We start from the raw sequence: 144,179 nt of genomic DNA, 5'->3' as shown, positions 1-144,179 counted from the left end.
CTGTGTCCTGCTCCGGAATATGCTTCATTCCCAATGCGCCCTCGACGAATGGTTCGTACTACTGGTAGCGGTGCATATACGTATATTCATAGAGCTGTCGCTGGCCGCACTTTCCAAATCGCTGCTTTGTAATGGATCGAATCAAAAGTGGTTGGCCACGTCTCATACGGTGGCGACTGCCGCCTGGAGGTCGCCGCTGGACGACGAAAACGAGGACGACGATGACGGCGGTGACATCGGAAACAGGGGTTTATCCATAATTTCGATTTCGGGTGGGTGTTACCAGAACGTAGGGGGAGGGGTGGATATGTAGTTATTGCTTATCTTTCTTTGAGCGAAAGGTGGGGGGTGGTTAGCACTCTTTTTATCACGTTGTTTTATGTTATTAAGGTTTAATGCTTTTTTTCAACAAATGGTGACGGAAAAGCGGCCAGTTAGCAGAAGTACACTAAGTAACCTCAAGCAAGCATAATAAACCACATCTTACAAGGGAGTTCGTCCTTGTTGGTGCATGTCGAGCTGATGTTGTTGCGCAACGAAGGTGGAGACAGGCATGCATGAACGAGCGCTGTATAGAAGGCCGAAATGGGTGCCTAGTTTTTCGGGATTATAAATTCAGTACTAGATTTAAAATAAACAGATATCGCATTCTGTCATCACGTTTGACAATTGCAAGAACATAAGGGACAGCGTTTAGAGTTTTCATTTGATTGCACGAAGTTTATTCTCTTTTTTTTTCTGTACAGAACAACGTGAATCACGTTCTTAATCTACAAGTCTCACTGAAAGAGACCAAAATGCAGACGTTTCCCAAACTATGTACAATATCACTTTGCACGAGACAAAATATACCTAGCACAATAGACACGGAGAAGCAATATAGTGCCTTAAACAATACAATTAAAATATAACTAAGAACAAAAAAAAAGCCGGCAGATCCCACGCCCTGTGGGAATCGATGTTATGCGAAGCAGTATGCGGGGAGCCTACCAAGTTAACGAAACGACCATGAAAGCGCCAAGACGTAGGCGGCTGTTTCATGACCTACGTGACATGCATGTCATGACCTATCATTATGTTCGTCATACACCCTTGCCTAATTATGCCAATTTTGGTTGATACCATGTTAACGAAACGGCCATGAGAGCACCAATATGCAGGCGGCTGTTTCATGACCTTTCATTTATGGTCGTCATGCACTCTTGTCATACTATGCCAATTTTGGTACCTACCAAGTTAACGAAACGACCATGAGGGCACCAAGCGTTTACCGCGACCTCAAGGATTGTCCACTCCCTGCAGGTCACAGTGTAGCACTGTCGTCTGCGCGCTGAACATCAAAATTTGACCTCAAAATTAAGGCACCTAGCGTCCACCTCCGCAAAGCGTAAATATTACCTAAAGCGATTACCACAGGGCATGGGTTCAGCGTAGTTTTTTTCCAGGATGAGTGCCTGGTGGGGGGGGGGGGGGTTAGGGGGGGGTGTATAAATCCCTGATCGCAACCAGAAACACTTGAGCACATCTTTTGCTCATGCCCAGAGTACGCGCGAGAACGGCAGAGCCTCATTTCTACTATTCAACGAGTGACTGAGCGACCAATATCTGACGAGATTATATTAGGTCCTTAGCCTGACGCCAACAGCGCAGATGTGGTCATTGAAGCGACTGTAGCCTTCCTTCAAGCCACTGGACTCGATGCACGACTCTAGTATGACCTCAACGTGATGGACATGTATATACGCACCTCCTAATCTTATCATCATACCTCATCGTTCTTTTTATCCCCCCCTTCCCCAGTGTAGAGTAGCAGACCAGAGCAAACTACCGCTCAAGCCGACCTCTCTGCCTTTCTTCAAATAAACCTCTCTCTCTCTCTGATCGCAAAGCACGTGCAGGCGTAACAGACGAACTAGCAACACGAAGCTCGCGCTGGCTTGCGCACGTCACAGTTTTGTGCGATCACGTGTCCACTGCGTTTACAATCCCTCTTTTCCCATCTCGTTGCTCTCTGAAACCGAAACTTGGACTGGTCGCTACAAACAAGACTTCAAATAATTACCTGTCATGCTCTAAAGCAAATGAGGTTTCGCGCCGTGATTACTGGGTGATTAGCTACTTATTACAGCAGAAAAAACAAGATAAAAATTTTGTGTCAGTACTCCTTTAACGAGCCAAGCACAGAGCTAATATTACTGTAACCAAGTGTACAACATTTTAAACATTTAAAAAACGACATGTTCACGATTATGCTCCTGCCGATCGAAAATTTACATCAGCGGCAAAGTAGAATACACTTGGTTACTGCTATATCCCTAGGAAAAATTCTAATTGATATATTTTATTGGTTTCTATAGGTTACATCTTATTGGGTTATTAAACGATAGCCCTGATACACTAATAAAACTGATAGCCTGTATTGGTCTATTGGACTATGAAATAACATGCCTGATACACTGGTAAAACTGATAGCCTGCATTGGTCGATCTGTTAGCTTACAGGTGTATTGGTGTTGACAGTAGCACTGTGTAACCAAAGTGGCCGGTACGTTCTACAAAGGTGCATTAATTGTTTATTATTAAGCGAATTTTTCTACGTAAACCCTCCCGGACTTTGAGCTTTTTGGCAAGGCAGCAGGAGCAACCACGATCAACACACACAAGACAGCACTTATACAACGAATCGTGGCGCTATATATAGCCCCATCTGTTCTACCCCTACAGGTGTGCTGGCGGCCAGCTATGATCTCTACGAAATTACGCAGTGAAACAACAAACGGTACCTAAATATCCTCAGTAGAACAAATAAAGAGCTTTGAACGCATAAAGCCTTTATACAGGTTCACACGGCGCACTTTTGATCGCGATCAAACCCGATCCGGATCGAATTTCTCGGTCGTGATTGACTCCTTTGCGCAAGAAGCGCGAGGGAGCCAATTGAAGTCGAGAATTTCAAGGCAGCCAATTGAAGTCGAAAATTTCGATCCGGATCGGGCTTGATCGCGATCAAATGTGGTCGTGTGACACCGGCATTATTAAAGCGACGCCTTTTCTGCCTTTATTCTCGATGTTTGGCGCGTCTGCTTGGCCGACTTCTTGCTAAGCAATACTACCAATAAAAGTTTATATTATGATCACTACTTCTATTGCATCTATTGGGACCTATAAGACATTTTATTTGTCCAATACATGTTAATATCAGTACTTCTATTGCTTCAATTGGAACCCATGAAACATTTAATTTGTCTTATAGAACATTGAATTGCCCAGACACGGGAGCGGCAAAAGTCTTTATGGGACCTCTGCACTTTGCTTTGGGACCTGTACATTTTCTTATTGGACCTATATTTTTCTATTGGAATTTTTCCTAGGGATATTAGCCGGCATGACAAAGAAGGAGGTGGTACGTCAGGCTTTGTGATGACATGCATGCGTAGCAGTATGGACTTGCTTTTCCAAACACATATGGATGTCCCAACTGCCCTGCGATCAACGTCGTTCTCAAACATCTGAACTGGTCCTGTCTTGCCACAGCCAGCCTGAGGGACAAGCACAACCGACCTCTAACGGTGGCGTCGTACGAAGGCTGGGTCGCACCGCACGGAGACGCCACCCGAAGAATTAACGCTATGCTGTCCTTGGCTAAGGAGGGAGGCATCCTTCCTTTCACCTTCACCCTTACCCCATCTATCTTAGGCCACGGGCCCTCCTTTCTAATAAAGTTTCAATGAGCGAGGGCTGCCTCGTGTTCCAGAGGAGCAGGCAACACGCGGCAACCCTCCCTGACCGGCTGCTTCGCACTTTTTTTCTTAAAATCCTGGCAATTAACTGTGGCAAGTTTTACACTGAATGACGTAGACTCCAAAGTACTGTTTTTCTGCAAACTTTTAGCAAGAACAGTGCAGCGGTAAGCGCAAAATCTTTTTACGCACACGTTCAGCGAATTATGCGTCAATATTAGAGATTATTCAAAGGGCTCGTAGAAGGTGCACGGACGCAAAAATTACTTTAGGGGCTATCGGAACAAAGCACTCTACCTAAATATCATAAGTAATATGACATTAAAGGGTCCCTGAAACGGTTCGGACAAATTTTGTAGACGTGTAGGATACAGCTACAGCTACAGCTATTTTTTGGCAGCAGTGACAGCATCGACCACAACCACTAATCGGACCCTGCTTCACATTGCAGATCGGCCGTCGACAAAACTAGCATAACTGCATCCGAATCGCTGGTGAACGGGCCTGTGTGAGGGGTGACAAGTGACAAAGCAAGGCCGCTGCGCAAAGCCTGGAGCATTCCAGTCCTGACAGCGCAAGACAGCGGGACCGTGTGACCACCACACAGCCCATATAACCAGTGGTGCTCTATGGACACATCATTTGGCAGCAGTGACAGCATCAACCACAACCACTAATCGGACCCTGCTTCACATTGCAGATCTGCTGTCGACAAAACTGGCATAACTGCGTCCGAATCGCTGGTGAACGGGCCTGTGTGAGGGGTGACAAGTGACAAAGCAAGGCCGCTGCGCAAAGCCTGGAGCATTCCAGTCCTGACAGCGCAAGACAGCGGGACCGCGTGACCACCACACAGCCCATATAACCAGTGGTGCTCTGTGGACACATCATTTGGCAGCAGTGACAGCATCGACCACAACCACTAATCGGACCCTGCTTCACATTGCAGATCTGCCGTCGACAAAACTGGCATAACTGCATCCGAATATCTGGCGAACGGGCCTGTGTGAGGGGTGACAAGTGACAAAGCAAGGCCGCTGCGCAAAGCCTGGAGCATTCCAGTCCTGACAGCGCAAGACAGCGGGACCGCGTGACCATCACACAGCCCATATGACCAGCGGTGCTCTGTGGACACATCATTTGGCAGCAGTGACAGCATCGACCACAACCACTAATCGGACCCTGCTTCACATTGCAGATCTGCCGTCGACAAAACTAGCATAACTGCATCCGAATCGCTGGCGAACGGGTTTGTGTGAGGGGTGACAAGTGACCAAGCAAGGCCGCTGCGCAAAGCCTGGAGCATTCCAGTCCTGACAGCGCAAGACAGCGGGACCGCGTGACCATCACACAGCCCATATAACCAGCGGTGCTCTGTGGACACATCATTTGGCAGCAGTGACAGCATCAACCACAACCACTAATCGGACCCTGCTTCACATTGCAGATCTGCCGTCAACAAAACTAGCATAACTGCATCCGAATCGCTGGCGAACGGGCCGATGTGAGGGGTGACAAGTGACAAAGGAAGGCCGCTGCGCAAAGCCTGGAGCATTCCAGTCCTGACAGCGCAAGACAGCGGGACCGCGTGACCATCACACAGCCTATATAACCAGTGGTGCTCTGTGGACACATCATTTGGCAGCAGTGACAGCATCGACCACCACCACTAATCGGACCCTGCTTCACATTGCAGATCTGCCGTCGACAAAACTGGCATAACTGCATCCGAATCGCTGGCGAACGGGCCTGTGTGAGGGGTGACAAGTGACAAAGCAAGGCCGCTGCGCAAAGCCTGGAGCATTCCAGTCCTGACAGCGCAAGACAGCGGGACCGCGTGACCATCACACAGCCCATATAACGAGCGGTGCTTTGTGGACACATCATTTGGCAGCAGTGACAGCATCAACCACAACCACTAATCGGACCCTGCTTCACATTGCAGATCTGCCGTCAACAAAACTAGCATAACTGCATCCGAATCGCTGGCGAACGGGCCTGTGTGAGGAGTGACAAGTGACAAAGCAAGGCCGCTGCGCACAGCCTGGAGCATTCCAGTCCTGACAGCGCAAGACAGCGGGACCGCGTGACCACCACACAGCCCATATAACCAGTGGTGCTCTGTGGACACATCATTTGGCAGCAGTGACAGCATCGACCACAACCACTAATCGGACCCTGCTTCACATTGCAGATCTGCCGTCGACAAAACTGGCATAACTGCATCCGAATCGCTGGCGAACGGGCCTGTGTGAGGGGTGACAAGTGACAAAGCAAGGCCGCTGCGCAAAGCCTGGAGCATTCCAGTCCTGACAGCGCAAGACAGCGGGACCGCGTGACCATCACACAGCCCATATAACGAGCGGTGCTCTGTGCACACATCATTTGGCAGCAGTGACAGCATCGACCACAACCACTAATCGGACCCTGCTTCACATTGCAGATCTGCCGTCGACAAAACTGGCATAACTGCATCCGAATCGCTGGCGAACGGGCCTGTGTGAGGGGTGACAAGTGACAAAGCAAGGCCGCTGCGCAAAGCCTGGAGCATTCCAGTCCTGACAGCGCAAGACAGCGGGACCGTGTGACCATCACACAGCCCATATAACGAGCGGTGCTCTGTGGACACATCATTTGGCAGCAGTGACAGCATCAACCACAACCACTAATCGGACCCTGCTTCACATTGCAGATCTGCCGTCGACAAAACTAGCATAATTACATCCGAATCGCTGGCGAACGGGCCGGTGTGAGGGGTGACAAGTGACAAAGCAAGGCCGCTGCGCAAAGCCTGGAGCATTCCAGTCCTGACAGCGCAAGACAGCGGGACCGCGTGACCACCACACAGCCCATATAACCAGTGGTGCTCTGTGGACACATCATTTCGCAGCAGTGACAGCATCGACCACAACCACTAATCGGACCCTGCTTCACATTGCAGATCTGCCGTCGACAAAACTGGCATAACTGCATCCGAATCGCTGGCGAGCGGGCCTGTGTGAGGGGTGACAAGTGACAAAGCAAGGCCGCTGCGCAAAGCCTGGAGCATTCCAGTCCTGACAGCGCAAGACAGCGGGACCATCACACAGCCCATATAACCAGCGGTGCTCTGTGGACACATCATTTGGCAGCAGTGACAGCATCAACCACAACCACTAATCGGACCCGGCTTCACATTGCAGATCTGCCGTCGACAAAACTAGCATAATTGCATCCGAATCGCTGGCGAACGGGCCTGTGTGAGGGGTGACAAGTGACAAAGCAAGGCCGCTGCGCAAAGCCTGGAGCATTCCAGTCCTGACAGCGCAAGACAGCGGGACCGCGTGACCATCACACAGCCCATATAACGAGCGGTGCTCTGTGGACACATCATTTGGCAGCAGTGACAGCATCGACCACAACCACTAATCGGACCCCGCTTCACATTGCAGGTTAACAAACTTTCCATTTTCGCCTCATTAGGTCACCTATATAAGTGTTGCTGTCACTGCTGCCACAGTGTGTTGTGAAACTTATATGCACTTTGTCCCGGTTGCTATCAGTAATGTCGAAGGAAATGCAAAAGTGTTTCCATGAAATCAAGGAGGAGCTCCGAAATGAATTCAAAAGTCTCCGAGAATCTCTGGAAAGAAGTATCCGTCTAGAAGAAAGCAATATTCGGGCAGATATAGAAGAGATGAAACGCAGCATGACGTTTGTCAGCAATGGCCTTGATGAAGCTAACAAGAGGCTCGAAGCCTCCCTGATTGAAAATAAGCTGCTGAAGAATGAAAATGAAACGCTCCGACTGAAGGTAATCTCTATTGAAAGGGACCTTACTGCTTGCCAAGCTGACCTCGGGAAGTCAAAGCAATACTCGCGTAACCGGAACCTAAAATCAAAAACGTCAAAGAAAAACCAAATGAGTGCCTTTCGGATATCCTCAGCAAAATTGGCAAGGAAATCGATGAACCAATTTCAGTCGCTGATGTAGACGTATGTCACAGGGTTTTAACAAAAGATAAAACTAAAAGGAACATCGTGGTCCAGTTCGTGAGGCGAGGTAAGCGCGACAAGGTTCTTGAAAAAGCACGCAAAACAAAGCTCACAAACACAAAGTTGGGCCTGCCGACTGACTCATCTTTGGATTCCTCGACAGACGAGCCAATTTACATAAATGAGCACCTCTGCCAATTTATGAAGAGACTTTTAGGCATGGCAGTAGCCCGCAAACGCGAAGCGGGATGGAAATTTGTTTGGGTGAAAAACGGCAACATTTTCGCACGTCGCGACGAAAAATCGCACGTTGCAGCGATAAAGCGATCTTGGTAAGATTTGCGCGGGCGACTAGAAATGCGCATTTTTTGCGCAGCCTGATTTCCGTGCCAATACCAGGATGGCAGTCGATTGTATTCTCCCGGAGGCTGTATCAATTGCTTTACCCTGTGAACCACACAAACTGTTTAAGATCTTTCACCTGAACACAAGATCCATTCAACGAAAGCACGATAACATCGCTGTTCTGTTAGAGTCATTCAAAATCTCTTTGATGTAATCATGTTCACCGAGACTTGGTACAATGACAACTCTGATCCCTTTGTTTTACCTCGCTACAGTCATTTCTTTTTAAGTCGTCAAGATAGCTGAGAAGGTGGGGTGTCGATACAGGTAGCAGTACCAGGCTTTGACGTCATAAGTGAATTTAGCATTGCCACCAGAGACTTTGAAATCATCTGTATTAAACGAGGTAATAGTGTGTTTGCCGTATTGTACAGACCGCCAACTGGTAATGTTGCCACGTTCTTAAGTTTTCTCGACTCTCTGCTTTCGCGTGCCAACGAGTGCAAGTGGTTGCTTACAATTGGGGGTGACCTGAACATTGATATTCTAGCGAACTCGGGCCGCACCATGGAACTTTTACTCTTGCTACAAGGAAATGTCTTTGAGAACATTATTTCCACTCCAACACGTGTAACTAAATCAAAGGCATCTCTGCTAGACTTTTTTATTACTAACGCTATTACTGAAAAAGTTGCATCTGGCGTTGTAACTTCAGACATTAGACATTCATTAGACATTCATTAGACATTAGAACTTCAGACATTAGACATTTGCCAACATTTTGCATGCTTAAGCGGAACAATGATTTACAAAAACATGCATGGCCTGAGACAACTTATCGTAAAATATCGCCACAGACATAAGATATATTTAGGCGCAAAATTGCCCAGGTTGATTGGAGTCAAACATACGCAATCGAAGATACCAACAAGAGCTATCATACCTTTTTGAGCATCCTGAAAAAGCATTACCTGTGTTCTTTTCCTATGCACACATATCACAAGCAAAAAAAGCTGCGCAAGCCGTGGATAACGTATGACCACATCAAGCTAATCAAACAAACAAAAAAAAAACTTTTCGAGTCGTTCCTTTCATCCCGAAGGATCGAAAAATTTAAAGAATATAAAGTATTTCGAAATAAGCTTAATAAAATTTTAAAGAAATCTAAAGATGAATATTACAGTCGTATGTTTGATGAAAATTGCCTTCGAAATAGTGACATCTTATGGAAGAACCTTAACGAAGTATTGAACCGAAAAAGAAGTAAAACAACAGTTGAAAACCTGACGATTGGAAACATGACTGTAACTGGAACGGACCTTGCAAATTCTTTCAATGACTTTTTTCTCGGAATCGGCAGTAGCACATATTGTCCTGAAGCAACAAATCATATTGCTAGATTACAACATTCAGCATTTTTCAGGGACTCAGAAACAGTCGCAGTCAAGACACTGATGAACTTCAAATTAAGCCAATTAAGTATGTGATTGAATTTACTTGCACCGATATTAACGCGCATATATAATTTGTCCCTCACGACGGGCGTTTTTCCTAGTAGAATGCAAGTAGCGAAGGTAACAGTGATCTACAAAAACGGCGATAAACACAACTTAGGCAATTATCAACCTGTGTCTGTGTTGCCCATTTTCTCAAAAGGACTAGAAAAAATTATAAACGCTCGGATAGAAAATTTCTCCAAAAAACAAAACCTCCTTACTGACTGTCAACATGGTTTCAGAAAAGGACGAAGTACTGAAACAGCACTTCTCGTCAAAAAGGAAACTATTCTGGAACATTTCGAAAATAAGACCATGACATTAGGTATCTTCTTAGACTTCAGCAGGGCCTTTGATCGAGTCAACCATCAAATACTACTGGATAAATTAGAACGCTATGGCTTTAGAGGACCGGCTTTGCAACTAATCCAAAGCTATTTAAACTCTCGCCTACAATACGTCGAACTAAACAAACATTAATCCAGGCTGATGCCCACTGAGTCGGAAGTTCCTCAGGGGAGTATACTGGGACCAACATTCTTCCTTTTTTACATAAATGATATCGTAGAAATTTACAATAAATTCCAGTACCTTATATATGCAGACGATTGCTCAGTCCTTATAGATGGCATAAATATGAAAGAGATAATACCTAAGGCTACGACCTTCCTACTTTACCTGTGGTGTAAAAGAAATCGGCTTAACCTAAATTAATCAAAAACGAAGTGCATCCTGTTTCGTCCACTGGGAACTGCGGAAATAGCAACTGGATTCATAACCCTAGGTCCTTACGAAATCACAATTGATAAGTCGGTAAAATTACTCGGAGTCGTTTTCACGGAGCACATGTCTTGGAATGACCACATAAAAAAAACCTACTAACGAAGTTAAGCAAAGCTGCTGGTGTGCTAAGTCGTTGTCGCTACATACTTCCAGCAAATGCGAAAAGGGCTTTATATTGCGTCTTGTTAAATTCCCACTTGTATTACTGCGCATCAGTCTGGGGAAACACCACACTTAGAAACCTACACAAACTTACGATAATGCAGAAAAAGGCAGTGCGGTGCATTCATAACGCCCCGTTTCTAAACACACAGATCCACTATTTCGTAAGCATAGAATTATAAAAGCGGACAAAATCTGCCTCCACAAATTACTACTAATCTATAAAAATGCTCAACTTGGCAAAATTGAAAAGTTTTTAGACCTAGCCAATTTAAAGGAAAACATAGCGTTGTACCCTTTTAGGTACAAGCCACCTTTTGAAATTCCTTTCTCCCGTACACATTATGGCACAGAAAGGATTCGACACAGAATGCCACTTACATTGAACGAATACTATGCACGAGATATAGACATACTAACACTACCAAAAAAGGAAATATTTGATCTTTGTATCTAGTATCTTGAATAGATCTTTCTTGATTTGCTTATTCTAAAACGTTTAAATAATGTTTATGGTGATATCTTATACGTGTCCTCATGTAGTTTCTGTTTGTATTTTGTGTGTATTTTGTTTTCAATACTTCTTATTATGCTGCTCGTACGTTCTGTAAGACGGTGATCTTCATCTGAAGCTGCAAAAAGAAAATGAAAAACGTCTCTGTATGCTCATTTCCAGCATGCATATTTGCTGCTGTACGGGTGGCAAGAGCTCAGTCAAGCTGCGACAAAGCAGCTTTTTTCTCTTGCCACCTATTTTCGTTGTATCGTGTACACAAAAGACGGAAATAAACAGATTGATTGATTGATTGAAAACATTCGTGTCACAATTTAAGAGAAGCGTCTCATATTAAGAGAGATACGGACGATTACAAGTTGCCCTCCTCCCTAGCCATGCATTTCCTCCTCCACTCGTTCGCTGAGTGATCGGGGCTAAGCTCCGCCTTCGCTGGCTCTACGTCATGTTGTGATGTACGTTATCGTCTACTTCCGGTTGTCTTGGAGCCAGCGCGCGAAGTACAGTGACCTAGAATATGGGAGAGTGTCTAAAGCACGGTGTAAAAAGGAAAGTGATCCGACGGCGGCGCGAGGCGCGGCCACTTAGTGTGACTACGCACGCCGCTGCCGCAAGGGGCAGCACATGTTCTGGGGGCCACTTTTTCGCTCGCTTTGTTGGCGCTTTTATGGGCACGCGCGCCAGAAGTGCTTTATTTCGATGAATATATGTCGTTCGCCTATATATATGGCGCAAGTTGGAATACGCTAGCGCAAGACAGGGGTAATTGGAAATCACAAGGAGAGGCCTTCGTCCTGCAGTGGACATAAATATAGGCTGATGATGATGATGTCGTTCGCCTGCTTAAAACGACTCTACTTGGTTGGGGGAACGTCCCTTTATATTTCTGCCGACATTCCGATTGACTCCGACGCGGCGAGCAGCGGTAAGCGCAGCGCGCCGTCTGCTCGAGCAGACAAGGCGTGTCTCTCGTGTTCGAAATGACGGTATTTTGACTGTAAGTGGCATGAAACCTTCTCCCTTCTCATGATTTGGCGTCTAAATAACAACAAATTGCATATCTTTGGGTATAGGTGTTTAAATGCTGATGGAGGTCGTAAATTATCCACTGTTGTGCCGCTTTTCCAAGGCCTCCTGAACACGTGCTGCCCCTAGCGGCAGCGCTCACTTCCGGTCACACGAAGTGGCCGCTCTCTCACCCCAGCGCGGGCGCGCCGTCGGAGCACCTATCTTCTAACACCGTTACAGTGGCTAGAATGGGGAAGTGTGTCGAACGTCGGAGTCCGACTTGCCGCATACGACGATTCGGTACACATGGTACGAACGACGTGCGATGCGTAGCTCCGCCCACAACCGGCGGCCCTGCATGGACGCTCGGAATACTGCGGAACTTCGCAAAGTGAAAACAAACGTATTTGCACAGTTTTCTAGTTTCGCACAAACGATCACAATAAAAAAGTTGTCGCAGTTTCACCTGAAAGGCGAAGCATCAATTGCGATAGCAAACTTGTAGAGAGCTATACGGGGTAATGATATTAGCTTTATCAGCTGTATAAACTTGGACATGCAGCAGCACCGGCAACACGCAGAACTATTGTCGACGCCTTCGGCGTTTTGCCCGCGTTCGCTCAAAATGCGTGCGGCGTTGGTGACTGTTGCCGGAGCCTCTGATATAAATAGGCACTTGGTGCCGCAGCTAAACGTCGCCTCCCTTCCCTCCCCCTCCCCCCCTGCCCCTCCCCCTCGGCCTCTCGCGCGTCGGAAGAAGGCGCGTTTGCTCTACATATATGGTGATTGTAAAGGACGAAAGAGACGCTTACTTTTGCAGCCCTTAAGCGAGCACGGCGCAGAACGCGCGTTTGTTCTCCGCCGTGCGTTCACTCCCCGTGAAAGCGCGCGTCCCTCGCGCCCTTTCACTCGCACATACAGCGTTCGGCGCACGGCGACGATTTGGCGCTGAGCCGTGCTCCCTCAAGGGCTGCAGAAGATAGCGCCAACCTTTCCCTTTCCCTCAAGAACCACTTACCACGGCGACGATTTCATCTCCATTGACGTCATACGGAACCTCACGGCGACGGCGACGCCGACGGCAGAAATCTGCTTTTGAGTGTCCATATAATTGCTATCGCAATAAAACGCGTCTGTGCGAGCAGCGTAGACGTGTTTCCGCAAGGCCGCGTCCGCAGTGTGGGCTCCGTCGACAGCCGCCGATGGCTAGGAGCCATCGATGGCTAGCTCGCTGGGCCGTCGAATCCGAGACCGGTGTCGCTTGCGACACGACCGCTTGTAGCTCGTGATAAACCTACTACGTCGGTCAGCACAACGTGCACACAGTTATGTCGCGCTTAAATTGCGATACATTTGATTTTATTGGCGCGGACGAAAGCGAACGATCAAGTCAGGCGAGCTTGCGATCGCTGGGAGACGGTATATACGCCTAACTCGCTGGCCGTCGGATCCGGGGTCGACAGCCCTTGCGATCCGTCCGCAGCTCGTTATAAAGCGCCCATATTCGTCAACACAATCAACGTCTGAACATTTATGTCGCTCATAAGTGGCAATACAATTAGTTTTCCCGACGCCGTTGGTAGCGATGAGAAAACATGCCAGTCAGGCGAGCCGCTTCGCATAGACGACTGTTGCGGCGTCTGCGCTGACCGCTTCCGAATCGATACCACGTCAAAGATTTACTACTTAGGGCAACGTTTTATAACATGCACAACTTTGAGTTCACTTCATTCTATAGGTTATTTCGTGTCAGAAACAAAGTGTACCCGATTCTTGTGACACCGTCAGCGGCCAAGAGGCCAGCGCCTCGACCAGGGAGAAAAAAAAAAGTTGTCGCAGTTTCACCTGAAAGGCGAAGCATCAATTGCGATAGCAAACTTGTAGAGAGCTATACGGAGTAATGATATTAACTTTATCAGCTGTATAAACTTGGACATGCAGCAGCATCGGCAACACGCAGAACTGTTGTCGACACCATCGGCGTTTTGCCCGCGTTCGCTCAAAATGCGTGCGGCGTTGGTGACTGTTGCCGGAGCCTCTGATATAAATAGGCACTGCGTGCCGCAGCTAAACGTCGCCTCCCTTCCCTCCCCCTCCCCCACGGCCTCTCGCTCGTCGGAAGAAGGCGCGTTTGCTCTACATACATGGTGATTGTGAAGGAGAACAGAGACGCCTACTTCTGCAGCCCTTAAGCGAGCACGGCGCAGAACGCGCGTTTGTTCGCCGTGCGTTCACTCCCCGTGAAAGACGCGCCCCTCGCGCCCTTTCACTCGCACATACAGCGTTCGGCGCGCGGCGACGATTTCTTCTCCAAATGACGTCATACGGAACCTCACGGCGACGGCGACGCCGACGGCAGAAATCTGCTTTTGAGTGTCCATATAATTGCTATCGCAATAAAAAAAAACAGCACCGGGACGATCGGAGCGCTTGCTCGCCGGCGCCGCCCCGCCGGCTTTATCACGTCACCACGACGTACACGCTGGCGGCGCTGTAATTGGCCGCGGCCGTCCGACCGATCGCACAGTCGTACGACTATATCCAACACGTTGGTCGCATGCGGCGGCGGCGGTCCGCCGCCGCCTGCAGGAGAATATGTTGAAAACTTGTTGAGTGCGGCGGCCGATGCGGCGCGTCGTACGACGAATCGCACGCAAAATCGCATCGTGTGTCTCGCCCTTAAAGGTTCCTTGGCGCGACGGGTCGAATTGGTAATGTGATTACCATCACACAAAGGACTAGTGCGCGGCCCCTTTCGTTAACTGCACAACTAATAATTTAAGTTGCCGCGTTTGGAAAAGAGAAATAATGCTTGAGCTCATCCTTGCCGATGGCGAGTGCTCGCACAGTACAATCAAATAAATTCAGGAGTTTTACGTGCCAAAACCACGAAATCATTATGAGCCACGCTGTAATGGGGGGGGGGGGGGGGTCTCAGGAATAATTTTGACCACCGGGGGTTATATAACGCACACAAAAATCAAAGTACACGGTAGAAAGGGTGTTCTTTCATTTCACCCCCATCGAAATGCGGCCGCCGTGGCCGTGAATCGAGCTCGCGTCGTCGAGCTTAGCGGCGCAACACGTATGCATTTACCGCTAAACTAACACGGCGGATGTCACTGTACGATTGAACTACGCGACACGACTAAACAAACGTCGGTGCGATAAATACAGGCATATTACTATTGCGTTTTTAACGTGCGGCCGTGATACTGCACGCGAATGCGAACGTTTGTGACTTACTTGACTCGGCGCACTGCAGTTATCCATGCTTGTCGTCTGTCCTTCTCGTACCACCTCCCCGGAAATCTGTACAACTTCACGGGTGGCTTTCGATCTTTCGTGTTTTCGAGGCTGTTGTGGCATTCAACAACACAGCAGTATTGCATGCGACCTTTCTTGGTTTATGAGGTCGCGCTCGTCACCGAGAAAACAACGCGCACGAGCGCTCCCGCCGTACAGAACACGGGCACGGCGACGACCTTCGACACTTCCATCCGTCCGCAACGGAGCATTCGGCGCTGGTGCCGCGCGGGCAAACTTTAGGTTGCCTCGTCTATACATAGTTTGCACGCGCGTCACTTCCGCACCGGTCCGCGAGCCTGTCCACCATCTTTAGGCACCTGCGCGCCTGCGGAAGCGTGCTGGAGCAGGCTGCACGCGCTGACGCGTTGTTGATCCGAAGTTCCTTCTCTCGTCGTGATCATGCCAAACTGCGCGATTTTCGGTTGCCGCACAAGAAGTACCAGTGCCGCGAAGCCAAGCTACGGAGAACCGGGCGTAGGTCTGTACTCCTTACTAAAAGTAATAACATGGCAGTGCGAACGCACTAGAATGCTGTCGGAGAAACGTCGGTGCCTGTGGCTTTCCCGGATAAATCGGAAGGACCAAAAGAACCTATAAAACGTTCGTGTCTGCGGTCGTCACTTTGTTTCGGGTGACTATATAACACGTCAAAACACTGCACATCACGCATGATTGTAAAAGGGCGGCAGCGAAAGCGCCAGCACCCGTACTCGATGGTGACCGCCTGCTCGCACATACTGAGCCGCATGGTCACTTTTACCGCTCGCAAAAACGCCCCTGTACTTCTGTTGTATTGCACTTTAAAGAACACCGAGGGGTCAAAATTATCCCGGAACCCTCCACTACCGCGTGTTTCATAATTAGATCGTGATTTTAGCACGGAAAACCCTCTCTATTCTTTTAGGGCCTGCAAACTGCTTCGCATCGCCATTTCTTGGTATGTGTGCTTCGCTTAGCGATATTCTAAGCAATCTTTGAATGTCTACAGATTATTGCTTCGGGCACGACTCTTCATTTGCAGGCAAACCGTCCAATCTGATGGACGATGCGAATCCAGACTGGGCGACTACATTGTATCTGGGCTACGGCAATGACGAAAGAACTGCAGCAGAGGACGCACGCTTTCAACGTTCAAAAAAGCGCAGCGAAATTAAAACCCTCGCCGCCACAACTAGCATGACAGGCTGCCAGTTTTCATCAGCAGACGAATGCCTGCATGAAAGGGGTGCGAGCTCGGAACAAGAGTCCGACAGTTATTCGCCTCCTCCAAGCTGCGAAGAGGCTTCGGAAACAAGCATAGGTAAGTTTGCACAAACCATTTTTCGCATAAGTTATCAATTGAATGTCGATCTCTCTTAGTGCTCAGTGAGCACAATCTGTCTTTTTTTTAGCAGCACAGGTTCCTGTGCAGACAGACCTCACAATGCAAGACGTGCAGGCACTTTAGACCGACAACCGAAGACTCACTTCAGAGGAGTGCAATTTGAAGAAGGAAAACGATATTCAAAGAATTTCTGAGGCATCACTTCGCGAGGACAATGGAAAATAGTTTTCTTATTTTGGATTGCTCAACTTTTCAATGTTGTGGGCAGTAGTTCAGTGTATCAAATGTGCGGTGAAGCACACGCAACAAAATGGGCTACCGAAATTTGAAGAATCGTTGTGTTTTTAATGAAGCTTAAGTTAAACTTGCCACACCAGGACCTTGCATATAGGTTTGGTGTCTCGTGCGCAACCATAAGCAGGATTTTTGATGAGTGGCTTCACGCTGCATTTTGGAGACTTAAGTCTTTGATATCATGGCCATCCAGAAGTGACATTCAGAGGACCGTGCCACAGGCATTCTTTGATTCCTTTGGGTCAAAGTTAGCAGTTATAGTTGATGGCTTTGAAATTAGGATTGAAAGGCCATCATCCTTGCTACCAAGGAGTGAAACCTGGTCTAATTATAAGAACTGTAACACAGCAAAGTTTCTAATAGGCATATGCCCTCAGGGTTCCATATCATACATTTCTAAAGGCTGGGGAGGCAGAACCAGTGATAAACATATCACAGAACACTGTGGCATCCTGGACAAATTGTCGCAAGGAGATATAATTCTAGCTGATCGAGGATTTGACATTGCTGACTCAGTGGGTCTCTACTGTGCTAAGCTGCATATACCTGCATTTACTAAGGGCCAGAAGCAGCTGACAGCTGTGGACGTTGAAAAAAAGAGAAAGCTGGCCAACGTCCGAATCCACGTGGAATGAGTGATTGGCCTTGTAGACAACAAGTATCTCATAATGAAGGCTGTCCAGCTAATTGACAATGCTGCCTCCAAACCAGGAGATGAGCGCACGCCTCTTGACAATATAGTAACGGTCTGCTGCGCTCTCACAAACATGTGCCCATCAGTAGTTCCTGCGAACTCCAATGAGTGACTCTGGCTTGATCTTTTCAGCGCTCCCCTTCTGAACTTAAAGATATCACTAAACTACCCTCCTTAGAATCTAGAACTTCCTTTGAAAGACTAAAGCTTCTTTTTCTTATTATTCGTGTTTTTATTAGCATAAAAAAGAATTATTATCTTAGCGTACAACCAAACACCTATTTTAGGCACAGACACAGCATGTACGTTCCTCCTCCTGTGTTTACCAAATGATTTACATTTAGTTTTTTTCCTAGGGCTGTCAATGAGCGGAACGAACTGCCGGACGCTATTGTGAAACTAACATCTTTAAGTGAATTTCTAGAAAAAAATTTGAGTGTATGTTTTGCTTAAATTAGCACTTCATATCTGTTGAGCGTATGCATGTATCACGGCACTGTAGATACAAGTTAACATTTTTGTCATTGTTTGTGCAAGTGTTTGGTAATGCAGGTACTACTCAATGTTTGTGCGAATGTTTGTGCAATTTGGAAAACAATATTCTCTTAATTCTCCTGAACCGCTTGCAGTGCTTTTATTTCTACATCCTGCCTAGAAATTGTGAACTACACTGTTTTTCACTGCATTCATTCTACTCCTGTTATGACCCTTTGCTGAGTTGACAGTATCAATAACTAAATAAACAACCTTGTTATGGTGAAATTGCAGGGATGTAAAAAATGTTCTTTTACTTTTGTTTGTTTCGATTCGCACCACCGCCGGGCACCCACCGGTTCAAATGGGCACAAGCGTACCCCGGCCTGGCGTTCAGGTTCCTTCAGGGGTTGGGAAAGGAGCCCATGCCCTGAATTCCCGTCGAAACCCTTGCGAGCACAAAAACAATAACACATGCAGTGTTTGACTCCCCTTTTCTCCAAAATGCTTCGTTACACAGGTCTCGTCATTGAAAATATTGCGCACTGTACCACTTACAGTAGCGCAGGTAAATCATGTTCAGCAAACGAAAAAAAATGATAAATTCATATTCATTGATCTAAGCTGTTTGTGACTTCAAAACACACCACACAGAAGCCGCGAAACAATCTTATCTCCGATACTTCGCCATGCTGACAAGTCAACTCACAAGTCAGCCCAAAAGAGAATACAAATTTAATGCACACAGTACTTTGTTGCAAAAAAAAAGTGATCAAGTCAAACTTTCATATTGTGAAGTCGTACTTGAAGTTTCAGTCACAAAATAATTGCACAGGTTCCCAAAACAGTCCCGGTGGTAGCATCTTATCGGTAAGAAATCAAACGTTAGAGTGACTGTAGCAGTATTCTCACCACTGTGATGTGTCTTGACAAGTGCAGTTTGAAGGCGATGATGAGACGACGACATCATCATCATCATCAGCCTATATTTATGTCCACTGCAGGACGAAGGCCTCTCCCTGCGATCTCCAATTACCCCTGTCTTGCGCTAGCGTATTCCAACTTGCGCCTGCGAATTTCCTAACCTCATCATCCCACCTGACTTTCTGCCGTCCTCGACTGCGCTTCCCTTCTCTTGGTATCCATTCTGTAACCCTAATGGTCCACCGGTTATCCATCCTACGCATTACATGGCCTGCCCAGCTCCATTTCTTCCGCTTAATGTCAACTAGAATATCGTCTACCCCCGTTTGTTCTCTGATCCACACCGCTCTTTTCCTGTCTCTTAACGTTACTCCTAAGATTTTTCGTTCCATTGCTCTTTGTGCGGTCCTTAACTTGTTCTCGAGCTTCTTTGTTAACCTCCAAGTTTCTGCCCCGTATGTTAGCACCGGTAGAATACAATGATTGTACACTTTTCTTTTCAACGACAGTGGTAAGCTCCCAGTCAGGATTTGGCAATGCCTGCCGTATGCACTCCAACATAGTTTTATTCTTCTGTAAATTTCTTTCTCATGACGACGACAATGTCATGACAATGTAACAACGGTGTAAAACTTGAACTAACTCGTTACATGGGTGGTTCATTAGTCAGGACTGATGGTTTGTTTATTTCTCCTCGTAGTACAGTCCTCGCAGTACCAGTGCTATTGTTTTGAGGCCCTCGTGATACCGATACAGGTGTAATGATACCACTGATATTTGCACTCTGGGTCATCACATGCTAGCATTTTGCCAGATTCTGGGCCTCTGCAAAAGCAATATGCATTTTTTGTGTTGTCAGCGCACTTGTTTGTTGTCGCTTTCCGCGTGAAGTAAGCTGCGAATAATTCTGGCATAATGACATGTGTAAAGAATTTCTTCGCAGCTGGTACTACAGAGTCAAAAAATGCTTCGTCCCTGCGAACCCTCTCTATGTGTATAGATAACGGAGTCCACACTACAAAGTCACAGTACGCAACATTACACACTGTCATCTGAACCTGGACCTGAAAGAAGTATGGGTGCGTCCTCTTCAGGGTCTGGTTCCCATGCAAATTCTCAAGGGAAAAGTTTGGATCATTGCTTGCCTCAGTTATCACTCTACTAGCAAGGGTGTAAGGGCACTTGACCTCATCAACACCTTCACCACAGCATTTGCACTTGACCATTGCATCTGGCGTGGCAGCAAGGTACGGGTATTTTGTACACAAATAAACTCATGGCCTGAAGTGCTCGAGGCTTATGTGCTGCTGCACCATTTCTTTTGCATGGGCTCTGATGGCGTCACGATCATGTTGCAGCCCCCACGTTGTTGATACAGCAGTGAACTTGTGCTGTTCTGGGTAGCATATTTTCTTCAGTAGGCTGACTGAAGGTTCATTCACGATTGTGGTGCGCACTTTTCACGACAGAAGCGGTAATTCGCCCTGCGCGATAGCGATACCATTTGCAGCAGTTTGATTGTCCTCTTGTGCTACCTTCAACATGATTGACCATTTCTTGTGTGATGTGGAGGTTGGAAAGGAAATCTTCGCCACGTTGAGCGAGTGTTTCCCGGTCCTCAGACTGCCTCTGCAATAGACAATTCCCGAAAGACACGTGGTTCTACATTGTGGGGTGGCTGAAGCATTGCACTGTACACGAGGTGCACCATGAAGAGAGCTGGTTTAACTCCAGAATCTGCAATTCTTGAGTACATCAAATTAATATTTTCTTCTGTAGGAGAAGGTGGCCTAGTTGATTGCACTTGTGTCGAGCATGCTGCAACCTGTGTGTCATTCACCTGCAAATAAAAATTGTCCATCTTTTGCTTCTTCATCCTCGATGACGAGGAGTCTATGTCCTTGAGGCGCTTGTACTCTGTGCCTGGGCTGCTGGCTGGAAGCCATGCGTTCCTCTTTTCGGTGCATGTTCTTGCATCTCTCAGGCGTACAGCCGTCTCAACAGCAAATAATATGGCACCGACGAGGGAGCAGGCTTCTCCAACTACTGCCATGCATGTACAATGGGCTTTGATGACCATCAGCCATGAGCCATCAGCTTTAGCCAAAAACCAAGATTTTAGTGGTGGCTCCCGGAGTCTTTGGGAATGGTTGATCTGAAATTGAAAATAAAGTTTGCCGTGTAAACGAAGTTTTCACGAACATTTCTCTATGTGTGACTTCATTCTGATATTACCTCAAGAGCGCATAATGCTTCTTTCCTGATTTAAAGGCCTGAATTGGCACACATTAGCACGTAAAACCACAGTTAATTTGGACCAAGTATCTCACGTTGAGCTGCTGTACTTCTCAGAAACGCACGGTAAATTCTGAAGAGCACTGCATGCTTTCAATATATAGGACTACTTCTATTTAACGCAACAAAATGCATACGCACGGACATGCACCGAACTGTAATCCAAAACTCTCAGAAAGAAGCGAACACACGTTTTGAAGCTTGGGGAAAAAGTGCATATGGGTGAACCTTTGTGGCAAGAAAGCTGTCCCTGAATGGAGCAGCACAAAAAATACTGAGATAGTTTTCTCTGCCGCACACCAAGGAACATATGCTTTCATGGACTCACCTCGCCGGGGACGATGATAAGACCCGACGACAGGCGCTTCGCTGCAACGTTCCTCACCCAACCGCTCGTGAAGTAATTGTGCGCCTCTAGCGATTTGTAAGCCTTCATTTCGTTCAGCGTGACGTACTCGTGGACAGGACAAGATAATTAATAATATCCACGTACGTCGTGGCGGGGAGCACCTCGGGGTCTGAACTGGTATCCACGCCAAAGTGCAGCTGGTATGGGTCCACGCCGTCGTACATTCCGACCTTTTCTTTGTAGCGAGCCCGCGTCGGCCCTACAAGCTCGTCCATGTAGGAATTGCAAAATTCAGGGCTCCTGACTTTTGCCATCGCAAAGCTTTCACGACAGCAAACATGCGGCGCTGACACGTAGAAGTGAACGCCGAACACACACGCAGCGGTACAGCGGGCCAGCGGCTACTAGCGAGGTGCCTAGCATTGGCGGACGGTCGGCGCAGGCGGCGGATATGACGTCACGAGCAAACTATGTATACCGTATCCCAGCGATCGCCAGCTCGCTGGGCATGCTCGTTGGCTACCGTCGGCGTCGATAAGTGGCAGAAGTGGTCCCAGTTCGTGCGCGCTACTGAACGCTTAGAATGGACCCCGTTGAAGAACAGCCAGATTTGCTCGCTTCATTTCGAGGAGCGCCGAGCTTAGAGCAGTCCGATGATCTTCCACCAAGACTACGTAGCCCCAAGCCTGATGCTGTGCCAACCCGCTCTGTGACCCCGCTCTGTGTCCTGCGCCGGAATATGCTTCATTCCCAATGCGCCCTCGACGAATGGTTCGTACTACTGGTAGCGGTGCATATACGTATATTCATAGAGCTGTCGCTGGCCGCACTTTCCAAATCGCTGCTTTGTAATGGATCGAATCAAAAGTGGTTGGCCACGTCTCATACGGTGGCGACTGCCACCTGGAGGTCGCCGCTGGACGACGAAAACGAGGACGACGATGACGGCGGTGACATCGGAAACAGGGGTTTATCCATAATTTCGATTTCGGGTGGGTGTTACCAGAACGTAGGGGGAGGGGTGGATATGTAGTTATTGCTTATCTTTCTTTGAGCGAAAGGAGGGGGGTGGTTAGCACTCTTTTTATCACGTTGTTTTATGTAATTAAGGTTTAATGCTTTTTTTTCAACAAATGGTGACGGAAAGCGGCCAGTTAGCATAAGTACACTAAGTAACCTCAAGCAAGCATAATAAACCACATCTTACAAGGGAGTTCGTCCTTGTTGGTGCATGTCGAGCTGACGTTGTTGCGCAACGAAGGTGGAGACAGGCAGGCATGAACGAGCGCTGTATAGAAGGCCGAAATGGGTGCCTAGTTTTTCGGGATTATAAATTCAGTACTAGATTTAAAATAAACAGATATGGCATTCTGTCATCACGTTTGACAATTGCAAGAACATAAGGGACAGCGTTTAGAGTTTTCATTTGATTGCACGAAGTTTATTCTCTTTTTTTTTCTGTACAGAACAACGTGAATCACGTTCTTAATCTACAAGTCTCACTGAAAGAGACCAAAATGCAGACGTTTCCCAAACTATGTACAATATCACTTTGCACGAGACAAAATATACCTAGCACAATAGACACGGAGAAGCAATATAGTGCCTTAAACAATACAATTAAAATATAACTAAGAACAAAAAAAAAGCCGGCAGATCCCACGCCCTGTGGGAATCGATGTTATGCGAAGCAGTATGCGGGGAGCCTACCAAGTTAACGAAACGACCATGAAAGCGCCAAGACGTAGGCGGCTGTTTCATGACCTACGTGACATGCATGTCATGACCTATCATTATGTTCGTCATACACCCTTGCCTAATTATGCCAATTTTGGTTGATACCATGTTAACGAAACGGCCATGAGAGCACCAATATGCAGGCGGCTGTTTCATGACCTTTCATTTATGGTCGTCATGCACTCTTGTCATACTATGCCAATTTTGGTACCTACCAAGTTAACGAAACGACCATGAGGGCACCAAGCGTTTACCGCGACCTCAAGGATTGTCCACTCCCTGCAGGTCACAGTGTAGCACTGTCGTCTGCGCGCTGAACATCAAAATTTGACCTCAAAATTAAGGCACCTAGCGTCCACCTCCGCAAAGCGTAAATATTACCTAAAGCGATTACCACAGGGCATGGGTTCAGCGTAGTTTTTTTCCAGGATGAGTGCCTGGTGGGGGGGGGGGGGGGGTTAGGGGGGGGTGTATAAATCCCTGATCGCAACCAGAAACACTTGAGCACATCTTTTGCTCATGCCCAGAGTACGCGCGAGAACGGCAGAGCCTCATTTCTACTATTCAACGAGTGACTGAGCGACCAATATCTGACGAGATTATATTAGGTCCTTAGCCTGACGCCAACAGCGCAGATGTGGTCATTGAAGCGACTGTAGCCTTCCTTCAAGCCACTGGACTCGATGCACGACTCTAGTATGACCTCAACGTGATGGACATGTATATACGCACCTCCTAATCTTATCATCATACCTCATCGTTCTTTTTATCCCCCCCTTCCCCAGTGTAGAGTAGCAGACCAGAGCAAACTACCGCTCAAGCCGACCTCTCTGCCTTTCTTCAAATAAACCTCTCTCTCTCTCTGATCGCAAAGCACGTGCAGGCGTAACAGACGAACTAGCAACACGAAGCTCGCGCTGGCTTGCGCACGTCACAGTTTTGTGCGATCACGTGTCCACTGCGTTTACAATCCCTCTTTTCCCATCTCGTTGCTCTCTGAAACCGAAACTTGGACTGGTCGCTACAAACAAGACTTCAAATAATTACCTGTCATGCTCTAAAGCAAATGAGGTTTCGCGCCGTGATTACTGGGTGATTAGCTACTTATTACAGCAGAAAAAACAAGATAAAAAATTTTTGTGTCAGTACTCCTTTAACGAGCCAAGCACAGAGCTAATATTACTGTAACCAAGTGTACAACATTTTAAACATTTAAAAAACGACATGTTCACGATTATGCTCCTGCCGATCGAAAATTTACATCAGCGGCAAAGTAGAATACACTTGGTTACTGCTATATCCCTAGGAAAAATTCTAATTGATATATTTTATTGGTTTCTATAGGTTACATCTTATTGGGTTATTAAACGATAGCCCTGATACACTAATAAAACTGATAGCCTGTATTGGTCTATTGGACTATGAAATAACATGCCTGATACACTGGTAAAACTGATAGCCTGCATTGGTCGATCTGTTAGCTTACAGGTGTATTGGTGTTGGCAGTAGCACTGTGTAACCAAAGTGGCCGGTATGTTCTACAAAGGTGCATTAATTGTTTATTATTAAGCGAATTTTTCTACGTAAACCCTCCCGGACTTTGAGCTTTTTGGCAAGGCAGCAGGAGCAACCACGATCAACACACACAAGACAGCACTTATACAACGAATCGTGGCGCTATATATAGCCCCATCTGTTCTACCCCTACAGGTGTGCTGGCGGCCAGCTATGATCTCTACGAAATTACGCAGTGAAACAACAAACGGTACCTAAATATCCTCAGTAGAACAAATAAACAGCGTTGAACGCATAAAGCCTTTATACAGGTTCACACGGCGCACTTTTGATCGCGATCAAACCCGATCCGGATCGAATTTCTCGGTCGTGATTGACTCCTTTGCGCAAGAAGCGCGAGGGAGCCAATTGAAGTCGAGAATTTCAAGGCAGCCAATTGAAGTCGAAAATTTCGATCCGGATCGGGCTTGATCGCGATCAAATGTGGTCGTGTGACACCGGCATTATTAAAGCGACGCCTTTTCTGCCTTTATTCTCGATGTTTGGCGCGTCTGCTTGGCCGACTTCTTGCTAAGCAATACTACCAATAAAAGTTTATATCATGATCACTACTTCTATTGCATCTATTGGGACCTATAAGACATTTTATTTGTCCAATACATGTTAATATCAGTACTTCTATTGCTTCAATTGGAACCCATGAAACATTTAATTTGTCTTATAGAACATTGAATTGCCCAGACACGGGAGCGGCAAAAGTCTTTATGGGACCTCTGCACTTTGCTTTGGGACCTGTACATTTTCTTATTGGACCTATATATTTATATTGGAATTTTTCCTAGGGATATTAGCCGGCATGACAGAGAAGGGGGTGGTACGTCAGGCTTTGTGATGACACGCATGCGTAGCAGTATGGACTTGCTTTTCCAAACACATATGGGATGTCCCAACTGCCCTGCGATCAACGTCGTTCTCAAACATCTGATCTGGTCCTGTCTTGCCACAGCCAGCCTGAGGGACAAGCACACCCGACCTCTAACGGTGGCGTCGTACGAAGGCTGGGTCGCACCGCACGGAGACGCCACCCGAAGAATTAACGCTATGCTGTCCTTGGCTAAGGAGGGAGGCATCCTTCCTTTCACCTTCACCCTTACCCCATCTATCTTAGGCCACGGGCCCTCCTTTCTAATAAAGTTTCAATGAGCGAGGGCTGCCTCGTGTTCCAGAGGAGCAGGCAACACGCGGCAACCCTCCCTGACCGGCTGCTTCGCACTTTTTTTCTTAAAATCCTGGCAATTAACTGTGGCAAGTTTTACACTGAATGACGTAGACTCCAAAGTACTGTTTTTCTGCAAACTTTTAGCAAGAACAGTGCAGCGGTAAGCGCAAAATCTTTTTACGCACACGTTCAGCGAATTATGCGTCAATATTAGAGATTATTCAAAGGGCTCGTAGAAGGTGCACGGACGCAAAACTTACTTTAGGGGCTATCGGAACAAAGCACTCTACCTAAATATCATAAGTAATATGACATTAAAGGGTCCCTGAAACGGTTCGGACAAATTTCGTAGACGTGTAGGATACAGCTACAGCTACAGCTATTTTTTGGCAGCAGTGACAGCATCGACCACTAATCGGACCCTGCTTCACATTGCAGATCGGCCGTCGACAAAACTAGCATAACTGCATCCGAATCGCTGGTGAACGGGCCTGTGTGAGGGGTGACAAGTGACAAAGCAAGGCCGCTGCGCAAAGCCTGGAGCATTCCAGTCATGACAGCGCAAGACAGCGGGACCGCGTGACCACCACAGCCCATATAACCAGTGGTGCTCTGTGGACACATCATTTGGCAGCAGTGACAGCATCAACCACAACCACTAATCGGACCCTGCTTCACATTGCAGATCTGCTGTCGACAAAACTGGCATAACTGCGTCCGAATCGCTGGTGAACGGGCCTGTGTGAGGGGTGACAAGTGACAAAGCAAGGCCGCTGCGCAAAGCCTGGAGCATTCCAGTCCTGACAGCGCAAGACAGCGGGACCGCGTGACCACCACACAGCCCATATAACCAGTGGTGCTCTGTGGACACATCATTTGGCAGCAGTGACAGCATCGACCACAACCACTAATCAGACATTGCTTCACATTGCAGATCTGCCGTCGACAAAACTGGCATAACTGCATCCGAATCGCTGGTGAACGGGCCTGTGTGAGGGGTGACAAGTGACAAAGCAAGGCCGCTGCGCAAATCCTGGAGCATTCCTGTCCTGACAGCGCAAGACAGCGGGACCGCGTGACCATCACACAGCCCATATAACCAGTGGTGCTCCGTGGACACATCATTTGGCAGCAGTGACAGCATCGACCACAACCACTAATCGGACCCTGCTTCACATTGCAGATCTGCCGTCGACAAAACTGGCATAACTGCATCCGAATCGCTGGCGAACGGGCCTGTGTGAGGGGTGACAAGTGACAAAGCAAGGCCGCTGCGCAAAGCCTGGAGCATTCCAGTCCTGACAGCGCAAGACAGCGGGACCGCGTGACCATCACACAGCCCATATAACGAGCGGTGCTCTGTGGACACATCATTTGGCAGCAGTGACAGCATCAACCACAACCACTAATCGGACCCTGCTTCACATTGCAGATCTGCCGTCAACAAAACTAGCATAACTGCATCCGAATCGCTGGCGAACGGGCCGGTGTGAGGGGTGACAAGTGACAAAGGAAGGCCGCTGCGCAAAGCCTGGAGCATTCCAGTCCTGACAGCGCAAGACAGCGGGACCGCGTGACCATCACACAGCCTATATAACCAGTGGTGCTCTGTGGACACATCATTTGGCAGCAGTGACAGCATCGACCACCACCACTAATCGGACCCTGCTTCACATTGCAGATCTGCCGTCGACAAAACTGGCATAACTGCATCCGAATCGCTGGCGAACGGGCCTGTGTGAGGGGTGACAAGTGACAATGCAAGGCCGCTGCGCAAAGCCTGGAGCATTCCAGTCCTGACAGCGCAAGACAGCGGGACCGCGTGACCATCACACAGCCCATATAACGAGCGGTGCTTTGTGGACACATCATTTGGCAGCAGTGACAGCATCAACCACAACCACTAATCGGACGCTGCTTCACATTGCAGACCTGCCGTCAACAAAACTAGCATAACTGCATCCGAATCGCTGGCGAACGGGCCTGTGTGAGGAGCGACAAGTGACAAAGCAAGGCCGCTGCGCACAGCCTGGAGCATTCCAGTCCTGACAGCGCAAGACAGCGAGACCGCGTGACCACCACACAGCCTATATAACCAGTGGTGCTCTGTGGACACATCATTTGGCAGCAGTGACAGCATCGACCACCACCACTAATCGGACCCTGCTTCACATTGCAGATCTGCCGTCGACAAAACTGGCATAACTGCATCCGAATCGCTGGCGAACGGGCCTGTGTGACGGGTGACAAGTGACAAAGCAAGGCCGCTGCGCAAAGCCTGGAGCATTCCAGTCCTGACAGCGCAAGACAGCGGGACCGCGTGACCATCACACAGCCCATATAACGAGCGGTGCTTTGTGGACACATCATTTGGCAGCAGTGACAGCATCAACCACAACCACTAATCGGACCCTGCTTCACATTGCAGATCTGCCGTCAACAAAACTAGCATAACTGCATCCGAATCGCTGGCGAACGGGCCTGTGTGAGGAGTGACAAGTGACAAAGCAAGGCCGCTGCGCACAGCCTGGAGCATTCCAGTCCTGACAGCGCAAGACAGCGAGACCGCGTGACCACCACACAGCCCATATAACCAGTGGTGCTCTGTGGACACATCATTTGGCAGCAGTGACAGCATCGACCACAACCACTAATCGGACCCTGCTTCACATTGCAGATCTGCCGTCGACAAAACTGGCATAACTGCATCCGAATCGCTGGCGAACGGGCCTGTGTGAGGGGTGACAAGTGACAAAGCAAGGCCGCTGCGCAAAGCCTGGAGCATTCCAGTCCTGACAGCGCAAGACAGCGGGACCGCGTGACCATCACACAGCCCATATAACGAGCGGTGCTCTGTGCACACATCATTTGGCAGCAGTGACAGCATCGACCACAACCACTAATCGGACCCTGCTTCACATTGCAGATCTGCCGTCGACAAAACTGGCATAACTGCATCCGAATCGCTGGCGAACGGGCCTGTGTGAGGGGTGACAAGTGACAAAGCAAGGCCGCTGCGCAAAGCCTGGAGCATTCCAGTCCTGACAGCGCAAGACAGCGTGACCGTGTGACCATCACACAGCCCATATAACGAGCGGTGCTCTGTGGACACATCATTTGGCAGCAGTGACAGCATCAACCACAACCACTAATCGGACCCTGCTTCACATTGCAGATCTGCCGTCGACAAAACTAGCATAATTACATCCGAATCGCTGGCGAACGGGCCGGTGTGAGGGGTGACAAGTGACAAAGCAAGGCCGCTGCGCAAAGCCTGGAGCATTCCAGTCCTGACAGCGCAAGACAGCGGGACCGCGTGACCACCACACAGCCCATATAACCAGTGGTGCTCTGTGGACACATCATTTCGCAGCAGTGACAGCATCGACCAGCAACCACTAATCGGACCCTGCTTCACATTGCAGATCTGCCGTCGACAAAACTGGCATAACTGCATCCGAATCGCTGGCGAGCGGGCCTGTGTGAGGGGTGACAAGTGACAAAGCAAGGCCGCTGCGCAAAGCCTGGAGCATTCCAGTCCCTGACAGCGCAAGACAGCGGGACCATCACACAGCCCATATAACCAGCGGTGCTCTGTGGACACATCATTTGGCAGCAGTGACAGCATCAACCACAACCACTAATCGGACCCGGCTTCACATTGCAGATCTGCCGTCGACAAAACTAGCATAATTGCATCCGAATCGCTGGCGAACGGGCCTGTGTGAGGGGTGACAAGTGACAAAGCAAGGCCGCTGCGCAAAGCCTGGAGCATTCCAGTCCTGACAGCGCAAGACAGCGGGACCGCGTGACCATCACACAGCCCATATAACGAGCGGTGCTCTGTGGACACATCATTTGGCAGCAGTGACAGCATCGACCACAACCACTAATCGGACCCCGCTTCACATTGCAGGTTAACAAACTTTCCATTTTCGCCTCATTAGGTCACCTATATAAGTGTTGCTGTCACTGCTGCCACAGTGTGTTGTGAAACTTATATGCACTTTGTCCCGGTTGCTATCAGTAATGTCGAAGGAAATGCAAAAGTGTTTCCATGAAATCAAGGAGGAGCTCCGAAATGAATTCAAAAGTCTCCGAGAATCTCTGGAAAGAAGTATCCGTCTAGAAGAAAGCAATATTCGGGCAGATATAGAAGAGATGAAACGCAGCATGACGTTTGTCAGCAATGGCCTTGATGAAGCTAACAAGAGGCTCGAAGCCTCCCTGATTGAAAATAAGCTGCTGAAGAATGAAAATGAAACGCTCCGACTGAAGGTAATCTCTATTGAAAGGGACCTTACTGCTTGCCAAGCTGACCTCGGGAAGTCAAAGCAATACTCGCGTAACCGGAACCTAAAAATCAAAAACGTCAAAGAAAAACCAAATGAGTGCCTTTCGGATATCCTCAGCAAAATTGGCAAGGAAATCGATGAACCAATTTCAGTCGCTGATGTAGACGTATGTCACAGGGTTTTAACAAAAGATAAAACTAAAAGGAACATCGTGGTCCAGTTCGTGAGGCGAGGTAAGCGCGACAAGGTTCTTGAAAAAGCACGCAAAACAAAGCTCACAAACACAAAGTTGGGCCTGCCGACTGACTCATCTTTGGATTCCTCGACAGACGAGCCAATTTACATAAATGAGCACCTCTGCCAATTTATGAAGAGACTTTTAGGCATGGCAGTAGCCCGCAAACGCGAAGCGGGATGGAAATTTGTTTGGGTGAAAAACGGCAACATTTTCGCACGTCGCGACGAAAAATCGCACGTTGCAGCGATAAAGCGATCTTGGTAAGATTTGCGCGGGCGACTAGAAATGCGCATTTTTTGCGCAGCCTGATTTCCGTGCCAATACCAGGATGGCAGTCGATTGTATTCTCCCGGAGGCTGTATCAATTGCTTTACCCTGTGAACCACACAAACTGTTTAAGATCTTTCACCTGAACACAAGATCCATTCAACGAAAGCACGATAACATCGCTGTTCTGTTAGAGTCATTCAAAATCTCTTTTGATGTAATCATGTTCACCGAGACTTGGTACAATGACAACTCTGATCCCTTTGTTTTACCTCGCTACAGTCATTTCTTTTTAAGTCGTCAAGATAGCTGAGAAGGTGGGGTGTCGATACAGGTAGCAGTACCAGGCTTTGACGTCATAAGTGAATTTAGCATTGCCACCAGAGACTTTGAAATCATCTGTATTAAACGAGGTAATAGTGTGTTTGCCGTATTGTACAGACCGCCAACTGGTAATGTTGCCACGTTCTTAAGTTTTCTCGACTCTCTGCTTTCGCGTGCCAACGAGTGCAAGTGGTTGCTTACAATTGGGGGTGACCTGAACATTGATATTCTAGCGAACTCGGGCCGCACCATGGAACTTTTACTCTTGCTACAAGGAAATGTCTTTGAGAACATTATTTCCACTCCAACACGTGTAACTAAATCAAAGGCATCTCTGCTAGACTTTTTTTATTACTAACGCTATTACTGAAAAAGTTGCATCTGGCGTTGTAACTTCAGACATTAGACATTCATTAGACATTCATTAGACATTAGAACTTCAGACATTAGACATTTGCCAACATTTTGCATGCTTAAGCGGAACAATGATTTACAAAAACATGCATGGCCTGAGACAACTTATCGTAAAATATCGCCACAGACATAAGATATATTTAGGCGCAAAATTGCCCAGGTTGATTGGAGTCAAACATACGCAATCGAAGATACCAACAAGAGCTATCATACCTTTTTGAGCATCCTGAAAAAGCATTACCTGTGTTCTTTTTCTATGCACACATATCACAAGCAAAAAAAGCTGCGCAAGCCGTGGATAACGTATGACCACATCAAGCTAATCAAACAAACAAAAAAAAAACTTTTCGAGTCGTTCCTTTCATCCCGAAGGATCGAAAAATTTAAAGAATATAAAGTATTTCGAAATAAGCTTAATAAAATTTTAAAGAAATCTAAAGATGAATATTACAGTCGTATGTTTGATGAAAATTGCCTTCGAAATAGTGACATCTTATGGAAGAACCTTAACGAAGTATTGAACCGAAAAAGAAGTAAAACAACAGTTGAAAACCTGACGATTGGAAACATGACTGTAACTGGAACGGACCTTGCAAATTCTTTCAATGACTTTTTTCTCGGAATCGGCAGTAGCACATATTGTCCTGAAGCAACAAATCATATTGCTAGATTACAACATTCAGCATTTTTCAGGGACTCAGAAACAGTCGCAGTCAAGACACTGATGAACTTCAAATTAAGCCAATTAAGTATGTGATTGAATTTACTTGCACCGATATTAACGCGCATATATAATTTGTCCCTCACGACGGGCGTTTTTCCTAGTAGAATGCAAGTAGCGAAGGTAACAGTGATCTACAAAAACGGCGATAAACACAACTTAGGCAATTATCAACCTGTGTCTGTGTTGCCCATTTTCTCAAAAGGACTAGAAAAAATTATAAACGCTCGGATAGAAAATTTCTCCAAAAAACAAAACCTCCTTACTGACTGTCAACATGGTTTCAGAAAAGGACGAAGTACTGAAACAGCACTTCTCGTCAAAAAGGAAACTATTCTGGAACATTTCGAAAATAAGACCATGACATTAGGTATCTTCTTAGACTTCAGCAGGGCCTTTGATCGAGTCAACCATCAAATACTACTGGATAAATTAGAACGCTATGGCTTTATAGGACCGGCTTTGCAACTAATCCAAAGCTATTTAAACTCTCGCCTACAATACGTCGAACTAAACAAACATTAATCCAGGCTGATGCCCACTGAGTCGGAAGTTCCTCAGGGGAGTATACTGGGACCAACATTCTTCCTTTTTTACATAAATGATATCGTAGAAATTTACAATAAATTCCAGTACCTTATATATGCAGACGATTGCTCAGTCCTTATAGATGGCATAAATATGAAAGAGATAATACCTAAGGCTACGACCTTCCTACTTTACCTGTGGTGTAAAAGAAATCGGCTTAACCTAAATTAATCAAAAACGAAGTGCATCCTGTTTCGTCCACTGGGAACTGCGGAAATAGCAACTGGATTCATAACCCTAGGTCCTTACGAAATCACAATTGATAAGTCGGTAAAATTACTCGGAGTCGTTTTCACGGAGCACATGTCTTGGAATGACCACATAAAAAAAACCTACTAACGAAGTTAAGCAAAGCTGCTGGTGTGCTAAGTCGTTGTCGCTACATACTTCCAGCAAATGCGAAAAGGGCTTTATATTGCGTCTTGTTAAATTCCCACTTGTATTACTGCGCATCAGTCTGGGGAAACACCACACTTAGAAACCTACACAAACTTACGATAATGCAGAAAAAGGCAGTGCGGTGCATTCATAACGCCCCGTTTCTAAACACACAGATCCACTATTTCGTAAGCATAGAATTATAAAAGCGGACAAAATCTGCCTCCACAAATTACTACTAATGTATAAAAATGCTCAACTTGGCAAAATTGAAAAGTTTTTAGACCTAGCCAATTTAAAGGAAAACATAGCGTTGTACCTTTTTAGGTACAAGCCACCTTTTGAAATTCCTTTCTCCCGTACACATTATGGCACAGAAAGGATTCGACACAGAATGCCACTTACATTGAACGAATTCTATGCACGAGATATAGACATACTAACACTACCAAAAAAGGGAATATTTGATCTTTGTATCTAGTATCTTGAATAGATCTTTCTTGATTTGCTTATTCTAAAACGTTTAAATAATGTTTATGGTGATATCTTATACGTGTCCTCATGTAGTTTCTGTTTGTATTTTGTGTGTATTTTGTTTTCAATACTTCTTATTATGCTGCTCGTACGTTCTGTAAGACGGTGATCTTCATCTGAAGCTGCAAAAAGAAAATGAAAAACGTCTCTGTATGCTCATTTCCTGCATGCATATTTGCTGCTGTACGGGTGGCAAGAGCTCAGTCAAGCTGCGACAAAGCAGCTTTTTTCTCTTGCCACCTATTTTCGTTGTATCGTGTACACAAAAGACGGAAATAAACAGATTGATTGATTGATTGAAAACATTCGTGTCACAATAGTATCTCTCTTAATATCGTATATTAATTAATATCTTATCTTAATTAATTGATAATTATATTAATTAATATAGTATATTAATATCTTATATTCGTATCTCTCTTAATATGAGAAGCGTCTCATATTAAGAGAGATACGGACGATTACAAGTTGCCCTCCTCCCTAGCCATGCATTTCCTCCTCAACTCGTTCGCTGAGTGATCGGGGCTAAGCTCCGCCTTCGCTGGCTCTACGTCATGTTGTGATGTACGTTATCGTCTACTTCCGGTTGTCTTGGAGCCAGCGCGCGAAGTACAGTGACCTAGAATATGGGAGAGTGTCTAAAGCACGGTGTAAAAAGGAAAGTGATCCGACGGCGGCGCGAGGCGCGGCCACTTAGTGTGACTACGCACGCCGCTGCCGCAAGGGGCAGCACATGTTCTGGGGGCCACTTTTTCGCTCGCTTTGTTGGCGCTTTTATGGGCACGCGCGCCAGAAGTGCTTTATTTCGATGAATATATGTCGTTCGCCTATATATGGCGCAAGTTGGAATACGCTAGCGCAAGACAGGGGTAATTGGAAATCACAAGGAGAGGCCTTCGTCCTGCAGTGGACATAAATATAGGCTGATGATGATGATGTCGTTCGCCTGCTTAAAACGACTCTACTTGGTTGTGGGAACGTCCCTTTATATTTCTGCCGACATTCCGATTGACTCCGACGCGGCGAGCAGCGGTAAGCGCAGCGCGCCGTCTGCTCGAGCAGACAAGGCGTCTCTCTCGTGTTCGAAATGACGGTATTTTGACTGTAAGTGGCATGAAACCTTCTCCCTTCTCAGGATTTGGCGTATAAATAACAACAAATTGCATATCTTTGGGTATAGGTGTTTAAATGCTGATGGAGGTCGTAAATTATCCACTGTTGTGCCGCTTTTCCAAGGCCTCCTGAACACGTGCTGCCCCTAGCGGCAGCGCTCACTTCCGGTCACACGAAGTGGCCGCTCTCTCACCCCAGCGCGGGCGCGCCGTCGGAGCACCTATCTTCTAACACCGTTACAGTGGCTAGAATGGGGAAGTGTGTCGAACGCCCCGGCTCGCGCGTGCCCCTTTGGGAGGAAACCGCCAGGTGGCGCTGACACACGCTTATACCTACGTAAAACCCCTTGATGTTAGAAAGCAGCGACACGCTTTGATCTAGGCCGCAACACCCTCGCCTGCGTGGTCAACCTCCTCTTTTTCTCCCCGTCTTTCGCGGAGGCGGGCGCATCCGCGACGCTGAATGGCTGCGGCGCGCGATACTACCCCATCAGGTGACCCTTACGTCACGAAAACGGCGCGAAACTTGCTTTCGCGCGCCTTCAGTTTCTCCCGCCCGCCATGCGCTGTCCAAGTGGTGGTCGCCCTGCCGCTCCGAACGTGCGTTTCCTTGTTTTCCCGTCTTTCGGTAAGAATCTGAGCTTCGTTCTCTGTGGAAATGCCTTGTTTCTGCGCGTTTCAATGCAGCAGCAGGCCAGAGAAAGGGCTAGCATTATTTTCTATTTCCCGAGGAGAAGGGAATGTCGTTGGCCGGTTCCGTGGCTCCATAACATCGGGAGAAAGGATTTCGCGCCTTCTAAGCACGTCGTTCTTTGCGAGGTGAATCTTACAGCTTTCCTTATATTCGTAGGTGAAGTTGCACTTTTTTTCTAACCGTCCACCGGTCCGGTCCGCAACCTTCCGGTGACGCCTAGATCATTCTGTAGTTCAGTGCCGTCAGATACGAAATACTAGTAACGATTTTCATCGTGCCAAAAAACCATGAATAAGTATTATTTCGTTGAAATAAACCAAACAGTTACCTTCTTTCCTGCATATATATATATATATATATATATATATATATATATAGGGATATGCACTTGAGTTGGTTAAGCGAAAGTATAAAAATCAGTCAATTAACAACCGCTCAATGCTATCTTGGCAGCCGCCGTGAAGTAAAAAAGCCATACGCACGGAGGCGAAGTTACGTATCTGGCATGTATTATTCGCGCATGCTCATAAAGCACAAGGGCAAGTGCTTCTGATAATCTCCCTCAATTCTGATAAACTTCATATCTTCAATGCTGTAAGTTAATCATCAAGTGCCACAGTCTTAGAAGTTTCCGTGTGAGCAATCAGCCTTTTTTTTTTAGAGACTTAGGGTACTCCCAGAGGTGATGAAATGCAATTTCTCGTCGTTTCATAGGGACGGAACACAGACGCGTGTGTAAAGTTCTATGTTGGCTGTTTCGCAAACACAGCACGTATTTTGCACAGTGGCATTCGTACAAAGGCTTTTGGCCCACTCATTTTGGCGAATTCACTTTAAGTCAACTATCACTTTCTTCTTGGTTACCTTCTCTGAGCCTTTTAAGAGCCAGGATTATGAACTAAATTCTCGTTTACACTCTACGCAGCTTATATGCGCCCAATACACCTCCGTGTTACGGACAACCCAAGTGGCGACGTAGAGGCAAACAGCTCAACCTCTGCTTGGCACTAATTTTACGGAGCGCTTGCGCTTGTATTTATCGAAGCGTCCTCAAAAAAAAAATGTCACGACGTTCTATCGGAAGCATACTTTCGTCATGACAGTTTCACAAGGGTTAAATTCCCATAAAACGCTTCAAAAGGCCGAATAAACAAGCACGCGCATTGATGCTAATGCGGTTGCAGCGAGCCAAAGGAGGGTTCAGCGTGCCGTACGCACCGCGCCGGCCCGGGGAGGGGACAAATCCGAGGAGAATTGAGGAGGAAAGCGCGCGCGCGCGGAGGAGAGTGTCGCTACTTTATAACATCAAGGGGTTTTACTTATACGTCGACCGCGACGGCGGCTAGCAGCCGCAGTGCAAGGGCGCTGCGTGGAATGCGATCGTCCGCGCGCGCAGCCGAATATGCAATAACAAAAAAAGAAATCTTCGTAATATATATTATCGCTCGTGCATGGCGGCAAATGGCGATAGAGTGGCTATGCTAGCCCTTTCGTAATTGAAAGGCGCCAAGGTAACAATCCGATTGATCGCGCGTCGATGGTAGAAAGTAGCTTGCTTTAGACGATTTACTCCGGCTGACACCTTATCGAACTTAAAGGAAATTCCCAGTGGTAACTTGGAAGTAAACATTTTGTTTTTTGACGCACTGTTTACGCAAACAACTAATTTTTGAAGAGTGCCTCACAATCCGTTTAAAACACACCATTCTCCGTCAGCGATTATTTTTTGCTACGTGACGCACCTGAGCTGGTGCTTTTTTTCTCACGAGAAAAAAAATGTTTTAAATTGTTGACAAACAGTTGAAACAGAACGTTGTCAGCCTTATGTTATTCTCTGCTAAGTGACACGACTGAGCTTCAGGTGCTTCTTCTTTTCACGGTAGGATAGGATAGGAATAAACTTTATTTGTCCAGCGGTTAAGGCTGTTGGTGCCCGGGGCTAGGCTGCCAGGGGTCCATCGCCGGAGAAAAATCTTTCGAGATCCTCGGCAATGGCCCTGGCCCGCTGGACGGCCCACTCCTGGTCCTCGGTAAGACTCTCTCTTTGTTGAGTGCCTTCGTGTAGAAGGGAAAACGGATGACCAAAAATAATTTTGTAACTTGGTTGGTAAGGCTGGGGCCATGCGGTGCACAGCCCAATATGACGTCGTTTTTGTGCGGACAGTAGACAAGCTCTTCCAAGCTGTCACTGTGCAGCTCGTTGTAACTGAACCACATCGAAAACAGTGCATGGTTTCAAGGGCGTCTATGGAATGAGAAGAGCTTCTCCGAAGGGTGAATGAGGCCCCCATTGACGCAGAACTTGGTGAACATCGCCACCTGTTCGATGGCTTTGCCGGTGGCAACAAGGAGCTCGTCAAAACATTTCTTGCGCACAGACTACTGGGTATTTACCCTGTCATGCAGAAGACTAACCGCGAGTCGCTCATCTTTTCAGGGTAATCATGGTCGGGTAGCATTGCGGATTCAAAACGACAGACTGGTGGGCTGGTTGGTATGACATTATTTACACAGTAGCGCAGAAGCACACGGGCGGCGAAAGAAACAGACGGGACACAGCGCTAAGAATTAACTGAGTGTTTGTCGCGGTAGGCGCATGTGTCAGTTGAACTTGCTAGGTTGATTTGTTTGTGTCTTCCTTGTACATTGCCTCTGTGTGTCGATATATATATATATATATATATATATATATATATATATATATATATATATATATATATATCTGCTCTCGTCCACAAAACACTCAGTTGTTAGCGCTGTGTTCCGTCTGTTGCTTTCACCGTCCGTGTGCTTGTGTGCTATATCCTGCGTAAATAAACCATTGTGGACTTCTTTATCATGTGAGAAGCTTCTTCAACCTTCCCACTATCCAGCAGTGCATCCAATTCATGGTCTGCATCCTCAATGCTAAGGAGAAGTGTCAGATCGCCCCCTTCACAGTTGCCACAGCTGGGAGCTTTGACGAAATCGTAGAAACTCAGGCAGTTCACGGCGAGCAGAAATTGAGCAGCAGTACGATAGTAGCATCCAGACACGAAACAACGTTTTTGAACCATTAGTACGCATATAGACATGCTGCAGCATAAAAAGAAACGAACGTAACTTTCCACAGGTCAGGGCGGGCGGCGTCACTGAAGCAGCAGAGCCGGCGCGACTCGCTGATGATGATGATTTATTGGCATCCCCTTTGAAACGGGGCGGCGACAAATAGTCACCTAGCCTGCTTGATTTAATCAGGTATACTATACATGTTCTTTATCTAGCATTTTTGTATACCTCTGATTATTATTTTTCTTTTTCAAAAATTTACCTTGTGCCACTGCCAGCGCTCGATGCCAGCGCCGCCGTTCAAGGTGGTGCCATCCTTTGACCGCCCCCGCGCCGCCGCTTTCTCGCTGCGACGCCATCTTGAATCACAGCGAGCGGTTGCGATTACTTGGTGCCGGTGCTTAGTTCGAGACACAGTGCGCGCGGATGCTTCGCTGACGCTTCTAGTTGCTGGACAGTGTTCAGCCGCATGAATGACAAGCTTGTCAAGTGCATCGAGTCGACATGACGGGCTGTTGTGTTCCCAAGTGCACCGGATCGACGCATAAAGGGCTTCGTTGTTTACGCTTCCCCCGTGACCCAGAGCGAAGGAAGAGATGGGAAGCCCAAGTAAAGCGTGTGGGGTCTCACATGTGCTCTTGGGACAAAGGAACGACAACGCAGTAGTGCAAACAATCAAAAGGGCATTTATTGCACCTTTCATACACTAATACACACTAGCCGAATTACTACCAATTGAACATTCACACGGGCGCGTGACAAATCAAGGAAGTCCGACACACCGCGACCCGTTAGCGAGCGAATACGTTCGCCCCATGCTATGACACCATCGCCTAGTCGTTCACGTGTACAGTCACGCGAACGGTGGCGCGCTCGAACGATCCGTGTTCGTCCATACCGGTGTCCCGCTCTAAGCCTCGCGCGACGGTCGCGCGAAGCGGGCCGGCGCACGCGCGAAGCGTCCGTGCGTGTTGGTCGCCGATCTCCAGCCAAAGAGAGAGCGCCTCCGACCTTTTTCTCCCTAGTGACCTCGCCCATCGGTGGCGTTAGCATCACGACACTAGCGCCATCTCTCGCAACGCGCCGCAACCACCGCCGGGCTTAGCCACGCAGAGAAGCCGGACTACAGGAGACATGCGGGGAAAACAACATCAGGGGACTCGTGAGAGTCGCGCATCCCCACAAGCGGTATCACTGGAAGGCAACAGATAGCTCCTACATTTGCGAGGTAAGTGTCAAGAAAGTTTAGACTATCGCATCGTGTTTTTCATAAATAAGAAAGTATTCTCTGATCCTCGCTCACGAACTAAGCACTGCACCGATGCTGAGTAGGCTATGGTTTGCGAGCGCGCGTCGCATAGCCACTCGCGCACTAACCGCCGTGCGAGAGTGGCTGGGTACGGTAAAGGAGGCGTGACGTGTAAACCAAAATACAGCAGCGAAAAAGAAAAACTTCCATACACAGGGGTTCGCAAGCCTTATATACCAAGCAACGAAGCGAAAAAAAAAAAAGGTGCTTATTTCAAACATACACACGGCATATTAAATGTGATTGAATTAGGCAACTTGGAGCATGTTCCCGGCGCCATACATTTACGTCTTCGACCTTCGACGAGTTAACGGCTATTGGTTATAAAGATGTGCAGATGCGATACCGATAAAAAAATCCTCATCAAGGCAAAGCACTTGGAAGTGCGCCGCGAGTAACACTATTTATGAACGCAAGCGTAGCTGAGTCTGAGCTCGTGTGATTAAATGTGGCGGCGCCAGCGGGGTTGTCTCCTCCTTGAACGGCGGCGCTGGCATCAGGGCACCCTACGTGGATGGATGGATGGATGAGGCTGAACACTTTAAACCGGGCGGTGGCATACGCCACCTAGCCATGACTATTAACATATTTTGTACTTTGTGGTGGGTGAAATTTCACCCCTGCCTTGATTTTGTCCACCAATCAGATAACCTTTGTTTGGTTATTTCTACCCGCTTAAAGTCTACTTTGCCTTCACTGTCCCTAAACCCCAATGCGTTGAAAAAATCACCCCCGTTGCCTTGCACTGTAGGGTTAAGCCCTTTACAGAAAAGTATGAGGTGTTCGGCCGTTTCCTCTTCTCCACACGCACAGCACAACGTGTCTATACCTTGGTACTTGACTCGGTACATCTTAGTCCGCAATACTCCCGTCCTGGCTTCAAACAACAGAGAGCTTCCCCTAGAATTATCGTAGATATTTTCTTTGGCAATTTCTTGCTTGAAAGTTCGGTATGTTCCCAGTGCTGATTTCGTCTGCATCCCTGTTTTCCACAGACCCCTCTCTGTTTCCTTAACCTTTTTCTTAACCGCTGTTTCCTGGTTTGCACCCGTCCTGCAGTCCAAATATTTGATTGACAGTTTTCTGGTCAGCTTCCTCCATTTTGTATCAACATTCCTCATGTACAAATAACTGAAAACTCTCCTTGCCCACCGCTTTTCTGCCATTTCTCTCAATCGCTCCTCAAATTCTATCTTGCTGCTGGCTTCCCTGCCCTCGAATGACGACCATCCCATGTCACCCTGTACCCCCTGATTTGGTGTATTTCCGTGTGCTCCCAGAGCCAGTCTACCTACCCCTCGCTGCTTATACCTACCCCTCGCTGCTTAACTTCCAACCTTGCTCGAACCTCTGATCTCATGCACAGGACCGCATTGCCGAAAGTCAAACTAGGGACCATCACCCCTTTCCAAATCCCTCTCACCACTTCGTACCTATTGTAATTCCACAGTGCCCTATTTTTCATCACAGCTGCATTTCTGCTACCTTTAGCCGTCACATATTTTTCATGTTCCGTTAGGTACTCAGCCCCATTGTTTATCCACACTCCAAGATATTTGTACTTATCCACCACCTCCAGCGTAACCTCCTGTATCCTATGCTCACTGCCCTGATTATCATTAAAAGTCATGACTGCCGATTTTTCTTTACTAAACTTCAAATCTAAGCTATCTCCCTCTTTATCACAGATGTCCATTAATCTCTGCAAGTCTTCCTTGCTGTCAGCCATAAGTACAATGTCATCCGCATACATCAGTCCTGGTAATGACTGTTTAATCCATTGTCCTTGCTTGAAATAGGAAAGGTTGAAGCCAAGTCCGCTCCTCTCTAATTTTTTCTCTAATCCTTGTAAATACAGCATGAACAACAGAGGTGACAGAGGGCACCCCTGCCTAAGCCCCTGCTGTATCTCTATAGGCCCAGATACCTTGTTTTCCCATTTTATAAGCACCTTGTTACTTTTATAGATATCTTTTAAAAGATTTCTTACTCCTTCTTCCGCCTCTAGAGTGCCCAGTATGTCCCACAAATCCTTTTGGATTACACTGTCATAGGCTCCTTTGATATCCAGAAAGGCAAGCCATAGGGGCCTGTGTTCCTTTTCTGCTATTTCAATACACTATGTCTATGAGAACAGATTATCTTCTAACCTTCTTTGTTTTCGGAACCCATTTTGTAGTTCCCCCAGCACCTCCTCGCTCTCCACCCATGCCTGCAGTCTGTCCTTTATAATCTGCATCACCACCCTGTAAACCACTGACGTCACTGTTATGGGACGGTAGTTGTTTATGTCGGCTTTGTCCCCTTTTCCCTTATATATCATCCTCATCCTGCTCAGTCTCCACCCGTCGGGGGCTTTACCGTCCATTATCATTTTGCTCACTGCCTCTCTTAATGCTTTCTTAGATTCTGGGCCCAATGTCTTTATCAACATAATTGGGATGCCATCAGGACCTGTCGACGTGCTACTAGGAACCCTCTTCTCTGCCCTTTCCCACTCGCTTTGTGCCAGTGGAGCCACTGCACTGACTAGTCCATCCTCACCTGATTGAGCACATGCTATGTTTCGTTCTTTAAATTTTTCTGTCATCATTGTTCTTATATGTTACATTGCCTCATCTCCCTCTAGTCGAACACCTTGAGCTGTAACTATAAACCTCTGCTCTAGGCTAGTCTTATTACTCAAGGAGTTGAGATGTTTCCAAAATTTCTTCGCTGCTTTTCTATCCTTTTTGTTTACTTCTGACAACCATTGGCTCCCCTTTCTTCTGATCTTCTCATTGATCAAATTGGATGCTTCCCTTCTACAGTTTAAGAAGTTATTCCATTTTCAGCCTACATCAGCTTCTGGTTCACCCCTCTGCTTTGAATATCTGTGTTCCCTGGATGCTTCCTGGATACGTCAGCGAATATGTGTGTTCCCTGGATATAGGGAGCCTACATGCAAGCGCTGTTTTAGGGTGGTGACAACTCCAAAATTTTCAGCGCTATTTACCGCCAAATTTGGTGAGTAGCCATTTTGATTCTCGATTTCCCTAGAAGTCGCGGCGCATCCCTGGATTCTTTTTGTCACGCTCTGATGTACCCGTTTTGGCACGCGATCTAATAAAGTTCTTTAATTTAGTTTTGCACCAATGCGCACACGAAACCTGCATACATCTTTAATATACTAGTTGCCTGTTCCTTTTATTTTAACACATCAAACTTATTTTTTTTGGTAGCATACAAAGCAACAAGTTATTAGGAACGGTGGCGTGCTCGTGGTAGTATTTTCTCACACCAAGAATGTGAACTGCATTAAACATTGTCGTTGCCTTCCCCTTGTACACACTATATAAAGGGTGTTTTTCTAATTGTGCTGTAATAAAAACTGTGATTACAAGCCTGTTTAACTAATACGTAGACGTGCCATGCACTGCTCTCAGACACGCTATGGGTCTCTGGCTGCTGAGGCCAGAGTTTATTTTTAAAAAATGAATTAGTTTCACGGCACCAACGGGCGCAGGAAACGCGGTCTGTCGGCTGGTCTTTTAGCCATTTTGATTCCCACGTGCTATATTTAGCGGAAAATTTTACCCGCCAATTTAGCTGGCGGTGGCAAGTACCCTTACAAAGGTTGTCACCACCCTAAAACAGCGCTTGCATGTAGGCTCCCTACCTGGATACGTCAGCGCGCGCCCCCTCGCGGCTGCCTGCCGGCGGCTTCAATGCGCCCCATAGGCGCTGCCTGCCGCTCGGCACACTTCCCCATTTTAGCCACTGTAACACCGTTAGAGTGACCTAGAATATGGGAGAGTGTCCAAAGCGCCGGCTCCGGCGAAGGCCTTTTTCTGTGAACTGCCGCGCCGCGCCGCTGCTGCTCCGGACCCGTGGGCTTTTCGCACTCGCGAAGCCCGCGCGAAGCGAGGGTCGTCTGCTACGCGCTGTAGTTTTTTGCGTTCATTTTCCACGCAAAGCACTTAAACTGTATTTAACTTCAACAGTGTGGTGCTGCATGGAGCTTACCCATCTTTGAGCGTTTCTTTGTGCTTGAGCAGCAAGATAATGCAAAAACTAACGTATCAAACTCATCAGCGCGGCCCAGCTCCGGTGCTAGAGTTCGGGAACGGTATTACGGTAACTGTGCGTGCGTAGAAACGCGCTAAATGAGCCCGCCCAATGAAAGAACGTAAAAAAAAAGAAACGTTATTCGCATGGGTACGCGGGCAATAGCACCATGCTTGCAAGAATAAGAGCAACAAAAAGAGTAAGTTACTCGCGGACTCAAGTGAAATACTTACGTGCGTGCAGTGACCGCTTCGCTCACCATTACGCGCTTTTCGCTCACGGTCAGTAGTGGTTTACAGCTACATGCATATGTATTTATTTGCATATTTTTTAGCCACGACAATATTTTATTATGAACAGAGCGGAGTGAGAAGGTGTAAGGGGAGCAAGAGAAAGAGCAAGGACGGCACTAACGCCGCAATATTGTTGGCTTATTTCGCTTCAGAGATTGCGTACACGAACAATTCTTGCTGTACGCTATATATCTCTTCAATACAAACTTCGCGCATGATGTACCTTAAGGTTCACCGTGAGCGAAGCTTTTTTCAAATTCAGACATTCGAAAGAAAAGCCATTCGATCCAGCCAATACAGACGGACGGACGGACGGACGGACGTCAATAGCTAAACAAATATTTTTTTTTCTCCATTGAAATGAATAGATAGCTACTACTGCCCTAGCCATTTAGTAATTTGTTATGTAAAGGTTATTACTAGAATATCCTTGTTTTAATAATCCGTGAATCCTCTCTGAAATTACCAACATGTAACTTCTCATTATATCATAGTTATTGCTTAACGTGCGATTTTTTACGTTAACTAACAAGCATTCATGGCGCATGGCGATGTTTGTGCTTGCATTATATTGAGTGGAAAATCATCTTGAAAATTACTGTCTTTGATGCACTACAAATGTCGCTATTGATTCTACATATTCCTAAAATAGTTACCTTCAATAACAGCAAAAAATGAAAAGTTTATGTTTTGGTGATTTGTTGCCTCTTTCATTACGTAACTGCAAGTACATGTAGTTATTGATCAGTAAGTATATCTGCTGTGTACGAACCAGCGAGCATACGCAATAAATATTCCTAAAGTTACTTTCATGTTCAAATTCGCTGAGTGTTATTTTCGCTCTTGCAACACAAGAAGGCGAAAGGCGAGTTGCACATACGTAATCCATCATGTTCGTTTTCTGACGCTTGCTCGTAAATATGAAATGAGGCATACGTACACAATGTTGCACTGTTAGCGTTTTATTTACTTTTGGTTTGTCTTGTTTTTTGCCGCGTATATTTCTCGCGTACCCTTTACCTATACATGCCGTGCTATAGCTTAGTGGCTTTGGTAGGTTGTACTGGAAAGCTCGAGGACGCGGGTTAGATTCCCGGCCACGGCGGCTTACATTTCGATGGAGGCGAAATGCATCAAACACCCGTGTACATAGATTTAGGTGAACGTTAAAGAACCCCAGGTGGTCGAAATTAAAGAAGCCCTCCACTGGGACGTCTCTCATAGCCATATTGTGATTTTTGGGTGTAGAACTCCAGAAATTATCAATACTATTATTACCCTTTACCTGTGTTCTCAGTTCTTGACGATATATGGCTAAGTTCGACATGTTGAGATCGAGATTGGCATTCAACACGTTTTTACCGTCACACCCACCGTATCAGAGGGATTTCTGGGATAGTCTTATGACCACAGGTCATATTGTTATCGTTAATCGTGACGTGAGTGCAAGTATGTCAAGTTAGTAATGCCATGATCCATCAGTCATCTTAGTCACACATTTGTGCCTTTCCACACTATACTTTGGTATATATACCAATTGAATGAGCCGTGAGAGTTACGCGGTTTGTATTTATTCTTGGTACCGCGGCATTGGCAAACAGACACATTCCGCTTCCCAAGAGCCCAGTTAAGGATTTCGCTTTAATAAAAAAAAACAATAGAGCACGGGATGCAGTCTTGTAAAGCAAATCGATTCGCATGAAATAAAAGAAAGGAAACGATAGGGTGTAAAAAGCGTTAGCATGAGCTAGCCATATCTGCTACGTTCTCTTGGTGGTTATCGCGGTCTCCAGCTTATTTTCTACTGCAGCACGTTCACGTTGCTCTTTCCACGCATAACTAATGAAGTAAGTGCGAGGAATGCGTTACTCAAACAGCTGCGTAAGCGCGGACCAAGCGAGCTAGAAGGAAATGGACAAAATACCCGTATTCACAGCCGGCAAACGCGTTCTCTGTGCGGTGAGTCACTGCGGTATTACCTTGCGGTGACGTGGTACTTAATATATCCTAAATTATGGCGATGTTGGCTAATAGCATCCAAAATAACAGGCTTGTAGCAGACGCCCGCCGCCTTGGCGCGGCTTCCGCAGCGGAGTAAGCCCACGGGTCCGGTACAGCAGCGCCGCGGCGTGGGAGTTCACACAAAAAGGTCCTCGCTCCTCCCATGCATTCGCGCGGCGCTTTGGACACTTTGCCATATTACAGTGTATTCTAGAACACTTTACCCATATTCTAGGCCACTCTAATGTGATCTGAACAAAAAAAAAAAAAGAAAAAAAATCAGCCGCTTTGCGTGCTGCAATCGGTAGCGTTGTACATTTTTAAAACCTTATAATAAATTACGCGCTTTGTATAGAGCACTTAGATGCATCAATTAATAATCAGAAGGACCTACTCTAACGACTCAGTACGTTTGTACAAAATCGTCAAAATTGTTTCGGGGTCCCTTTAAGTTTTGTAAGTGTAGTACTTGATTCTGCTTTTTCTGGCTTAGTTTCGCTCCGCTACTACCAGCTGTGGCAACCCTGAAACTTTCCGGCGTCGTTTGTGTTTACGTTTGCGCGCGGTTTCGGTGGCGCTGTGTGGACTGTGTGTTTCGCTCGCATCAGATTTCTGGCGAGTTGTGGTTTGCCACTCGCTTGCGTGTGCTACATTTGTATGTACTACCTCCGGTAGTTTTATGCACGGAAAGAATGCCGAAGCGTCCATGCTCCGTTCTGGGTTGTGACGCCGTTGAGCAGGAACCGGGGCTGACTCGCCACCGGCTGCCACGAGATGAAGCGCTGCGCCGTGCTTGGCTCCATTGCATTGGACTCGAGGCCACCAAATGTGACAAGCGCATGGTGCTTGTCTGCAGTCGACACTTCGCACCCGAGGATTATGCCCTTGACCCGCGGCGGTTACACCAGATGGGAAGTGCGCTGAAATCATCGTTAAATCCGGCAGCGATACCTACGCTCTTCGTTCCTAACAAGCCGGTAAGCGGCGCATTTTCACATCGCTTCGTTATCTTGGTTCGCTGTCCTAATTGAAATGAGCTGACGGAGTAACGGCATGCTGTCGCACCACCGGTGGTTTCGTTTAAATTGTGCTCAATTAAAGGTGCTACTGTGCGGCGCCGTTAGCGGCAAATAACTCGAACTATGTGAAGCACGCTATTAAGGCAGCCGAGACAAGTAACCTGCCCCACCTCTCATAGCTGCTGCTCATGCTGCTCACATACTGAGATAATTGTAATGGTAGAAATGTTGTTGAAGCCGGAATGTCAGTTTTAGTGCAGTTACGCACTCTCTTTACCGACCCTTATTTTGCAGTTGCGACCCAAACCCCAGCCTAAACCGCAGCCCCAGCCGACTGAAGCGCCACAAACGGTAAGTTTCAGAGGTATGACGACTGCTTTGACCGATCTGAGCGCTGGCCATTGCTTTGCAGCCCGAGACGTGCACGCGCCTCCAAGTTCCGTTGATGTGCGCAGTCAGTACGCAGACGATGCAGGAGGAGCACAGGCCTCCCGAGACATCCGTAGCGTGCACTCAAACACTCAAGTGCACTCAAGTCCACCGCAATGCCAGTACCCAGACGATGCAGGACGAATGCAGCCTTGCTTGGACAGCCGTAGCAGGCACTGAAACAGCTATAGCCCGACGGACAGTCGATACCCAGACGTACTGCTTGAAGGATCCAAAAAAGAAAGTTGGTAAGTATGGCTGTTTCACAGTGTAGTTATAAGTTGTTCTGTGGGTTCAGAAGAGCAGCGTATAGGTAATGTGGTTTACACCAAGAAATGCAAAAGCAAAGATACCCCGCGGCCTTTCCAACTGACGCTGAGATGTCTTGCTATTAAATCGTTTGTTTATTGACAATATTGAAGACTAGGTGACCATAGAAGGCTGGGGCTTTCAGTTCAATAATGTGAGGCATAAACACAGCCATGCGTCCACTTGTGTGTTCCACTGCAGACCGACAGTGGTGGGAAATCTGCATTGCCAAAGAGTAATGCCAGGGCAACTTGCCAGTGCTTCAGCACAGCTGCTGGGCCTGCATGCAGGCATAATTCTTTTCTGACACTCGTGTAGAAAGGGCCATTCGTTCATGCTGAGTATGAAGGCAGTGTGGAGGTCAGGGATGTGGCTCCAGTTACGGAATTGCAACAGCACAACTCAACACCACTAATGTGCCAAAGTGTGAAGTTAATTCTCATGAAAAGCGTAGTCACTGTGGAGTGCTATGATTTTACGCCAGCATATACTTGCGGACAACTTTCGGTGGCAATGAACAGGAAGCTACGAAGGCAAAGTTCACACAAGTAAGAGCGCTCCAGAAAATAGTCCCACATTCTCAGCTGCATTAGCCCCATGAGTAAGAGAAAACATAATTTACAACAGCAGAATACACCACTTATACTCCGTTTTATACATCAGGTGCAACGCTGTGAAGGCTATGCAAGTAGTCCATAAAGAAAGAAAAAAGAGGTGTATCACTCGCACTGTTTTGTGGCCGTGTGGTCTAATGCGTCGCTCTGGAGAGACGACACCGAAATTTGAGGTGCATGGGTTCAAATCCCCATGCCAGCATTAATTGTTTTTATCATGTTTTCTATGAGTTAAATTCGAAACCTTGCTTCGTTCCGAATAACTTAAACACTACGTGTATTCGGAAATGAACTACACGTATGTGTTCGTTTAATGCGTACTGTGTTCATTTGGGCGAGCTGAAACCCCGTGAGCTCGCAACTATGTTTGACTAGCGATGGCGATTTTGTCGCGATTCTGCAGCATTTGCGCTTTACCTTGTTGATGCAAGAGAGAGCTTTGCTTTAAAAAATGACGTTAATTCATTGGTTAGTTAGCACAGCTGCACCACCCAGGCCAGGTTAACAACAGGTGTTTGTCTGTAACTTTCGTTTTCGCTGTTGCCAAGGAGATTCACTCTTTTCTGGGCCTCAAACACTGGGCATATTATTGATTACACCTTGCCGCCAGCAGAGCAGCAGGTTTAGTTTTCCCCAAAACTGTGTGGGACCGACTTTGACACTGCACTGTGTAGTAGCCCGAAGCACTTGGTGCAAGTGAAACATCATTTTTATTGATTGGAAAGTTCAGAAAGATTTCTGTAACTTGGAATACTGGTTTCTGGCACAGGGAATGCACAGAACATATTCTAGACTTCTCAAGTACCTGTTTCCTGTCTGAAGATATGCAACATTTTTGTGAATCATTGTGCATGATTTCTTCACTACTGTGTTTTTTCTCCCCTCAAGCAAGAATTACATTCTTTTTTTTGTCACTGAAAAGAGCGCTCTTTAGCTAGGGTGTTATTCACCAAAAAAAGGAAGTATATTTAAATTGATGGGTCAATTGTTCTTACACATACAACCTTGATTGGGCCTGTTTTCCCGTGTTGAGGAAATGGCTATGGTATTGTTTCACGCAGTGACAAGAAATAGCACTACCTCAAGATTAGATTTGTTGTCATACATAAATGCATACAGGGGCAATATGGACTGCATGCAATGCACCAACATTGCAACAGGTGGCCGACTTTCGTTGTTTAAAATACGAAAACTTTTTTTATAGAGAGCACCTCGGGTCGATGGGTTCAGATTTCTTCCTTTCTTGCACACAGTTCTTGCAGAAGTCATGTGACCGTTCGTTCTGTCTGTATATGTTTCATGACAGAACATTGCACTGGGTCATTCCTTGTAGGCCCGGGTCACTTTGAGTTGTTAAGCCCTGCAAACATAGCCACACAACGAGGAAACACTGCTTTCTTCATCATGGTCACCAAACCTTCCTGGGAAATCAGCTCAGCATGAAGCAGCGCGAAGAGGCTGGATAGAAAGGTGTCCACGCTCCAGCTCAACCAGTTGACCCCCATGAACAGGGTACACATTCCTGGAAGTCAAACAAGTTCTTTGATGCCACTTAATTCTTCATCACTGAAATGAACACTCGAATCATCGGAGAAGGAGTTGCACGAATCGCAAATGCTGAAAACAAATGGTTCAATTTCACTGCCTACAATCATGTCACGTTCCCATGCTTCAGCCTCAACTTGCTCTACATGAGCACAGCACTTCTGCCAGTTTTCCTGGCTTAGAGATGCCAGTGCTTCCGGGAGGAGCTTTCCAACTTCAGCCAAAGTGAAACCTGTTACGTCTGGCGATGTGCCCCTTCACCTGGCTTCAAATAAGTTCAATCGGCTTGAACTCGCAGTGGTATGGTGGTACACGAAGCACTTCATGGCCATGGGCAGCCGCCAGAGTGTCAATGCGGTACACAATGCTGGGTATGTTGACCTTTTGCGAAAGTTCCAGGCGTTCAGCTCTCACCATGTCCTTTGACCACGGAACACTTTTCTTTGTGAGCCAAACCTGAATATCAGCTTTGTGCGTCGACTTGATAGGTGTTTTTTCAAGAGCTACGCCGTGGTATGGCGCATTGTCCCTGACACTGGAATGTTTGGCAAAAGCTTGTCGGTAAACTTCTCAAAGGACTTGCCATCCATCTCAGAGTGGTAGTCAGCGTTGTTCCCCTTTTTTGCTCTGAAGTAGTCAGCAGCTCTTTGGACGAAACCTGGTGCGCTGCTCCCAGCATGTACAAGGATCAAACGGGCCCCTTGGCCCAAGGGCGCAGTGAATCCTGTTGTCAGGTCCTTCAGGAAAGCATCATGAGATGACTTCACAGTCTTGTCCTGCCAGACGGATTCCTTCGTGTGCCCCGTGTTGACCCACGTTTCATCTAAGGAGATGATGCACCTGTACGAAGTAAAACAAACGAGTGCACGAGTTAGTGCACGCAAGTAAACAGTGGATATCACTGCAGCAGCATGAGCCTTAGCATGATCATAATCGCAAATACTGCACTGGAGAACATGAGACAAAAAATTGAACAAATATCATTCATATGAATAATCTTGTTACCAATTAATACGCTGACTGCTCTTTCACAAACAATCGAGAGAAAAAATATCGGCGTTAATGTTGCACACGCAGGTGGCATTTGGCAGTCAGCTTTGAAGCATGACAAGTTTGGGTTTCACACTTGCCTGATTCGGTGAGAATTAATTAGCAGTCCCCATCATTTGTGGCGACTGCTAACAAAAATAGAGAGTGTTCGTAGTAGTGGTGCCGGTAACTTGTATCTTTCAAGGTAATGAGCGCTGTATAGTGGATGTTGATTCATTCCTTCGGTGAAGACGAGATGGCACTACCCAGAGCAATAATACGACAGTTTTAGCAGATTTGTTGGTTTGGCTTATGGCACCAAACAGCAGAGATTTAGCGAATACCTATGACTGATTCAGGCAAGTACCCCACCTAACAAAACAAAAGTGGCCATGAAATGCGAACTCTTTGTACAAGTTCAGCATTAACAACCACGTCGCTAAGCTGATTTTTTTAAAGAGTTTTTAATGCAGATGTAATACTCTATTACGATTATACATTTACAATGCTAACATATAGTGTTATATGAATGCACTTTAAACGTGCTGCCTAAGAAAATATGCAAAGAATGATTCCCACCTGAGCTGTCTTCGGAATTCCTTGATTGCCCGCAGGTACCTGCGACGCCAGGCAATGATGTCACTATGCTCGATCAGCGCAAGATTCCATTTTCTCTTATCAAACGTGAAGCCGATGTCCTTCATTAACCTCCACAGGGTCGTTTTCGTGAAGTTCGGCAAGTCGTCATCTTCGTTGACAGCCTTTCGCACACTGTCCAGTGTTGGGATCTCCCTCTTGGCATAGATGCTGTGCACTTTCAGACGGATGGCATGGACTGTGAAGCTGTGATGTTTGACGATTCGCGAGCTTGAAATGTTCACGTCGCAAGGTTTTTCTTTGGAGACGCCAAAGGCCCACGTAGACGCTCCGCCTTAAATTTTGCGACGATACGAGGGATACGAGGTGTCCCTACTCACAAGATTCAGTACTTCCCAGGCAGACTTCTCTGGAAAACACATTCTGGTATAGGCATACACATTTGAAATTATTTGCTTGGCTCTCCTTGACAACTTCGATGTACGAACCCTCGAAATAATGCGTGCTCGAGGCCACAGAGCTGGATGCCATTTTCCCAAAACTGACTCTCAGAGTAAACAAAACCCGGCGGTCAGGGTTGCGCGGAGGGCGAAAACCAGATACGAAAAAAAAATGACAACCATAAAATATAAACTCTCGTATTTATACTGTTTCCTCAGCAATACGAGCGGTTTTTGTCAAGCTGATGACAATGTTTATGCTTTATGGTTGCTGGAGAAGCATTTATTGTTTCTCGCTCACCGCAAGCAATGCACTACTTTTCGGTCGCGGAAGTACGCAGTGCAAACAAGAGCGCTAGCTTTGACAGCATTGCACCTGATGTATGAAACGGAGTACAGTGTTGAATTTGACTTTCCATGTTTTTTTCTTCTGCATTTGGGTAACTGCTAAACCATCGCACATGGAAGCTACACTGATCAAGTGTCTGTTCCGAGAAACCAATAGTGCTGTCAAGTACTGCCGGGCTACTTGACGCAGTAACGCATGTAGCCTTCCCGTCACTGCCACAGAAAGTTTTCTGCGAGTGTAGCACAGCAACTGCAGTTGATACATGCCATGTACAAATAAAGTGTTTTTTTAGACCATACGGAATTTGCAAAAATATTTGCATTTAACTGCTGGAGCTGGATTACCCAAAGAGGTGGACATTGTCTTTAAAAGAACGAGAACTTGAAATGCATAATCAAGTTATTGTAGTTAACTGATTAACTCTTTTATTGGATTTGGGGAGCTCGTATAGCATAATCTATTAAAAAGTAATTTTGAGGATGACGCCAGTTTCGAGACATCCATTTCTTTTTCCAATTAATTCTGTCCATTGAAAATTTACTTTGATCCTCAAATTTTTTGCGCCTTCACAATACATTCAACAATGAGGTGTGTTAAGTCTGCAGAATGCGGGCTCGCTGCATGAACTCTCAAAGGAACGTCAGATATATGAACATCGGCTGTTTCATATTCATCATACTCGAAAACCACTTATCCAGCCACTTAAAAAATAGGGCCGACGTAAAACATTGTGCATAGCAAATTACTTCTGTAATTAATCACCTTCTTTGCTCTGTAGTGTTTGCTGAAATGAAATTACATTTTCAGAAATCAATTACAGTATTTAATTGCTTTATTGATGAGGCAGGCTGTAAAAAGTGGGACAGATTTGCATATCTGAATTTGGTGGGAACTAGAGGAGAACATCGGAGGGCAGCAGCATTTCAGATGCGCCTATATTGAGATCGGCAAACCCAGGCATCAGTATTTGTTTCCTCATCCTAATGTTCTACCAGATGCAGACTGATGATTTATATTGGTGCTGCTCTGGCTCAATATCAGCCGCCACTTCGGATGTTGATGCCAGGAAATAACATATGGGCAACTTTCTTAGCTCTTCATTGCCCTACCAGGAGCGGCTTATCCAATTCCCAGCAATAATGAGGCGCTGCGCTTTCTGGAGAAACTAGATGCGAGCATAATGACATTAAGTTACTGGAATGTTGTGCCCAAAGGATTCGTATGTCACAGCACTGCTCTTTCCCCCAGCGCAGTTTTCTGTCTCGTTGCTGGTGTGTTTGCATCTAAACAAGGGAAAGTGGTCGACGAAAATTTTGAAGAGTGAGCGTTAGTAAAGATAATGTGTCAAGAGCTCTAGGTGACTCACTGGAAGAGGTAGGCCAGCTCATTCTATTTACTGTATTTTTGCAATGTTAGCGAAGGTGGGGAGCAAAGTAACGTAAAGGTAATCAATAAAATTTTGGTAATTGTTTAAGTTACTTTTATGCATTGCTGTTATCAATTACATCTAGAATGAGGTAATTGTAATTGGCTACTTTTATTCTGTAGTGCAGAAAAAACCTGTAAAAAATGATGAAAGTGCACCAGATACATGATGAGATACTGACGCCCAGCTGTCAACCTTCCAGCATGTTTTACTAAACACTTTACACATATATTATTCAAACTCTGCAGCACACATCCACACAGGAATGTTTCAAGGCGTATGCGACATGCTTATATTTTTATTATCACCTTTTCTTTGATGCGTTATCTTGTGCACAATTGCACACACTGTGGCTGAACATGATATGCCTTTTTAAAATGTGCAGCAAACAGCATTGATGTTCCAGTTATTACTGTGCTTCAGTGCATAAAGTGGCCATCATCATTATCATCAGCCTATATTTTTGTCTACTGCAGAACGAAGGCCTCTCCCTGTGATCTCCAATTACCCCTGTCTTGCGCTAGCTGATTCCAACTTGTGCCTGAAAATTTCCTAACTTCATCACCCCACCTAGTTTTCTACCGTCCTTGACTGCGCTTCCCTTCTTTTGATATCCATTCTGTAACTCTAATGGTCCACCGGTTATCCATCCTACGCATTACATGGCCTGCCCAGCTCCATGTTTTTCTCTTAATGTCAACTAGAGTGTCAGCTATCCCCGTTTACTCTTTGATCCACACCGCTCTCTTCCTGTCTCTTAACGTTAGGCATAACATTTTTTGTTCCATTGCTCTTTGTGCGGTCCTTAACTTGTTCTTGAGCTTCTTTGTTAACCTCGAGGTTTCTGCTCCATATGTTAGCACTGGTGGAATGCAGTGATTGTACACTTTTCTTTTCAACGACAGTCAGGATTTGGTAATGCCTGCCGTATGCACTCGAGCCCAATTTAATTCTTCTATAAATTTCTTTTTCATAATCAGGGTCCCCTGTGAGTAATTGACCTAGATAAACGTACTCCTTTACAGACTCTAGAGGCTGACTGGCGATCCTGAATTCTTGTTCTCTTGCCAGACTATTGAACATTATGTTTGTCTTCTGCATATTAATCTTCAACCCCACTCTTACACTTCCTCGGTTAAGGTCCTCAATGATTTGCTGTAATTTGTCTTCATTGTTGCTGAATAGGACAATGTCATCTGCAAACCGAAGGTTGGTGAGATATTCGCCGTTGATCCTCACTCCTAAGCCTTCCCAGTCTAAGAGCTTGAATACTTCTAAGCATGCAGTAAATAGCATTGGAGAGATTGTGTCTCCTTGCCTGACCCCTCTCTTGACAGGTATCATTCTACTTTTCTTGCGGAGAACCACGGTTGCTGCGCAATCCTTGTAGATATTTGCTAAGATATTCACGTATGCCTCCTGTACTCCTTGATTACACAATGCCTCTATGACTGCTGGTATCTCTACTGAATCAACTGCATTTTCATAATCTATCAAAGCTTATCTAGAGAGGTTGATTGTACTCAGCAGATTTCTCAATTACCTGATTGATGACATGGATATGATCCATCGTAGAATATCCCTTCCTGAAGCCAGCTTGTTCTTTGGTTGGCTGAAGTCAAGTGTTGCCCTAACTCTATTGGAAATTATCTTGGCGAATATTTCATACAATACTGAAAGCAAGCTAATGGGCCTATAATTCTTCAATTCTTTAATGTCTCCCTTCTTATGGATTAGTATAATGTTGGCGTTGTTCCAGCTCTCTGGTGCACTTGAAGTCGTGAGGCGTTGCGTATAAAGGGCCGCAGTCTTTTCAAGCTTGATATATCCTCCATCTTTGAATAAATCGACTGTTATTCCATCTTCTCCAGCAGTTCTTCTTCTGGTCATGACTTTCAAGGCCCTTCTATCTTCATTGCTAGTTATAGAAGGAGCCTCTGTATCTTGTTCATCATTACTTCGAAGCCAAGTAGCTTGGCTGCTCTGGGAACTGCACACGTCGGTATAGAATTCTTCCGCTGCTTTTACTATGTCATCGAAATTGCTGATGATATTACCCTGCTTATATGTCAGTGCATACATTTTGCCTTGTCCTATGCCATGTTTTTTTCTCACTGATTTCATGCTGCGTCAATATTTTACTGCTTCCTCAATCTTTTCCACGTTATAATTTCAGATATCTCTTACTTTCTTCTTGTTGATCAGTTTCGACAGTCCAGCGAATTCTATCTGATCTCTCGAGTTTGACACTTTCATGTTTTGTCGTTTTTTATTAGGTCCTATGTTACTTAGGAGAGCTTACCTACTGGTTGCCTTGGGGCCTTAGCTCCAACTTCAATTGCTACTTCTGAGATAGCCTAGTTATGGTTTCATTCATTACCTCTTTGTTGTCTTCCCTAAAATGTGGCGCTGGTTTCTAAATTTATTCCATTTCAATATACCTTTACAGCTTCAATTCAGTAGATTGCAATATGCACACTTAGTCATTTACATAAAAAGGTAATTAGTAAATTTGTTTTATTTCTTCAATTTTGCATTTCAACTTTTCATGAAAATATAGTCTACCTTCTGGGTAATCCTTTTCCAGTAGTGGAATTGTTCTAGTCGTCCACACGAATTCAAAATATTTGTCTTAGAAAGCACCTGGTAAATATGTGTGTATGAATGAAGAAAATCTCCAGTCTTCGTTATTATTCAGGGCGAGCAATAGTTTTGCTTGTGTGCTGCCTGTTACTGAAACTTAAGCATGTGGTGGAAAATTTGTAGGCTGACAAATTAGTAGTAGCATTTTTTTTTAATGTGGACGGTGGTGTTTTTTCGCCAGCGGTGAGCTAACACACCAGCTGAGGGGGCGTCCGAAGGAGGCATGGCTACGAGGGATATTCTGGGATCAAGAGAGAGCCATCCAACAAGAATTGACAAAACTCGGCATCAGCACAGGCACTTTTAGGCAGCTTCGCCTACTTGAGGATGTGGAGACTCTTTTGTGATCTGCAGACAGTGCAAAGACCACCTTGGCTTCAATGCTGGGCTTTTCAAAGACGAAGATGATCTTAACTGTGCAACTCAGCCTGCTGCTACCCCGTGCACCAAATTATCGATGTCGTAGCTTAAGCTGGTAGATTGTATCCTCCTTCTAGCACGAAGTGCAGCATTTCAATAACCAGGTCTGCCACCTTTCATGCCGTAAGATACAGGAGTCAGGTGTCTGTTTTATTGAGCATGGCTTCTCAACCCTTCAACTTTACCACTACTGCAATTTCTATCTGTGGACAGCCTACATACAAGTTTCGAATGCAATTGCACTACTGCTCGGCAAGTCAAGGTACAACACCGGAGGGCTTTGGTACCCTTGAAATTGGTGCCAGCACCTCAGACACTAGCCCCAGATGGCAAGCTTGACCAGCAAAAGAAGTCCAGACAGCCCACAGAGCCACCTATAGACTAGCTTTTTATAGCCTCCTAGCGTTAGTGTCAGTTGTGCCGGTACCCTCGTCACCATGTGCTGCCTTCTGGTAAAGGCTGCGGGAGATGGGAGAAAATGGCTGTACTTGCGGTGCATGTTCTCTCGTTGTTGTGTTTTAACAGCAAAGCTGTTTAAGCCAGCCGTAATTGGTGCGTATCAAGAAACTATCAAGGAAAAATATAAAATAAACTTTCTTGCCGAGGCGGAATTTGAACCCGCGTATCCCCGGTCCCAAAGCGAGCGTCATAACCACTAGGCTATACAGCCATGCTTGCAGAACATGCATTTATGCTAACTATATGATTGCGTTCAAGTGTTGCCGTCTTCGTCCACAGCTGGCGCGTTCGTATGCTCGTTCTGTGTGAGGTGAAGATGTTTTGCTTGCTAGAGATAGAGACGCATTCATCCCGCAGGGGCGTCTGCGTAAGCAGGCGTTTGGTGTGTTGCGACACCACGGACCCGAGCACACGAGGATTGGACCCTCCCGCGTCTAACCGTGCGCGGCTTACCCGTGTCCGGGGAAAAGGGGATCCTGGAGGTTGAGCCGAAGCCGGGTGTTCGGACCTTTATGGCCCCCCGGCGGAGGCAACACACCTCTTTGGCCTTCGCTTCTCGTAGACGGCACCCCCGGACTGACCCACCCGGGGGAAATCGGTGGTCGCCTTTTCCTGTCCCTCTCCTAAATCTTTTGCTTTCCTATCAACTTACCTTTCTGTCCTGTCATCTCCTTTCTTCCCAACTTTTCTGTTTCTCTCAGGCGGCTTGGGTTAACCTGGTGCGGTATATCCAACCTTGAGTATGGCGCATTGGGTTATAGCAGCGATGCACGGCTGGCGTGTGCAAGTCATTACTATGTAAAACTTGTAGCGTCCCCTTGTTGGGCTCCATGGTGGGTGGCTGCCATTGCTGCCGAAGTAACTACATCCAGCATGCATAGAGCATCATTTCCTCTACTATCCGATCGTACCGCTGCAAAGCGCGTACGCACCGAAGTCTCCCTCAACTTTTTCGCACCACGCAAAGAACCTTTTCCACGATACCACGTTATCCACAGTAATAAACCTGAAAAGCCCGTAAGAGTAATATCACCTTTCCTCGTATCTAAATCCCTGACGGACACCATTGGACCAGGCTATAAAGCTAGCAAGATGGCAAGCGGCGACCTCCTCCTTGAGGTTCGTGACAAGCTGCAGCACGAAAAACTCGCAAATCTCACAACCTTTGCAGACATCCCTATAACAGTGACCCCACATCGTTCCTTCAACACAGTCCGAGGCGTGATCTCAGATTCCGACCTGTTAGAACTTACTGAAGCAGAACTGTTAGAAGGCTGGCAAGACCAAAATGTCATTGAGGTAAAGAGGATAAAAATCAGGCGAGACAATAACGAAATTCCCACAAAACATCTGATCATTACATTTGCCTCTAGTGTACTACCTGAAACCCTTGAGACAGGCTATACCAAGATCCGTGTAAGACCTTACATCCCCAATCCTCGTCGATGTTTTAAGTGTCAGAAGTACGGCCACGGCTCGCAAAGCTGCCGAGGTCAACTCACCTGTGCAAAATGTGGTGACAAAGACCACACTTCCGAAAACTGTTCAGGAACACCCCACTGTGTGAACTGTGAAGGTGACCACCCCGCATATTCCCGATCCTGCGAAACCTGGAAAAAAGAAAAAGAAGTGATCACACTGAAAATCAAGGAAAACATATCGTTCCAAGAAGCACGAAAACGTGTTTCTGTTTTTCATACCGCAAGGTATGCTGGTGCGGTGCGCAAGGGGGCAGCGCCGCAGCAGACTCCGGCATCGGCCCGCTCCACAAACAGTGTGGCTGCGGCTGTGCCACCAGCCCCCTTGGTGAAAGCAGCTGACGCTGCTTCGCCGCCCGCGAAGGAGGGCCCGTCAACCTCTGGGTTGGTGGCCCCAAAGGTTTCGTCCGACGTGTCGAGGCCTTCACGTCCAACACAGCGCCCTCAAGGGCGCGTGTCCAGCGCCTCGCAAGAGGCGATGGACATAACACCTATTCAGACGGCGCAGCCAGCGCCTAAGGAGCGGCGGGATTCTCTCGACCGCTCCAAAAAAGACAAAACTCGCGTCACGGCGCCTGGAAAGGGCCCCGTGAGCTAATATTAGTCTCTTAAACACACAGCACAAACACTTTCTTCATTATGGAGACACAAATACTACAATGGAATGTTAGAGGACTTACCCACAACCTCGACGATATAAGAGAACTCCTACACAAACATAACCCAAAGTTGCTGTGTGTTCAAGAGACGCATCTGAAACCTACAAGCATAAACTTCCTTCGTCAATACACCATCTTTCGAAAAGACCGCGATGAGGCTAACGTCTCGTCCGGTGGTGTAGCAATAGTTGCCGAGAAGTCGGTGGCTTGTCGACATGTGACCCTTCAGACGGCCCTTGAGGCGGTGGCAGTTCGGGTCATTCTATTTAACAGACTAGTAACTGTCTGTTCCATTTATATACCCCCCAATCATCACCTTGAAAAAACAGACTTTTATAACCTCATTGACCAGCTTCCCGAACCTTACATTCTCGTGGGAGACTTTAACGCTCACAACACGTTGTGGGGAGACTCGCGATGCGACGCCAGAGGTCGACTCATTGAAAATTTTCTTCTTACCTCTGGTGCCTGCCTTTTTAATAAGAAGGAGCCGACCTACTATAACGCCCAACACGACTCGTACTCATCAATAGATTTAGCAATTGGATCTGCTTCTCTTATGTCTGACCTTGAATGGAATGTCATTAACAATCCTTTTGGAAGTGACCACTTCCCCATAACTTTAAACTTAATAACGCAGCATGATAACCCTCCCAATATTCCTCGATGGAAATTAGCATCGGCTGACTGGGAGCATTTTAAAGATTTAACTTATTTACCACGAGATTTTATAAACAATTTTAGTATCGACGATGCTGTTGCATATTTTACCGCTTTTATTATTAATGCTGCTGAAAAGTGTATCCCACAAACCAATGGTGGTTCACTTAAAAGACGTGTTCCCTGGTGGAACGAAGACTGCAGAGAGGCGCGCAAGAAACAGAATAAGGCATGGGGCATATTGCGTAGATCGCCAAATGCAGAAAATCTAATTGAATTTAAACGCATTAAATCACTGGGAAGGCGGACACGACGTCAGGCAAAGAGAGAAAGCTGGGTGAGGTTTCTATCGTGTATAAATTCATACACACAGGATGCAAAAGTGTGGAACGGCTTAAGAAAGCTTAAGGGGCACCAAATTCATCCATTGCCTCTGGTGAATGACCAAGGGAACACCTTGCAGGACCAGGCCGACTGTCTTGGGGAGCACTTTGAGCGTGTTTCAAGCTCAATACACTATTCGCAACCCTTTCTTAAATATAAACAGAGAGAAGAATGTAAGCCATTCGTACGCACATGCCGACAGAACGAACCATATAACCTTCCTTTCACTATTGCCGAGTTGAGAGCTGCCTTGATCGCATGTAAGAGCTCTGCACCGGGACCCGACAGAGTCATGTATGACATGATTAGGAACGTAAACCCTGATACACAACTGACACTACTCGCACTTTTCAACACTATTTGGGCTGCCGGATACCTTCCGTCCGCATGGAAAGAAGCGATTGTGGTCCCTGTATTGAAGCAAGGTAAAGATCCTTCCTCGGCGGCAAGCTACCGTCCGATAGCTCTCACAAGTTGCCTATGTAAGCTATTTGAAAAAATGGTTAATCGACGACTCATACATTTCCTTGAACTGAACAAAATGCTTGATCCCTATCAGTGTGGCTTTAGAGAAGGGCGATCCACAACTGATCACCTTGTGCGCATTGAAGGAAATATCCGGGATGCATTTGTGCATAAACAGTTTTTCTTATCAGTATTCCTCGATATGGAGAAGGCGTACGACACAACATGGCGTTACGGAATCCTGAGAGACTTGTCGCGAATGGGCATCCATGGCAATATGCTAAGCCTAATAGAGAGCTATTTGTCTAATCGTACCTTTCGTGTCAGAATCGGCAATGTATTGTCACGTCCATTTATACAGGAAACTGGTGTACCCCAAGGAGGTGTGCTCAGCTGCACACTCTTTATCGTTAAGATGAACACACTCCGTGCCTCATTACCACCGGCTATTTTTTATTCCGTCTACGTAGACGACATACAAATAGGCTTCAAATCATGTAACCTCGCAGTGTGCGAGAGACAGGTACAGCAGGGCTTGAACAAGGTGTCCAAGTGGGCAGACGAAAACGGGTTTAAAGTTAACCCCCACAAAAGTTCTTGTGTTCTTTTCACAAGAAAGAGAGGCCTGATCCCAGATCCCTGTGTAGAACTGTATGGACAGCAGATACCTGTGAACAAAGAACACAAGTTTTTAGGCATCATACTTGACTTCAGGCTAACTTTCATTCCCCACATAAAATATCTCAAAGGAAAATGCCTAAAAACAATGAACCTAATGAAGATTCTATCACACACAACATGGGGCAGCGATAGGAAATGTTTAATGAATCTTTACAAGAGCCTCATTAGATCGCGACTGGATTATGGTGCTGTAGCATACCACTCTGCTGCCCCAAGCGCGCTAAAGATGCTAGATCCCATTCACCATCTAGGTATCCGCCTGGCCACTGGCGCTTTCAGAACAAGCCCCATTGAAAGTTTATACGTCGAATCAAATGAGTGGTCACTCCATCTGCAGAGAACATACACCAGCCTCACATATTTCCTTAAAGTCCACTCTAATCATCAGCATCCGTGTTTTCATACCGTTAACGATACGACGTGTGCTACACTTTTTCGCAATCGTCCCTCTGTAAGACAGCCTTTCTCACTGCGTGTCAGGGAGCTTAGTGAAGAAATGGATATCCCACTCTTCGAACATTGCTTAATGCCTTCAGCCAAGCTGTTACCACCTTGGGAGTGGCAGGTAGTAGCATGTGATATATCATTTGTAGAGGTTACAAAGCACGCTTCAGAGGTAGAAATCCGAATGCACTTTCTAGAATTACAGTCCAAGTACTCGTGCACAGAATTTTACACAGACGCTTCTAAATCACATGCCGGAGTATCTTATGCAGCCGTCGGTCCGTCCTTCTCGGAATCCGGCGTACTCCACCCAGAAACAAGTATCTTTACGGCTGAGGCCTACGCAATATTGTCAGCCGTAAAACATATAAGGAAATCAAAACTTCAAAAAACTATTATATTTACAGACTCTCAAAGCGTTGTAAAATCCTTGAAGTCACCCTGTAAACAGAAAAACCCTGTTCTTATTGAGCTCTATTCTGTTCTGTGTAGAGCATACGCAACTAACCAGCATGTCATTATATGCTGGGTGCCTGGGCATAGAGGCATCGAGGGCAATGTTCTTGCCGACCAAATGGCCACATCAGTCACATCTCCCGCTATTAACCCTACAGCTGCTGTTCCTGCAACAGATTTAAAACCTTTCTTGCGAAAGAAACTGCGAAGCCACTGGCAACGCTTGTGGGATGCAGAAACAAGTAATAAGCTTCATTTGATTAAGCCACAGTTAGGTTACTGGCCTTCCGTAACAAAAACCCGGCGAACTGATATCCTATTCTGTCGTCTAAGAATAGGACACACGTACGGCACCCACAATTTTCTATTGAGTGGTAATGACCCGCCAACCTGTGGTAGATGTGGCGAGAGGCTCACCGTCCTCCACGTCCTCCTGGAGTGTCGGGAAGCCGAAAGAGAAAGAAAGAAACACTTTCCTCTAGCATATCGCTATTATGTCCCTCTACATCCCGCTATGTTTCTCGGTAAAGAACCGCTCTTTAACACCAAAGCAGTCCTCGCATTCCTGAATGATGTTGTGCTACATGTTATTAGCCCAACAAGTTCGTAGCGCATCCTCTCTCCAGAGGATGTTGCTGTGATTGTTTTTTATAGCACATGCCTCCAGGCCCTTGTGTCTCAAGGGCTCTGTTTAGGCACTTGTGCTTCTGGCTAATTCTTGCATCTGCAATATTTTGGAAGTCATATCATTCTTTCGCAATGCATTGTTCATGTCTATAGTACACATCATTAGTCATTGCCATAATCTTATTACGTATAGATTTTACGCACTTTACAGCGACTGCTTTTAGGCCCCTTTACAGCCATGCCACATCTAACCTTCATATATTTGACTATTCATATACCACTAACAAGCCATTACCATCTTACCATCGTCCTGGCGCTCTTTGGCCCCACCTGGCCCTTGCGCCAATAAACAACAATAATCATCATAGAGACGCATTCATGTAGCGGGTCTCCTGGAATGCGGTGTCGGCATAGGAACACGGTGTCTGTGTTGCAAGCTGCTCTATGCAACGCGCAGTGACGGCCGTAAGTCCCAGATGCACGAAAGGAAATTATCATCATGAGTAATAAGATAAAAAGTTTGCGCACACTTCCGGAAAATGCTGGGCTACGATCGCCCGGCTTCACTGTTTCAAGCGTTGCATGGCCGAGTGCAAGGTTACGCATTTTTTTTATCGAGCGGCCGTGATACAGCATACGGCATGCGGCGACAATTTCATCGCCGTTGGACTTCATACGGAACCTCATGGCAATGGCGACGGCAGAAATCCGCTTGGAGTATCCATATAATTGCTATTGCAATAAAACACAAACGCACATGTAGGGGAGAAGAGCAAGTCGGGAAGTGTCGGCACATGGCAGCAGCAAGCAGTCATCACCTCGCACAAAAACATGCAGGAACACGCAGTGCAGAAGCACAAGGTGGTAAGTGTCAGCACATGGCAGCACCAAGCAGTCATCACCTCGCACAAAAACACGAACGCACATGTAGAGGAGAAGAGCAAGTCGACAAGTGTCAGCACTTCTAGTATAGGAGCGCATGGGAGGCGTCGCAAAACCTGCATGTCACAAAATGCTACTCACCAAACTGTGGCTGAATAGTTTTGAAGGCGACATACCTGACAAACAGCTCTCTTTGCTACAGGGGCTGGCTGCGAGTTCCAGAGAGCATAGCAATTTTTAAACATGTTCTTGTCGCATTTGCTGAGGTGTTTGCTGTAGACGTGTCCTTTACTGTGTCTTCTGAGCAGGATGTGCATGTACAAAGGGTATTTGTCCGAGCCGCATCGTGCTGTCGTTGGTTGCACCAACAACCAGTGTATGTGGAAGCTGCTGATGCAAGAGCCCTGCGATTGACGTTCACGGAGACACAAAAAGTTTGTGCTTGTGTGGAGTGCATTCGCTGTGCATGCAATGTTCCTGCGGCGCCTGAGAAATGATACTACAGGATAGTGGCTTTAAATAGAAAATACTTATTGTCCAGCAAGCTTGCTTGGGTGGGTGTTCGTTTGGTTGTCGTGAACTTCATGATAGTGTGCATCTTGCCTCCTGTACTGCGTTCCTGCGATAAAAGCATAACAGTGCTGCTTAAGGCCTTTCGGCGTCTTTATTTTGGGTCTCCTTGATTCACTTTTGAAACAGAAGGCCCACAGTGGTCAACCCATACCCAAAACTGTGTTTTCAATATGGAAGAAAGTGTTCAGGTGCAAGTGTTGACTTCGTAACTTGTGCAGCGATTGTTCCATTACGACAAATAAGACTGCACTTAATTTGACTGTTTCCATGTCCTTTGTTTTTCATGTACATGAGTGAGCTGCATTAGAGTACTCATGACCACAAAAAGAGAAAGCAGCATGTGATTAGCATGCACAGAAACAGGGCTGCGCATGCGTCTGTGCCTCGCTTGATTTTCATTTTTCACGCCATGCGTGGGTGCTTGAACTGCTATAATAGTACGATGATCATGCGTTCACACGCATGATCTGAACATGCATTCCTGACATTCCTGACTGAGCCCCCTTCAGCGATGTCATGCATGGATACACAAATTGTGTGTCCTGGCTCTATTGACTGTGAATGAAAAAATGAAATGCCTGTAATCGGCTGCGCACACAATATAAAATGCAATGCTTCTATCTCGTGCACACTGCACTGGCCCAATAATGGGTTATGTTCCTGAGTGTGAACTGCTGCTCATACTTGCTTTGTGTCAGTCTTGAGTGAACACGCAAGAGTTTAGAGGTTTTGTTGCGATGCCGTGCAGTGTGCAAAATATCGAGAATAACTTTATTGTACTCGTATCAATTGTCGTATGCAAGCAGGGTAAAAATGCAGCATAATGTATGGGGGTACCCCAGGGCACAAAGATGATACTCGTCTTTAAATAAACATAAGTATAATATACTAGATATCATCTAGTATCTCCTTTCAACAGTGCCTCAAGCCCCCAAGAAATGTGTATTCCTATGCAGAGCTTGCCGAAAGAAAAGCATGGCCTACTGCACAACATTGTAACTGCTCTGAAGCAGACGACGCTGCAGCTCAATTGATGCAAACAGTGAGGCAGGTTGCTCTCGCTAAGTTATCTCCGTGGTATATTTCTGTGATCTGAAATGTGATAGCATTAAAAAGGCACAACTACAGTGGAATCTCGATGATACGAATGTCACGGGGTCACGAAAAATATTCGTATTAGCCGAAATTCGTATCATCAAAACACAATTAAAACTAGCTAAATTAAACGCGGGGATCAAATCGCGAGAAAAATCGATTTTTGAAAACCACGCGTTTGGGTATCTGCAACGCCTAATCTACGCTGCATCAAAATGGTTTGGCTGAAAACGCACTGAAAGTTCCCGAAAAAGTCTTATTCGTCAGTGCGCAGGGCGAGAAAACAGCTTTAAATCGCGTAAAATCACCGCAGTTCACGGAGCCATATCTCGTATTTCCCGCCACCGAGTGCCGCCATCTTGGTATCGTTCGAAAGCTCAAAGTTTCGCTGTCCCGCTTCTCAATTCGTCCGTCGTCGCCAGCTTGTAACAAACACACAAACACCAAAGAAGCACGGGTCTGCGATAGGTAGTCACACGGGCCCTCTGATAAAAGCGGGCCTCCGATTGGCTGCCGTGCTGAAAGGCGTCTCTCCATTGGTTGCTGCTGTGGCAGGGGCAAGATGGCAACTGCAGTTGTCTGCTTCGTAAACCACGCCGGCGTCTTCACTTGACACACAGAATTCGGATTACTGAGAACTCCCAGATTTGTGATGGATTGTCGCTCGTTGGCGAAAAAAACTTTGGACGAAGCACGCCTTCGGAATACGGAAGCGCTCCTACGGCAAGAAAATTACGGCGATTAGTGGGAGACGTGGAGGCGCACCCGACTGAACGAGCGCAACCTTGCACCGTGGATTACGTGCCGCGCTATCTTGCACCGTGTGACTCAAGCAGCGAAACCCACAATCGCCCTGTGCCATCGGCACCGATAACGCAGCCGACGAAAGATGCGCCAACGGAGGCTCCCAGGCCTCGGCGCGGGAGCCTCCGCGTGTATGTATTGCTGGGAACACATTTTTGCAGGGGCAATATAAGCCGTCTTATATCAAAATGTGAAGGCCTTAGGATCTTTTTTTATTTAAATAATTCTTTGATGTTGCCCCGAGGCGAGCGCATGTCCAAAATTTGGTAGACAGTGTAGCATTAAAGATCCCTGAATGCTTTTCAGGCTTCCCGGCAACTGCAGCTTTTTTTTTTTCCACCTTCGCCTCTGCGCGCCACTACCGTTTTACGCTGCTGTAGAAGCGAGCGCCATCTGGCTGGTGCTTTCGCAAGTAACGAACCCGAGCTCGCCGCTTTTGTTATGGTAGAAATGCTGGAAAAGAGGTTTGTGTTATAGTTTTCTCGTAACAGAATTATGTTTTCTCGTACATTCAAATTACAATCCGAGGCTATCATGTCTGTAGGTTGTAGTCAAGTTGTGCTTTATGATTTTTCTGACGGATTTTACTTTGAGAAATTAAAGTTTTGTTTACTAATGTGGTTCGGGATGAATTTCTCCGCCATGGATGCCGATGCTTACGCCGATGCCGCATTTTATGCAACACGGGGCCCTTAACGCTATCGCGTTAATATACTATCGTAAGTACCAGAAGATCCCGAATGCCCACACTGCGAGATTGAGCGCTGGTGCCGCCACACATTTGTATCTTAGAGGTCATAGGCCCTAGTCTTGACACGCATGGTGGCTGCACGGTCGGCATTATCTGCTATGTTGACTGATTGGCTGTTGAGAGGTCACGTGTTTTGGAATTTGTGCTGGGAAGGGAAGTTTTGGAAAATGCAACTTAGCGTTTTCATCAAGATGACGAAACGTGATTTGGAGCTGCAAATTTTATCGAGTAATACTTTTTTCTCGTCCTTAAGAGCTATATTGCACGTTAGCGCCTTAACCGCTTATTGCACTAACAAAGGAAGTCAGACTATCGCATTTATGTGGCTGCCTATCTTTAAGGCATGTGACCACGTGATTATGTTTCTTTTGCCTTACATGTGCTTTATCATTTTTCTCTGCCATGTTTTCTTTGCTTGCACCAATGTTTTACATATATGTGGTATTTTTCCAATAAGCTTCAGTTGAGCGTCGGCACACTGTCTTGTTGCTTCTTTTCTCTGTGCTTGTCTTTGACGCTGTTTCATCATGTTACCACATAAACGTGTCCCGCTGTCCCTACTTTAGCTTTGTGTAAGCCTTCTGTCATTTTGCCGCACATATCGTTTACCCAAGGATCGTTTATTCAGACACTTTCTGCTTTAAATTTGCTTTACGAGAGTTGAGAGCTTTGCGTCAACAATTGCTGTAAAGTATTGCTGGCAGAGACTATTTTGCTTTACATGGACCATCACGAAAATATTCACTAGGGAGAGAAAGCGTATTCTTGGTGTGGCAGGTTCTGGGAATAAGTATTGAAATTCTGGGAGGAAGAACTTTTCCAAGACATCTCTAGGCAACCGCACTGTAATGTGTGCGTGTATTTGTTGAATCTCCACGACTTCAATTTCAAGTGCCTGATTGGTCTTTACATTTTGTTGAAGGGGCCCGGCAGCAGCCTTTCCTCTAAACTGAGAACACACTGAACTGAACGTGGTAGCAATGCCCTGCCTCTTGCTTCATTCTTACTTTTTCTTTTTTCTCTGGTGCACTTATGGTATAGTAACTCATATGGCAACAAGGTTTGACATCTTACAATGTTGATGCAGAGCAGTCGCAGGACAGGCAGGATGTGTCAACAACCTCAGCTTTCCCATTTGCTAGGAGGGGTGTGTGTATTCAATATAAGCTGCTGCATGACAAGAAGACAATGGACAGATATGTGAACACACAGAGCGCAGAACAGTGTGTGTTCACTTCGTCTCTTTCCATTGTCTTCTTGTCGTGTTGCAGTTAACAATGAATCAGCATCAACTAGCCTGACTTTTAGTTGTTCTATCAGGGGTGTGTGTGCTTGAAAAATATGCAGTCTTGAACAAATGCCAAATGGTTGGTGTCTATGAGCTGCTGTTTGGGTCTGTAATGTCATCGGTCGTGCAAAATAGAGGGGATCTCAATGACTGCATCTGGGAAGGAGCAATCTTTCATCCGTGATTGCAGGCTCTCTGCTGCTGCATGCTGTGGAATCATATTTGGTTCATGTGTTATGATAGCATAATCCACAGATTGTGAATGCTTTTGTTTCATGTTTGGAAAGTTGTACATTGCCACCCCTTCAAATGGAAGCTTTAGCTCATTACCAGTTACTTCTCTGTTCAAATACATGTAAATTGCATGGATTTTTTCATGAGACAACTGCTGAATGAGTTTGAATGAAATCGGTTGCACTTGGGAAAGAAAGTGTGGTTCTAGCAATTGCAGGAAGCAGAATATTGATTTTGGACTTACTACTTTTTAAAGAAATTGCTGAAAATTGGTTTTAAAAGAATTGAAGCATGAAGTTCGCAAATTCCTTTCTCTGCACGAGAACTAGATACTCCATGTTCTAGAGGAGCTAAGGCGAATAAACCTGGCATATTAGTTCACACTTTACGTGAAAATGTTACACTTACGAGGGTTTTGGAAAAGGCCCAATCACAGATTAGCGGTACATTTTTGTCTTCACTTTTACAAATTCAGCACTATTTGTTAAAATATTGATGGCATAAATAAAAAATATGCTTCACAGAGTCACTAGATTTTAAGCGCAAAGAAAATTGATTTCTCAGTTCTTGTGGATTTAGATAGAGCTAAAGAATTCTCTTTAAAGGAATAGAAAACAACAAATTGTTTGAGCTCTACTAGCCTTCCAAAATAAAATAAAAAATGTCACTCTTACTTTAAGAAGGCGTGTGGTAAGCCAGGAAAGACGGAAAAACAAAAGATGGAGGGTGATACTGCCTTGCAATTCTCGCAGCAGCTTGCCATGACGTCATGGATGTTGACGCCCTCTTCACGGGACTAGTTAACTGTTTACTGGTCAAGATTCACTGCATTGGATTCTAAGAAAGCCAAGGATTAAACCTAGGAAGTTTAAACAGTATTTACTGATCCACAATGACTAAAATGAGGAAAAATACTTTGTCACATGTAATGTTACACTGACATGCTGACTCTGAGGTTCTGGCACAAAATCCAAGAATGACACCTTGACCATCATTGTTCAAGTTGTGGATTTCTTCAAGAACACTTTATCAATCTAAACCGATTTGTTCTTTTACTTTAGTGTCCCTTTAACACTGAATTGTTTGCTTTTATTCAGGAGGTGGCACCCGTGTATCGAAGACGCTGAGTGTTAAGCAGCGAACAGTTGGCGCAGCGGCATCAGGCTCGGCCAGAGGCTACTCCTCCGACAGTAGCTGTGCTTGGCATGGTGCACCCGGCATTGAATGCACGCCAGCTGGGGCAGCACTACTGACACCCAATGAGCCAGTGCTGAGCAGGGATACAGATGGTGAGAACAAGTTGTTTGCACCTCGGGTGAAGAGGAGCCACCTCATTTGTGTAGATTATGCATTATGCTAGTAGGTGCCTATGTTGTGCTAAGCGTAGGGTCCTTATTTGTTGATGTGGGTGGCGCAATCGCATCTACCCACCAACAGCCATGGTAGCATTGCACAGCAATGCACGATGTCGCAGGTTCGATTTCCAGCTATGGCGGTCACATTTCGATGAGGGTGAAATGCAAAAATGCTTGTGGCCGTGTGTAGAGTGCACGTTAAAAATCCCAGGTGCTCAGAATTAATCTGGAGTGCAATGTGTAATGCACTATACCTCACGCCTCATAATCAGACTGTGGTTTTTCTCCTGTAACACCCCAGAATTTCATTTAATTCGGTAATCTACCCTCTTGGCTGGAGTTCCCTCGGTGCTGAGCCTCAATTGGCCAAGTTTCATTTTCATTAAAGGCCGCCCGCTCCCTGAAGTTTTGTTCACTGCCATTATTGGGATGCGAGAGAGAGAGAGAGATTGTGGTTGTGAAGAGGAAGAGGCGCTATCGGGATGTGAGTGTTGGCCGGCGTGGGCAGTTTCGTGGCCCTCGCTCGCTATATGCCTGTGCGCCACGGTATTTCACAACTCGCACCGTTTGTACGTAGCGCTATGGTGCACAAATACGTCAAAAATCTGTTTTTTTAATTTGGACAAATTTTCAGGCCCCATCGTGTTCGAATTATTGAGATTCGACTGTATTTTCTGCTGGTGTGTCGCACCCTTCGACAGGAACAACTCCTTTTACACACATTGCCGACCCTTGCCCACATTTTCGTTGTCTTTCGTGCGAAAGAAGCTAAGCTTCCAGGCTTAGGTGAAGGTAGCTGGTGGGCGCAAGCCTTTGTTCTCGCTGCCGTCTCCAGGCGCCTCGTCCGCCACCACCTCCGCTACGATCTCGGCAAGTCGTAGCGCCGCGTGCGGCGTCCGCCTGTTTTCATCGCGTAGTAGTTCGCGTTGAAGCGAGGGGCGAAGTAGTGCAAAGGTCAATTCGCACGCCGCTGCTGCCACGCTTCGTCACTTCAGGCGAACGAGCAATGCAGAGAAATTGCGGAGGGGGGAGGGATTGCATACTGCAGAGAAGCTGCGCGGCGGCCGTCTGCCACTTAGCGCTTGACAAGCACATGAGAGCGGCCTTTTTGCACACCTGAATCATAATTTTTTGCTTCAGAACGTATCATACAACCGCAGTTTGCCGCAATGCTGAACGTTGCTGCCGAATAATCTTATTTTTCGGGAACCTATTAACCGGAACATATTCACACATTCCTCTATGGGGTTATGATTACCTTTCGTGATTGCGAACGTGGGAGCCGGGTAATCGTATTAAGCGGGAACGTATCAGCGAGGTTCTACTGTACCATATTTCTCGGATTATTAAGTCACACCATAGTATAAGTCGCATCCCCCCCCCCCCCCCCCCCCGGCTTATCATGAGTGTCGAAGAAAAAATGAGTATACAGTTGAACCCACTTGTCACACTATTCAAGTGTCACAAAAGTTCCGTTGTTATAACCGGGCTGCATGAAAAAAATCAATGTAAAGGGATGGCATAGCTTCTGTGAGCAAACTATAATGGCGAGAAGGCTAGTGCCCCTCGCCACCACCTTTTTCCATCCGACTGCTGATTGTGTTGACTCGTTTAACTTTTAACTGTTGAACTCTACTTCCCCCACACTCTGATCACGTGTAACAAGCCGCGACTGTTGACATTCAAGAATGGCACTGCTCTAACAGCTGCAAAGCGGGGTCACAGGTGGCAAGTGACATACGAGCTCCTCCGAGGCATTGCTTTGGTGGCCTCAAAAAGGGCCTTTTAAAAAATGCAAGAAGGTTGCCGCGGCAGCCCCTCAGCTTGAGAAGTCCAGAAGAAACACTGGGGCAAAATCGCCACAAGCATCTCGCCACGTACTTCTCACTGGCTTACACGAGAAAACCCTATGTACGTCAGCTTTGCTTGCTTTACACGAAGCTTGCCGACAGCCTTCTCAAGACATCCCGGTGCTCCACGTAGTGCAGTGGAAGGTCCCTCAAGAAAATAAAGCCTCGGAGGGACTGAAAAATCTGCAGGGCCTCCCGCGAGGACAACGTTGAGGCAGCCTGCCCTGTTGCATCATCGCTGCCGTCGTTGCTATCTTATGCAAGCACGTTCGTGACGATCACCGCATCGTTTAGCACTTCTTTTCGAAATTTATAGCAGCGCGCTTTCTTTTCACTGGCAACGTCGTGCATTTCGCAGACGGTGAGTCAAACGAGGCCAAGAAACCACGTCGCCAGGAGTGACTTCGACGCAACAAACAAAGACAAGCCCGAGTGCCTTAAACGATTGGCAGAACTAGAGTACACTCTAGCAGAACTGAGGGGGAATGAGGGGCCGTGTGGCCAGCGCACAATCTCGAAGCAGCGCTATCAGGCTATCAGTGCAGTTGGTGCGGTCCATTCGTAGTTTTGGAGGGTGGTGCAGCGTAGAGCTATGAGCCCAGCCCATTCGTTCTTGGAGGGGTGGAAGGGGGACGGGAGGGAGGCGCACGAGGCTGGCGATGCGGAGAAAAAACAGCGCAGCAGCGTGTGGTGACTCGAATTTTTTTTTTCTTATCAAGGATTTCGCATTCCATTACCTTTCGGCATGGACGCTCAGTGGCCAGACTTCATTGTTTTAATCGATAATGCAGCCTGTGGACATTGTAGTAATCGGGTTATTTCACCATAGAAAACATACAAAAGTTGACTGTTCACCAGCTTCTCATTGTTATAACCAATATATTGTTAAAACCGGTATCATTATAAGTGGGTTCGACTGTATAGGATGCGCCTATGTTAACTTGGGTGGCATAATGAAATGGTGAATGCATGTACACTCATTGTGGAATTTTCAGAAACAACATTTTTAGAGCCATGTATTCAAGCACAAAAAAAACCTTCAACCAACATTCCTCTTAGTTGCAGTAAACCAATGGTATTTATTCCACTTCACTCAAAGCCGTCTAAGGCCTTATCGTCCACTGCACTAGGGCAGTGGATGGCGTCTATTCATCATCTGCCTCTAAATACATTTTATGCATCATTGTAGGCATGTTGCTGGCATTGGCTTTGTGGCACAATGTACTCGGGACGAACACCACGCCTGAATCACTCTGACCACATGCATGCAAAATGTGAAATGGTGACCGAAAGCTGCAAGCGCTGTGACTTCTCGTGCACCAGAACATACCAGTAAAAAATTTTGATTCCCATTAGTTATTTATTGCATCAGCTTCATGGGTTGAACCCAGGGCTTCTAGTGACCTGGAATATCTGGAAAACTCGGGAACTTTCTGAGCATCTGGAAACTTAATGGAATGGTGAGCGAATTTTTCATTTTAGTAAAGTCATGGGAAATGACTATTTAAACTGCCCAAGTTGCAAATTCATGTAGGTTGGTTCCATCCATTGTCATTAAGCTTTTTGCAGCATTGGAAGTCAGCTTTCCTGCACATTAATTTTGTTTTAGATCACCATAATCAAGGAATTCATTTGTAAATTTCGTGCAGCACTGGCTTCTGGCTCGATGCAAGCGAATGCTTAGCCTGTGCGTGCACTTGCAAGACAGTGATCTTCTAAGGCACTACAGCTCTTTATAGGCAAGGCTTGCCTTACATGAAGCATCTTCTATGTTGTGGTGAAAGATATTTACACAGTCAAACCTTGATATGACATACTTCGGTTTAATGAAATTCGCTATGTAACGAACTATTTCTGGATCTTAGTTTCATTGAAAACTGTATATGTTTGTTGCGATTTACCAAATTTCATAACGCGATTTCAATTTAATGACGACTATTTCAAGCATGTACTTTCAGCCCATATAGGTAGTAAATCTAGCAACAAACTCTAAAAAATGTCAGCCGAGGCAAAAGTTATTTCAGGTGTCCTTCCACAAGAAAACCTTCAGCGGCAACAACGCTGCCAAAGTGCATGGGCTGGAGGAAACACCGGTGTGCCTTTTGTCGCATTGGTAGGCAACTTGCGGAGGCCGCGGGGTGCGCGGAAGTTTGGATCGCTCGGAGAAACACAGAGCTGACTATTCCTTCTGTACAATGTGAATGAGGAGAGGGTGACCTCTCGCCTATCTTCCCACTCCTAGTGCGTGTGCGTTTTCTTCGTGCGCTTCCATATGCTGGCCATGCACCGCGTTTTGGAGGTAATCTACGGCAAGTGCAAAGTGCGAGCCAAGAGGGCTGGTGCCTTGATGCGCATCATGTTCCCCTGTGTCTAGTGTTGGCAGTCACATAATCTCAAGTTTCCATGACACGATGCGAAATGTTGGCTCACATTGTGACAGCGCGTTTGTAGTCATCGAGTACAATCTGTTCATGTTTGGGGGTGCCATCTGATGGTAGCTACGGGCACTAAGTGTAGTCAGCCATGGCGTCCAAGATACAGTGCAGTCCACTTATAACGATATCAAGAAAAACGAGAAATCCGATCGTTATAACCGATTATCGCTATATCTGGACTGCGAAAAAAAAAAAAGCCGAATATACCTTTGCAGTCCCGAAACCGAAACTGACACTTGCGATAAAAAATCGGCGTCGTATAAAGTAGGCCGTGAAAAATGAAACTTTTATTTATACCGCTAAATAGCGTCTCACTCGTTAGGCACGCTGAAATAAAAATCTGCACTTGCTTTCGCGGAAGTTTCGGAGTCACAAACGCCGTGTGCATCGCGTCCATCTGCTGCGCGAACACTGGCGGCATAATTTAGCGTGCATGAATTCAATGAGCGACTCGATCGACGATGTTGCACTTTGGTTGAACCTCGGGGTCGGTGTCAAAGGCGGGCAATGGTCAGTCTCGTTGTCACTGCTGCTGCTGTCATCGCCTCCGTTGCACAACGCCGCCGTCTGTCGTGACAACGATTGCCCCGTCGAAGTTCTCTTCGCAGAACGAGGCAGCACTATTTTCACTCAGAAGCTCCTCCATCGAAGCACCACCTATTTCATCGTCAGTAGCGACGTGCTCCCAGAGATCGGACACCACCGTGTTGGTTTCGCCCATGGGGTTTTCGTCGTGGCGCACGAAGCCCGCCTTTTCCGTTGATCGGCATGGACACTGCTTCTAGCCTTCATGATCGTGGCGCTCCAGGTTTTCATAATCGTCATATAATCCAATGCGCGAGCTCGTACTTCAAGTCTTGCAAAATTTGCAGCTTCGTCTCGAGAGACGCAGCTTTGCGCTTTGACGGCGCACCTCCCGCTGCTTCCGCGGTGCATAGGCCGCGCAGGCGCCGCTTGCTTATCGCTTTCTCCCCCCTCTTGCAAAATTAGTTTCGTCTCAAGGGGTGCACCTGCCGCTGCTTCCGTTGAGAGAGAGCGCGGCAGGGAGCGCAGGCGCCCCTCGCCAGAGGAGGCGTTGCCTTCGCTTATAGCCTTTCTTCCGCCCTCTGCTCGCGCGACCGCCGGGGACGCAGGGGTGAAGCAGCTGGCGCCATCTTGTGCACGCTGCACCAACTTGCGATGCTCTCCGTGGCTTTCGCAATCGGCGCGCGGGCGGGATGCGCTGCGCGGTAATGGCGGCAGATACGAACTTGCGTAGGCAAACTTTTCGCCCCGTCTCGGTTAAGGGCAACGTAGGAACGCAATTTTCACAATTATTCTGCATGAAAATCACTGCCCAGAAGCAAAATTTCAATCGTTATATCCGATATGCGGTGAATAATATATCGTTATATACGTTTTTTTTTCTCATAGCCCCAATGCATAAGTTGATACTCTTAGGTCGACTCATCGTTATAACCGATATATCGTTATATGTGGTATCGTTATATGTGGACTGCACTGTATATGGTGCCCCATCACGCAACACATACAAATCGCAGACGCCGGGAGCCACGTCATTGCATTGCCGCGGCACATTCTGCACTGTATGCGCTAGTGCTCATAATCGCGCTCTTATGGCCCGACCTTCTTTCAGTTTCTTTATAATTGCTTACTGACAACATACAGTCAAACCTCAATATAACGAAGTTGTACTTGCAGCGAAAAAATTCGTTATATCGAGAATTTCATTATATCAAGGTTCCGTTAATTTAGTAGAACTAAGATGGGAAAATAAAAATAGTTTGTTACATCGCGAATTTCATTAAATCGAGGTTCGTTATTTTGACTGTACTATCTATCCTCCAGGAAGCTCTGGGAACTTGTGAAGTTGTTTTTAATGCTGAAACTTTGAAACCTCAAATTAACGAAATTTGCGATTCGACAAAGTTGAACTTTGGAAGTGCAACTTTGTTATATCGAGCTTTGCCTTAGTGGCAGGGGCGCACCTGTTATGCAGGTGCCAGGTGTGCCCCAGCCATTAAGTTAATGCCACACCAACTAACCGAAGGCTTTAATTCGCTACGTAGCAGTACGAGGTGATAGACTAGTTGGTTCGGCATACTAAGGCAGCAGCGCAAGGAAGACGACACAAGAAATGTAAGTACAGACGTCACAAATGCTGAAGTAACAACTGAGTTTTATTGCTGACGAGGCTACATACGAGGGTGGTCTGAAAAGTTCTCGGCCTGATGTAGAAAAAAGTGTTTTGGACCGTCAAAATTATTTTTCTTTTATTGCGATAGCAATTATATGGACACTTCAACCGGATTTCTGCCGTCGGCGTCGCCGTCGTCGTCACCGTCGCCGTGAGGTTCCGCATAGATAAAATCTTCGCCGCGCGCCGTATGCCCCAGCGGAAGCGTGCGGGGACGCGCGCTATCACGGAGAGCGAACACACTCCCACGCGCAAGCAAGGAAGCGGAAAGCCAGCGCCGGAGGGAGCAGGGGGGGGGGGGGCACTTCTCTGCCAACAACCGCGCTCGTCGCTCGTCCGCACAGTCTCTTATCTCTCCCACGCGCAAGCAAGGAAGCGGGAAGCCAGCGCCGGAGGGAGCAGGGGGGGGGGGGGGGCGCACTTCTACGCTGCCAACAACCGCGCTCGTCGTTCGACCGCACCGTCTCTTATATCCACACGGCTCTGACCTTTATGCACTGTGCATTCGCCGCTCAGTTTCTGTTGAAGCGATAGACCGCACGTACCTTTGCCCGCTGCAGCGTATGGGCTTGCTGCCAGCGTTTTGACAGTCGTTGTCTGCAGTCATTCAGTGTGATCTATTCATGTTTGTGCGCGCTCACACCACGCTTGTTCATTCAGTTAGTAATAGTCGGGCAACATTTTCCAATGCACGCTACACATGTAATGCTGCCCGGATCGGCAGTGCAGCGCTATAGGTGTGTCCCTTCGCACGCGCTGCCCACGGGAAGCGCTTCTTATCAACACCACCGTTTCACACGCGCCTTCTCGTGGTCATCGAGTCTCTCTACATGTCGGTCTACTTACGCCGCAGCACACCTGCTTACTTAATCAGCTCATGTTTACTACAATTTATATTGCTACCAAAGCCGCTCACCTTACATTGTATAACATTGCTGTGTTGCTATCGCATTCATTGCTTCGCCATTAGGGCGAAACTGTGACATTTTTTTCAACATAGTCTCCTCTCAACTCTACACAATTGGTCCATCGATGTTCCAGAGCCAGGATTTCATCCTTAAAATGACTTTGTGGAAGTTCTGAAAAGTACTCATCCACAGCAGCAATCGCTTCTTTATATGATGAAAAATGTTGCCCACCAAGAAAGATTTTGAGTTTTAAGAACAGGTGGTAGTCCGACGGGGTCAAGTCAGGAGAATAGGGTGGGTGCTCCAACAATTCGTACTTCAAATCGTGCAATTTAGCCATTGAAAGATGCCCCTTGTGCACCGGTGCATTGTCTTAAAGATGATTTTCTTCTTCTGCAAACCTGGTCTTTTCTCACGAATTTTCTGATCCAATTGAGTTAAAATGTCAGAATAATACTCCCCAGTTATGGTTTTACCCTTTTCAAGATAATCCACAAGCAGAATGCCTTCAGATTCCCAAAAAGTTGTCGCAGTTTCGCCTGAAAGGCGAAGCATCAATTGCGATAGCAAAGTTGTAGAGAGCTATACGGAGTAATGATATTAGCTTTATCAGCTGTATAAACTTGGACATGCAGCAGCATCGGCAACACGCAGAACTGTTGTCGACGCCATCGGCGTTTTGCCCGCGTTCGCTCAAAATGCGTGCGGCTTTGGTGACTGTTGCCGGAGCCTTTGATATAAATAGGCACTTCGTGCCGCAGCTAAACGTCGCCTCCCTTCCCTCCCCCTCCCCCACGGCCTCTCGCGCGTCGGAAGAAGGCGCGTTTCCTCTACATATATGGTGATTGTAAAGGAGAAAAGAGACGCCTACTTCTGCAGCCCTTAAGCGAGCACGGCGCAGAACGCGCGTTTGTTCTCCGCCGTGCGTTCACTCCCCGTGAAAGACGCGCCCCTCGCGCTCTTTCACTCGCACATACAGCGTTCGGCGCGCGGCGACGATTTCTTCTCCAAATGACGTCATACGGAACCTCACGGCGACGGCGACGCCGACGGCAGAAATCTGCTTTTGAGTGTCCATATAATTGCTATCGCAATAAAAACAGAGGCCATCACCTTTCCTGCGGAGGGAACTGACTTGGCTTTCTTTGGTGCTGACGACCCGGCTTCAGTCCACTGCTTTCATTGTTGTTTCGATTCCGGTGTGTAATGGTGAATCCAAGTTTCATCCATTGTTATAAATCTGCGTAAAAAGTCTGCTGGATTTTTGTTATACAGCTCCAAAGCATGCTGTGACATCCTCATGCGGTTGCGTTTTTGCTCAGGAGTAAGGATGCGCGGCACCCATCTTGCACAGAGCTTGTTCATGTGTAGTTCATTATGCAAAATGTGACCTACACGTTCCACTGAGATGCCAACAGCCTCGGCAATTTCTCGCAACTTCACTCTCCTGTCTTCCAAAATCATATCGTGCACACGGTCAATCAATTCAGGAGTTGTTGCACTTTTTGGGCGCCCTTCGCGCGGGTCATCTTCAATCCTCTCTCTCCCTGGCTTAAACTCAGCAGCCCATTTCTTTACTGTGGAGTATGAAGTTGAGTCTTGCTTGTAAACTTTAACAAACTTTTGGTGAATTTCATTTGGAGATTAACCTTCTTTTACAAAGAACTTTGTCACCGCACGGTACTCAAGCTTTCTCCATGCCTTACGGTGCTTCACACTACACCCACTGTGATCGACTGTCAAAGCCAAACTGCTAATCGGCACTACATGGCGTTTCATCTGAGACTTGCAGAGACTTGTATGAACATGCACATGAGTGCTGCAAGTTCTAGCTCGCATGATTCTTATTGAGGCCGAGAACTTTTCAGACCACCCTCGTATATAGATACAAAATAACGGTATGGTGAGTAAAGATAAAACAGCACCAAAAACACAAATAAAGATAGGCATTGGCATCTCTCGGCTGTCATCGTCTGTTATCACACTTGTTCAGATTTATTGATTTATAACTGCACAGAAATTGAACATCTTTATTCTGAAGCGCAAGTGAAAGGATGCTGATATAGGTGTCTTGTAGCTTTAAGATCTCTACCCCTACTAGAATTTCGCGCGTAGCTTTATAATGGTTGCTGCTCACAATCGTTTTTTTTTTTTCAAACTATGGCACGCAGCCACAGTCCTTTCAGTGCAAGGCTAAATACCCTGAGAGAGCACAGTTTATGTTGTACTGCAACAACGAAATCCCAAGGCATTCAAATTCTTGGCACAACAGAATATTTTCGAATATCCATAGGAGTCAATGCATTTCTCATCTCGTGACAATTAAACTTTTTTTGGCAACAATTCCGTATGAACAAAATTTTCTGAAAAGGGTTTTATCCTTTTTCTTCACCAAGGCAACAGGAGACGCCCAGGGCCTCTTTGACGGCTGGATGATGTTGTCGTGCTGTATTTCATTGACTTGTTGCCTTGTAGCTTCACACTCTTGTGTCGAAACTCGGGAAGGGCTCTGGCGGAGTGGTCGAGCGCACTCTTCGGTTATTATGCGATGCTTTGCAACTGGTGTTTCTCGAACCCTCGATGACGTTGAAAGGCAGTCTTTGTGTCGTCGGAGAGCACTTTTGAGCTGCTGTTGTTTACTTATGGGGCGACTTTTATGTCGAAGACTGGTTCCCAACTATGACTGCCGAGGTAAATCGGACAGAATCCGAAAGGACAAAACGCATTGCTTGTTTCCACAATTTCCGCGATGTATGCTATCGTCATGCCCTTGTTGATGTGCTTGAACTCCTGGCTGAAGTTGGTCAGCATCACATTCGCTTTCCCTCCATGCAGTCAAGCGATCCCTCTTGCGAGGCAAATTTCACGATCGAGTCTTAGACGTTGGTTGCCCTCGATGATGTCTTCTACGTCTGTGGGTGTTTCGGTGCTAGTGGAAATGACAGTGCTGCAGCAAGGCAGGATGCTGACTTGATTTCGAGCACACTCAAGGCACAGTGACTATGAGAGCCCTCTGTGGCAGTATCACTTGATCTTCAGACAGCATTATCGACTTCGTCTTCAGGTCAATGATTGCCCCCTTCGTTCAATAAGTCCATGCTGAGATTGACGTCTCATGAACAGTGTTGGACAATAACGAAAGTGGCAAGGTAGGTTCGGTCATGAACGGTAATTCTTGCCGTGCAGAATCCGGTTATTGTTCTTAGGTGTCCTCCAGCGGTCTGAATTTGAGGGCCTTCAAATGCAGTCTAAACTATCTTCAACTGAGTTGGGTTGGGTCCACTCATGACAGAGTAGTCGGCTCCTGTGTCCATTAAGGCGGTGACTGTGTGGCCATCGAGAAGCACGTCGAGGTCGGTGGTTCTTTGTCTTGCATTGCCGTTAGGTGTTGGCGTCAAATCACAGCTGCGTCATGTTTACCTGTGGTTGGAATGTTGTGCCGTCAGGTTTTCGCTTGTCGACGTATTCTTTGCTTCCAGGCTTCGTTGGGATGGCGGCGTCTCGTTGATATGTCATCGAGATAGTCTTTTCGGCATCTTCGGCGGCGGCGGAGGATCTTCATCAATTCGACGAACAGCAAGCGTACCTCCATCGGTTGCTGCTTTTAGTTTTCCGGATATGGGCTTGCAGACCTGCCCCGGGCTGGGCCAGTGTATGGTCAGCATTGTGGGGACAGGTAGCGGCCTTGTGATGATGAATGGGATGGTTGTCGTGGGCTCTACTGAATGGCGGGGAGGTAGTCGGCGGTATCATGAGCCCGTTCACCTTGCTGCGGGCACGGTGCATTGATGGCGAACCCTCGAAGTCCCAAGTCACGATATGGGCATCGGCGGTGGACATGGCCGGCTTCTCTCTAATGACAGCAGAGCAGAGTTGGTCGGGGACACACCAAATGTCTGTCTTCCTCTGGGCGTTGCACTGGCTGACAGGGTGGTGGTGGCGGGGTCTGGTGACGGAATCGTGGTGTCATGAGGCCCTGGTGTGGGCACGTTGGGGGAACGTGACGGTGGGCTACGGCGGTGTAGGTCATTGTATCCGGCTGAGACTGCGGAGGGCCAGGAACTCTCAGTGACTGCTGGATCTCCTCTCGGACTATGTCAGCAATCAAATTCAATTGGGGCTGTGACGCTGGGAACATCTTCCATAGTTCTCGTACAACTGGCCTTATGGTCTCCCACACATCATTGGAGCAGAGTGCTTGAAGGTCTGCACTGCCTTGCGTCGAGTGGCGATTGTACTGTCTTGTACGCATTTCTAACGTATTCTCAATCATTGTAGCCTCCGTCAGAAATTCTGCTGTGGTCTTAGGTAGGTTGCGCATAAGTCCGGCAAAGAGTTCTTGCTTTAGCCCACGCATGAGGAAGCAAATTTTCTTCTCCTCAGGCATATCCGGGTCGCCCTGATGGAACAGGCGCATCATTTCCTCGGTGATGATCACTATGTTCTCGTTGGGCAGCTGCATGCGGGTTTCCAGTAGAGTTTGGGCTCGCCCTTTGCGCAGGACGCTCATGAAGGTCTGCAGGAAGCCATTGCAGAACAGGTCCCTCGTCTTCAGGGTCGATTTCCAATTCTCAAGCCACGTCCTGGCGGTGTCTTCTAAGGCAAAGTAGACATGCCGCATTTTGTCGTTGGAGTTCCAGTTATATGAATGCAACGACTCTTTCGTATGTTTGCAGCCAGTTTTCTGGGTCTTCAAACGATGATCTGCAGAAGGCCAGTGGCTCCCTGGGCAGTTGCAACACGCTTGGGCTGCCAATGGGGTTGTTTAGTTGGCCACAATCTTCTTCGTCGTCTAAGGGCAGTGTGTGCTCCAGGGGCAGGTTTTGTAGCCTGCAGCTTGCTCGATGGTCTGGGGCGAAGTTGGTGCGGTCTTGGGGTTTCGGGCTTGGATCCCAGCTTTGCAGGGCCATTAGGTACATGAACGCACAAGCACCTCCACCAGATGTCACGTAGTAGTGACAGTGAAGAACAGAGTAGCAAAACTATGAATGAGGAAACTAAGCATTTATTGGGTGAAATTGTGCCCACAAAAACAGGCTACACTCAAAGCACAACGATAGTGGCAAACACAGTCGGCGATAGTCGAAATCCAATCTGCGGGCCAAGCGCGTCGGCTTTTATACATGAGTCATCGAAGATTCCAGAGAAATCCCTGGTGCCTGTGTGCCTTCCAGAAACTACTACACAATTCGTGTCGCGCATGTAATCGGACTAAAAAAGGTTCGTTGACAGCAGGCAACGGATAGAACCATCGATAACATTCGTGAAACTTCCTATACATGCAGGCGCGTCCTGCACCCAGCGATAACATTTAACATTTGTTACCGATGAAATGCGGTCACCGGTTACAGATAAAGAAGTATGCCTGTCAGTATACAGCATAATTTCTTACCACCAAGTTTGCAGTGCCTAGTTGGAAAACGCAATAGCAAGAACTATGTGGCAGTGAGGTGAAAGCCACATGGGCATCACTCCTTCAGCGCTTTCCTATAGGAAAAAATGCAGTCAATGCATCAATTATTCTAAAGACTAATGCTTGAATTGCAGTGACGATGTACTGCAGATTGATGACAGCTAGAGTGGGTAAGCAGCGACCTAATTTAGAAGTTTTTTCCTTGTGTAAAATGTATTTTTTCTGAACCCCCTTAAACAAGCTATGATGAGTCCTGCTGTCTAATGAACTATAATTTATATTTTTAGATGGCCACAAAAATGTGCCATTTTCAGCAGAACAAACTTTAAAAGTGCCATTTTCTTAAAATCAGGACTATTTTTCCCATTCCTATTGCGTTTGCTGCATTACAAAGCACTTTTATACAATTGTTTATGTTTAACCCTTTCCCTACCGAGATTTTTGGCAAAAAATAATACAAAAATACCTATTTTTTTATTGGCCTAATTCATTCTGCGTATCTTGACACAACCAAAATATATCCCTAAGACACTTTATTCGTAAGATCCACGCAAAATATTTTTTTGAAAATATGGAGAGAGGGTTGGGGCTTCACTGCACTGCACAGCGGAGATGGTCCGATTTTTTGTAGTAATACCGCGCACAGTTTCCATCCTCTGTCATGGGTACCTTTATGCCAGGCGTGGCCGTGAAAACAAACCTAGGATGCGGCGATGGGGGGTTCTTTACATCTAGCACAGTGATTCCACTCCTGCGCCAACTGCGCCAAAGTGCGCCAATTGGGATTTACTGCGCCATCCTGATACAATCGACGAAAATTGGGCCTAGCTGCGCCAAACAGTCTCGGATTTGACGATGTCTATCGCCAGTTGCACCACCGGGGAATTAAAACGTTCAACGTGACGATAGGGCGAGCCTTAGTTGCAACCTTAGCTGCAAACAGGAGACAAGAATGCTCTAGCGCGTACGTCCCAATTAAAGTCACTGGAACCTGGAAAGTACCGCAGCCCTTTTCTCTTAGCCGCTGTGCCGCCGATTGGTCAGTTGCCGTCAGGTGATCACTTTCCACTATAGATGGCGGATCTAAGCCACGTCGGAGGAGATAAGCAGACAGACATCGCTCGCACAGGCCGCGCGTACGAGTCATCAACAAGGTCAGATTTTGCATTTTGTATAATTTAGTGTATATGTAACTTTCGTAGACTTAAAACAAAACGAAAGGAAATGCCCGGGTGCTGCACGTTCGGGTGCAGCAACCGCCGGGAGTCCGGGAAAGCGCTTTTCGCGATACCAGTTAAGCGGAAAGAGCGACAGCAAGCGCCGTGCTATCTCTGGCTGCACCGGATAACGAGCGACAAGTTCACTCCCACTTGGTGAACTTGTTGATATCGCAAAGCTGAGAAGCTCCTTGCGGTATTTCATCGAACTCCCTAAATGCCATAATGTGATGGAAAAGCTTCTTCGCGCATTCAAAGACTGCGGTTTGCCTTGAGTAAACAAACCGAGGAGATGCTCAGAAATATGCAGAACCGAGCAAACCGAAGAGTGACGCAATACGGGCGGCTGTGTCAAAAATAACAAAGTGTAGTGAGAAGATCGATCGACCTGTCAATGTTGAAAATTAAAATATAGATTTTCTCGTGTGTTGTTTAAAACACGAACATGACCTGGTTAATTCTGTTTTAGCATCCCTTTTCTTGTAGTGTAGTCAGGGACCGTTTATTTTTGTAGAAATATATCTGTATGGAACATTTCGTGCGCGGTTAAATCAGTAGCCACGTTAGAAAGCGATAATATCCACGCGTATAAACGATTTTGTGGCAGCGCTTAATACCTAGTCATCCGAAAAAAAAATCTTGTGTGACACACGAGCATCGGGATCGCTTTGCATTTAGAACGGGTGGCGCACAGTTGAATGCTTCACTTTCCGAGTGCAGTAGCCGACCGATTTTCCGGACTTCGCGGGGACTGAAAAATCGAGCAGTCCGCAAAACCGAACAGTCCGAAAAACTCGCCCCCCCACCCCCTAAGAGAAAAAATTATGAGGCTTAGAGCGGCTTAAGAAAAATGTCGCACTTTCGCCCAAAAGGCGGAGCATCGATTGCAATAGCCAATTGATAGACAGCGGTACGAAGTAAGGATGTTAGTTTTATCAGCCGTATAAGGTTGTAAATATGCGCTTACTAACTAAATAAGCACGGTGTCACACGCGCACAGGTTACATGAACACATCTCACTCGATGACCGCGGGCATATTGACCTTCCTTCGCGCTGTCTATTCTGTCGCTTCAACGCGGATGTCGAAAAAAATGGGGGAAAAAACGGCGCATACGAAGCTAGTGGCACTCGGCGCACTCCCTTTGTACCCATTGCAGATCGCGGGTGCACACTTCGGCCACATAGCAGATCGCTTTCAAGATACGGTGCCTGCGCGGCAGCTCCGTCGGCAGCTGCAAGAGCAGAATGCAACTCCCCACTGTCTCCGCCGCCTTCTCCCCATGCCCCGCGAGCGAAGTCCGCGCGCGCCTCCGGCCGCCTTGCGGTTTCTGGCTGACCCTCGCAAGCTTTCACCCGCAGACAGCGTATGGATCGAACAAAAAAAAACAAAAAAAAGAAAAGAAAAGCAAGTGCAGCTTTTTAGAACGTTTTGTCGGCCAAGGAAGAGCGGGCATGGCCTCAGAGACTAGGGCATAGCGTGCGTCTACGGATCTTCAAGGCTATACAGGGGGGCACTGGAAGCCAAGCCAGCGGATAATCCAACATGGCGGCCTCCGAGATCGGGTAGCGTGTTTCGGAGCGAGCGATTTAGTCCGGAAAATCGAACATTGGCTCCTAGATTCGTCCGAAAAATCGCTCGCGAACATGCATTAGCTCTATGGGAATCCTGCCGGTACATCTATGAAGTCCGGAATATCCAACAAGTCCGAATTTTTGGAGCCCGAAAAATCCGTCGGCTACTGTACTTGTAATTTACATCGTACTAGCTAAACGAAATGCGGTTTTGTTTGTGGATTTCACAGGGCCCACTGCGGCAGTCATCGTGCTGTTCTTCCCTGTAGCAAGCCTAGAAAACCCGAGGAAGAGCTGCTCGTCTTTTCCGCGCAGTGTTGCCTGCGCTCGCTCCGGCGGTTGCGGTACTTTCAGAGTTCCAGGTTCCAGTGACTTTAGCAGTGCCACGCACGGCGCCGACGCGGTGTCTGCCTTGCAAGGTGGCTCGACGGCAAAGTGCGGTTTCTGCCGAGGCTCGCAGCTTCAAGGTTAATTGGCGATTCATCGGCGGACGTTATCTACTCCGGAAACGCAGCTAGTAGCTTGTTTGAAGCGCAGCATGACGTGGTTATAACTGCGTGCCGCCAATGTGTCCATCATTTCTGTTTCTGGATATTACCGATGGCATCTGGGAAAACTAGCAATATACGAAATGATATCAATTTGTGTCTGTGTGTGTCGCATGCACACAAGTGCATTTTTTTCTCCACGAGATCTGCAATAGATGGAAATGTTTACGAAGCTTCTCGTGAGAACATAAGAATTATTCAGGTAATTGAATGTAAATTGCAACTCGCTTTTTCGAAATACTTCAGGATGTGAAAAATCAGCTGCTCCAAGCTGCTCCAAAATGCCAAATTGCCTGCTCCAAAGTGCTCCAAAATGAAATTTCTGATGCTCCAAAAATTGCTCCAAATCATAAGTGCGCAGTAGCATCACTGCTAGCAGCATCCACTGCCGACAAGTCGAGATGCTGTTGTCATCAGAGTCCGATGATTCTGAGAAGATATGCTGCTCAGTATCCTTGTTACCACTCTTGGAGAAGAACCATACTTCTTCTTCACTGTCCGAGTCCGACAAAACATCTGAAAACAAACATTAAAAAAATTTTTTTCCAGAGCGGAGCCGTTGCAGGCATGTGCACCCACACAGGAGGACACCATTTTTAAATCCTAATCGCCAGCATCGAAACGTTTTTCAGCCAAGATGCAAGCTTTGAGCGCCTCTTTATTTTTTTTTACTGCGCCATCTGTTGAAGCCAAAGAGAACTAAGCAAAATTCATCAGGGTAGCTTGAAGGCAGGAGTGCAAAAGTGCTTGTTTCAGCGTGGACAAGCCCAGCTCGTCTTCAGTGGGAGCGGGACAAACCGTGTGGACTAGCTCCGCTCATCTACGGTAGGGAAAGGGCTACTGCCAATATCGGATAATAAAGTGATGGGGAACAAAGTTAAAAGTTACATAAACTTTGAACCTGCCTCAAGTTGGGCTGTTCGGTTTAAGAATAAATTTGGCAAAAATAAAACAATGCCAATGATGGGAGTCTACACATCAAAGTGCAATTTTGAAATTACCCACAAAATGCTTGTCTACTTGTGAAATTAGGTGCGGTTTGAAACAGAATTTCGTGTACAGCATCTCTTGCCTTGAATTGTGAAATTTAAAAAAAAGCTGAAGTAGACTTTTTTTCTGCCATAAATAATTTGGAAATGTACTTGACAAAATGTAGTTAGCCACAACTTGTTACATATAAATTGAAGGGGGTCAACTTCATTGCTCATGCATTTGGCTTGAGGAGGGGCAGGAATAAACTGTTATAGAAAGACAATCACCGGCACCTCTGCACACACAAGGTCAGTCTACACATGCAAGGTCAATAATCCCTTTGCTCTGATATTAAAAAGTAGCATATTCCATCTGGGATTGACAAACAAGTTCTTAACTACCATGGTCACTGGTTGCTGACTTTTTTCCGGTTGTTATCTTTGCTTGGTGAGTGGTCTTTGTTTACAGTTGTACTATTGTTCTGTTTTTATCATATGATCACGTATCCCATAGAGCCCGGTCATAATGTTGATGAACATTTTGAACGCCCTCCAAGATTTCAGTTGATCTCCTTGGATGCCATCTCCTTCTATGACATTGTAATTGATAATCTCGCGGCATAATGTTATGTGCATTTGCCCACGAAAGTTTCAGGATTTAGCAACAAAAAGCTAATCTTTTGTGGTCTTCACACCTGGCACAGGTACACAAGCCAAAAATAGGCACTTTCAAAGGGAGGTGATGGGTGTTTGACGTATTCACTGTACCTTAAGTGTTGCCAAGACAGATGCTGCTGCTATTGGAATCATGACTGGGATCACTATTGGGGTTGGGAGCTTGCGTGCTGACCAGTGAAGCTGAAAATATCTTTCAAAAGCCAGTTTCAGGATCAAAATAATTAAAGTTTGGGCCCATAGAAATATATGGGTGCCAGCTGGGACCTTCAGTTGAAGTCAGAGTAACGAAAACATTGAACCCCACACCAAATAATGCAAGTCTACATTGCACCTATATTTTTTTCTGCTGTCAGTGTAAGCTGAAAGTTTTCCCAAACACTTTGTTTCTTCTGGGTGCCTCAATTTCTTAGACGTGAGAAAAAGTGTGTTGAAAAGACAGTCGGCTGTCTTAAGATTTTTATTCACGATGCATAAGCCAAAGCAGCAGTGGCTGCTTCATTGTAACAGCTTTCATCACATGTTGTCACAGCTGAGAGTTTTGTACTTGGGTTTGTACTTTTCACCACGAAGCTGGAACTACGAATCGAGAAGCACCAAGTCAGTACTTCCAGTCTCATCTGCTCATTCAAAACCCGTAAAACACGCAGTAGTAAAATGTTGTCTCAATAACTCTCTTTTATTTATTTATTTATTTTGTCAAGCTGTTTATTGACAGGATTGAGAGGTCGAACTCGGTGCGGCAGTCAGAACCCTTCGAGCAGTCAGGACAAGCCCCGTGTGTAAAAGCGCTGGTCCCCGCAGGGGCGTCTGCGCAAGCAGGCGTTTGGTGAGTTGCGCCACCACGTACCCGAACACACGAGGGTTGGACCCTCCCGCGTGTAGCCGTGTGCGGCTTAGCCGTGTCCGGGGAAAGGGGGATCCTGGGGGTTGAGCCGATGCCGGGTGCTTGGACCTTTACGACCCCCCGGCGGAGGCAACACACCTCTTTGGCCTCTGCTTCACGTAGACGGCACCCCCGGACTGACCCACCCTGGGGAAATCAGTAGTTGCCTTTTCCTGTCTCTCTCTCTCTGCAATCTTCGTCTTTCCCTCTCACTTTCAATCTTTCCTGTCTCCTCCTCACTTCTTTTACTTCCGGTATTCTTGGCAGCGAGGGTTAACCTTGTGTGGTACAACCAACCTTGGCTGTGCATATTTGGTTATAGCGGCAACCAGTAGCGCACCCAGGATCTCTGCCAGGGGGGGGTTGACAGTTTGCCAATGCCATTTAAAGAGCGCTAATTTCACTTTCTTCGGGGGAAATTGTCAAAAAATGCGCTTTTTGCGAGTGTGCAGACGATTGCGCGTCTTACATCTTAGTTGCAGTACTGAAATGCGTTAGGAAAGAAAAGGGGTTAAACAAAAGAGGGGGTTAAGTCGGCCTCAGGGGGGGGTTACAACCCCCGAATCACCCCCCGTCGGTGCGCCACTGGCGGCAACGTACAGTTGGCGACCGCTGGGCTTTTTTTTTTTCTTATAATACCTGCGGCGTCCCCTTGTTGGGCTCCACGGTGGGTGACTGGCATTGCTGCCGAAAACTGACGATTTTCTATGGAGAATTGTTTCCCCAAACTCCCTGATCGCCCTCATAAGCGAGGGCACACCGAAGTATTCCAGTTTTATGGCCTTCAACGTGATAACTTTCCAAAATATCATGTGATACATTCTGAAAGACCAGAAAAGAGCGTGAGAGTCATCTCACCTTTCCTTGTAGCGAAAAGTCTGTGCGATTCTATAGGCCCCGGTTACAAAGCCACGAAGCTAGCTAGTGGTGACCTCCTTTTGGAAGTCCATGATAAGAAGCAATATGAAAAGCTACAGAACCTTGTCTCTTTTGGGAACATTCCAGTGACCGTGACCCCACACCGAACTATGAACACTATCCGCGGCGTTATTTCAGATGAAGATATGATGGAGCTAACCGAGGCCGAACTTTTAGAAGGATGGAAAGAGCAAAATGTAATCAATGTGAAACAGATTACGATAAGACGCGACGGGAAAGAAATTAAAACAAAGCACCTTATTGTCACCTTCGGCTCAAGCGTGCTCCCTGAAACAATTGAGGCAGGATATGTGAAGCTCCGGGTCAGACCGTACATACCGAACCCTCTGCGATGCTTTTAAGTGCCAGCGATTCGGGCACAGTTCACAGAACTGCCGAGGTCGGCAAACTTGTGCAAAATGCAGTGCTAATGAACACCTCGCTGAGTCATGTGAAAACACCCTCCACTGTGTGAACTGTGATGGAGAGCACGCCGCGTACTCGCGGTCGTGCCCATTATGGAAAAAAGAGAAAGAAATCGTAAGCATCAAAGTGAAAGAGAACATTTCATTTAAAGAAGCATGCAGGCAAGTATCCTACCTGCCAAAGAACAGCTTTGCCGAAGTGGCATGTCGGGGGGCAGCGCCACAACGGCTCCCGGCGGCCGTCCGGCCCACACAGAGCGAGCCGATGGTGACGCCACCTGCCCCCTTGGCGGCTGCAGCCAGCGCTGCTCCGCCGCCTCAGAAGAAGGGGCCATCGACCTCTGGGCTGATGGCCTCAAGGGTATCGTCTCTTGAGACGAAGCCCTCTCGTGAAACACAGCGCTCGCAAGAGGCGATGGACGTAACACCGACCGTGACGGTGCATCCAGCGCCTAAGGAGCGGCGCGATTCTATCGACCGCTCCAAAAAAGACAAACTCCGTGTCATGGCGCCTGGGAAAGGCCCCATGAGCTAATTTTCGTTTCTTCAACACACAGCACAATTAACACGTTTCTTATTATGCAAACACAAATACTCCAATGGAACGTTAGAGGACTTCTCCATAACCTAGACGATATCAAAGAACTCCTCCATAAATACAATCCAAAGGTGCTGTGTGTTCAAGAGACTCACTTGAAGCCCACACATACAAATTTTCTCCGACAATACACCATTTTTCAGAAAGATCGTGATGATGCTAACGCCTCGTCCGGTGGTGTAGCCATCATAGTTGATAAGTGTATCGCATGTCGCTCTTTTGAACTTCGGACGCCTCTTGAGGCAGTTGCCGCACAAGCAATCTTATTTGACAAGTTAGTTACAATCTGCTCGTTATACTTGCCGCCCAATCAACAGCTCAAAAAAACAGATTTCTATTGCCTAGTGGACCAGCTTCCTGAACCCTACATGATTGTAGGTGATTTCAGTGCCCACAACAGTCTGTGGGGAGATTCCAGGTGTGACGCTAGAGGGCGACTCGTCGAAAATTTTCTTATAGGCACCGGTGCATGCCTTTTTAATAAAAAAGAACCCACATATTTTAACTTCACGCACAACTCGTACTCATCCATTGATCTAGCCATTGGCTTTGCTTCACTACTTCCTGACCTGAAATGGGAGGTAATCAAAAATCCACTAGGGAGTGACCATTTCCCTATAATACTCAAACTATTAGAGCAACATGACCGTCTACCACATACGCCTCGATGGAAGCTTGCAATGGCTGATTGGAAGCAGTTTAATGAATCAACTCATTTACCACGACATTTTATCATTGATTTTAGCATTGATGATGCAGTACGGTATTTTACAGCTTTTATTATCAAGGCAGCAGAAAAGTGCATACCTCAAACAAATGGCCGTTCATGTAAACGACGCGTTCCATGGTGGAATGAGGAGTGCAGACAGGCACGAAAGAAGCAAAATAAGGCATGGAACACACTGCGTCGATCACCAACTGCAGAAAATCTAGTAGAATTTAAACGCATCAAATCACAGGGAAGGCGGACAAGGCGACAGGCAAGGAGAACGAGCTGGGAGAGATTCCTCTCAGGCATAAATTCCTACACACAGGAGGCGAAAGTTTGGAATAGGCTTTGGAGACTTAACGGGCAACAGACCCAGCCATTACCCTTAGTCGATGATCAAGGGAATACCTTGGAAGAGCAGGCAGACGCCCTTGGGGAGCACTTCGAGGCCGTCTCTAGTTCAAGTAATTATTCTAGGTCGTTCCTTAAACAAAGAAATAGCGGAACGTAAAACACTAGATCGGAAATGCCGACTGAATGAATCTTATAACCGTCCTTTCAGCGTTGCCGAGCTGAAGGCCTCATTAAACGCATGTCACAACTCCGCACCCGGAGCTGACAGGATTGTATATGACATGATAAAAAACTTGCACCAAGACACACAAATAACACTTCTTGCACTTTTCAACACCATTTGGGCTTCTGGATATGTGCCTTCAACATGGAGAGATGCTATTGTAATTCCGATATTGAAACAAGGTAAAGATCCATTTTCAGTTAAAAGTTACCGTCCGATAGCGCTTACAAGTTGTCTTTGCAAGCTATTTGAGAAGATGATAAATCGGCGTTTGTTACATTTCCTCGAGTCTAACAAATTGCTTTACCCTTATCAATGTGGTTTCAGAGAAGGTCGCTCTTCAACCGACCATCTAGTACGCATAGAGTTGCACATACGTGATGCCTTTATTCATAAGCAGTACTTCTTGTCCATATTTCTCGACATGGAAAAGGCGTACGACACGACGTGGTGCTACGGGATATTGCGAGATTTGTCGGAAAGGGGTATCCGCGGAAACATGCTCAACGTTATAGCAAGCTATTTATCAAACCGCATATTCCGTGTCAAAATTGGAAATGCTCTCTCCAGGCCATTTCTCCAGGAAACTGGGGTGCCACAAGGTGGTGTACTGAGTTGTACTCTTTTTATAGTAAAAATGAATTCTTTACGCTCATCAATTCCGTCTACCATGTTTTATTCAGTATACGTTGATGATGTGCAAATAGGTTACAAATCGTGTAATCTCGCAACTTGCGAGCTACAGGTTCAGCTTGGCCTGAACAGGGTATCAAAATGGGCTAATGAAAATGGGTTTAAGCTAAATCCTCAGAAAAGCTCCTGCATCCTTTTTACAAGGAGGAGGGGCCTGGTCCCAGAAGTTGACATTGAACTTGATGGACACCGCATACCTGTGCACACGGAGCACAAATTTTTGGGTGTCATGCTTGACTCCAAGTCATAGCCCACATTAAATATATTAAGAATAAATGCTTAAAAACAATGAATATTCTTAAAGTTTTGTCACATACAACATGGGGTAGTGATAGGAAGTGTCTAATAAACCTGTATAAGAGCCTCATACTATCCCGTTTGGATTATGGCGCTGTAGTCTATCACTCTGCCACACCCAGCGCGTTAAAGATACTGGATGCCGTACACCACTCAGGCCTCCGCCTGGCCACAGGTGCCTTCAGGACAAGTCCTGTACTAAGTCTTTACGTAGAATCAAATGAGTGGTCACTCAACCTGTAAAGGTCATACACTAGTTTTACGTACTTCCTCAAAGTTCTTTCTAACCCAGAACATCCTTGTTACACAACTGTAAATGACATGACGTGTGCTACACTGTTTCATAATCGCCCAACGTTCAGAGAACCCTTCTCGCTGCGTGTTAGAAGGCTTAGTGAAGAAATGGGTGTCTCGCTTCTAGAACACAGCCTAAAGACCCCAACAAAGTTCTTACCACTGTGGCACTGGGAAATCATTGAGTGTGACACGTCATTTGTGCAAGTCTCAAAGCACGCTCCACAAGAACACATTCGTATGCACTTTCTAGAGCTGCAAGCTAAATACTCCTGCGCGGAATTTTGCACGGATGCATCAAAGTTATGCGGGTGTGTCCTATGCAGCAGTTGGACCATCATTTTCGGAATCAGATGTTCTGCACCCACTAACGAGCATCTTTACGGCTGAGGCCTATGCATTATTGTCAGCTGTAAAGCATATCATCTATATAAATTTAGAGAAGGCAATTATATTCACAGATTCATTAAGCGTAGTTAAGGCTTTAATGTCTCTACAAAAGCACAGAAATCCTGTAGTAAATGAACTCTATTCGCTTCTGTGCACTAGTTATGCTGCTGAACAACGTATCATAATATGCTGGGTTCCTGGCCACAGAGGCATTCGGGGGAATGTGCATGCTGATGAACTCGCTGCATCTACAGCAACGAAACCTCGCAACGCCACTATGGCTGTCACAGCTATAGATTTGAAACCTTTCCTGCAGAGAAAACTAAGAAGCTATTGGCAACACCTTTGGGATGCTGAAACGTCTAATAAGCTTCACCTAATTAAACCTCAATTAGGGTTTTAGCCATCAACAACGAAATCACGGGCAGCCGATGCACTCTTAACTAGGTTGAGAATCGGACATACATACGGCACACACAACCACTTGTTGACCGGCGATGAACCTCCAAACTGTGGGAAATGTAGTGAGAGGTTGACCGTCATTCATGTACTACTGGAATGTCGGGAAGCAGACGTTGAAAGGAAAAAACACTTTCCTCTTGCGTACAGGCAATCTATTCCTCTTCACCCTGCAATGTTCTTTGGTAATGAACCGCTATTTAACATGAAATCAGTACTAGACTTTTTCAATGAAGTATACTTATTGCATGTTATCAGCCCCAAAAATTCGTAACTCGGCGTCTCTTGAGAAGTCGCCGTTACGACGGTAGCGTTTTGTATAGCGCATGCCTCCAGGACTTTAATCTCGAAGGGCCCTGATGAGGCAGTTGTGCTTCTGACAGTCATTATTTTAGTATGTCACTTCTTCGTAGCACACCTTTTACTTTTGCGCAACATGTCACTGTACATTATGAGTATCACTGTCATAATTTTATTTAAGTGTACATTTTACGCACTCTACAGCGAAAGTTTTTAGGCCTCTGTACAGCCGTGTCGCATATACCACCTGAAATTAACCACAACATGGACTACATCATACCACTGTCTGGCGCTCTTTGGCCTTCCGTGGCCCTTGCGCCATAAAACCCCATTAATCATCAAAAGCGCTGGTGATGCGCCTGACTGACCGGCGCTTCTTCGTCGTATTTCATACACCGGAGATGCACCTGGCTAACCGCCACTTCTTCTTCGTTACATTTGTCCCCCGGAGAAAAAGATGCCATCCTGGCGATCTAAGCATACGGTAACATAGAGGGATTGTAGAAGGGCTTGAGCCGATCTACGTGAACAGTTTTGCGACCGCGACATCAGAAGACGGTGACACAGGCGTGACGACATAATTCACGGGGGAAGTTTGTGCAATTACACGGTAAGGTCCATGATATCTTGGGAGCAGCTTAGAAGAAAGGCCGGGAGCTAAAGGTGGAACCCACAGCCAAACAAATGAATCGGAAGGGAAGCTTGGGGGGTCAGAGCCACCACGACGAAGCTTCTGTTGTGTCTGATCTGCGGTAGTAAGACAACGGGCGAGTTGTCTGCATTCTTCAGCATGCTGCGCAGCTTGAGATACAGGAAGACATTCCGATGAATCAGGCTGGTAGGGTAGCATGGTATCGATGGTGCAGGAAGGTTCACGGCCGTACAGTAAGAAAAACGGAGAAAAACCAGTGGTAGCTTGAGTGGCAGTATTATAGGCAAACGTGACGAACGGAAGCACAGCGTCCCAGTTGGAATGGTCGGACACGATGTACATGGCAAGCATGTCGCCAAGAGTACGGTTGAAACGCTCCGTCAGCCCGTTCGTCTGTGGATGGTATGCGCTAGTGGTCTTGTGGATGATGTGACACTCCTTCAGAAGCGACGTCACGACTTCAGATAGAAATGCGCTGCCTCAGTCACTGAGAAGTTCCCGAGGGGCTCTGTGACGAAGAACAAAATGCCGCAGTATGAAGGATGCAAGATCTTGAGCAGTTGCAGATGGAAGTGCAGCGGTTTCTGCATAGCGTGTGAGGTGATCCACTGCAACGATAATACAGCGGTTGCCAGCACCAGTAGAAGGAAGCGGGCCGTAAAGGTCGATTCTGACCCGATCAAAAGGACGGGATGGGCAAGGAAGCGGCTGCAAGGGTGCGGCAGTGGAAGTAGGGACCGACTTTCGGCGCTGGCAGTCGAGGCAGCAGCGGACGTACTTGCGAACGAACTTGTACATGCCAGGCCAGTAATACCGGAGCCTAAGGCGGGTGTAGGTCTTCAACACGTCACTGTGTGCACATTGGGGATCAGTGTGAAACGATGCGCATAAATCAGCCCGAAGATGACGCGGTATTACTAGGAGCCATTGCCGACCCTCGGGTAGATAATTGCGACGATAGAGGAGTTGGTCGCGAATAACAAAGTGATGCGCCTGCCGCCGTAGAGTCCTAGACGCCGTAACAGTGTTAGGATCAGAGAGAAACTCCAAAAGCGAAGAAATCCACAGGTCTTTGCTCTGCTCATAGCGCATGTCATCGATGGCAAGTGCTGAGAGGACAAAGTTGAGTGGGCAAAGACTGTCGGGATCAGGGTCAGGTGATATTGGCGAGCGGGAGAGAGCATCGGCATTGGTGTGCTTGCATCCAGAGCGGTACACCACCCGGATGTCGTACTCTTGCAAACGGAGTGCCCAGCGTGCGAGGCGGCCAGAGGGGTCTTTCAATGAGGAGAGCCGGCACAGCGCATGGTGGTCCGTTACGACAACAAATTGGCGGCCGTATAAATAAGGTCGAAATTTCTTAAGGGCCCAGAGTATGGCTAAACACTCCTTTTCTGTAACAGAGTAGTTTAGCTCCGACTTTGTCAGCGTGCGGCTAGCATAAGCAACGATGTATTCCTCGAGACCACTTTTGCGTTGGGCAAGAACCGCCCCAAGGCCTACTCCACTAGCATCTGTATGGACTTCAGTTGGGGCATCGGGGTCAAAATGCCGCAGAATAGGAGGAGAGGTGAGCAGATGGCGAAGGGTCGTGAACACGTCATCGCATGCTTTCGACCAGGCGGTTAGGGCGTTGTCTCCAGCCAGCAGTTGACTCAAAGGGGCGATTATCATGGCGAAGTTCTTCACAAAGCGGCGAAAATAGGAGCAGAGGCCAACGAAACTGCGTAGTGTCTTCAGATTAGTGGGCTTGGGGAACTCGGCAACTGCACGGAGTTTTGCAGGATCCGGAAGCATGCCTTCTTTGGATACGACGTGGCCTAAGATGGTAAGCTTACGAGCAGCAAAGAAGCATTTTTTGATGTTAAGTTGCAGGCCAGCCTTAGTCAGACAGCTTAATACCTCTCTTAGTCGTTCGAGGTCAGTCGAGAAATCAGGTGAGAAGACGACATCATCTAGGTAGCACAAACACGTGTGCCACTTGAGACCACGCAGGATACTGTCCATCATACGCTCGAACGTAGCGGGCGCATTACATAGGCCGAATGGCATGACATTAAATTCGTATAATCCGTCCGGTGTAACGAAGGCGGTTTTGGAGCGGTCAGCCTCTGCCATGGGGACTTGCCAATATCCTGACCGTAAGTCCAAAGAGGAAAAGAACTCGGCACCTTGCAAACAGTCAAGAGCATCGTCTATGCATGGTAGGGGATATATGTCTTTGCGCGTAATTTTATTAAGACGTCTGTAATCAACGCAGAAGCTAATAGAACCATCTTTCTTTTTTACGAGGACAATAGGCGATGCCCACTGGCTATGGGACGGCTGAATCACGCCACGCCGAAGCATATCGCTCACTTGTTCTCGATGACACGGCGTTCAGAAGCTGAGACACGGTAAGGACGCTGCCAGAGTGGGGCGTGCGAACCGGTGTCGATGCTGTGCGACACTGGTGGTGCGGCTGAGAGAATGTTGATGGCAGTCGAAGGAGGCGTCAAATTCGCGTAGCAGGCTGACAAGTTGCGCGCGTTGTGTGGTTGTCAAATCACCGGAGATTGACGGTTGGAAGCACTCCAACGGCGGTCGAGTTGCATTGTCGAGCGCGGCGAGGGATGTCGAATGCGCGGTGTTGGGAGCATCGGAGAGCATTGAAGAATCCACAATTTGAGCCTAATCGAGGCACTCTCCGCGATGCAAAGTAACCGACAGGAAAGACACATTGCACACACACATACACACCACGGCCAGCACTGATGGCGATAACGGCAAAGGGCAACGGAAGGGAACGGCGACGGGTGAATAAGACGGTTGCGTCACGTGCAGATACGCAAGATACAGAGACGACGGCGGCGGACTGAGGAGGGATATTGGTAACTTCGGCCACAAGCATTTTTGTAGGCGTCACAGGATCTTGGTCCATGGCTGCAGCGGAAGGAAAAGACAACTCCACCTCGGCGCGGACGCAGTCAATGATGGCATTGTTAGACGAAAGGAAATCCCAGCCTAGAATGACATCGTGGGAGCAGGACGGCAGGACAACGAACTCAATGACGTGAAGAGATTCCGCGATTACAACACGTGCAGTGCAGGCTCTGAAAGGTTCGACAGGCTGTGCGCTCGCAGTACTCAAATACAGTCCGGAAAGCGACGTCGTTACTTTTCTTATCCATCGGCAAAGTCCTGCGCCTAACACCGAGATTGCTGCGCCCGTATCGACCAGTGCGAATGTTGGAATCCCTTTGACGTATACCTCAATTACGTTGCAGAGGTGATTTTGAGGCCTTGGGTAAAGCGGAGGGGATGCAGTTCTCGCCTCGGGAACTGCGACACTTAGTTTCCCTGAGGCAGAGGGCTTGGCCGGCATCTCATCGGTGAGATGGAACGGTGGCGTGGGGATGGCGAACGACGAGTAGTGTAGGGAGCAGGGGTTTCATCTGGCGGCACAGGGGATTGTAGCTGTCGAGGGGCGTAACTGTTCATGAGTCGGCGGTAATCATAAGTAGGCTGCATAAGGCGTCGACAAAAGCGGGCAACGTGTCCCGGAATACCACAATGGTAGCAGATTGGGCGGTTGTCGGCTGTGCGCCAAGGATTTGGCTGGCGTGGTAGCTGTGGTGCAGGCGGCGAGAAGGGAATCGGGGGCGATCACGCAACAGCTTGGAGAGGTGGACGTGGAGCGAAGGGCGGCCTTGCAGCGACGTCAGCGTATGTCAAGGGCACCGCGACTGGAGGTGGTTGAATAGCAGCTGGCAGGCATTCAGCGACTTGCTCCTTGATGACAGTGTGTCAGTGGGGAGTATGGTTGCGCGGAAGTAAGGGCACCAGGGAAAGCTGCCGAGCAACTTCTTCTCGCACGAACTCCTTTATCTGGTGCATTAGAGGTGACTCGTCAACACCTAGCGTCAGACCTGAGACAGGGGCAAATTCTGAAGGCGGATGTCGTGTGACAACTCGCTGCCTTCGAAGTTCGTCATAACTTTGACACAGCGCAATGACAACAGACACTGTGGTCGGGTTCCGGGCGACCAACATCTGGAAGGCGTCGTCCTCAATTCCTTTGAGGATATGCCGGATCTTATCGGCGTCTGGCATCGTTGCGTCGACTCTGTTGCACAGATTAACGACATCTTCGATATAGTTGGTGAAATTCTCACGTGGTTGCTGGGCGCATCCGCGCAGGCGTTGTTGGGCCTGAAGTTTACGTACAGCAGGACGACCAAAGACTTCCGTGAAGTTGGTCTTGAACGCCAACCATGTCGAGATGTCGGATTCGTGGTTACAATACAACAAATGTGCAACGTTGCTCAAGTAGAAAATTACGTTGTTGAGCTTTTCCCTATAGTCCCAGTGGTTGTGCCTGCTGACTCTGTCGTACGAGGCGAGCAAGTCCTCGACGTTCTGATCACCGGTACCCGCAAAAATTGCAGGATCCTGCTGACGCTGCACGCCAGGACAGATGACAGTTGGTGCCGTGACTGCAGCTTGTTGGGCTGGATCGTCAGGCATGGTTTGAGAAGGCTGGGCTGGATTGTCCGGCATGGGCTGAGATGATTGAAGGGTTCGGCTTCGAAGTTCCAGCGTTGATGGAGTCATACCCCGCACTCTCCACCAAATGTCAAGGCGTTTATTGACAGGATTGAGAGGTCGAACTCGGTGCGGCAGTCAAAACCCTGCGAGCAGTCAGGACAAGCCCCGTGCCTAAAAGCGCTGGTGATGCGCCTGACTGACCGGCACTTCTTCGTCCTATTTCATACACCGGAGATGCACCTGGCTAACCGGCACTTCTTCTTCGTTACAATTTATTTACTATACAGTTTCCTACAGCATCCTTCTGGCCATTTGTGTAGGGGGAAGGTATGAAACATGGAGTGTAGACATGTGGTACAATATACAAAATACATCCAGAATGCAAGTGAAAAGCAAACAGTGCAGCAGTACAATGATAATACAATGATGTACAAAACACAGTACACAAATACAACATGCACGATAAAACTGGCAAACAATGCAACAATTCAGTTATGTCAAGATATAAAATGTGGTCATGTAACAGTGTGAAAAGGGTTGGAGGAGGCTCAGTAACAACTAGATCCAGTAAACAGTTCCACTTGTGTTTAGTGCGAGGGGAAAAGGAAAATTTGAAAATATTTAGTCAGCAATTATACTCTCGTATTTTCGTCATACTGTTGTCCATGCGCATGGATACATAAGCGGGTTCCTTCTGGTAAGTTTCGCTATTAATTTTGGTTTTTTAATTTAGAATGTTAAAAGATAATGTTAGTCGTAAGTTTAGGCCTCTCAGAGAGCAAGGGCTGCCCCAAACATTTCACAATATTCAATTACTGTTTTGTGAAATCATAGTGTCTTGTGGCAAATCGCGCTGCATGCTTCTGTATGCGCTCCAGTATACAGGGTTAATATCTCGAAACTGGTTCAGTCCAGAGAATTCGTTCTAAATGGATACGCCTTGCAAACTCAGCAGCTTATATTTGTAGATTGAAAGATGTGCCGTAAAATAATGAATTAAAAAGGTAATTAGCGTAATTATCGTAATTATTCAATTAGGTGTTTGGATTTATCGTGGAAGTAATGGCCGCCTCATCGAGTAGTTTAGATCAAGGATTATAATTGTGCTATCTGCCACAGGCAATTTTTTAAAAATTTGGTGCAGCTAAAATGAAACACCCTGTATCTGTGTTATTTTTCGTTGCCATGTACCATACCATGCACGTATACTCTAGGATCAGGCATACGTTTGTGATGTACATGGTTTGTTTTAACTGCGATGGAGCATGTCTGAAATTGCGTTGCAAAAAGTTCAGCACCTGGCTAACCTTTGCTGTTCGATACTCTACATGAGTGTTCCAGGACACCGTGTTCGAAAAAATAACGCCTAGGAACAGTGAAATCTCTTTGATATGATCCTCATGGGAACCGGAAAATAAAACATATCATCCAAAAATCGTATTATCAGAAATACATTGCTGCTATAAGACATTGGCTGGGTAAAGAATGAAAAACGTATTATGCAGATTGTATCAACAAGAGTCGCAACAGACACGGTAATGTCATTGATGAGATAATCTTTCATGAAAGACCGTTTTTATTTGTGACCCTAATGAGTTTGAACTTTGAATTATTAAGTGCCATGTTCCGCCTGCCGCACCATGATAGAACAGTTAAGGTCATCCTGCAAGGAGTCGTAATCAGTTTCACAGCCAACGTCGTGATAGATGCAGCAATCATCGGCATATAGTCTGACTCGGCTAGAAGCAGTTTGAGCAAGATCATTGATGAATACGAGAAAAAGAAGCAGGCCCAGAACGGATCTTTGTAGAATGTCAGCTAATACATTTGCATAAGATGATGATACACCATCGAGAACCATTCGCTGTATTCAAACAAATAGATTAGCATCAATCGAGATCGTAAGTTTAGCAGGTGTGTTAAGAACAGACAGCTTCTGCAACAGCGGTGTGTGCGAGACCGAATCGAATGCCCTACAGAAATCTCTGTTGAAGTCCTGCGACCACAACGTGGAAGCCAGTTTCAGGGACCAGGCCAAGTGCTTGGCCAATTCTGGTTACACCTTGCGACTGCTGACCTCGGTTGCAGAGGTATTGAGCAATAAGTACAAAAGCACATCAAGTGAGGGCAGTAGTACTGCTAGACTAAAGAAGGCTGCGGTTGTGTCATACATACATTGTATTTCCCGTAATCTCGGGAGGATAGTGAGAAAGTCTGGAGTGTACGTAGTTATTTCTGTCCCTGAGTGGCTGCAGTAGCTCTACAAAAATGTCAATTCAGGCAAAAATGAGATTCACGCATGTCTTGCACAGCATCGCGAACGATTTGTAACGTGCATTTGTTTAACATTATTTATTCCACACGGCTGTCGAGCAAACGATTGTATAGTATTGGTAAGACTGGCTGACGCATCAATGAGAGGCTAATGAAGCATCATTATAATGTCACTAAATCAATCTCAGGCCATTTGGGTACATTGCCAAGATTGTGGCTGTGTCCCCATTTTTGAAAAGACTTCTATTTTGTATAAGACCCAAAGTAAGATGGCAAGAGAAATTGGAGAGGCCTGTGAAATTGCAAAAATGAAAGAAAAGTGCATGAGCATGCCGTCAGTGTCGCTATCTTGGATTATCGCTATAGCCGTGGCAGTTTATGTGTTGATCATGCCGTGGACACTTGTATGGTTCTTGTATAAAGTAGAATAATAATGTGGACCGTCACGTTTATTAACACGCGGTGCAGTGAGGAAGGACTTGAAGGCGATAATCGGACTGATTGCACAGCCAGACATATAATTAACACTGCACTCTTACACAGCTACAAACAAGATCCCTTAGCACAATTAGGACTGTCTTCTAATGTGCAAAATCCTACGACGCAGCACACTGCACAGTTCCAGTCACTCGCCCACTAACGCACAAGGCCCGGGCATTGCGGCACACGGCCCAACTGTGTTTGCTCACGTGTGGTAGCAACCTTCGTTGGCACACCGTGTGCGGTGGAGGCGGGTTTGTGTAGTAGGCAGTGGCGATGACGTGGTGACAAGCCACTTGATTGGTGGCTCAGGATTCTTATTACAGTAGAATCTCGATAAACAGAAATCGCTTTAACGGAATTGCCGCTTAAACGGAACAGTCGCCTGTAATTTGGTTGGTTTTGTATTCAGATAACGTAAAAAAACTTTGGGTAATCGGAACTCAAATTGCCGTGTCACCATGTAAACGGAACTGAAAATAAAACTGCTTGGCAGACCCATTGCCATGAGCATCAGTTTTTTCCGGTTCCGGCTGTTTCTTGCTTTTAGTTGTAAGCCTCACCTCTTTGGTAGTCAGCCGTGTTAGTGCAACGAATCCGCAGTTCTTGTGTTGTGTTAGCGCAGTTCTTCTAGTCGTTTGGTCTCAGTTCAAGTCGCTGAAGTTACAGGGCTTAGCCCCCGCCACCTCGTTCGTGCTGTCGTGGTGCCATTCGTGCTTCATTGCCACATTGGCGTTTTCTAACATCGGTGGCTTGTAAGCGCTCGCGAAGTTGAGGCCTAGCCTCTGTTGTTTCAATGGCGGCGCAGAAGCGTGCACACCATGTGCTTACGTTAGAAAAGAAGATGAACATTATTCTTGACTTTGAAAGTGGCTCTTAGACGAAGACTGCGCTCGTGACGAAGCACGGCATCCCGAAAAGCAGCTTAACGAGGATCCTGCACGACAAGAAGCTACGGGATGCCTTTGAAAGTTCACGATTCAGGCCCCAGAGGAAGCGTCTGCGACAAGGCAACCACGATGAACTGGAGAAGTGTCTCGTGTTGTGGCTTAGGAGAGCCCGGAGCCGGAACATTCCCATCAACGGACCACTGATCCGTGCCAAGGCAGAAAAGTTTGTCCTTCAACTCGGGATAGCAGACTTCTTATGCAGTGAGGGCTGGCTGACAAGGTTTAAAGACAGAAACGGCCTCGTTTTCCACACCATTGCAGGAGAAGCCACAGCAGCTGATGCGACAGCGTGTCGTGACTGGCGTGCAGGGCGGCTTCCGGAGATTATGTGTCAATTCAAGGACGAGGATGTCAACAACGTAGATGAAACAGCGCTTTTTTTAAGCTCCTGCCAATGAAATCGATGACTTTGAAAGGTGAGAAATGCACAGGTGGCAAACTGAGCGAAGAAAGACTAACTGTTTGTGTAGGAGCGAACATGTCGGGCAGCGACAAGTTGAAGCTGCTTGTGATCGGCAAATCCAAAAATCCTCGCTGTTTTAAGGGCATAATTAATATGCCCGTTACTTATGAGTCAAACTCAAAAGCGTGGATGACGCAAGCCCTCTTCAGCAAATGGCTGCACACCGAGGATGCGTGATTTTCGCGGCAGAAGAGGAAAGTACTTTTCCTTGTTGATAACTGCCCTGGACATGGGACTGTAACAGGACTGAAGTTGATTCAGTTGGAATTTCTCCCGGCCAATACCACGGCACTGTTGCAGCCCATGGATCAGGGAGTTATTCAAGCTGTGAAAGCCCACTTCTGCAAGGGTCTCTTGCAGAGGATGCTGGTGTGTATGAACCAGAATAAGGAATAGAAGGTGGACATTCCTAGCACCATTCACCTTATTGCCGATGCCTGGAGGCAGCTGACTGCTAATACTATAGCAAATTGCTCTAGGCATGCTGGATTTTTTTAAGGTGACCAGACATCTGACTTGCAAGATTTGCCTGAATCAGTGAAGATGCCCTTGAGAGGCAGGAGGTGGTAGAGCAGTGTGCTTTAAAGGCAATCCATCTGGACTTTGATGGGTACGTGCACATCGACGGTGATGTTGTGACTTGCCCTGAAAACACGGTGGAGAGCATTGTTGCTGAAGTGTGTGATGAAGAGGAAAGTGAGCCGGAAGAGGAATCTGAAGGGGTAGCTACCGTGGAGCCTATCACACTTCAAGGAGCAAAATCAGCTGTGCAGTATCTCACAAATTTTTTTCAGAAGAAACCAGGATCTGAAATGTTTGTCCAAAGCTTAAGTGCCATGGAAAAAACGATACTAAATATGCATTTCCAAGGACTCAAACAAAGCAAAATTGGCGCATTTTTAGTGCACAGTGACTAATTGTTGCCAAATAAACTTTGAGTGCTGTACCAAAACCGCTTGCAGTTTTCTTGCTTTCTGAAAAACTATCAGGCACATTCACCTTCTACTGCTTGGAGTTCCATAAAGTAGTATTAAGAGTGTACGCACATAAATCTGCACTTTTGCACATCTCTCTCAGTAAACAGAACTTCTGTTAAATGGAACAAATTTTTTCCGGTCCCATGAAGTTCCGTTTATCGAGAGTCTACTGTAGTGCCGGAACTCTGAGGGCACAGGAACCGGCCAGGCCCAGGACACGGGCAGGACCTTGGCTCGTTGGCTCGAGACCTGTCACGAGGCTGCGCTGCGGTACATTCGGGTAGCCCTCTCGGGACTCGTTCCACGAACCTCACTCGGTCGAACAGCCTTCATGGCTGCAGCTGCCCGTTCACTCGTGTCTTCCGCTTCTTTTTTTGCCACAGCTCGTGCTCTCATTTTTCCCGTGTTGTGCCACATATGTAGCTACCATCATCGTCTTTCACCACACCCCTCACACAAGAAAGTTGTTTCAGTTTAAACAACTTTGCCATGCAGAGTGGGCCTGCAGCAGGGGGACTCGCTGCACTGACACATAGCGTGCACAGTAGACAGTTTACAGAAAAACATGCACTTGTATATAAGCAGTAACAGAAGCTTTGCACATGCACATATAGACTTGAACTAAGAAACTCTGCTTAGGTAGTCCGCTCTAATATTGTCACTGCCTTTGATGTATTTGACAGTGAAGTCATATTCCACAATCAATAAACTCCAGCGCAGTGCTCTGTTGTTTACATGCTTGGCGGAGTTGCTGTATGAAAGTGGTTCATGGTCAGTTTGTAGCAGGAAGTGCTTGCCATAGAGATAAACATGAAACTTTTGGATAGCCCATACGAGGGCGAGACCTTCCCGTTCTATGGTAGTGTGCTTCTCTGGGCAGCAGTTTTCTACTTGCGTATACAACCGGGTGCAGAACACCGTAACGTTGCAGGAGGACAGCTCGGAGTCTTGTTGATGACGCATCTGTACGTAGGACAAACGGCTGTTCTAAATCTGGAGATCGTAGAATGGGCTGCTCAGAAAGTAATCGTCGTAGTTTGTCGAAGGCTTCCTGGTGACGCCGCTCCCAGACCAGTTTATTGGGCGCACGCTTGTGGGTCAGTTCTATGAGGGGCGCTGATACCTTGAAATAATTTGGAACGAAGTCTCGATAGTATCCGGTAAGGCCCAAAAATTACCAGACTTCTTTTTTAGTAGTTGACTTATTAGTGGTTTCAGTTTTCTCAAGTGTCTCGATCTGTGGGTGTAGGCTACTGTGGCCTACAATATGCCCTAAAAATTTCACGAAGGTGAAGCCAGCTTCACTTTTTGAGGGCTTGGTGGTTAGACAGGCATTCTTGACTTGCTGGAAAAAACACTGAAGGGTGTGAAGATGTTCCCATGTTTCGGTGGCAATTAAGATGTCGAAGTAGCGGTAAATAGCACTTTCCAAGTAGGGAAAGCCAACCAGAGATTATGTTATATTCGACGTGTCCTTAAACTCACTTCTCCAGCCACGAAACTCACTGCTTATTAAGTGCTCGTGCGCCCAATATTAGAATATGCATGTGAAGTGTGGGATCCATATTTGAAAGATTCAGTGTCAAAACTAGAGCAAGTTCAAAGACGTGCATTGCGGCTTATTTATTCCCAATACCGTCCGCAAGACACCGTAACATCACTTCATGCGAGGGCAAACCTGCCCCTACTTAATGTCACGAGGAAGGCGAAACGACTTAGCTTTTTCTATTTAAGGTGGAGGTATCACTGTCGCCATCTTGCGTGTAGTTCAGATTCTCCCACCAGGCGACGCCACTCAGTCTGTTTGGAAAAAGTGAAAAAAAAAAAAAAATCTGCTCTTCGCCGCCGCAGCATGCCCCGGGATGGCCCTCTTGTGACGCGGCGACAGGTTATTCGCCGAATTGAGGAAAAGTCCCCCTCCCCCCTTCTTTTCCCGAGTTGTCCCTCGCACCATTGTTGTTTTGTTGCTGTGCGTGGTGGCTTTCTCCCCACTGATACTTTCAACAATAGCTCGCTCAAACTTTGTAAAATCGTCAATGCCGATGATGGTGGCAATTAGTGGTTCGCCACTGCCACTTTTGACGTAGCCATCAGGTGAGCGCGGGCCGCTGCTTCGAAAGCCGTCCCGGCAGATGGCCTGCAGACCAGTACTCACTGCAGAACCTTGAGTGTCGTTGATCGTCAACAAGATTTGTTTCTTTGTCTTCCAAGTGTATTTCTTTAGCATTTTTCAAAGTACGGACCCGCTAAACGAAGGCTCTAGGCTTGAAATGGTCACTGTCGCTTTGTGCCTATAAAGATAAATAAAGGAAAGGGAAGAAAATTGCTACGGACCGCAGTAACTGTCTAGCGTTAGCCCCGTTTACATGAATACGACAGTGTCGCATCGCATTGCATTTCTAGCGCATCGCATTCATGTAAACAGCGGTAATGCAATGCGCCAGGCGAGGGTAGATTTACGGGCGCTAGTGTACTCTCGCGGAGCATGTAAACGCAGGGCGCCTATCAAGACCTTCGATGACAACCGTGAAGCTACTGAGAGGCGACGCTACTGAGAGGGGAGAACGGAGGCGAGGGCGCCTAACAATACCTTCGATGACAACCGCGAAGACGCCACCGAGAAGCAATCGAGAGCTGAGGGGGGCCTCTAAATACGACCGTGTCACCGACCCGACAGTGGCCACTGCGCTCTCTCCACGGCTCTAGCCACTCCAGTCATTCATGTGGCGCTACGTTCTCTGCGCTTCATGTAAACGGCGCCGCATCGCCTTTCCCAAATGCGCTTGGAAATGCGATGCGCCGCTTTTGCATTCATGTAAACGGGGCTGTAGTCTGCTGAGGCCTGAACAGCGGTCAGCAGTGGAGGAGAGGTGGCGGTAAAATAGTAGGGGTAAAGGTTAGTATAGAGTGACAACGAAATATTTAGCTTTCACTCGCACATACAGCATAGAAAGTGAGAGCGCGCGAGGGGAGCCGACGATCACTGCTCAATCTGGCACCCGCAAAAGAGGGAAGCTAAGAGGAAGCCGCCTTCCATTGCGCGAAAGGCCGTGCAGGGATGGGAGAGGGGGGGGGGGGCGGCGTTGCTCTCCGACAGCTACTGCGTATTTCGTGACCGGGCACTTGGGGAACCGACATCCGAACACTAGATCAGGGCCCGTCGTTTGTAGCGATGCCTTATGACTTATTCTATACCAGTCTTATCATCCACTGCTCATGGCCGACTGATCCCGTTGATAACGCGAGCGGACCATCGCGCTGACCACTGACAAAGCACGATAAGCGCGAAAAGGCATTATTACCGGAAAGGCATCGCTACAAAATACCAGCCCAGCTTTTACAAGAGGCCCACCGAGAAGGCACATAGAAGCGACTGTGTTACAGCGAAGCTGTTGCATGCTAGGTTGCGTGTCCGTGTACACCGGAAGTAGGCAACTATTTTGTGGTGTCTCGTTCACTTGGTATATACCAAAATTGGCAAGGCAAAAGACAAAGAAGGAAGATATGAAAGAAATCACGTGTGGCTCATACCTGCGTTGGATATGTGGGTATGAGCCTCCGAGAGCAGGAGCGGCGTCGCGCCACGGCCTCGGCAGAAGATCGGGCCCGCGATGCGGAGCGTATTGTGGGCGGACTTGGCGCAGCAAATGCACTACTTGACCATCGCGCCGGGCGAAAACAAGATGCTGGTTTTCTTGCTTTTTGACGAACATGCCAAGGACGCTCGATATTGTCAATAATGATAATCTATGAATTCAATATAGCAACATTCACTACAGCAGACCCACCATTGTCACAGCTTCGCGGGCTTCCATCTTCACAGTAGTGGAAGGGCTCTGAATTTTTTTGTACTACTTTGGAATTTCTTCCTCCCAGGGTGCATTCACAAAGATGCGCAACGGGATGTGCAGAAGCTAAGTATGTAGTTCTGGTGCAGAACTCGATGCATGCTTGTACTTTCAGTGCCGCACAAGATTTCCCGTTGTGTCTATGTAAAAGCAGCTATAAATTTGTAAGTTGCAAGTGCACAGTGGAGATAAGTTTTCCGGAAAGGAAATACTAGTAGGGGTGTGCGAATATTCATTACTTTGGATGAATCAAATGATGTACTGTTCAATTCGGTTTTCGAATCGCATAGTCATAATTCGATTCGATTTTTCTTTGACTGTATTCGATTCGATTCGGTGACGAAAGTTCTTATTCCAGGGCCCCTATCAAATAGACAGCATAGTACACGTGGCTAGGCTGCTTTATTGGGGTAGAAAATACGCGCATTATCGCGCGGTCACGGAACTGGTTCGGTGGCACACCCGCTAGATTCCGCGCGAATAGTTTTTGAGATCACGTCATTCGAGTTCCAGAGCCACAGTACAGTGGAATGGTAAATGAAGCGGTTGGACAGAATGTTTGCTTTAGGAAATTCACACGCGCTCACCGCTGCTAGCGTTTATCGCGCCAGCGTTATGATTACGATGGCCATCGCAAGCACTCGCTCACAGCCTTGCGCGCAGCCCTCAGAAGTTGTGCATGTTTCGCCGACAGCCGTTTTCGTGACAAAGGCGTTCAATACCAAGTCCTCACATTAGCCTATGGCATAAGATCACATGATCTACACAAGCAGATACTGCATAAACAAATTATTTGTGAGAAGTACTTCTTATAATAGTCATCGAACTATATAGTGTAAATTGTGCACGTGTTGTCTGCCTTTTTCGCGCTGTCCATGCTTTCATTTATCTCTCTCTCTCAACTTTTGTCTGCTGAATTTGGAGACTCTCGAGCGCATGTGAGATTGTATTCTGTTGTGCAAACTGTTGTGCATGCAATGGTGGAAAACTCTGCTCGGTCGGCTGCCATGCACCACAACAAGCAAACTGCAGTCACTACAGCGATTTTCAAGGGTACGATGATCACTCAAAAAAGTAAGTGGGGGTAGGACCACTATGCGAGTGCGATGATTACGCGGATAAATATGATATATCTTTCAACGAGAAAAGCACCTACTGGAAATCACGTGTTTCAAAACTTCACTGGGCGTCGGAACACATGACATTTGTTTAGTAGCACGCGGCTTGGAATGCAGCAGGTCACGCACCCATCAGCACTTTTCGCTGCAGTCTGTAAGGCTCGCTCATTGTTTGCTGCTAATCCTATTGTTCCACCGGCGTCGCGTACAATAGTCAAACACAGTACCCTGCCACACACGTCGTACCTCGCCACGTGGGGAAAACAAGTTTCCCGATATCGTCCTACGGGCCTGCAAAATAGAGGGAGGCGAGGGCAATTCGCAATTCTCCTTGGCACAATGGCCTAACCTGCTAGCGATCTGGCATGCACTCACGATCTACCGTGCACGGTGCTTTCTTTCTTTCTTTATTTATTTTTCTCCCCGCAGCCACAAGTTAGTGAACTCGTGTAGGACTACATTGAAGGCGTGGTTGCAGACACGTGTGCTTGAAGGAAGTGGGGGAGGCGCCGTGACTAGACTGAGCCAAACACTCAAACCTGGAGAAAGAATTCCCTCCGCGTTTTGCCCGCTTTGTAATGTTTAGTGGCGCCACATTTGACAAACGTTGGAACTGACGTGAAACAGCTTGATATCTTTTTGCACAGATGGCGCCACCACCGAAAATCGCCTGTGAGATTTTTATGTATTTAAAATCTTCTGTTTCGAGCACTGCTTAGTAAAACTCGTGAGTGCTAGTAATTACATGACACTGTATGGTTATAGTAATGTGCAACAATTGTTGTGAATTAGCGTTTACATGAAAAAAAATGTCAATATGCACGGACCTGGTAAGTAGATAAATTAGCTAAGTCACTACTCCCCTCTAGATTCCCTAATTAACATAAGCCAATTTTCTCTTCATAGAAATTGAGATAAGGGCTAGCTGCTTGATTACACAAAACAACACAAAACAACTTTGCATAGATAAGTACACTGTAGCCTAGAAAACCACTAAATATTGTTGTCCTGAGTTTAAAAGGAAAAAAGATATTCATTCATTAACTTTTGTAGTTTTGCCAATCTTTATTGGCGCCTATATAAATTTCTAATTGCTTTACACGCAATTTCTTTTCATAGAAACCTTGTATAACATTTCATTTAAAGACACAGCAAATTTAATTTTGTTATGTTGAACAGTTTAGTCAGAATGGCAGTACAGCGGAGACTAGTACAGCAAAAACGCCGTTTTTTGCTCCCACTGTTTTGACTGCCGTTAGGTGACGCTTCAGGCTAGGCAATAATACTGGGTATCATTGGAAAGCGCAGAAAGTAAGCTTTCTAACGCAATAAAGTTCACATTTGTCCAGTGAGCGCAGGAAGCACAGTGCGTCCGCAAACAATGACTAAAATGCCGACCGCATGCCGCCGGAGTGGGACCGCCACCTTAATCATTAATGAGCTGCTACTTGTCTCGCTACATAAATGAATCTAGGACCCGCATAGTGCGCAATAAACATAGTAGACACATTAAGGAAAATTGATTTCACAAGCATTGCTACAAATACTCATACTTCCTTTCGACAGCACGTGACTGAAATTGTCTCCCTGCAAAGATTGTAAACGCAGGGACTCGTGAGCAGTTTTCTGCACTTGTGTCCGAATATCTTCAACAATAGGGCATATATCGCTGTATTGCTGTATTCTATTGTTCCGTTGACTGCTTGCGGTATGTTGATGTATTGTTACCACTCCTGTCTTGGTCCTGATATGGACGGACAGTATCTGTAAATAATAAAAAAAAATATTGGGGTACCGTCCACTACTTTTCTCATAAGCCTTGTGAAAACAACTGGTGCTGTCTTAATACCAAAAGGCATATATCGAAACTGATAGAGACTCGACAACGATTGGAAGGCTGTCATGTGCTTGCACTCGGAATGCATTGGCACTCGCCAATACTCTTTCGTAAAGCCAAACTTGGAAAAGTACCAACTCTTGACCAGCTTGGCGAACATCATGTCTACTCGTGGTATTGGTTTGTTGTCCATAATAACCACTCGATTTAATTGTCTAAAATCAATGCACAAGCCCATGCTGCTCTTTTTTCTTCACTACCACCACCTGGGACTGGTATGCCGAGTTTGACGGTTCAATGATTTCTTGCTTTAGCATTTCCTGGACTTCATCTTCGACAGCCTTTTCGATTGCAAAAGATACCGAGTAGTGCCAGAGATGCACCAGTGTGTCCGTTGTCACTCTTAGCTGGCAATCTACGAGGTGGGTTTTTTCAGGTATGTCCGAGAATATGTCTTGGAATGTCGACGTTTGCCTTGCTTCTCCAACTTGTTCATCAATTTATTTATTTATTCGGTATACCTACATCGCCTGTATGACATTATCGTAGGGAGGTTAGAATACAGGGGGTCACATAAATGGAAAAATATTTGACACGTCTGCGGCAGGCATTCTTGCAGCTCTACTACGGAGCTTTGCGTTGTTTTGGTCTCTTCGTCCGAATGTTTGCTTGATGACAGCTCCGTGAGGATGGTCCTCGGTCCTCGTATGTAAAGGCCATAAAGGAGATCAAAAGGCGAGAAGCCCAAGCTTGTCTGTGGGACTTCTCTCTATGCGAATAGCAGTGGGGCTAAGTGTCGATCCCAATTTTTGGGGGCTTTCTTGGCACATCCGCTGAATCATTCACTTCAACGTTTCGTTAAAACATTGCACTAAGCCATTTGCCATTGGGTGGTATGGGGTAGTGGGTAATTGTCTAAAGAAAAGCAACCGGCTTAACTCCTTGATGAGTTGCGAGGTGAATTGCGTACCTCAGTCGATAACTATTTCCCCTAGAATTTCAACGCGGGAAAACATTGCAAGCAATGCTTCAGTGATCCTATCCGTGTCAATGCTTAGTAAAGCAACTGCGTCTGGGTAACAAGTTACGAAGTCCATCATGATTAGAACAAAACGGTTACCATTAGTGGAAGTAGAAGGCAGTGGTCTGATAATATCAATAGAGACTCGCTGGAAAGGAGTATTGATGATTGGCGTCTTTTCAAGAGGTACACGTCCTACTAGATGTTTTGGGATGGTCCTCTGACAAATGTCACATGATTTCATGAACCGGGTGACATCTGCTTGAACGCCGGGCCAGTAGAATTCTGAGACCCTGTCGGCCAGTCTCGTCCGTTGGTGACCAGAGAGTATCCCTTCATGTGCTACCTTCAGGACAGACCCCTGGTCTCTTGGAACAACAAGCTGTTCAATTTCTCTTTTTGTCGCAGATTTATAACGCCGGAAGAGGATATCATTCAGTAGTATAAATGTGACAGTGGTAAATCGCATGGTGTTGGTCTTGCCCACGTCCGCGAAGCAAGCACTGAGACTTCGATAATCCTTCTTCAACTTTGCCACTGCAAGGCGTTGATGTCTAGCGGGTTTATAAGGGCTACTGGAAGCTTTGTTGCAAGGGAACGTGATGCAGCAACTGTAGTATTGTCTAGAATTGGGTAGGTATTCTTGTCGTACGGTCCACCCTCTGTACTGTCTTGTGATTGTAGCACGGTAGGCTCCATCTTTGAATCTGTGCCTCCAGGTAACCTTAAAGTGGGGCAAGCACCGCTAACATTTCCCAAAAGAACATTATACAAAGGAAACTCCATGCGTATGGCATGCACGGTACCTTTAAAGAATGGACAGTCAACTTGGAATTCAGCTTCGGGACTGTATTGTGCGGAACTGTCGAATAAATAGAAGGTGTGCGCTTCCCAGTAAACTTGTTGGCTGGCACAAGAGAGCACTTTATACGACAGTGTCGCCACCGGAATCTCTCAAAACAGTTACCGTTTGTCCTTCTAGATGCCCTTTTGCTGTGGGCATTGCTTGTGTTCGTAGTTTTGGCCCAACAGTGCTTTGCACACCTCAACCAATATTTTCAGAACTGTAGTCTTCAGTGTTTAGAGAATGTGTGCGCTGTTCTTGCTGCCTGTCTTCTTCGGTTGGTTGGCCAGGTTCAGAAAGAACACAAAGCTTCGTTGCGGTCCTTCGCATTTTTGGTATAGCCTTCCGGCTCATGCCCAGGCTTCTTCCCTTTCCAACCAGTCGCAGCTTTAGATCCCCTAGTCCGGAACCATAGCAGTCTGACGGCTTGTGTCCTCGCATGTTGCATATGAAGCAATGGGGCTTTGCTCATGGCTCATTGGCTTGTGTTCTACTCTTCACGTGCACCTTTTCTTCTCGACCTGTAGCCAGATTTGTCAGGCCTTGAGCTTCGAGGTAGTGATCCGCTGTTTCTGCCAAACTGGCAACCTCGCTCCTTCAGAAAGATGGCAAGTTTTTCTGGTCACATTGACGCAATAATTGTTCTGAGACAACCTTGTTTCTCAAGGCATCATATGTGCTTTCAGTCTTGGCCAACTGTTTCCAGTGATCAAAATAACCAAGCAGCCTGCCTACAAATTGGCGTCCTGTTTCGCCATTGTTGGGCTTGGCCTCTTGAAACATAATTCGATAGCCCTCTTCAGTATACTGGAACCTCTGGAGCAATGTTGCCTTAAGCTTTGCAAAGTCAGTCACGTCTTCAGCGGGCATGCGCCCAAAGACAGCAAGAGCCTTCCCCGTTAAACACAAACTGAAAGACAGGGCCCACTTGTCGCTAAGCCACCCTTGGTCTGTGGCCACTTGCTCAAATGTTTGAATATATGCGTCGAGATCATCCCAAGCTTCATTGAAAGCTGCAATTAACTTGTGCGGGCTTTGGAAACCTTGATTATTTGCTTTCTGATCACTTCAGTCGACTGTGACTGCTTGACTTGGCTGTTGCGATTCCTGTATGCACATCCGTAGTTCCAACAACGGGCATTCTCCAGCTTGCCGTTCCAACTCTCATGCATGGTCCTCTTAGGCAGCCTCATGCTCTTGCGCACGGCGTTCTCTTTATCTGCTGCGCTCCTCTTCCATCCACTGCTGGGGTGCCCTGCCTGCGAGTCCCAGCTCTGTACCAATACCTATTGGTTTTCGGCATCCATTCTCAACCACAGCACGTGAACAAAGTGAAACTCTCAAAGGTGTTACGAGAGTTTAGTTATGTTCGCGGACACCAGATAATGTAGAATAACAATATGGACTATCACGTTTATTAACACGCGGTGCGGCGAGGAAGGACTCGAAGGTGATAATTGGACAGGTTGCACATTCAGACATATAATTAACACTGCACTCTTACACAGCCACAAACAAGATCCCTTAGCACAAATTAGGACTGTCTTTTATTGTCCAAAATGCTACGACGCAGCACACTGCACAGTTTCAATCACTCGCCCACTAATGCACGAGGTCTGGGCGCTGCAGCATAAGGCCCAACTGTGTTCGCTCACGTGTGGTAGCAACCTTCGTTGGCATGCCGTGTGTGGTGCAGGCGGTTTGTGTAGGCAGTGGCGGTGATGCAGCGACAAGCCACTCGGGTGATGGCTCAGCATTCCTAGTAGTGCCAGAACTTCGAGAGCATAGGAACCCCAAAAGCCCAGGTACCGGCCTGGCACAGGACACGGGCAGGACCTCGGCTCGATAGCTCGCAAACTGTCACGAGGCTGCCCAGCGGTATACACAGGTAGACCTCTCGGGACTCGTCGCTCGGTCGATCAGCCTTCGTGGCCGCAGCTGCCCATTCGCCCATGTCTTTTTTTTTTTTTGCCACAGCTCGTACTCTCTTTTTTCCTGCGTCGTGCCACATGTGTAGCTGCCATCGTCGTCTTTCACCGTAGATATGCACCACTGAATGTTGATTTTCTTACTATTGTATCATGATTCCAAACCGACTAGCCTGCCAATGTGTTTTAGGCAAATTAGTGGGCCAAATGTGATTACACTTACAAAAAAAAAAACTGGGCTGTCGGCACATATTCTAACTCAAAACTTCAACTTGAAATGGCTGCCTCAAAACCACTCCCACTGGCAGCGACTGCCACATTGGCATGCATTGTATGGAATTAGGAAATGAGGAGGCACAGCTATGTTGTCTGCTTTAAAACAGTTTTAAATGTTTTGCTCTAAATGCTCTGTTACCCAACTACACAGCAAAGGCACCACTGTTGAATTGTGCCCGCAATTGCTTTACTCACTTGATAAAAAGCAGCAGCAGACTTCCAAGACGCAAATGCAGAAACAAATTAACACATGGCAGCCGTGGCGTATTTACCGTTCCTGGAATACCTTCTAGTGTTTACAGTACACAAAAGCTGGCCTTTGAGATTCGATTTTGTTACCCTAGGCAGCCATTTCCGAAGTGCCAATTCATTTTGTCAACACTCAGTGTTGCTACGTTGCTGTACGGTTCAACTGCAACATAAAAAAATTAATGTACAAATATTATACAGCACTAAATGTGCTCAAATTTAGCCGGCTTACGGTGGGACATGTACACTTTAATATGTAACATACACTTCAAGCCCAAAAATTTGGTATCATGTCCTCCTTAAACGGCCATACCTATTCGTCCAACAACTCGCAATTTATCACTGTAAATGAGATTATAGGTCCCACTCTGGTAACGCACGTGCACACAAGGTTCTCAGCACACATTTTAACTCCAGATTTCAATTTAATATTGCTGCCTCTTAGTTGTCCCACCGGTAGCGACCAGTGTTTGGACGTGGTTTGTGGGAGGTCAAGTACGAGGCAACTGCTGTGTCGTGGGCTCTGAAACACTCCAAAACCATGTGCACTTAGCGATCGATTCTCTTAGCTTTCAATGGGGCAGCAAGGGCATTGTTGCATTGTCTGCATATTTCCTTCACTCGCATGAGTAAAAATGCACTAACCAGAGAATAGCAGCAGAAACTTTCTTATGCTGACTGCTGAGATGCGTATGCGAGCAGCAAACCACACATATACCGTGCGTATTGACGGAATTTCATCTCATCGCCTGTTAGTATATTGCCAGACTGCAGTACAGTTCTAGTACATCATCATCAGCCTATTTTTATGTCCACTGCACGATGGAAGGCCTCTCCCTGCGGTCTCTAGTTACCCCGTCTTGCGCTAGGTGATTCCAATTTCTACCCCAAATTTTCAAATTTCAACACCCCACCTAATTTTGCCGTCCTCGACTGCGCTTCCCTTCTCTTGGCACCCATTCTGTAACGCTAATGGTGCACCTGTTATCAGCCCTACGCATTACATGGCCTGCCCAGCTCCATTTCTTTCTAATAATGTCAGCTAGAATAACTGCTAGGTTGGGACGTGGAGCAGAGGTAGAACACCCGGCTTCTAATCTGAAGTTCAGTGAGTTCGAATCCTCCTCCAGTCCACTACATTTTCAGGCATAGAGTGGCGCTTGACATCGACAAAAAAAAAATGCCGCGAGCTAGTGGGGCTATACAAGTCCTGGTGCAGCCAAATTAGGAAGGCGCACTAATCTTCAGCAAAGGCACTCCCTCACCAGAACAGGAATTGGCCTCCCTCGTGAAATATTCGGCTACTACCTCCCTAATGGCTCCTCCAAAATTAACTCAGTACAACATAAAAAAATATCAAATACATATTTTTTTGCCGCACAGAATGTGCTGATATTTGGCCAGCTTGCTCTGGGTTGTGTATAGTTACAATCCATAATTCCAGCTTGAAAATTTGCTCCACATTGTTAAAAATGTTCATACCCACAATGCCACAATCACATTACGGTGTGTATGTTTGTATAGGGGAAGGAAAGGGGGGGGGGCACACAAAAATGAACAAGTTAGCAGTTACACAAACAGCATAAAAAATTTTGTGCCATGATAAATCATCATGAGACACACATAAGTAAAGAAGCACAGGCATTTGGGTTGGTTGGTTGGTTCGTGACTTGAGCAGGAAAAGCAGTGTCATGGACAGGACACACATTTGTTTCCCCTTCGTTAAGTCCTGTCCATGGTGCTGTTTTTTTCTGCTCAAGGCAGGCAAAGAGGTTTGTGAAACATACAATTAGTACTTTAAGAAGAACAATGTTAGCTTTCGCATAAATAATTGAATAAGCACTATTCTTTAATTTATGGTTAAATGAATGACATAACGAAATTGAAAATATATTGTGCTAATTTTTTTCATGATCTGTTGGCACTTTAGGCAGGAGAAGGTTATTATGGAGTGAAGACCTATTTGGGTGACATAACATGAAAGCAGAGGATGGCAGCAATGTTTTATTCATAGCCATGCTCACCAGGGAACCAAGTATACACCGGGTTTTGTGCGTGTACAGTTCTCCTGCTCCACACTGCAAGCTGCTTATGACCCCTAATCTAAACTTGAGTAGGCTGGTGGAAATGTTAATTTTCTGATTCAAAGCAAATTCGCATGAAATAGTAGGTGTTGAATAATTTAGAAGTGAATAGTTTGAATAGCTGTGGAATTTTTGTAAAAATAAATAAATAAATAAAACGGCAACAAGTTGAGAAATATAAATAAAAGAAAGGGGGGGGTCTTATGTTGGCAAGGTTGGAAACCATTTCATTGTAGAAAATAGTTCTTTATTTTATTTAAAAGTACTGCAATCACAAAACGTTTGTACTTGAGAAAACCAAAGTACAGATGACATGGTAGCACAGTAACCCAGAAAGAGCATCCGTCATCAAATGAATAAATATAAATCAAACACTTCATTAGCTGAGGTGCAGTAAGGATGAATTCAGGGATGGCTTTAATGCAACATTGTTTATCAGTTGATTTCAGTTGGGTATTGTCCTGGGAAAAAATTAGTATTTAAAACAGTTGATGCGACTGGAGAAAGGTGTGATTATTAGTGCATGGGGGGGGGGGGGGGCCTTTGCCTAGTAGCATATCTCTTGTAGAAAGTTGTGAAATGTCAACATTGTGATAGTCATTAAGCGATTTATACGGGCATTGCAGCCTTGGCATTCGGTTCTTTTGGATTAATTTCGGCAACCCGCCGCAGTAGCTTCGGAGCCATGGCATTGTGCTGCAGAGCTCAAGGACGGGGGTTGGATTTCCGGCTGCGGCAGCCACATTTAGATGGAGGCGATATGTGAAATTGCTTGTGTACTTAGACGTTTGTGCATGCTAAAGAACACCAGGGGTTGAAAATTACTTCGGAGGACCCCACTACGACCTGCCTCATATATTCACTGTGTTGGCACATAATGCCCCAGAATGTAATTTTAAATTTGAAGTTAATGTCGACAGCTTGGCTCTCCTTAACGGGGCTGTAATTGCTGTGGGTCCGAAGCCGTTATATATAACGTGCAGTGCCCATTGGCACTGGCACAATCAATGAATGAATGCCTAAGAGAGCAGCTCTTAGGCACCCATCCCTGTGGGGAGCGTCAGCGTCGCCGAGCGAATGAGCACAACGAAGGATGAAAGAGCAAACATGGAGTGCAGCGTAGGATGAAAGACACGAGGAGGAAAGCGGAGCAGGAGGGTGCAGCGTAACCATGGGACGGGAAGTGGAGGAGGAGGGTATGGCGAAAGCATGAAAAGAAAAGCGTAGTGCGGTGGTGATGCCTACGAGATGGCGCCAGAGTAGCACGTGCGTCATCTAGGAGGTCTGTTTGTGGCAGCTCCTGTGAATCGTGCCCCTGCATTGCCCACATGCTGCCTCTTGCGATCTCCAGACTAGCGAGGCAGTCACGCCACACTTCGCTCCGTTTGCAATGTGCTGCAGAGTGATATTGTCCGCGCCAGCCAATATATCGCGAAATGAAAAGACGTATACAGCTGCTGCACAAATTTCGCGTTAGGGAGTATCGTAATCGTCTGTGATTTTTTTTTTGTATGTGTAAGGACACGAAATGTCGGAAGCGTAACCTCAGGTTGGTGCAGCCAACCTCTAGATGATTAATGATTCTGAATCATTCTCATTCATCAATCATTCTCAGCATCTGTCTCAGAATAAATAATGCAATTATCTAAACAACATTATTAATAAAGACTTTGAGGGTGGTGCTCTTGCAACCCTTTTGTGTATTTCACGTCAGCTGACAGATACATGTCTCTGGCCCACGCGCAAGCCCTTGCATCAGAAGTTAACTCTCCTCTGTGGTTCTGGAAACCACCTATTTATTTAGGCTGTTATCGCCATGTATTCACTTTGTGCTCTATTAAGTCCTTTAATTATTCTTTCCAAGCCTCCCAGCCCTACCTCAAGCTCCACGTCACATCGACACAGTTGATAGGTAGACAAGGATTGAAGCAAAAGCTGTCTTAAGTACATAGTCATGGGAAATGACAAAGTCGACATTTCATATTCAAAGTACTGTTGCAGAGATAGTTTCATGAAAAAAATATTAAGTTCAGCATTCTTTGCAATCCAGCGGTTCATAAAATTCGTTTACTGACTTTTTCGCAGCGCTGTGGTATAGTCTCTGAAATTTTATAATGGTCGAGGTCGCGGGGGTGTTTTGTGTTTACGCATCACACGTCCTGATGCCACAAAGTGCAGGTGTCACATGTGAATTGACTGTGGGACACCCGCAATGTAGGCTGTGTTGCGCAATTTCAGCTCGGTGCTTTCTGCTTACACAGGAGCTTAAAGTGTTCCACTCTTTGAGCGCACATATCATATTTGGTGGGCACGGTTGTTGCAGTTGCCCCCATGTTGTTGCAATATTGTTACAAATGGACTCTACTGTAGCAGAAAATTGCCTGAACTTCTTGCAGCTGTTTTAAAATGTGGGCTGTATAGCTCAATTTTGTATGCTAAAAACATACCTGCCAACTCTACTGAATTTTTATACAGTTTACAAATTTGGACTCATTCTACGAGCTTACGAATGTTGTGTAAAGTTTTAGGAAAACTAAAGTCTGTTTGAAATGTTTTTTAAAGCTTTTGAAAGATGAGGTGGTGCAAGACAAAAAAAATGTGCGCTAAAGAATTGTGATGGTACATGCACCATATAAACCAGGGAGTACTTGCATCGAACAAGCTTCTTCATTAAAAAAATTTTAAGCAGGTGAAATTGGTAACGGCTGAGTCACTGGAAAAGTCACTGTGATCTAAAAAACACCTTGCTGCTTGTCAGTATCTCCTCTGGTAAGTTCACTGCTGATTGAGTGCTACACCTGAAGCTGTGTGCTATCGCCTCCCCCTATTTCGCAGGATTTTTACTCATTTTTTTGTTTATTTTTGTTCCGTGGCTTTACAGGCTTATGGCTTACAGGCTTTTGCAGGTTATGTGACAAAGGAGGTGACACAAGATTACCTTCAAATTTCAGACCCATTTCACTAACTAGCATATCATGTAAACTTCTCGAACACATAATCTTAAAGCATGACAGTATTCCTAGAGCGCATAAATTTTTTCTCTCCCAACCAACATGGTTTTCACAGTGGTTTATCGACGGTAACTCAACAGAACTGGTCCACGATCTTGCTGTTACAGTTAATAACCGCAGTCAAACTGATTTGATTCTACTCGATTGATCTAAGGCTTTTGACTGTGTGTGTCACAGCAAATTAATAGCTAAAGTTGAAAATGCTTTTGGTATAGGAGAACTTTCTGCTTGGATAAAAGGCTTCTTAAGCAACCGCTTGCAATTTGTCGTTTACGAAAAAACGCTTTCCAACACAGTGGCAGTAACATCTAGAGTTCCTCAAGGGTCTGTTCTCGGACAATTGCTTTTCCTACTCTATATTGACAATATCACAGCTAACATCAAGTGCAATATAAAACTATTTGCTGACGATTGCGTCATTTACAGAGAAATTAATCATTACAATGGTCATATTGAACTGATTCTCTAGCTGACATAGGTAATTGGTGCTCTAAATGGCAGATGAAAATCAACATACAAAAGTCTGCGATCATGACTGTAACCAGGAAAACGGCATCATCCATCTTTACTTACATAATTAACGGCACTCCACTTAACAAGGTTGAACAACATAAATATCTAGGCGTTTCATTAACCTGGAAGTTCAAGTGGGACAAACATATCGGTAACATAATCTCAAGGGCGCTGCGCAAACTATTTTTCTTAAAACGAAGCCTGGCGCTCGCAACCACGTCAACGAAGCTGCTAGCCTACACATTATTTGTAAGGCCTGTTCTCGAATGTGCTAACACAGTCTGGTTTCCGCATACACTGACTAACATAAGCAAGTTAGAATCAGTACAAAGAAAAGCTGTGAGGTTCATCCATAACAAATATAAATGTACAGACTCGCCAAGAACTCTTTTAACCCAGTCTGGTTTGCGAACACTACCACAAGAACGAAACACGCTCGCTTAAAATGGTTGTTTCAACTACTAAAAATGACTATAGGATAGATACCTCCAAATACATTTCATTTTCCCAGGCTTGACCTACACACAGTAAGCAAGCGCACACATTGACAGAATACGTATGTAAAATATACATGTTAAAGTATTCTTTCTTCCCGCTCACAATAGCACAATGGAACCAACTTGACGCTTCTGTCACCAACATCGAATCATTATCTGAATTTATCTCCCACATAGAAAAAACTGTGTGTGCATAAGAGTACCTATGCATGCAGGGGCATCGGCACAGATTTCTTTGTTCACTACGAAATTATAATAAACCTCCTTGTTTAGGGCAGTTTTTTTTGTTTGTCATACTGATTTTCAACGTTAGATGCTTAAATTTAGTTACTTCTGTTTCATTACTTGCCCTTTGTGATACCTGTGCTATCATCATTCTCCTTGGCCATCTTTCGTAAAGCTTCATGTCATTTTTCTTAAATGCGAAGCATTTCTTGGCGAACATTTGCTACTTTGACAGTATCTATCTATCTATCTATCTAGCCACCTACGACTTCGTGCTCTCATGGTCGTTTCGTTAACTTAGTATGTATCAAAATTGACATACTATGACAGGAGTATATGACGAACATAAATGGTGGGTCATGATATGAATGTCATGACATGTGTGTCATATAGGTCATGAAACAGCCACCTACATCTTGGTGCCCTCATGGTCGTTTCGTTAACTTGGTAGGTACGAAAATTGGTATAGTATGACAAGAGTGTATGACGATGATAATGATAGATCATGACATAAATGCCATGACATGTGTGTCATGACAATGACCCAGCGAAAAAGTATAACACTCATAAACCACTGAAATGGGTTCGGACGTGGGTACTAAGTGAAGGAAACACTACAGGATGTTGGTAGAAATCATAATCGTGAGCATGACTCAGCAAAAATGACAATGACTCGATGAAAAAAGAATAACACTCAAAAACCACTGGAATGGGTTCGGACTTGGACACTAAATGAAGGAAACACTCAATGGTGATGGTAGAAATCATAGTAATGAGCATGACTCAGCAAAAATGACAATGACTCAGCAAAAAGAATTATAGCACTAAAAACCACTGAAATGGGTTCCGACGTGGGTACTAAAGGAAGGAAACACTTAAGGATGCTGGTAGAAACCATAGTCATGAGCATGACTCAGCAAAAATGACAATGACTCAGCAAAAAAAGATAAACACTCAAAAGTCACTGAAATGGGTTCTGACGTGGGTTCTACATGAAGGAAACACTAAAGATGGTGGTAGAAATCATAGTCACGAGTATGACTAAGGCTTTCACCTTAAGGTCTCTTAGGTGTAGGTAAAGGGACTCCTGAGGACTCATGACATGAATATCATGGCATGCGTGTCCGGTAAGTCATGAAAGAGCTGCCTACGTCTTGGTGCTCTCATGATCGTTTCGTTAACTTGGTAGGCTCCCTGCACACTGCTTCGCATAACATCGATTCCAACAGGGCGTGGGATCTGCCAGCTTTTTTCTTTCTTCCTTAGTACTATTCCGTTTGATCTTAATATCGTATTTATTGTATAGATTGTATAACTTACACTACATATATTGTTTTTTGTATAACCTGCATTTTTTACTTGCACTGTAGAGAATTATTGTACTGCCCAACTGCCACACCCTCGAAGGAGAGCTGCAGTATTGAAAACAATAAATAAATTTATTTTTTTGGTTACTATCAGGACCCTTGAGATAGGAGTGGTAAATATTTATACAAATCGATAAAATAGGGAAAGTTAACATATGTGATGAAGAAGAGCAGATTTGAAAGCTTCCGGTTCGGGAATGGAGACGATGCAGGCGATCAGGTGGTTCCAGTCTGAGCTGGTTGTAGGGAGGAAAGAATAAAAATACTGGTCAGTTCTGCAAGTTGGAATGCTTACTTTGAATCGATGATCAGTGCGGGATGATACGTAATTTGTAGCACTGAAGAGACTTTGTTTCAGTGATTTGTTTGCATAATATATTTTGTGGAATGTTGAAAGCCTAGAAAGATGACGCCGCATGGAAAGATCTGGATAGTCTAGGGTTCTTTTCATAAGTGTCGCAGTAGTTATAGGAGAGTAGTTCGTCAAAATAAAACGAGCTGAACGATTCTGAACAGATTCTACAGTATTAATCAATGACCTTATGTTTATTTTCTTGTTATTTGTCACATTTTTGCAGATGGCGACATGAGCTGTGATGACCCCTGGGAGCGGGATCCATGGCAAAGCCAAGAGGAAGCACCTGTGCCAAGTCAGAGCAGCACAGCAGTCGTCAAGTGTGAAGTGGAAGGAACTGATGTAGCCACTTCACTGGCTCCTGTGTCAACAGAAGTCTCATATTGCTGTGAAAAGGCAGCGCCATCAATCTGGTCATCGCGCTCGCAGAAAGACACATTGAGGCACAAGACGAATGTTAGGCTCAGTGCCATTCTAAAGGAAGGCAAGTGCAGAAAAATGGAACACCTGCTTCGCATGAAGCTCATACGTCAGGAACATAGGTACAGAATGGAGGAAAGAAACGCAGTACATATGTTACAAATGGAGACCCTGAAGGCAAAGAGCGCTTTCCTTGAACTTAAATTGAAGGCTTTAAAGAAACAATATCAGGATAGCTGAGGGGCTTGATCATTGGCAAAATTAAGAAAAAATAAAAGTTCAGCCCTCTGGTTTGCCCGAGCCTTCTTGGTCATTGCATAGTGAGATTCTCAACTCCTGTAGCTTTTAGGTAGCTTATGAAGGTTTATTGGCCAGTTGCTTGCTCCTAAGATCACACACTACGAAATGCCCGCAGTTGAAAGGATGTTCCACGTCTGCTGCCATGGTCGTGAGTGGCTTGGTCAAGAATGGCTTTGCTATTTTATGGAAGTATAGAGCGGAAATCAAGGGACAGCCATAGCTCAATCGGTAGAGCGTCACATGTGCATACAGAGCTTGTGGGTCCAGTTCCCACTGGCACTGGCATCAACTTTGTTTTCTTGCACTCTGATTTGTCTTTTCCTTTATCAACCCAGGAAACCCTGCAAGTTGAAATACTCAAGCAAAAATTGCACTAACTTGTTTATTGATATTTTTGATGCACAGGAAGAGGTTTAATAATAAAATAATTTACCCACCGTGGTGGCGTGGAGACTATGGCATAAGCCCGAGGGCATAGGATTGAATTCCAGCAGCCGCATTTCGATGAGAGTGAAATGCAAAATACGGCCATGTATCGTGCACTGGGTGCACGTTAAAGAGCCCCAGGTGGTCAAAATTAATTCGGAGTCCCTCACTACGGCGTGCCTCATAATCAAATTGTGGTTTTGGCACGTATTACTCCAGAATCAAAAACAAATTGGGAAAAAATGCACGATTGCTAAGCAATACAGACCATCTCGGATTTTACACACTGCACCTTCATTGAAGAGGGTGCATGCAAAGTGCCAGCAAGAATCTCCCCTGCACTGCGATCTATGTAGGAAGGCAATTTTTTAAGCACTCATTGACCCCCCATTTGACACAAATGACCCAAGCCGAGCCTGTTGTTCCTCGGGACACATTTCTCACACTGCAGCCCCTTGTGTGCTATTAGAGGAAAGTGGTGAAACCATCTTTCCTCACTGCCACTTCAAGCTGTTTTGGCGAGATTTCATTTGCTAACTTGTTCTGATAGAATTAACAAATGTCGTCCTGTTTTGGTTTTTCCAGATAGCATCTAGCTTTCTGACAGATCCAGTAAAAATTCTCAGTTGTTTTATTCTGCAGCCAAGCACACTGGCACCAGTAGATGTTCCATGTATTCATTTTGCACGTGAATTTACTGTGGCGTAGTATGTGCATGTAACTGCAAAAACTTCTGGGCTGCAGGGTGTGAGCAAACATTGAAATTCCAAGCAATTTGTGATCATAGGCAGTAAAACCATACATTATGTTGTTTGCATATGCTAGTACAGGCTTAAAATCCTAATACCTGGCTGCATTACGAGGCTGCGGCAATGTGCAGCTTTCTCTCACATAGTGCGGCCCGTAAACTTGTGTGGTAGACTGTACATATACCAATTCCGTGATCTTATGTTGTACTTCCACAGAGATGCCTAGTAGTTGTTTTGGTCAATACCACCCATGAAACTCTTGTGGACTGCCACAATCAGAGTGTCGAAACCAAAGTTTCTTTGGGTTCGGTTCAGTTCTAGATAAAAAATTAAGTTTCTAAGCCTGTTTGGAACTTTCAGATTAGTTTAGATTAGTTCAAACATGTTTGAAGAAACAAAAACCTTTGCATGCAACTGTTTTCTGGGAATGTCTGTGGTGCTCTTGAAGAAACATGCAAGTTTGCTTGTATAATTTTCTAGAACTACTGAGAACAATTTTTCTTGCACGGGCATTAACTTGAAAAAAGAAATTGAAAAATCAGATGCCATGCACTTGTGTGTAGTGGGATGTGTGGGGTGAAGTTAGTGCAATGTGATGGAACCAAAGAAGATATACCGAGACGATAAAAGCCTCAAGAAGGTGCGACAAAGCCACCAAAAACGACTACAAAGAACCGCCTAGAGTGGCAGGTGCCCTCGGTTCAACAAAATATAAAATAAAGTGTAGCCAATGAGGCACTTCCACAAAGGCATAGTGAAAAAAAAAAGAGGTGGAGAAAAATCAGAATACGGCGGTGGGACTTGTATTGGGGAGGAAAAGTAGGGTCTTGGAGTACCTTGAAACGTCAGCATCCGCCGGGAGCTAGGGATAGCTGTTAGGCTTTGGACCCGAGCTTCAGCACCCCAACTGGAACCTAGAGACCTCATCTTCGTGGCTTCCAAGGGTTCGCTTCAAGACTTACCAGTGTTTACTTCAGTAGCAACCGGGAATGTTCATCGCTTCCTGCTATACAGTCATCATGCCAGAGCCATGTGACGAGACGTTTGGCCAGCCATTCCCGCCATTCATTCCTCGTTGCCTCGGCGTCCAAAGCAGCGTATTACATGGACTGCAGCAGTGGTATTTAGGCTATATTTTTTTTTCTACTTAGGCTGTTACGTGCACTTGATCGTTTTGTTTATGTCAAATGTGCTGCATTGCTTTATTAATTTTTGCGTGTCTATTTTGCTCTGCCTTTTTGTTTCTGAATACAATTTCACCACTTTTTTTAACAAGTAGTCTCGTCTTCATTTCATGTACAGAGACGTCGCCTCAGCTGCACAATCACTTTCTGTAAAAGAAATGAACCTCCACAATAGGCATGTTGGCATTTGTACATCAGGGGGCTTCATGGTACAACATGCAACATATTTCGGCTCGATCAAGCAGACCCCACGGCGGCCCGAGAAATGGCAGCCCTTCCTGACCGTCAACAGGGTGACGGTCAGACACTGCAAGACCAATCTTCACATGAGCCGCCAGCATCGGGGCGCCTTGAAGATGACCAGGCGATATCTGGCACCAAGAGCTCGGAGCAGGTTTCAGTGGAGCAGGTGCAGTCTACTCCTGGAACCTTAAGGCGTAGTACACGAACATGCAAGGAACCAGATAGGTGGGAATACAGTTAAAAAGAAAATTAAAGCTGGCAGAAGTACTGTGACAGTGTGACGTCAATGCCACACCCCCTGTTCGTACCTAGATAAACAGCGCGCGTTTTGAGAATAAAGCCATTCCTATTTCTGCTATCTGCGTAGCGTCTGTAATGCTGCAACAAAGTTCTTCACAGAAACTATACCTGACTTTATTAGCAATGATCAAAAAAAGTTTTGGCGGTACCTAGAACAATCGGAACAAGGTATAACAGGGATAATGATCAATAGACTGGCTGATTGGCTGGTTACAGATAAAAATCAAATCATAGGCATTGAATAACTATTTTCGGAGTGATTTTACTCAACTAATTGAATATGAGTTGCAAGATGAAGCTTTGTCTTCAGATCATACCACAGTGATTTCTAAAGAAGGCCTTATATCAATGCAATTCGGTCTCAATACTAAAAATCCCCACGGCCAGATGGTATTCCTAATGTGTTTTTGCAATACTACACAGAACAGGTATCACATTTTTTTATTGACTTGTTCAATTTAGCTTTAAATGCTGGTGTCATACTTGATTGGCAAATTGCCTGCATTGTTCCGGTGCACAATCGTCCTTTTTCTACGAGTTCTAGTGTAAACATTACATAATACCAAATTGCCAACATGAATTTAGAAAAGGCTTGTCAACTGTTACTCAGCTAAAGCAGTCAGCATCACTTTGACGTTGCTGCACACTTGGCCTTGGTCTTGGTGACGTGGAATGCTTCCACTGTGACTATTGGGATTAGGTTTCCAGGTCGTACCCGTACACCCAAGACTCGTCACCAGTGATTATGGTGTTCATGCAGTCGTGGTCACTGTTTGTGGAATCCAGCATGTCCTGTGAGACTTCAACACGAAGTTGCTTTTGCTCCACCGTTAGCAGCTTCGGCACGAATTTCGCTGCAACTCTCTTCATGGTAAAATCTTTGGTCATAATGGAATGTGCAGAAAAAGTGCTGATGCCCACCTCTTCTGCAATTTCTCGGATAGTCATACGACGGTCCCGCATCACCACAGCGTTCACTTAGGCAATGACCTGGTCATTTCGGCATGTTTATGGCCGACCGGAGCGTGGCTTGCTCTCCACCGATGTGCGGCCATCTTTCAACCGGTTGTACCACTCTTTAATCTGTGTGCTGCTCATAGCATCGTCCCCGAAAGCCGTCTGAATCTTCCGAATGGTTTCCACTGGGCTGTTGCCCAGTTTCTGGCAAAATTTGATGCAGTAGCGCTGCTCCAGTCGCTCCATCATTTTCCTTGCAATAAAGAAACTGATGAGAGCACTGCGCACTACCTCACTCAAATGCTACGTCCCAGCGACTGACGCTATCGGCAGGCGGGAAAAAATTCATGCATGCGCACGAAGGTTCAAGGTCGACTGATGCAAGCGCGCTTGCTTCATATCCATCAGGTGTTTGCAAAAAATATAAGGTTGGATACTTTTCTAACAGACCTCGTATTTGGTAAGTATAAAAAAACATGATTCACCTTCCCTTCTTATGACAGCAAACCACATACCGAAATGAGAAACTCGAAGGAAAATTAATTCTTTGACTTTTCTTCACAAATGCCTGACAGGAAAATTTAATCTTAATCTACCAAGTTGTGTTCGTCCCCTCGGCACTCGGAGACCGCGTCACAGCCGGGAACATTCACTTCATCCTATTTGCAAAAACGAACAGCTTTAAGTTTACATTTTTCCGAGAACTAGTGCGGACTGGAACCACCTTCCCGCCTCTGTCATGTCCATCGCAGTACCCGAAGCCTTCAAGTCTGCTGTATATGACTATCTTCATTAATCTGCCTACTGCACATGTATTCTTGTTATTACCCACTCCTCTCTGTAATGCCGAACGGCCTGAGATTAAATAAAGGAAATGAAACTGTTGAGGACTGGAACTTGCTTCCCACCACTACTGTTGCATCAAGTGATTTTGTTGTTGCAATTGGCAGTGCTTTTATTGCAAATAACATTATTTGCCTACTTCAGGCGTATTGAGCCTATCTATCTAGCTTCTTACGCCGACCCAGTGGCCCAAGTTCTTTACATGCTTAGTACTAGGTATGCCAGGTACCACAATAAAAGACATCTTTCAGGAACAAGTGACAGAAAGACCCCAGTTACAGTGCCTAAAGAGAAAAACAAGCCTGGATCACCAAGAAAAACGAGACCCAGCGTGTATTTGCTGCGAAGGACACAATGGCAAATTACTAGATTGCAAGCGCATCCACACCAAATGCTACAAATGTGGCAAAGTGGGGATGTCCATCTTCCATCTGCCGAAATGACTATAGTCTCCTGGTTGTGATGATGTCGGTTCGTCGTCATTCCAACTTTGTGATCTTTATACTGGTGTCGTGCCGTTGTTGTCACGCCTTCTGCCCCACACCTGGTGGCCCAAGTTGTCTAATAGCTTGGGCCACTAGGTATGTGCTCGTCGTCGTGATGTCGTCGTGGTCATTGCATCACCCTCATTCCATCTTTGTGATCTGACTCATTATGCCATCGTCGTCGTACATTCGTTGTCACACATTCGTTGTGGTCGTTCAATTGTCATTACAGCCTCATGATCTCACTCTCGTCATGCTGTCGTCATCATGCCTTCTATTCCGACATTCCGACCCAGTGATCCAAGTTGTCTAAATGCTTAGGCCACTTGGGTATGTATTCGTGGTTGTGATGCCATCGTAGTTGCATCGTCATCATTCCAGCTTTGTCATCCGACTCGCCATGCCGTCGTCACCGAGTTGTTGTCATGCCGTCATGCACATGGGTGATCTTGGCAAGCGATTACCATAGCAGAGTAGGACAATGTCGGATTATGTGGCAAATAGCCAAAGCTATGAGTGTCTCAGAATTACCATTAGACATTTTAAATAAACGTCACTTCAGGAAAACGGCCTGTAGCTACAGTGCTCGGATTATATTCACATTACTGTCGACAGTCATCGTGACAGGAGTTCTGCCATGATTTTTTCAAGTTGCAGAACTGAGAGCTTCTGCATGGAATTTTGAAGCTCCATTAAATGTGTTTCACTGTGCTGGTTCTGCATACTGTTATCGCAATATCAATTACCTTCTCCAAGGTAAGGCTCTTCTCCACCTTTACTGCAGGGTCTTGTTGCAGTTTCCACACAGCAGGTGGTCCCTCAACATGCGATTGAGAGCAGTGCTGAAGATGCAGTTCTCTTCCATCTGCCGAAGTTCAGTGATGAACACTGTGACACTTTTGTATTCAAGCTGAATTCTTGTGTTGCAATCGAAAGCTCTAGGCTATTTTGGACAAAGGCAGGCTGAAGTGACTGTTTAGTGTAGCCGTTATGATGATCAGGTGTGGGACTCCTGCGCTAATTGCGACATTTTGATACAAACGCAAATTCGTGCGCCGAACTGCGCCAAACACAGAAAATTGAGCGAAATTATGCCACGCTGTGCCAGAACGAACCCGGCATGTGTGCTCCGGCAGTGGCCGCGAACAGCGAGCGGATTCGTTCTCCGAAAAAGAATGCAGCCGTTCACATTGCGCACACCGCGCGACGGCGCCTCCCGCATGGTTTCTCGTAATTTTCGCGCTTACACCACTGGAATTTTTGGCGCTTCCGGCAAGTGGCCGGCGTGCGCACGGCCACTCCCGGCTGCTGTTGCTGCTGTGTGAATGGCCAGGGCGGTTGTATTTAGAGCGTTCTAGAATACAGTTGAATAGGCCGAGACGTGCAATGCTCCCAAGCTGAGGCGCAAAACAACAAAAAGTAGGCTGAGGGCGTTGCGATCGAGCGAACTAGATATGGGGTGGTGCCATCCTTTGACCGCACCCGCGCCGCCGCTTTCTCGCTGCGACGCCATCTTGAGTCACAGCGAGCGGTTGCGAGTGCTTGGTGCCGGTGCTTAGTTCGAGACACAGTGTGCGCGGATGCTTCGCTGACGCTTCTACTTGCTGGACAGTGTTCAGCCGCATGAATGACAAGCTTGTCAAATGCATCGAGTCGACATGACGGGCTGTTGTGTTCCCAAGTGCACCGGATCGACGCGTAAAGGGCTTCGTTGTTTACGCTTCCCCCGGGACCCAGAGCGAAGGAAGATCGAGATGGGAAGCCCAAGTAAAGTGGTATCACTGGAAGGCAACGGATAGCTCCTACATTTGCGAGGTAAGTGTCAAGAAAGTTTAGACTATCGCATCGTGTTTTTCATAAATAAGAAAGTATTCTCTGATCCTCGCTCACGAACTAAGCACTGCACCGATGCTGAGTAGCCCATGGTTTGGGAGCGCGCGTCGCATAGGCTTTTGCCGTTTTGATCAGCGCAGTCTATACGAGTAGTACCCTTATTTTAAGAACTGACGAAAATGCTTCGCCGCGAAATAGCCTTACATTAGCTACAAATCGTCATGTAAACCACCTATTTTACTTTTTCACGGGAAGCACACATCGTGTGTCTCTTGTTTCTTTCTTTTCCCCCTCAGTTTCCTTTTTCGCTACTGGTTATTTGGGACTAAAGAACGCAGTGCTTCTTCTGGGGAGAGCGGCTGTTGTGTACGTGGCAAGCGAAGCATTGTGATGTTCTCTATTCTCAGCAGATATCTTGCGGATCTCAGGTTACGTTATATAGCTGATTATTTAGACGAATATATTTGTAGCGTGGTGCTCGTAAGCCGATGGTCATTCGTGCTCATTCCCGATCGTAGTGGGTACTGTGACGGTCTTTAAATGCCTGTGAACGGTATGCCCAGGTGTAGTAGAGTTAAGGGGCATCATGGGACCAAAATGTTTCGGCGCTTTCTGGCATGGTGTCTGTTGTAGCCTGTGCATTTCTTCGAAACGTGTGAAGCGAGGTAATACAGCATTACTTCTGCGAAAATTTATTTTTAAGCACTGTAATGGGTTCTCTAGCTGTATTTACAAGGCAAATTTTCATATCAATAATCACTTCTGTTGTTTCACTTGTACTTAGAAACACTTTGAAGAGGACCAGTACGAGGGAAATGGATAGGATGGGCGCCGTCTGTTAAAGTCAACAGCCTTACATCATCATGGACTATATTTTCGAAGTGAAAAACATTGCTAATCTGTATTTGACTGTCTTAGTTTCATTTACGGTTTTTGTACGCGATATGTATGCAGTGTTGTTTATTTTTTCAATGTAGTTATCAGTGTTCTAATGGTTATTTATAAAATGTTCTGTACTGGCCATCGATGTGTTTGGCTGATGCGACGTATTCGATGGTAGCTGATGTATTCTGGCTGGATATATTGATTAATATTACCCGCGGTTGCGTTTTCTTGTTTGCATTCTTGTTTTCGATTTATATTGGGTGTAATAAGGTTGATGTACTCACTTGAACCCTCCCCCCATGTAATTAATAAATTAAAAAAAAAAACTCTCACTATCCCGAATTGTGTGTCGAGCCTACCTTGCGAATTTTTTTTATCTCGTCTTTCAACACAACCTTCAGGCGCTACACAGTACATATAATTTTTCATGTACATATCTCTTTCATGATTGATTGTACTAGACATTATAAGTAAATGTATTTTGTGCATCGTTTGGTTTCTTGTGTGTACTACGCAAGATTGACACAGACAAGTTACGTTACATGTTTCTCTACAGCACTAACTAAGCCTTATTTTCACATCGCAGTTATTTTTACACCAGCTTAATCCTGTCAGCACACAGTTTTGTGGGCAAAAAAACAGCAAAATTGCGCGTACATATCGTCAAATAATTGCAACGAACGCGAAGAGCACACGCAACGCAAGGGAAACTAACCGCCGTGCGCGAGTGGCTGGCTACGGTAAAGGAGGCGTGACGTGTAAACCAAAATACAACAGCGAAAAAGAAAACTTCCACACACAGGGGGTCGCAAACCTTATATACCAAGCATCAAAGCGCAAAAAAATAGTGCGTATTTCAAACATACACACGGCATATTAAATGTAAATTGAATTAGGCAACTTGGGGCACGTTCCCGGCGCCATACATTTACGTCTTGGACCTTCGACGAGTTAACGGCTATTGGTTATAAAGATGTGCAGATGCGATACCGATAAAAAAATCCTCATCAAGGCAAAGCACTTGGAAGTGCGCCGCGAGTAACACTATTTATGAACGCAAGCGTAGCTGAGTCTCACCTCGTGTGACTCAATATGGCGGCGCCAGCGGGGTTGTCTCTACCCTGGACGGCGGCGCTGGGCATCGAAGCACCCTAACTAGATATAAAATCCCTATACCTTCGGAAAAGTAGCGCCATGCTTTGAACAACGCCGCTTCTCTCTCTCTGTCCTGTATCTCTGATTGGACGATGATAGCGCGCGCTTTCACTTCTTTATATATTTTTTTCCCGCCTCAGCGCCATGTCGAAAGTTCGTGTGCGCAACCGCCGGCGGCGGCGGCGCGTTCCCGGCAGGGTCGACACCGTCGACTTGCTGGCGCAAGCAAAAAGTAAAGGAAAAAAAAACCCAAGCATTTTAGGAGAGGAGATGGTGGAGGAGAGAGTAGATGGCGGTATTTTTCCGATATAGGAAATTTAAGTAGATAATAGGGAGGCGCACCCTGCAGCGGGTTTAGTGAGCGGGCGTCTTGTCCCCAGGGCCGGTATAACGTAAAACTATTCCAATCTGTTCTAAGGTACGGCCACGCTAGCGTCAAAAACGCGCGTTTTTGCCGCTAGCGCGGCCGTAACCCTTATAGAGCGCAGCTCTTGAGCCCGTTCCTGCGGCGATTGTTGGCGCGGCGTTGTCCTTCGTAACCACGCGCGCACAAGCAAAAATGAACACATGTCACTTCATGACCGCGAAACTCGCTGTCGAAACGCTTAAGTGAGGAAGCGCGGCTGCAGCAGCGAGCGAATTGACCTTCGTGCTGCATCTTGCTTCAACGCGAGCGAAGCGGCGAAAACAGCGCACGCGAAGCTATCAGCACTCGCACTCTCTCCCCATCGCAGGGGGGAGCGCGTGCATCACGCGCTGAGCTAGACGTGCGTTCCATGAGCTCCGCAACGAACACTGAAAGTCGCGATAAAGCTATTATTTGTGCAATTTTAGTATTACCATCGGATTCAGCCAAGTGGAAGGCGCCCGGGGACACTAAAATTACGCCGGTGAGTGCGACTTGTGCGAATTTAGAGACACTCATCCGTGTGCGCGAACTAAGCCTAACGCCAGTCTGGTAGGCCCAGAGACGAGCACGGCCAAGGAGCAGGTCCAGCCCGGCACGGGCGTCGCGGTTCGCGCGCGCGGAGTAAAGTACAACCAAGGCATGGATGACGAAGGCAACGATATGCAGCAAGACAATAACGAGGAGAGCCAGGAATCAACGGCGGCAGGTGAGTGGATCACGGCCGCCTCGAAGGCGCAACGCTGACGAGGCCGACGAAAGCTAAACCCAACCTCCGGCCAGCCGCCACCGTCTTCGCCCCTGGAGTAACAGCCGATATTAACGATGAGAAAGCCAGCACCAAGGCCAGCGCCTCTTCCCCTGGACGACTAGACACCTGCGTGGCCAAATGTACCCTTCGCGGAGGAGGTCACGTCACAGGTACCAAAGGATGCCCGGAACGCTTCATTACGCCTTACCTCATCCGGCAACGAGAGTGGCAGAAGCAGCATGAGCAACAGGCACTGTCAACGCACCTGTCCAGGCGAGACCAGACCCTGAGCAGTGGAGCAGGCCGGTCGGTAACGCCAGGAGGAGGGGTGAGAAGCACATCCAGATCCACTACAAGGGACCAAAGTAGTACAAGGAAGAAAAGATCGAAATCGAGAGGCAGGACTCCGACACCGGCGAGGAACAACGCGTACAAACAGGTGGGTTGGGCAGGGAGACCTTCCATCGCAGATAAGAGTCAATTCCCCAAGTTAGGTCAAGCAGATAGAAAAAGTCAGTGCGAGGAATGTGAACAACTGAAAAAGATGATAGAGAGACAGAGCGTGCAAATAGACCACCAAAACAAGCAGATAGCGAAACTGACGGAACAATTACATAAGCAAGACGAGATGACTAAGTCACTGCTAGCCAAAATCGAAGCTGCAGAAACTAACAAGACAGGAGGAAACGAACGTGAAACGCAAACTAGCCAAGCGGGACACTCAGCCTGACACGCAGTCTACAAGAGGCGGAGGGAGAACCAAGGTGGGCCCGACCCCTACAAGAGGTCAGCAACGCGGTGGCGCAACTCACATGCCAAATGGCGCAGCTAGCAGCGCAAGTGGAGCAAGTTTGCTCAGAGATCGCAAAGACCAGTGCGAAGGGTAGCAAACTAGAAGCCAACGTCAACGAACTCATGCTCGCAAAGAAAAGCAGGAAGAACGCCCCGTACACCAAACCAGGTACCGAAGTGCACCGTTCAGGCAGCAGCCTGGACCTGACCAAAGATGGCGCAGCGAACTAATATTAGGGGGAAAGAAGACGCGGTGATTCTCCAGTGGAATTGCCGTGGCTTCAGGAACAAGGCGGGTGAGCTGCAACAACACGTGGATTCACTCGAGAACAAACCAGACGTGATAGTATTACGAGAGACAAACCAACGACCCAGATTACCTGGCTATGTAACGTATGTGGATCCGACGGACAAGGGGACGGCAGCCTTGGTACGCAAATGTATAGCGGCAACTCAGCACCTGACGGCACAGCGCGGATGCGAACACACCCTTGTGGAGCTCCACAGTCGAGGCATAGGAAACACGGAGAACGTGTTTGTACTGAACATGTATTGTAGGCCGACCAAGAAAGGAATAGACATGGCGGGATTAATACAGGACGCAGTGAGCAAGGCAGGCTCCCGGCCGCTGCTCGTACTGGGGGATTTCAACGCCCCTCACACGACATGGGGATACCGGTTCTGTTCGAAAAGAGGGAGAGAACTAGCACATTTGATAGAACAGCACAACTTGACCCTACTCAACGAGCCCGACACACCCACCCGCATGGGCACGAGCACGACCAGAGACACCACGCCGGACCTCTCGCTCCTGATGGGGACTCTGGATGCCTCATGGCAAAACGTGGGAACGAATCTAGGGTCGGACCACGACGTAATCAGAATCACAATCAGAGGTCCCACCCTCAAGGTGAAGACGGGCACGGCGAGGATTACCAATTGGGATAAGCTGAGAAAGGAGCAAGAAGAGGAATCGGATGAGGAAGAATGGGCAGTAAGACAAACGTACGAGACCTGGGAGAAACAGCAGCTCGACATCGTAGAAAAACACACGCGAAAGATCGCGACCACTCACCAAACCCCCCGTATAGACGCCAGACTGGCACACCTGTGGGAAGCGAGACGCAGCCTAACCAAACGCTGGAAAAGGCAGAGACACAACAAGAAGTTACGCAAGAGGATACGGGAAATAAACGACAAGGCGGCAGAGTATGCGGCGGATTTATGTAAAGAAAGCTGGCTCGATCTGTGCGACGGCCTACAAGGAACCCTATCCACCCGCAAAACGTGGCAGCTCCTCAGGCACCTCATCGACCCGATGACAAGCAAGAGCGAGACAAACAGGAGTATGGCTCGGACCTTAAACAATTACGAGGGGGACGTGGAGAAATTAATAGAAGACTTGAAAAACAAATACATCAAGACGGAGAAGAGCAAGGATTGGCCAGGAGCGTACCGAGGCCTCCCCAACGAGAAATTGGACAAGCCCTTTACGGGCCCGGAACTAAGAACAGCCATAGCAGAGAGCAACCAGAAAAGCGCTGTGGGGCCGGACGCCATCACGTACCGACTACTGAACAACTTGAGCGACAGAGCGAGAGCAGAGCTCCTCAGGTACATGAATGAGACCTGGGAAAGCGGCAAACTGCCAAGAAGCTGGAAGGAGGCAGAGGTTAGGTTCATTCCAAAACCGGGAAAAGCCCCGCACATCGACAACTTGCGACCCATCTCCCTCACGTCCTGCGTGGGCAAGGTGATGGAAAGGATGGTGTTAAATAGACTACAGAGACACTTGGACAGAACCAACCAAATGCCGGACACCATGTTTGGTTTCCGAAAGCACCTGAGCACGCAGGACGTGCTCATACAGATCAAAGAGGAGGTCATGAAACAGGCCACGAGGCATTCGCCACGCGCCATATTGGCGCTTGACCTCAAGGGAGCGTTTGACAACGTCTCCCACGTTAGCATCCTGACCAACCTCCAGAGCACTGGCTGTGGAGAACGGGCGTATAACTACGTTCGAGGTTTCCTAACAGATAGGAAAGCAAGAATCAGAGTGGGGGAGGAAGTATCCCCGCTTATCGAGTTGGGCAGTAGGGGGACCCCTCAAGGCTCGGTCCTTTCGCCCCTGTTGTTCAACATGGCACTCCTGCACCTGCCCAAGGCGCTCGAAGCGATTGAAGGCTTGGGGCACGCGCTCTACGCCGACGACGTCTCGCTCTGGACGACGAAGGCTGGATCCCACGGATGGATGCAAGCCACCCTGCAGACGGCGGCGGTAGTGGTGGACAAATATGCCAAGGAATGTGGCCTAAGATGCTCGCCACAGAAGTCGGAACTGGTGGTAGTACGACAACGGGCGCCGAAAAGACTCAAGGAAGATATTAAAGTGGTGCTAGACGGAGAAGACATTTTGCCGGGCCCCAGTGTCAAGATCCTGGGACTGGTGATACAAGCAAACAAGGCGGAAGCGTCTGTGAGAAAGCTAAAGCACACGACGGAGCAAGTACTGCACATGCTCCGCCGAGTGGCGAGAAGATGCAGAGGAATGAAAGAGAACGACACCCTGAGGCTCGTACAGGCCTTCGTGATTTCCCGAATTACGTACGTGGCACCGTATCTCCTGCTGAGCACGGTCGAAAGAAACCAGATTGACGTGATAACCCGAAAAGCAATCAAGCAAGCCATCGGAGTCCCGATAAGTGCCTCCACGGACAAACTCATAACACGGTAGACGAACTGATCGAGGGCCACCTCTCCAGCCAGAAGCATCGCCTAAGTCAAACGAAGGCCGGCAGAAGAGTCCTGAAGAAGATCGGCTGGGAGGAGACGAGACAGACGGAGCGAGGACAACTACCAGACGTCTGGCTAGAAGCAATCAAGGTAAAACCACTCCCCAAGAACATGAGCCCAGAACACCACAGCGGCAGACGGGAGGCCAGAGCAAAAGCTTACAACAGGCTGCTGGCTGGGCAGAAGGGGGTAATCTTCACAGACGCCTCCCAAGACAGAGGAAAAAGCTGGGCCACCGTAACGGTGACAACCACAGAAAAGCTGCTAACGTGCGCGACGGTAAAAACAAACGATGTCGACGAAGCAGAAGAGCTCGCAATTGCCCTGGCCCTCACTACACAAGGCAGGACCAGAGTGGTCACAGACTCGCAACAAGCGTATAGGAGCTTCCAGTCGGGCTGGGTGTCCCGGTTGGTGCTTCGGGCGCTCAAAGGCAAGGAACCCCCGAAAGGGGAAGAGATAGAATTAATCTGGGTTCCGGCCCACTCCGCAGTGGAGGGCAATGAGTTTGCCCACCAGCAGGCCCGAGTGCTATCACACCGAGCCGCAGCCGCGGAGAGGGAAGAGGAGGACGCAAAGAGCCAACCACTGGTCACGTACAAAGACATAGTGGAATATTACAGAAACAGGAGACGGAGCTTCCCCGAACCACACCTCACGTTAACGAGGGAGCAGCAGACTACATATAGGCAGATCCAGACAGAGTCGTTTCCCCACCCCCGATTACTAAACCGCATGTACCCGAGCCAGTACGGGCAAGAATGCCCCGTGTGTCACGAGCCAGGTACACTGCAACACATGATTGCAGAATGTAAATTTAGCCAACAACACCCACCACTCCTCACTAATCCTAACCCCAACATGATGCCCCTACCCATCCAACACCTTAGAGAGCGATGGAAGATCTTGCTGTCCAGCCCCGCCCTGGAAGACCAGCTTTGGCTCGTAACCAGGGGCCAGGCGGCGAGAGCAGCATATGAATTCCCGTGAAGTGGGAACCACTTCCATCCGGCGCATGTCGCTGAAAAGCTCGTGAAATAAAGTTTTGCATTCATTCCCCATCGCAGATCGCTTTCAAGATAGGGCCCGCGCGACCAGTGGCGTAGCCAGAAATTTTGTTCGGGGTGGGGGGCAAAGTTGCAACACGGCTTCCTCCTTGTAAAAGTTGTCGAGACATCAAATACATGAATAATAACTGCATTGCTATTGACAATGCCATTGTATATTAGATGCCGAAAACGAATTATTTAACGCTACGCATTGTCAAGACAAGTAAATTATGTGTTTGTTTTATAAAAGAATAGCGTCGTATGTCCCAAAAATTGGGGCAGAAATAGCTGATATGAATGCTTCCGCGTTTTATTTTTTGGTCTACCTAATAAGTAAAGAAAATATCACGCGAACTTTAGAACTATATCAGTTCGAAACCAGCAAAGCAGTGCATGCAGCTGATATGAAAAACGTAAAGGCCATAAAATGAACAAGTTGAGGACAAATATTTTGATGAATCTTTGTCATTCAACAACCTTGTTTACATTTTTGTACATATCCAACGACCAGGGAAAAACCTCAATGACGCTGTCCTTCGTTGCAATGGACTGCGCAGAAGCAGATGAAACCGGTCGTATATTGTAATTGCACCGAAATTATAGTCGCAACAGTGAGTACACATAAAAAGCAGAAGTTCCGCAAAATATTACATTAGAAATGCGAAGATAGAATGGAATATACAAATGCAAAGATTCAACTCGCTAAACGGCAAAAAAGAGTCGCTGGAAACAAAGTTCACTGCTTGTATACACAAAACCTCGCAACAAGATATTTAAATATACGTATAAGTCTGCAATAAATCTACGTATCTAACGAAACGTCACTGTATATAATGCGTGAAACAAGACAAATAAACATGTTGCGCAGGTCACAGATAGTAAACTTCACGCATACGAGTATAAAGACAGACGATCCAGGCAAGAACAAAACTATGATCTCAGAAATCGTGATATGCATTTGGGCCATGCTGCGATCGCGACAGCACCATGTGGCTAGAATAATACAAAAAGAATGCAGAAATCAATACGAACATGCGTATTTTAACTGCGTGCACAGCGGCAACAATTATTATGTACCCCAAATTAAAGGGTATTGCTTCATTTCAAAAAAGAAGTAAGAAAATGTAGCTAAAAAGGAAAGAAAAGGACAAACGAAAGCCACAGATGATGCGGCAAGTTGATTTACCCAACATCCGAGTGCGTTTTTGGGAAACGCCGCGTGTGCCGGGCTTTCAATGAGTAAGGTTTGTCAAAATTGGTTATTGATGTCCCCGTAATATTTGTATTCCCAGGATAATTTTGATCATCATGCTAACTGTTACAATAAACGGTGATAACTTCTGTGGTTTTAAAAGCTAATGAACAGTCATACGTTTTCATAATTACGAGCTTATATAGGATCGTGAAGGAACAGATATTTTTACAGGCATTGATTTCTGCTGCTTCGCTATCTAAACGATAAACTTCACTCATCGGGGAGGTTTAGCGAAGCGTTCAATAACTTCGGACACGCTGATGGCGACGTCTCTGTGGGTGTATAGAAGCGCCAGCATCACCATGCGTTCCTCAGACATTGTAAAGCGCAAGTGGTTTTTTTTAGTAATCTCATGTTTGAAAATCTTTCTGCCCTGGCAGTGGCGCTGAAAGGGTGACTAGAATCTGCAGCAGTTTGTGCACATGTACATATAACCTGCAGTCTCCGTGAGGGAGGGCATCTATTCCTGTGCTAAAACCTACAAACACTTCGATATCGTTTCCTCAGCACCACGCTCTACAAGGTAGACAGCCGTCCTCTTACGGAAGCCACAATTCTTGGTCCCTGGTCCCAGCCGACGTCGGAACGAACTGTTTTAAAAGCGCTAGTACGCTTTTTAAAAGAAACAGGACTTAGTGAAAAACTATAGAATGTGCGGACTGATACGCTTCTTTTTTTTTCTTTTTAATCTTCTCTTGTTTTCTAATCTTTTCTGTCCTTACCCCATCCCCCTGTGCAGAGTAGCCAACCGGACACTTAAACTGGTTAACCTCTCTGGCTTTCACCTCTTATTTTCCTTCCTTCCTTCCTTCCTTCCTTCCTTCCATATCGTTGACATCCTTTTTTACGAACCTTGCACAAACGGTAAGCTGTTCGATTCCAGCAATATCCGTCGTTTCGTCAGCAAGTACGGAGAAGCAGCCTGCAGCATTCACTTTTGCATCTAGGCTTTCTTTGATAATTTCACCACAAATTTCTCTTACTTTACTTTGCCTGCCCTGGTCCAGCTGATCGATCATATTTGGCGCGCTTCCTGAAAATGTTTGGAGAAAATTATCAGATGCCAGCTGAAAGTCACGGTGATATTTAATATTTTCGTGTGTGAGGAAGATTGCGAGCGCGTGCTTCCATTTCTGGAACGGCTTGGACACGCGCGTTCGAGTACGTGCATGTTGGCCCAAATTTATAGAAACATTAAAACCAGAAAGTTCCAGAATTAAAAATCAGAAGCACGCCTTTGGAAATGTCAGTGCACTTTTCGCGTCAAAAGTGTATGAGAACTTTAAACCCATCAAGTTTCGGAATTGAAATCCATGCGCTCCGTAGATTTCGGTGCCGCTGCGAGATGCCGCGATGCGCCCGCTCGCTATCGAAAAGCCCTTGAAACTTTGTGCTGGGCTTGGGCTCCTTATGTTATGTGACTCCAGGTGCATGGGCGTTGCCACAAAATCCAGCCCGAGTTCGCAATTTTCGCGCCAAAAGGTCTTTTCGAGCGTCAAAAAGACATTGTAGACAAAATCCAGAATGATTCCCGGCGCCGGTGGTTGTTTTGGTCGGCGGTGCATGACAGCACGAAAAAATTTCGGGGGGGGGGGGGGGGGCTGAAGCCCCATCAGCCCCACCCCCCTTCCTGGCTACGCGCCTGCGCGCGACCGCGCCATACGCAGCAGCCGCCGCAGTATGTCGCCCATAGCCGAAAGAACGGGGATCTCACAATAACCACTACAGGTGTTGAATAAACGTCACTTGAGAAATAGGGCGTGTCGCTATATTACTCGATTGATAATGGTATTACATTGACAATCAAGTGAAGGAAACACTGAAGGAGGATGATAGAAGTCGTAGTCACGAGCATGACTAAGCAAAAATGGCACTGACTCCGCGAAAAAGAATTAACACTCAAAAACCACTGAAATGGGTTCGGACATCAATGATAGGTCATGACATGCGTGCCATGTAGGTCATGAAACAGCCGCCTACGTCTTGGTGCTCTCATGGTCGTTCCGTTATCTTAGTCGGCTGCCTGCACTGTGCTTCGCATAACGTCGATTCCCAAAGGGCGTGGGATCTGCCGGCGTTTTTTTTCCCCTTTGCTTTCTAAAGCTAGCTTGCGGGAGTCGGGGTAAATGTTCTGAAAGGGCACCTATTATAAAGGAAAACTAGGCAACTAAGAAGGGAATAGGTTTGGGCATGTTGGTTATTCCTCGTAATACAACATAGCGCAGTAATACGGGTGTACTAGAAGGCTTTGCAGTGCGCTCAGAGGAGGGCGCGGGCTGATGCCTTGCATGTTGCCACCGAGAGGGGGCGCGGCAAGACGTTCCTGAACGCGGCAACGCGGCACCAAAGAATGTCAAACGCAAAGTGAGGGAGGCCGAGACAAGGTTATGGTTGGCGGCAATGGAAAAAAAACCTGCTATGACTAACTACCTCAAAGGAAAAAAGGAAAGCAGGAAAGAAACAATTTATGAAAACTCAAAGGGAAGCTCCTTACTTTTCGAAGGGAGATCAGGAAGCCTTAGAACGCGCAGTTATAAAGCGAGGTACACCAAGAACGAAGCCGCAGGTGCTTGCTGTGGTAAAGCAAGAGAAACGGTGGAACATGTTTTTTTGGAATGTGAATAAATCTACCCAGCTGCAAGTCTAGGCTCCCCTGACCTCCTTGAAGCCCTTGGGTTCAGGGATAGCAGAGGCAAAGTAAACATGTCCGCTGTAGAGATTAGTAAGAGGTGGTTGGGGTTTGGTGGCAGAAAAGTAGGGAGACCACAAACAACGGAGACGTACAGAAACAGAGTTCTCAGTAATGGTTCAAAAAAGTTGATGCCTGGAATCCTTTGCATTTGTGTGTTTCTCAAAAATAAAGGTAGGACATTAGGCAAAATAATAAGAGCTTGGTGGCGCAACCCACCACCCCGTTTCAAAGGGGACGCTCATAGCATCCATCCATCCATCCATTCAAGGCACTGCTGACAATGAGTCAGCAGTGC

At 46.6% G+C, this 144,179-nt stretch overlaps 1 protein-coding gene across 1 annotated transcript; it reads left to right on the top strand.

The window, feature by feature from the left end:
* Nucleotides 1–46,944: 46,944 nt before the first annotated feature.
* On the top strand, nt 46,945–127,512 carry LOC119445280 (uncharacterized). Its single transcript, XM_037709595.2, has 5 exons — nt 46,945–47,396; nt 47,733–47,789; nt 47,851–48,115; nt 70,277–70,468; nt 124,587–127,512. The coding sequence occupies exons 1-5, from the start codon at nt 47,112–47,114 to the stop codon at nt 125,021–125,023; spliced, it is 1,236 nt and encodes a 411-aa protein (XP_037565523.1). The 5' UTR covers nt 46,945–47,111; the 3' UTR covers nt 125,024–127,512.
* The last annotated feature ends 16,667 nt before the right edge of the window (nt 127,513–144,179 follow it).

Source organism: Dermacentor silvarum, chromosome 3 (assembly GCF_013339745.2).
Source record: "Dermacentor silvarum isolate Dsil-2018 chromosome 3, BIME_Dsil_1.4, whole genome shotgun sequence".
NCBI classification, from domain to species: domain Eukaryota; kingdom Metazoa; phylum Arthropoda; class Arachnida; order Ixodida; family Ixodidae; genus Dermacentor; species Dermacentor silvarum.
This window is presented reverse-complemented; position numbering and strand designations above follow the sequence as displayed.

Bases quoted from the DNA above. Each gene is read 5' to 3' on its own strand.
- LOC119445280 (XM_037709595.2), top strand. From the start codon at position 47,112: ATGCCGAAGCGTCCATGCTCCGTTCTGGGTTGTGACGCCGTTGAGCAG. The intron at 48,116-70,276 runs GTAAGTATGGCT...GCTTTTATTCAG, and splicing joins GGATCCAAAAAAGAAAGTTG to GAGGTGGCACCCGTGTATCG. The intron at 70,469-124,586 runs GTGAGAACAAGT...ACATTTTTGCAG, and splicing joins GCTGAGCAGGGATACAGATG to ATGGCGACATGAGCTGTGAT.